At 42.2% G+C, this 144,179-nt stretch overlaps 1 long non-coding RNA gene across 1 annotated transcript; it reads right to left on the bottom strand.

Moving 5' to 3' along the window:
* Nucleotides 1-61,050: 61,050 nt before the first annotated feature.
* On the bottom strand, nucleotides 61,051-107,296 carry LOC140733130 (uncharacterized). The gene is made up of 3 exons (XR_012100230.1): nucleotides 107,216-107,296; nucleotides 81,056-81,397; nucleotides 61,051-61,981 (listed from the first exon to the last, which is right to left on the bottom strand). It is a non-coding gene; the product is annotated as an uncharacterized lncRNA (long non-coding RNA).
* Nucleotides 107,297-144,179: the final 36,883 nt, after the last annotated feature.

The raw sequence follows: 144,179 nt of genomic DNA, 5'->3' as shown, positions 1-144,179 counted from the left end.
CTGGAACTCTTTTTGCCATTTGAAGGAGAAATCTAATCCAATTAACTGATCAATAAACTCTTCTCGGGCTTCCAGCCAGGTCCAGGTATTGACTATAACTGACATTTTGATGACAAGCTCTGCTATCTTGACCAGGGATCCTTTTTCAATCAACTGACTGAGTCAATGAGAGTATTAGTGTGTACAAAGAAAGGCGAAACATCATTTAGAAGTTGGTGTAGAAGCTCATTAAACGCTGTTCTGAGAAAACGTTTGTTTTTAAAGTGAAAATCTAAAAACTGGAAATTCTGGAAATTTGAAATATATAGAAACACAAAATGCTAGAAACATTCAACAGGTCAGGCTACATCTGCAGAGAAAGAAACCCTTAAAGATTCTGATCAAATGCCAATTGTCAGAACTGCGTAAAAAGAATGAGACATGAAGGGGCATTGAATTGGTCCCAAAGAGCGGATTATTGATGACAGGAGGATAAAAACAGAATTCTATGAGCTAGTCCCCATTAAGTGATTGGAGTTGGAGAGGGTCAATATCTTTAAATTCCGTGGCATGACCATTTCAGAGAATCTGTCCTGGGACCAGCATATAAGTGTTATTACAAAGAAGGCACGGCAGCACCACTCCCTTATTTGAAGTTTGCACAGATTTGCCATGTCACCTAAAACCTTAACAGTCTTCTATAGATGCACAGTAGAGAGTATCCTGACTGGTTGCAGCACAGTCTGGCATGGAGAAACTAATGCCCAGGAATGGAAAAGCCCTCAAAAAGTAATGGATACAGCCCAATTCATCACAAAAAAAACCTCCCTTCCATTGAGCAAATTCACAAGAAAGCAGCATTGATCATCAAGGACCCCCACCCTCCAGATTATGTTCTCTTCTCATTCCTGCCAATGGGAAGGAGGTACAGGATCCTTAGATCCCACACCACCAGGTTAAGGAACAGCCACTACACTTCAACCCTCAGTCTATTGAAGCAGCGTGGATAACTTCACTCACCTCATCACTGAACTAACTCCACAGTCTATGGGCTCACTTTCGAGGAGTCTACAACTCATGTTCTCTGTATTATTTATTTATCTATTTAGAATCATTAACTCTATTTTTTTTCTTAGCTCAAACTGGTAAAACTTAATATATGGCTAGAGCCAAGCAGACTCATTTATCAATAGCTAAAAACTTTCAGACTATTCAAATGGTGTTTCATATTGTGGCTTTCTGGGGATTTGCATAAATATTGCTGTGTAGGCTGAACTTCTCAGTGATTTTGGAATGATATCATTTGTAGATATTATTATTAGGACAATGTATACCCTGTTCATGTTCTGCAGTCTTTCCACTTGCTCTTTTAATGCAACATATTTCTGGTGTTTTTCATTATTGATTTCTGTATGTTATGTGTGTTTGGAATGGCTATATCTATTAAGTAAGTTGTTCTAGCTTGTTTATCCTGTTATATCTGGATAGATATTATGGATTGTCCTATCTGTAATACTGCATTTGTCATAATACAATTTGTAGGACTCTTAAAGTAGATCTATAGTGTACTTATTGTAAGGTATGGTGTATTTATGACTTTCTATCTTAAAACAAGATTTTGGTGAAACAACAACAACACACACAAAATACTGGTGGAACACAGCAGGCCAGGCAGCATCTATAGGGAGAAGCGCTGATGACGTTTCGGCCTGAGACACTTTCGGTTAGTCCTGACGAAGGGTCTCGGCCCGAAACGTCGACAGCACTTCTCCCTATAGATGCTGCCTGGCCTGCTGTGTTCCACCAGCATTTTGTGCGTGTTGTTGTTTGAATTTCCAGCATCTGCAGATTTCCTCGTTTTTGGTGAATGATGTTTGCCACTTGATTGTACCTGTGTAAGTAATCAGATTGAGTTAAACTGCTGCAGGATCCTGTAATGTGTCGGATTGTTCCTGGTTTCTCTAGAACATTTTCTACATTTGTTGCCTTGAATTTGTTGTTTTTTTCATTATGTATTTTTGTGGTGTCCTTCCTTCAACTGGGAATAAAGGAACTGTTTGGGGAGATGTGAGTTAGGCATCTGGATGACATGATCTATCCATTGGAGTTGGTGTTTATCTTGGTGGAGCTGCTGTTCATGTTGTCCTCCTCCAGAACACTGGTGTTAGTGTGTCTGTCCTTCCAGATGATCCTCAGAATCTTTGATAGGGATCTTTGGTGATATTGTTCCAGGGCTTTCAGTTGCCTACCGTAGGTGGTCCTGATTCAGCTCCATACTAAGTAGATAACTGCTCTACAAACCAAAGTTTTGTTTGGAGCAGTAGGTCACAAGCTTCAAAGACTCTTTTCTTTAGTCTTGCATAGCCTCCACTAGCACAACTCAGTTGGTGGTTGTGTTGATGTTTGTTTTGAGCAGAAATGGGAAAGTCTTTGACTTTCCCAAGATCGGAAATGTAGTCTATATTTTCAAGTGTGATATCGTCAACTTTTATGGAGGGCTGGATAAATGAATTGAATTGAATTGAATTGACTTTATTACTTAGATTCTTCATCTACACGAGAAATAAAAATCTTTGCGATACACCTCTGTCTAAATGTACAATGTGCAATTTATAGTAATTTATAATAAATATTATGTACAACAGGACAGTCAATATAGCATAGAAATACAATTGTGTCAGCATGAATTAATCAGTCTGATGGCCTGGTGGAAGAAGCTGTCCCAGAGCCTGTTGGTCCTGGTTTTTATGCTGTGGTACCTTTTCCCCGATGGTAGCAGCTGGAACAGTTTGTGGTTGGGGTGACTTGGGTCCCCAATGATCTTTCGGGCCCTTTTTACACACCTGTCTTTGTAAATGTCCTGAAAAGTGGGGTTCACATCTACAGATCCACTGGTCTGTCTGCACCACTCTCTGCAGAGTCCTACGATTGAGGGAATTACAATTCCCATACCAGGCAGTGATGCAGCCAGTCAGGATGCTCTCATTTGTGTTCCTATAGAAAACCAAACATCTTCAACCATCTGAAGTGAAAGAGGTACTGTTGTGTCTTTTTCACCACACAGCCGGTATGTACAGACCACATGAGATCCTCGGTGATGTTTATGCCGAAGAACTTAAAGCTCTTCACCCTCTCACCCCAGATCCATTGATATCAATAGGGGCTAGTCTGTCTCCATTTCTCCCGTAATACACAATCAGCTCCTTTGTTGCTACAACACTGAGGGAGAGGTTGTTCTTTTTGACACCACTGTGTCAGGGTGATGACTTTTTCTCTGTAGGGGCTGCCTCATTATTATTTGATATTAGGCCAATCAATGTAGTGTCATCAGCAAATTTAATTAGCAGATTGGAGTTGAGGGTGTTGACACAGTCATGGGCATACAGAAAGTAAAGGAAGGGGCTTAGTACACAGCCCTGAGGGACTGGTTGGGCAGTGACTGATATAGGATCTGTGTATTTTTTAATATTCAAAACAAGTTTCATGGCCCTATATGCCTTGGTATATATTGGAGGTGTTCTTTAGAGCATGCTGCAATGGTGCTGGCATCCGCATACTGAAGCTCCATGATATCGGTGATGCTGACCTTGTTTTTGGCCTTTAACCAGTTGACATTGAAAAACCTGGTGTCCATTCTATACACAATTGGGATTTCTGGAGTAGTTTTTAGCCAATGAGAAGCTTACTCCACAGTCAAGGCTAAGTCCAGGACAGGGAGAGCGAGCTAAATAATTCTTCGTGGACATCTAAAGCCCTGGAGATCTAAAGACTGGCAGACTCTGGTGACACAACAGGCTTCTTCATTGCCACCAAAGCAGTCTATGGTCCAAGTTACTGCAGATTAAAGACCCATGCCCTCAAAGGACAGGGCAAACTTGTCAATGGATCAGAAGGATTATCAATGATCAATGAAGAGAACACTTTCAAGAACTTTTGAACTATGACAGCGCTGCTGAACCAGAGACCTGTGAAGGACATCATGGGGAACCTCCTAGTATGAAAGAGGCCCAGGGTACTATCAGGAGCTTAAAAAGCAACAAAGCCTCTGCTCCTGACAGGATTCCAGCAGAAAACCTCAAGGGGGACCAGTGCTCCTGCATTACATATAAACTCTGCTCCTGAAGGTCTGGGAAAAGGAACAACTGCCTTCAAAGCTCACGTATGCCCTAATAGTAGACCAGGCAGGTTGAGGTAATTACAGAAGCATTTTCCTCCTGACAACAATAGACAATGTGATTGCACATATCTTTCTTATCTGACTTCTACTGCTGTTTGAAAAAGTCCTCTCTGCATCACAGTGTGCTACCTAGAGCTACCGCAGGCATAATTTTCAAAGCATGCCGATATCAGAAAAAATGCCATGAACAAACGCAACCTTTATACGTGGCTTTCATAGATTTCACAAGGTTTTTGATACAACAGACCACCAAGCTCTCGGATATATATTAACCTGACATGGCTGCCCTGACAAGTACTTACACAGAGGCTACTGCATGATGGTGTGTCAGTCACTGTCCTCAGCAATAGTGGTACTGAATCAGCACCCTTCACTGTCAAGACAGTAGTCAAACAGGGCTGTATCATTTTTCCCACCTTATTTGCCATCTTTATTGTTGCTATCCTTCACCCACAGTCTAGGGTATACTCAGGAAGTCAGGTTTTAACAGTGAGAAGTGTCAAGCCTGCATTTTCAAAGTCATCATCAACTTTTTTGTAGATTTGGTGGGGAATCAGTGAAAGATAAGCTCATCTGAGGCAACTACTCTGAATTTAAGGCATTTCTAAGATAAAACGTTTTATCTATTAACAGCAATATGGAAGCCTTGCACAATGTATCTTCAAAAACGAAATGTTTCCTCAGTACAGATTTTTGTACTGAAGTGTCAAGACTGGATCTTGAGTCCATAATCTCTGATTCAGAAACAATAATCATTTTTACTAAGCAGTGCAGTATATGTCACCACCTCAGCAGAACATTTAATGTCATGGCTTAAACTGGGTTAGTTTGTCTGAGAAGGATCTGTCAGACCAGCACAGGCATGGACCTCCCAGTCTGCATTCATTTCCAACTCATCCACTGCAGCCCAGTTCTCATCCACAATCCTTGTTCCCTCAACAAGTTGCTCCTAGACTTCAGTTACCTCGGTGCCCTGACGTGTGCAGGGTTGCTACACCCTACACCAGTCAAGCTCCTCCCTCAGAGCCCTGGATTCCAGTGTCTGAATGTTCCGACCTGATGCCAATCCATCGTACACTTTGAGCTCCAGCCATCTCTATATGTCACAGGCTGAGCCTATCTCTCATCCCTTCTTCGTCACAGCCATTGACGGTGATCCCTTGCCGTCTGGAATAATCAGAGCATGCACACGGCCTGTGCACATGAGCATCAGAGAACACTGCGAGTAACTCCAAGACTTCCTGATTGACTCAGCCTCACTTTGCCTAGACATCCAGATCACTGCTGAGTTGGGGACCCACCTGCTGGATCATCTGCCTTCAACCTGTAAATCCATGGAGACGATGGAAGCCTTTGACCTTACCAAACACCTAATGGAATACCACAATTTAGCCATTGCCTTCAGTAAAAAGGAAGCCAGCATACTTCTGTGTCACAGACCATATGACTGCACAACAGGCCTCCTGCCAGGCATCACCCCTCCCCCAGATCATTTTCTTCCTCTCCTCTCTGGACATCCAAACCATGAATGACTACAGCTTCATTCAACCATCCCAGTAACAGCCAGTGCAGGATTATTCTTTGTCAAATATAAAGATGGGGGTCTTTGTCTCTCTATTGACAATCCTGGACTTAACAAAATCACTATTAAGAACTGCTAACCTCTTCCCCTGATTGATAGGACATTAGAAGCACTCTGTAGGGTGCAGATCTTCACCAAACTGAATTTTCAGAGAGTGTAAAATCTGATTTGCATCCACCGGGGAGATGAATGGAAAAGGATGTTCATAAGACAACATGGCCACATTGAGTACATGGTAATGCCTTTCAAACTTACCAATAGTCCAGTCATTTTCCAAGCATTCAATAACAAGTTCCTCCAAGCCATGCTACACAGGGATGCATTTGTCTACCTCAATGACATCCTCATCTTCTCCAAGGATACCCAAGACCAACTACATTCAGTCCTCCAGGTTCTCCTCGAAAACAAAACTCCACTGCAAGTTAAAAAAATACATTTCCACCCCCCAGTAATTTCCTTCCTGGGTTCTGCCCTTTCACTCCAAGGCATAACCATGGACCCAGAGAAAGTGAGCGCCATCGTTGAATGGCCCAGACCTCACTTCCTCAAACAGCTCCAACCTCTACCTTGTTCATTAGAGACCACAGCTCCTCACCAAACTACCTACCTCACGGATAACCTGATCTGCTGTGGCAGACCATGCATTTGAGAAGCTCAGAATTTGCTTCACTACTACTCCCATTCTCCACCATCCAAACCCCTCTGGACCTTTTGTGGTATAGATGGATGTAACTGATGTAGGTGCCAAAGCCATCCTCCCCCAGCGAGGAACAGATGGGAAGATACAACTTGGACGTTCAACTCTGCACATTACGGAGTAGAAGAAAGGGAGCTACTCACCATCAAATGGCCTTTGGATGAAAGGAAACATTGGCTGATAGGGAATCCAAGCTCCTCTTGATCTGGACTGACCACCAGAACTTCATATCCATTCAGCAGACCAACTGAGTCAACCCATGTCAGGGTTACTGGGCTCTCTTCTTCGAACATTTCAACTTCACCATCTCCTTCCAACCTATGTCCAAGAACACAAAGGTAAACGCCCTGTCATGATAGCTTGGTCCAGCAGAAATAGTGATTGATCCCTAGCCCGTTATTCCCTCCTCCCAGATCCTTGTTCCAATCACCTGGAACCTTCAAAAGCAGATCCACCAAGGCCCAAAGCATGACACTGGTCTGGCCAACGCACCTGACAACTGCATGTACGTGATGGCAGCCATGCGATCTGAGGCACTTCAGTGGGCCCATTCTTCACCCCTGTCTGGCCATCCAGGCACAAGACAGACTCGGGATTTTCTGTGACACTGATTCTGGTGGCCCACCATGATCACAGATCATCAATTCGTCACTGCTTGTTCTCAATGTGCTCAGTGCAATTCATCCAAGCAGCACCCCTCTGGGCTCCAGCAGCCCCTACAGGTCGCTTGACATCTGTGGCCCCACATCACCATGGTTTTCATCATGGGTATGTCACATTCCAGTGGGGCCATGATGATCATGACAGTGATGGACCGTTCTCCAAGGCGGCCCACTTCATTATGCTCCCCAAACTTCCATCAGCCGATGAGACAACGGACCTGGTACTCAACATGTAGTTCGCTACCTCGCCTTCCCTCAGGACAGTGTGTCGGACTAGGATCCACAACTCATCTCCGCCTTCTGGTGACTCTTCTGCTCCCTCCTCTGTACCTCAGTGAATTTGCCCTCTGGGTTTCATCTGCAGACCAACAGTCAGAGAGAGCCAGTCAGCAAGTGGAGAAGTTCCTGAGATGCTTTGCCACCTCTAATCCTTCCACATAGAAGATCTATCTGCTCTGGGTCAAGCTGTCCTACAAACTATGCACCTCCTCTTCCATGGGTATGTCAACCTTTGAAGTGCTTCATGGCTACCAACTCCTGAGGAACCACACGAAGGAGCTAACAGTAGAAGTCCCATCCAGCAAGGTCCTGGTTCATCGCTGCTGGAATGCTTGGAAGAGGGGACGAAATGCCATCCTAGCTGCCAACTGCACCTACTTCTGCCAGACCTACTGCTGGCCGAGCCCAGCTAGACTACTCTGGCCTGGGGACCATGTCTGGTGGTTCACCTGAGTTCTGCTCCTGTGCACAGACTCCTGCAAGCTCCAGCCCTGGTTCACTGGCCATCACATCAATCCAGCTGCCACCATCCCTCAGGATCACAACCACCCTCCACGTGCCCTGCCTCAAGATTGTTGACCACGAACCATTCAACCCACTTTAGCCTGCACCTCTGGAACTTAGGATGGTAGAAGTTGCTCCAGTGTACAAGGTTCGCCGACTGATGGAATCAATATTGAGTGTGTGTCTTCCGCCTCCCTGATGGTAGTAACAAGCAGAGGGCATGACCTGGGTGGTGGAGGTCCTTTATGATGAATGCCGCCTTTTTGAGGCATCATCCCCTTGAAGATGCCCTCGATGTTGGGGAGACTAGTGCCCATGATGGAGCAGACTGAGGTTGCAACCCTCTACCCTTGGAATAAATCTAAAGAAGCTGACTCTTGGAAGAAAATGTAATATTTAACAACCCATATGTCTAGGAGGAAGATAGCCACTGAACACACTACTAAATATGCTGTTATTCAAGAAAGCCGCCTCGTAATTAATGAGAGTCATATAAATGATGCTGCTAAGGATTAATCTGACTCTGGGTTACAAGGTGGGTGAAAAGCTGTGTCTAGTACTAAATTACAATTCAGGCAGCCAAGGTTGGCCAGGTGGAACCCTCTCATTATCCTGTTTTTCTCTTTCTGTTTAAACAACCGTCCTAATGGGATGCTTGTGAGCTCTGCTATATCAACCAAAGCCTGGAAAATACAAATGGATTCAATTACTCAAACCATGTGGTTAGATGATGTAATTTATATCATCTTTTATTTAATGACACCTACTCGGGCCCCAGGATAATTAGCAGCAGAAATGGAAAGAAACCTTTCATGGCAAAGTCACTGGTCTCACTCCATGATTTATTTGTTAATTTACTCCCATTTAAGAGTGAAATGTAAATCCAAAGAAGGTACCTCCCAAAAGTGCGGCATAAACAAAGTTCCTGAAGAGAAACTGCAGGTAGTGATTTAGATCTCATTCTGTCACTTGACATGTTATCAGGTCAACGTTTTTTTACGGCTTATAAATCATGGGCTGGAAAATCCAGGAACAGCTACAGCCAGCCACCTTACCATGTCCACTGGTCCTGTACAATGCTGACCCCTGCTGGTGTTTACAGCATTGCTCATGGGTCTATCATTTGGATCTGAAAGGAGGGTGGCATCTAAAGATACTGAGGAAAGGTAGACACTGTTAAGCTTCCACATTCCCTACCATCCACAGCATTACTCCACCCTGAAAATCTGATGCAGCTTTGCCTTCTGTATAATTTTTTTTTCCACGGGAGCTAAACCCTCCCTCTTCCAGCAGGGGCACTCACTTCATTCGGCTTCATTCCAGTGAGGGTTTCAACTAAAGCAGAAAATGGCCAGGATAGAGTCATCGAGCTATACAGCCCAGAAATGGGCCTTTTATCATACCACGTGCATGCGGAACCTTTTGCCTACCTACACTACTCCAATTTACCCATAATAGGATCAAAGTTCAAAGTAAATTTATAATCAAGATGCGCTTATGTCACCATATACTACCCCGAGATTCATTTTCTTGCAGGCAATCACAGTAGAACAAATTACAATAGAATCAAATTAAAACGACACGCCACATCCGACAAAACACCAATCAGCAAAAGGAGATTAACTGTGTGTGGTGAACTACATATACCTGTCTGGACATGCCCCCCCCCCCCCACCCGCTGACGGCTCCTGTGGCTCCTCCCATTGACCGTGGCTCCTCCCACAGACCCCAGTATAAAGGCGATTGAGGCCTGAGCCCTGCCCTCAGTCTCCAGGATGTAGCATGGTGGTCAATTGCTGCTTGTTCTTTCTTCCAGTCAATAAAAGCCGATATCTCGCCTCACGTCTCAGAGAGTTATTGATGGTGCATCAACTTTATTGACAGACGTGGCAGTGGTGTCAGGGCAGGGGATGGCAAAGAGGAACTGCGAGTACCATCGATAATGTTGAGAAAGTAGACATTGCGGTCGGTGGAGGGAAGGGGGCCCTTAAAGTCAACACTCAGTCGCTCAAAGGGACAGGTGGCCTTGATAAGTTGCGCCTTTTCAGGACGGTAGAAGTGCGGTTTGCATTCACCGCTGACTTGGCAGTCCCTGGTCATCATCCTGACGTCCTCAAGGGAGTACGGCAGGTTCCGGGCTTTCATGAAATGATAAAATCGGGTAACTCCCGGGTGGCAAATATGTGCATGGAGGGCGTATAGCTGGTCAAGCTGTGCGCTGGCACACGCTTCCCGGGATAGGGCATCAGGGGGCTCATTGAGCCTTCCAGGCCGGTACAGGATATCATAGTTGTAGGTGGAGAGTTCTATTCTCCACCACAAAATTTTATCATTTTTGATTTTGCCCCGCTGTTGGTTGCTGATCATGAACTCAACTGAGCGTTGGTCGGTCAGCAAGGTGAACCTTTTGCTGGCGAGATAGTGCCTCCAGTGCCTAATAGCTTCCACTATGGCCTGGGCTTCTTTCTCCACCGTGGAGTGCCGAATTTCAGGGCCTTGAAGGGTACGAGAAAAGAATGCTACTGGCCTGCCTGCCTGATTGAGGCTAGCAACCAGCGTGAAATCGGAGGCATCACTCTCTACTTGGAAGGGAATGGTCTCGTCCACCGCATGCATCGTTGCTTTGGCAATGTCCCCTTTAATGCAGCTGAAGGCCGCGCGGGCCTCGGCAGAGAGGGGAAATGTGGTAGACTTGACCAGGGGGTGGGCCTTGTCTGCGTAATGGGGGACCCATTGGGTGTAATAGGAAAAGAAGCCCAGGCACCGTCTGAGGGCTCGGAGGGTGGTGGGAAGAGGGAGTTCTAACAGGGGGCGCATACGGTCGGGATCAGGGCCAATGACCCCGTTCTCCACGACATACCCAAGGATAGCGAGTCGGGTGGTTTCAAACACACACTTGTCCCTGTTATAAGTAAGGTTCAGGGCTTTGGCCACTTGGAAAAATCGTTGGAGGTTGGCGTTGTGATCCCACCAGTCGTGACCACAGACGGTGATATTAACCAGATAGGGAAATGTGGCCTTCAGTTGGCACTGGTCCACCATCCGGTCCATTTCCCTCTGGAAGACAGAGACACCATTTGTGACACCGAAGGGGATGCGCAGGAAGTGATAGAGCCTGCCGCCCGCCTCGAAGGCGGTGTAAGGGCGGTCCTCTGGGTGGATGGGGAGCTGGTGATAAGCGGATTTCAGATCTATGGTCGAGTACACCTTGTACTGAGCTATCTGGTTGACCATATCTGCGATGCGGGGTAGGGGGTACGTGTCAAGCTGCGTGAACCTATTGATGGTCTGGCTATAGTCCACGACCATCCTATTTTTCTGCCCGGTCAGAACAACAACCACCTGGGCCCTCCAAGGACTTGTGCTGTCAGCCCACTAGGCGTCAGTGATCACTCATGCGTGTGCGAGGCGCCTGGTATAGGAGTGTCGTGAGGAGTCTGTGTAGGGCTCGGTGTGCGCGGTGTCACCTCGGGTACAGGGTTCATAGTTACCGTGGAGTGTTCGGGGTAGTGGTCTGCTGCTCTTGCGGGCTCCAGGTCGCTGACGGAGACCGTGTCCTCCCGCCCATCAGGTAAGACCACGTAAGCATACTGGGGGTTCGCATGTAGAAGGTGAACCCTCTCGACCAGCGGGGAGTATTTATTGCTCCTCACATGTTTCCGGAGCAGCACTGGCCCTGGGGATGTCAGCCAAGCTGGTAGGGTGGTCCCAGTGGCAGACTTCCTGGGAAAGAGAATAGGCGCTCGTGAGGGGTGGCATTGGTGGACGTACATAACAGGGAGCAGATAGAGTGAAGTGCCTCGGGGAGGACCTCCTGCCATCGAGAGACCGGCAACCCTTTTGACTTAAGGGCTAAAAGTGTGGCCTTCCACACTGTGGCATTCTCCTCTCCACCTGTCCATTCCCCCGGGGATTATAGCTCGTGGTCCGACTAGTAGCAATACCCCTAGCCAGCAGGTACTGGCGCAGCTCGTCACTCATAAAGGAGGACCCTCTATCACTGTGGATATAGCAGGGATATCCAAACAGAGTGAAGAGCTGGTGCAGGGCTTTTATGACGGATCACTGTGCAAATACAAAAGAAACATAAATAAATAATGTTGAGTTCATGAGTTGTAGAGTCCTTGAAAGTGAGCCTGTGGGCTCTGAAATCAGTTCAGGGTTGTGATGAGTGAAAATGTCCATGCCGGTTGAGGAGCCTAATGGTTGAAGGGTAATAACTGTTCTTGAACTTGGTGATGAAGGGCCTTTGACTCCTGTACCTTCTTTCTGATTATAAAAGGTTTCTATTCTTCTATACTTTGCCTGGTCAAGTGCCTATCAGAATGACTCCTGAACATAGTGATTGTATTTGACTCTCCCACTTTCTCAGGCAGTAAGTTCTAAATATCAATTACATATTGAAGAAAAAATAACTTTTCCCTCAAAATGTCTTCTCACTTTAAACTATGTTCTCCTGTTTTTGATACTTCCAACTTCCATTTCAGTGGGCTTCAGTCAGTGTGAGATAAAGAGCTTTGTTGCTTTCGAGACTTTTTGGCAGGCTTCAATCAACACAAAACGTTGTTTATGAGGTGAGGTTTAAAAAGAACTCAGGTGCTTTCAGGACTTTTCGGCAGCTGCAATTAGCTCGAGAGGATGCTTATTGACGATGCAGGGCAAGGTTTAAAAAGATTTTGGGTACTTTTGGGACTTTTTGACAGGCTGCAAACATAACAATCTACTGGGCACTCAGCATGGGCAAATAAAAAGAAAAAAGGTGTAAGCAGAGTAGCCATTGTGCAAGTGGTCATTTTGTGAATGGACACTATTAGAGTGATCAGGGTTTTGTTTAATGGTCTTAGGGTAGAACAGGCTTGGACAAGCATAGGCAGAGGTTCTAAGTAAGTTTCCAGTAAGCTTGCTTTTTCTGTTAGTGCAGAGTTAGCGTTATGTTTCTTGTGTGAGATGTTGGAACTTTGGGAGACCTCCAGTCTCCTTGATAAGAACATTAGCACGAAGAACGCCAAGTTGCAGATCATTAGAGACCATGTTAAGGAATTAAAGCTAGAGCTGGCTGACCTATGGCTCATAAGGGAGAATGAGGTGATAGACAGGAGCTACAGGGAAGTAGTCACCCCTAAGTTGCAGGAGGCAGGTACCTGGATGACCTTCAGGAGAGGGTAAGGCAGTCAGAGCAGAGTACCCCTGTGGCTGTCCTCCTCAATAGTAGGTATATCACTTTGGATAGTGTTGGGGGGATACAGAGTAAGGGCAAGCTGCACTGAGTCTATTTCTGAGGCTCAGAAGGGAAGGGGTGAAGAAGAGGAGAGCATTAAAGATAAGGGACTCCATAGTTAGAGAAACAGACAGCAGATTCTGTGGATATGAAAGAGACAACTGGATGGCATGTTGCCTCCCAGGTGCCAGGGTTAGGGATGACTCAGATCGACACCACAGCATTCTGAAGAGGGAGGGTGAATAACAGGAAGTCATGGTACGGATTGACACATGTACCAATGACATATGCAGGAAAAGGAAGGAGGGCCTAAAGAGGAATTTAGCGAGCTAGTAGAAAGCTGAGTAGTAATCTCTGGATTGCTGCATACAACACGTGCCACTGAAGGTAAGAATAGGATGATTTTGCAGATGAATTTCTGTAGGGAGCAGGGTTTCAGATTTCTGGATCATTGGAGTCTCTTCTGGGGAAGGTTTGACCTGTACAGAAACAATGGGTTACACTCGAACCTGAGGGGGGACCAATATCCTTGCAGGCAGACTTGCTAAGGTTGTCGGGGCAGGTTTACACTAACTCAGCAGGGGAATGGGAACCAGACTGAAAGGGCTGAGGATGGGCAGTTTGTATACAAGTAGATGCAGTGTGTAGTGAGATAGTGAGGAAGGACAGGCGATGATAAGGCAAAATTGCAGTCAGTGGAATAAGGTAATGTTTAATATGAAATCAGAAAGGGTGATAAATGACTGACGGTGTTATATTTGAATGCACGCAGCATACAGAATAAGGTAAATGATCTTGTAGCCCCATATTGAGATTGGCAGGTATGATGTTGTGGGCATCACCGAGTCGTAGCTGAACCAAGATCAGTTGTGAGTTTGACATTCAAGGATACACAATCTTTCAAAAAGACAGGCAGAGGGGATGGGGTGTCTCTGTTGGTAGAAAAGGAAATCAAATACTTAGAAAGAGGTGACATAGAATTGAAAGATGTAAAATCCTGTGGCTAAAGTTAAGAAACCAGAAACGTAAAAAGACCTTGATACTAGTTATATATAGACCACTGAACAGTAGCCAGGACATGGGCTGCAAATTACAATGGGAGATAGAAAAGGCATTTAAAAGGGCAATATTGCAACAGTTATGGGGGATTTCAATATGCAGGTAGATTGGGAAAATCAGGCTGTTGCTGAGTCCCAAGGGAGGGAATTTGTAGAATGCCAACTCTTTAGATCAGCTTGTGGTTGAGCCCACTAGGGGAATTGCAGCTCTGGATTTGGCATTATGTAATGACCAGAATTGATTAGGGAGCTTAAAGTAAAGGAACAGTGATCATAATATGATAGAATTCAGTCTGCAGTTTGAGAAGAAGCTGAAATTGGATATTTCCGTGTTACAGTAGTGTAAAGGGAGTTACCAAGGCATCAGAGAAAAGCAGATTAAAGTTGTTTGGAAGAGGACATTAGCAGAAATGATGGGAGAACAGCATTAGCTGGAGTTTCCGAGAGTAGTTTGGAAGGGGCAGGAAAGGTAGATCTCACAGATAAAGAGGTATTCTTCAGGGAGGATGAGGCAACCGTGGCTGACAAGGGAAGTCAAAGACAGCATTAAAGCAAAAATATAATATAGCAAAAATTCATGGGAAGTTACAGGATTAGGAAGCTTTTAAAAACCAACAGAAAACAACAAAAAAGCCATAAAGAAAGAAAAGATGAAATTATAAGGTAAGCTAGACAATAATATAAAAGAGGACGCAATAAGATTTTTCTGATATTGAAAGAGCAAAAGAGGGATGAGGGTGGATATTGGACTGCTGGAGAGGTAGTAATGAACGACAAGGAAATGGTGGCCAAACTTATTAAATATTTAGTGTCAGTCTTTATTGGGAAAGATACTAGCAGAATGCCAGAAATGCAGGAGGCAGAAGTGTAATTGCTATTACGAAGGTGAAGGTTCTTGGGAAAGTAAAAAAATCTGAAGGTAGATAGGACACCTGGACCAGTTGAATTACACCCCAGGGTTCTGAAAGAGGTGGCTGAAGAGATTGTGGAGGCATAGGTAATGATCTTTCAAGAACCACTAGAGTTTGGAATGCTCCAGACGACTAGAAAATTGCAAATGTCACTCCCCTCTTTAAGTCAGGACAGAGGCAGAAGAAAGGAAATTATAAGCAACACACACAAAATCTCTGGAGGAACTCAACTGGCCAGGCAGCATCTATGGAAAAGAGAACCCTTCATCAGGGCTGGCAAAAAAGATGAGAGACAAAGTAAGAAGGTGGGAGGAGGGGAGGAAGAAATATAAGGTGCTAGGTAATAGGAGAGGGGTAAGGGGTAAAGTAAAGACCTAGGAAGTTGATTGGGGAAAAAGATAAAGGGCCGGAGGACAAATATGATAGGAAAGGATAGGAGACATTGGAAGAAAGGGAAGGGGTAGGGGCACCAAGAGTTACTGAGCAGGTAAGGAGTTAAGGTGAGAGAGAGAAACAGGAATGGGGATTAGTGAACAAGGGTTGGGGATGGGGGAATCAATTACCAGAAGTTTGAGAAATCGACATTCATGCCATCAGGCTGGAGACTACCCAAACAGAGGATAAGGAGTTGTTCCTCTAACCAAACTCTGGCCTCATCACAAATTAGTGGAGGAGGCCATTGATTGACGTATCAGACTGGGAATGGAAAGTGGAATTAAAATGGGTGACCACTGGGAAATCCTGCTACTTTTTCTCACAGACGGAGCAGAGATGCTCAGTGAAGCGATCTCTCAATCTACGTCAGGTCTCACCAATATACAAGAGGCCACTCTGGGTGCACCAGATACAGTAGATGACCCCAGCAGACTCACAGGTGAGGTATCACCTCACCTGGAAGGACTTTTTGGGGCCCTGAATGGTAGTGAGTATGGCGGTGAAGGGGCAGGTGTGGCACTTATTCTGCTTGCAACGTTAAGTACAAGGAGGGAGATTTGTGGGGAGGGATGAGTGGACAAGGGAGTCACATAGGGACTGATCCCTGTGGAAAGTGGAAAGTGGGGAGAGGGAAGATATGCTTGATGGAGGGATCCCATTGGAGAATTATATGTGCTGTATGTGGAGGCTGGTGGGGTACTAAGTGAGGGCAAGAGGAACCCTATCCCTGCTGTTGCAGCAGAAGGATGAGGTGAGGGCAGCATTGATGGTGAGGGAAGGAAATCCCCTTTCTTTGAAGAAGGAGGACGTTTCATTAGTTCTGGGATGTCAACCCTCACCCTCAGTGCAGATGCGGTGAAGACAGGGGAACTAAAAGAAGGAGATGGCAATTTCACAAATGACACTGTGGGAAGAGATATAGTCCAGGTAGCTGTGAGAATCAGTGGGTTTATGGTTTTCTAAAGGGAAAATCTTGCATGACAAATCTGTTGAAATTCTTTTAGGGAATAACAGGCAGGATAGTCAGAGGAGAGTCAGGCAATGTTGTTTATTTGTATTTTCAGAAGGCCTTTGACAAGGAGCCACACATGAGGCTCTTTAACAACGTAAGATCCATTGGTATTACAGGATAGGTACTAGCATGGATAGAAGATTGGCTGAGTGGCAGGGGGCAAAGGGTCGGATTAAAAGGAGCCTTTCTGGTTGGCTGCCAGTGACCAGTGTTGTGTCAGAGCAGTCAGCGTTGGGGCCGCTTCTTTTCATGCTATATGTCAATGATTTGGATGACGGAATTGATGGCATTGGGACCAAGTTTGTGAAGGATGATGTGAAGGTACGTGAATGGGCAGGTAATATTAAGGAAACAGGGTGTCTGCAGAAGGACTTTGACAGATTGGGAGAATGGGCAAAGAAGTGGCAAAACCATCCTAGTTTAGGGAAATGCATTGCCATGCATTTTGGTAGGAGGAATAAAGGTGCAGACTATTTTCTAAATTGTGAGAAATTTCTATAAGGGATGTAGGATTCCCCGTGCAGGATTCCCTAAAGGCTAACTTACAGTTTGAACTGGTGGTAAGGAAGGCAAATGCAATGTTAGCATTCATTTCGAGAGAACTAAAATACTAAAGCAAGGATGTACTGCTAAGGCTTTATATGGCATTGGTCAGAACCACACTTGGAATATTGTGAACAGTTTTAGGCCCTTTATCTAAGAAAAGGTATATTGAAATTGGAGAGGATCCAGAGAAAGTTCACAAGAATGATCCCAGGAATGGAAGGTTTAAAGTATGAGGAACGATTGAGAGCTCTGGGCTGTACTCACTGGAGTTTAAAAGAATGAGAGGAGGTCCCATTGAAACCTATCAAATTTTGAAAGGCCTAGAGAGTGGAAGTGGAGAAGATGTTTCCTATAGTGGGGGAGTCTAGGGCCAGTGGAAGTGGAGAAGATGTTTCCTATAGTGGGGGAGTCTAGGGCCAGAGGACACAGATAGAGTGGAAGTGGAGAAGATGTTTCCTATAGTGGGGGAGTCTAGGGCCAGAGGACACAGATAGAGTGGAAGTGGAGAGGATGTTTCCTATAGTGGGGGAGTCTAGGGCCAGTGGAAGTGGAGAGGATGTTTCCTATAGTGGGGGAGTCTAGGGCCAGAGGGTACAGATAGAGTGGAAGTGGAGAAGATGTTTCCTATAGTGGGGGAGTCTAGGGCCAGAGGGTACAGATAGAGTGGAAGTGGAGAAGATGTTTCCTATAGTGGGGGAGTCTAGGGCCAGAGGACACAGATAGAGTGGAAGTGGAGAAGATGTTTCCTATAGTGGGGGAGTCTAGGGCCAGAGGACACAGATAGAGTGGAAGTGGAGAAGATGTTTCCTATAGTGGGGGAGTCTAGGGCCAGAGGGTACAGATAGAGTGGAAGTGGAGAAGATGTTTCCTATAGTGGGGGAGTCTAGGGCCAGAGGGTACAGATAGAGTGGAAGTGGAGAAGATGTTTCCTATAGTGGGGGAGTCTAGGGCCAGAGGACACAGATAGAGTGGAAGTGGAGAAGATGTTTCCTATAGTGGGGGAGTCTAGGGCCAGAGGGTACAGATAGAGTGGAAGTGGAGAAGATGTTTCCTATAGTGGGGGAGTCTAGGGCCAGAGGACACAGATAGAGTGGAAGTGGAGAAGATGTTTCCTATAGTGGGGGAGTCTAGGGCCAGAGGGTACAGTCTCAGAATAGAGGGAACTACATCTAGATCAGGTGAAGAAAAATGTCTTTTGCCGGTGAGTGTTGAATCTGTGAAACTCATTGCCACATACGGCTGAGCGGGCCAAGTCATTGGGTATATTTAAGGCGGAGATTAGTAGGTTCTTGATTAATCAGGATGTCAAAGTAGTGGAGAGAAGACAGGAGAATAATAAATCAGCCATGATAGAATGGCGGAACACACTCGGTGAGCAGAGTGGCCTAATTCTGCTCCTATGTCTTATGGTCTAATGAAAAAGGTTCTGATCTACCTATGCCTATCATAATTTTATATACACCTATTAAGTTTCCCTGCCACCCCAGCCTATCGATTCATTTCTAATAACTACAGATGTCTGATCCAAGCAGCATCTTGATGGATCTCCTCTGCACTCTCCAACACGGTGCAGCGACCAAATCTGCATACAGTACCCCAAGGGCAGTCTAACTACCTTCCATAAAGTTGCAACGCACCTTTTATTTTCTGACCACTCTGACTCTAATCATTTGGATTAAAGTTTAAGTAGTTCATTTGAATGTGGTTTTAAGTTCACTGCTCTCTGTTGTAGTTGGCTGAACCAGCTTAGAGAAATATCCTTGTCCATTATTCAAACAATCTGGAGTCATGTCAGTGCTTATATTGGTAAATGAACCATTTGATGGTAATTTCTTCCTGAAGTACTTTGCTGTGTAAGCCCAAATCTACATTGATCTCATTGGTTTCAAATATTTACATTCTTACATTCTGCCTTTTGTTGCTGTGGAAAGCTTTTCTTCTGTGAAAAATATCCTAGTTTTGGATTACCCTTGACTTACTATGTTGGCTTTAGACTTTCATGTTGTGGTTTTGTTTCTTTCTTTACCATACAATTCTCACCATAAAGCATGACGTGGATAGGTCATTTAAAGTACAATCAGTGGTAACTTCGTTCAGTACAATGTACTCTGGCTCATTAATGCAATACCTAATCAGCCACTCATCTGGCCACAACACAATGCAGGCAGTCATGGTCAAGACATTCTGCTGTTGTACAGACCAAGCATCAGAATAGGGGAAGAAATGTGATCTAAGTGACCTTGACCGTGGCATGATTGTTGATGCCGGACAGGTTGGGTTGAGTATCTCAGAAACTGCCGATCTCCTGGGATTTTCACGCACAACAGTCTCTGGAGTTTAGTGCAAAAAAAACATTCAGGAAGTGGTAGATCAGTGGACGAAAATGAGGAGAATGAGGTTGGAGGAGAATGGCCAGACTGGTTCAAGCTGACAGGATGGCGACTGTGACTCAAATAACCATGCATTACATCTGTTGCAAGGATGTGGCTGCGAGGGGAACCCAAGTGCTGGACACAGGCACGGATCAAGAGGTGTTAGCACAGTCGTGAGCGTGGAATAGGTATCCAGGAGAGGCTTGACACGGAGACAAGGTTCACGTAGAGAATCCAGGAAAACGATGCTGAACTTAGGACTGACAGTCCTAAAGAACCATGAAACGAGGTTACTCATACAAGAGTCGACCAACAAACTGGCAGCTCCTTGTTGTGATTCCAGGTTTTTATGCTGCATTTACTGATGGGAAGCAGATGTGTGCAATTAGTGGAACTGGGAATGAATGGAAATTAGACAAGGGGATTGAGGCCCAATTACTGAGGTAATAGAAAGGCGGGGACTTTCCAGATAGGACCGTGATAACATCATCCTTGCTTTTATATTCTAGTCCTTTCAAAATGAATGCTAACATTGCATTTGCCTTTCTTACTAACAGCTCACCTGAAAGTTAACCTATAGAGAATCCTACATAGGACACCCAATTCCATTTGCATTTACGGTTTCTGTATTCACTTCATTTGTAAGGGTGTCAAAGGTTACAGAGAGAAGCAGGAGAATGGGATTGAGAGGGATAATAAATCAGCCATGATAGAATGGCAGAACAGACTCAATTGGCTGCATGACCTAATACCTCACCTATGTTATTATTCCCCCTTTAAATCCTTTGTGTCAGAGATAGCTAGAATCTGGTGAGAGCCAATACAAATGTTGGGAGATTAAAAAGAATGGACTTGATAAATATAAATTGTCAATGGTTCATCTGGACAGGTTCTGTGAAGTGTCTTTCCATGATCCTACAACTATACCTCTCCACAAATTCTGATATTTTAGAATTGAAATCATTCTGGAACATTTGCACAACATTGGCACAATGAACCCTGTGAGACATCCTTAGTTTTTCACTGAACTGGAGGACTTGGTTTTATATTGTATGTCTCTGAAACATTCCATTCAATAGAAAAGCTCTTATATAGTTTTAAATGCAAGAGATTCTGTAGGTGCTGGAAATCCAGAGCAAGACACACAAAATGCTGGCGAAACACAACAAGCCAAGCAGCACCTATGGAAGGGATGTTTCGATGTTTCAGGCTGTGACACTTCATCAGGACTCATCTCCCTTTACCCGGATCCTGATGAAGAGTCTTGGTATGAAACATTAATGTTATATTCTTCTCCATAGATGCTGCCTGACCTGCTGAGTTCCTCCAGCATTTTATGTGTGTTGCTCCTATGGAATTTTGTTTTCTTTTCCAAATGCATTCTCAGCATTACATTATTTTTCCACTGTAACTGGCTTGGAAAAATGTTTGCATGCATTTTATGTCTAGGTTCCAATGCTCTCGCATCTGATCATTTGGAACACCAATACAGCCAATGGAGACTGAGCTGTCATTTTGGCTCTTTTGGTTCTACTCCAATACAACTGATGATGCTATACCAGAATGAACCTCAATGGTGGTGGAAGTGGCACAGTAGCATAGCAGTTAGCACAATCGCTTTACAGCACCAGTCACCGATCAACGATCAGGGTTCAATTCCTGCCAATGCCTGTAAGGAATGTAAGCACTCTCCCCATGACCATGTGGGTTTCCTCTGTGTTATCCACTTTCCTCCCACATTCCAAAGCTGTACGGTTAGGATTAACAAGTTGCAGTAATGCTATGTTGGTGTCAGAAGTGTGACGACATTGCGGCCTGCAATTCTCACTGATTTGATTTGATGCAAATACTGAAATTAATTGTATGTTTTAATATTTCCATGTATGTGACAAATAAAGTTCATCTTTAAGATCTTTATATTTAATGACTGCACTTTCCAACTCATTATATTAACAATTGTTAGTTACATTATGCACATCCACCCACTGGTTGCATGACTTCACTCAAGAATTTTACTACCGTAGATTCCGGATTTTAAGCCGCTACTTTTTTCCCACATTTTGAACAGCTTTGAACTTTGCGGCCAATAATCCGAAGCGGCTAATGCATGATTTTTTTCATGCCGCCTCGTAAACATTTTGCCTCATAACAGTAGACCAATAAAATTGATGAGTAGTTCACAGAGGTCCAATGAAATTGTACGATAAATCAAGCGCACTTTCACAATTAAATTATTGTAAATCAGTCATTTGTACTCACCCTCATCAACATGGAAAACACTCGAAGCATTGTGCTGCCTACTTAGTTTAAACTATATTTGTTTTCTGTACTACATCGCGGGATGCTATGACGTCACACCCGGTTTCGCGGTGTCTTGTGGGAAAATGCCGGTTTGCGATGAAACGGGACGGAGGGAGGGAGCACATTACGCGAGCGGCTTTGGATCTGAGCGAAAACGCTGCTTTTAAGTTAAAGGTGATCAATAACTTTTCCTGGTAGGCTGCAATATATATATTTTTTTACCAGTCGTTAGGAGATATTGGAATGTTGTTCAGTAAAGAAGTATACGCAACGTATATTTAAAAGTAGCCGCGTACGGGCACGGTTCGAAAAAAAGCATTTGCAATATGTATTTGTTTTTGTTACCATATGGATTTAATTAAAAGTTAAAAAAATCCTCACGTGTAATATCTTTCTGTGTAAATATCTCATATTACAACGTGGGACACCTGCGGCCGAAAATCCGGTGCGGCCTAAAATCCGGTGCGGCCTAAAATCCGATGCGGCCTTTACAATTAAAAAATTGATTTTATTTCTAAAATTAGAGCCAGCGGCTTTTAATCAGGTGCGCTCTGTAGTCCGGAATCTACGGTAGTTCTCACACAAAGTATATCCGGGAACTCTCATACCGTGCTTGAACAGAGTTTGACCAATAATCTCTCCCTTATCCACACTTGCCAGGGCTCTCTAAGGGTCGGTTGCCTCTGTACTAAAGAATGCAGCCAATACCTGAAAATTTCAGTGTTGTCAGCTCGCAAGCTTCACTCTTTTTTCCTGTACACATCTTTAACTCTAGACAGAGAACATTATACGATGACGCGGAACCTGAATATTGAAACAGCTACAAATAATGTTGTTTCTTCACTGTTCAGTGTTCACATATATATATTGTATTTAACTGAATCAGAATTTATTTGCCTGAGACTTTTCAAATGCATCCTGAGATGTAACAGACTTGGAAAAATGTTCCTGTCCATTTTATGCCTGAGTTCAAATATTCTTGACTATTCATAGCACCAAGGCAGCCCACATAAATAGCAACATATCAGTCCATGGTTTCCTCTTGTGCCAAGATGAGGCCATCCTCAGTGTGGAGGAGCAACACCTTATATTGCATCTGGATTGCTTCCAACCTAAAGGCATGCATCTTGACTTCTCCTTCCAGTATAAAAAAAATACCCCCCTTCCTCTATTCCCCACTCTGATCTTTTATCACTTCTCACTGCCTATTACTTCCCCTGGAAGAGGGAAATGGTAGTGTTAGGGGACACAATAGTCAAAGCAACAGACAAGGTTCTGTGGACATGAACGGGACACCCAGATGGCATGTTGCCTCCCCGGTGCCAGGGTCAAGGATGTCTTGGATTGCATCCACAGCATTTTGAGGGGGAGGGAGAGCAGCCAGATATCTTGGTACATATTCGTAACAATGGCATAGGAAGGAAAATCAAAGAGGTCTTGAAAAGAGATTTTAGAGAGCGAGGTAGAAAGCTGAGAAGCAGGACCTCCAGCGTAGTAATTTCTGGATTGCTACCTGCGCCATGCACCAGTGAAGATAGAAACAGAATGATCTGGCAGATAAATGCAGGGCTGAGAAGCTGGTGCAGCGGGCAGGGCTTCAGGTTCTTGGATAATTGGGATTTCTTCTGGGGGAGGATTAACCTGTACAAAAGTGATATGTTGCACCTGAACCCAAGGAGGACTAATATTCTCACAGACAGGTTTGTTACAGCTTTTGGGGAGGGTTTAAACTAACTTGGCAAGGGGGTGGGAACCAGAGTGAAGGGACTCAGGATAGGACGGATGGTAAAAAAGCAAAGATGGCATAGAGACAGACTGTCAGGAAGCACAGGCAGGTGACAAGACAAAATTACAGCCAGTAGGGTGAGTATCAGTGCATTAGGGATGCAGAATCGAAAAGGGTAGCAAATACAGTAATCAAAGTTTTATATCTCAATGCACAGAGTATAAGAAATAGGGTGGATGATCTTGTTACGCTTTTACAAATGGTCGAGTACAATCTTGTGGCCATCACTGAATCATGGCCGAAGAATGGTTGTTGCTGGGAACTGAATATCCAAGGTTACACATTGTATCGGAGGGATAGGAAGGTAGGCAGAGTGGTTGGTGTGGCTCTGTTGGAAAAAGTGGCATCAAATCAGTGGAAAGATGTGACAATAGATTAGAAGATGTTGAATCCTTGTGGGTTGAGTTATGAAACTGCAAGGGTAAAAGGACCCTGTGGCAGTTATATACAGGCTTCCAGACATTAGCTGGGATGTAGACTATAGATTACAGTGGGAAATAGAAAAAACATGTCAAAAGGGCAATGTTATTATCGTCATGGGAGATTATAACATACAGGTAGATTGGGAAGATCAGGTTGGTAATGGATCGCAAGAGAGTGAATTTGTTGAATGCCTATGAAATGGATTTTTAAAACAGTTTGTCATTGAGCCTACTAGGGGAACCGATATACTGGATTGGGTGTTAGGTAATGAACCAGAGTTGATTAGGGAGCTTAAGGTAAAGGAACACTTCAGAGCCACTGATCACAATATGATTGAGTTCAACTTGATATTTGATAGGGAGAAAGTAAAGTTTGACGTAGCAGTATTTCAGTGGAGTAAGGGAAATTACAGCGTATGAGTGAAGAGTTAGCCAAAGTAAAATGGAAGGAAATGCTGGCAGGCTTAACAGCAGAGCAGCACTGGTTTGAGTTTCTGAGGAAAAAATGAGGAAGGTGCAGGATAGGTGTATTTCAAAAACAAAGAAAAACTCAAATGACAAAATAGTATAACAGTGGCTGACAAGGAAAGTCAAAGCTAATGTAAGAGCAAAACAGAGGGCAGACAGCAAATCAAAAATTAGCAGGAAGATAGAGGATTGGGAAGCTTTTAAAAACCTACAGAGAGTAATTAAAAGAATCATTAAGAGGGAAAAGATGAAATATGAAAGCAAGCTAGCAAACAATATCAAGATGGATAGAAAAAGCTTTCTCAAGTTTATAAAAAAGAGATAAGAGTGGATATAGAACAGCTAGAAAATTAGGTCACAGAAATAATAATGAGGGATAAGAAGATGGCAGATGAACTAAAAGAGTTTTTTTGCTTCAGTCTTCACTGTGGAAGACACTAGCAGTGTCCAGATGTTGAAGAGTGTGAGGGAAGAGAAGGGAGTGCAGTTACAATTACAAGAGAGAAGGTGCTCAAAAAGCTGAAAGACCTGAGGGTACATAAGTTACCCGGACCGGATGGACAGCACCCTAGGATTTTGAAAGAGGTAGCAGTAGAGATTGTGGAGGCATTAGTAACAATCTTTCAATAATTATTGGACTCTGGCATGGTTCTGGAGGACTGGAAAATTACAAATGTCACTCCTCTCTTTAAGAAAGGAGTGAGGCAGTAGAAAGGAAATTATAGACCAGTTAGCCTGACCTCAGTGGTGAGGAAGATGGTGGAGTCACTTTTCAAGGATGAGGTTATGGATCACTTGGTGACACAGGCGAACACAATGCAAAGTGAGTATGGTTTCCTTAAGGGAAAATCTTGCCTGATAAACCTGTTGGAATTCTTTGACGGGATTACAAGTAAGGTAGATAAAGGGGATGCAATGGATCTTGCATACTGGGTCTTTCAGAAGGCCTTTGACAAAGTACCACAGATAAGGCTGCTTACCAAGTTCAGAGCCCATGCTATTACAGGAAAGATACGGGCATGGTTAAAGCATTGGTTGATTGGTAGGAGGCAGTGAATGGGAATAAAAGGATCTTTGTTGAATTGCCAGTGATTACTGGTGTTTCACAAGGGTCAGTGTTGGGACCGCTTCTTTTTATATTGTATATCAATGATTTAGATGATGGAATACATGGTGTTGTTGCCAAATTTGCAGATGATACAAAAATTGGTAGCGGGGTAGATAGTGTTGCGGAAACAGGAAGGCTGCAGAAGGACTTAGATTAGGAGAATGGGCAAGAAAGTGGCAAATTAAATACAATATTGGAAAATGCATGGTCATGCACTTTGCTAGAAGAAATAAATGTGAAGACAATTTTCTGAATGTGGAGAAAATCCAAAAATCTGAGTCGCAAAGGGACTTGGGAGTCCTTGTGCAGAACATCCTAAAGGTTAACTTGCAGGTTAAATTGGTGGTGAGGAAGGCAAATGCAATGTTAATATTCATTTCAAGGGGTCTAGAATACAAGCGCAGGGATGTGATGCTGAGGCTTTATAAGGCACTGGTGAGGCCTCACCTTGAGTATTGTGAACAGTTTTGGGCTCCTATCTAAGAAAGGATGTGCTGACATTGGAGGAGGGTCAGAGGAGGTTCACAAGGATAATTCTGGGAATAAAAATGTTATATGAGGAATGTTTGATGGCTCTGGGTCTGTACTCATTGGAACTTAGAAGGAGGAGGGGGGATGTCATTGAAAACTTTCAAATGTTGAAAGGCCTAGGCAGAGTACATGTGGAAAGGCTGTTTCCCATGGTGAGAGAGTCTAGACCAAGAAGACACTGCCTCAGGACAGAGGGGCATTCATTTTATAACAGAGATGCAGAGAAATTTCTTTAGCCAGATGTTGGAGAATTTGTCGAATTTGTTACCAAAGGCATCTGTGGATGCTAGGCTGGGGGTGTATTTAAGACAGAAGTTAATAGGACCACGGCATTAAAGGTTACAGGGAGAAGGTGGGGGAGTGGGGCTGAGGAGGGGGATAAAAGGATCAGCCATGATTGATTGGTGGAGCAGACTCGATGGGCCAAATGGCCTAATTCTTCTCCTATGTCTTATGGTCTTATGATAGAATAGGCAAATTTCAACATGTTTTTTTAGGGGAAATCTTCCATGGTATTCTTTGATGAAGTAACACACAGGATATATAAAGGAGAGTTTTGGATGTTTTTTACTTAGATTTTCAGAAGGACTTTGACAAGATGCTGCAAATGAGGCTGCTAAGCAAATGGTATTACAGGAAAGATATTAGCATGGGTAAAAGATTGGCTGACTGGGAAGAGGCAATCAAAATAAAACAGGCCTATTCATGTTGGCTGCCGGTGACTAGTAATGTTCTGCAGTGGTCGGTATTGGGACTGCTTCATTTCACATTATCTGTTAGTGACTTGGATGATGTAAATTGTTGCTTTGTGGTCCAGTTTGCAGAAAATACAATGTAGTGTAGGGAAGTTCATGGGCATGAACTTTTGTAAAGGATTTAAAGGCACCCACTTTTTTCCAAGTGGAGAGAAATCAGAGGTGCAAAGGCACTTGGGAGTCCTCGTGCACGATTTCCTAAAGGTTATCTTGCAGGTTGGGCTGGTGGTAAGGATGGTGAATGCAGTTTTCACACCCATTTCAAAAGGATCAGAATATAAAAACAAGGATGGAATGCTGAGGCTGGATAAGAAGTTGGTCAGACCACAGTTGGAATATTGTGAACGGTTTTCGACCCCTTACCTAAAAAAGGCAATGGAAAGGGTGTAGAAGAGGTTCACAGGAATGAACCCAGGAATGGCAGGGTTAATGCATGAGGAGTGTTTGATGGCTCTGGGCATGTACTCACCGGAGTTTAGAAGAGTGAGGGAGATCACAGAATCAGAATCTGAATCAGGGTTAATATCACTGGTATATGCCGTGATATTTGTTGTTTTGTTGAAGCAGTATACAACAATACATACTAATCATGATAAACTATAAATTACAATAGGAAATATATACATAAAGTAAGTTGACTAAGTATTACAGAAAGAGAACAAAAAAAGAAAAGAATGTGAGGTAGTGTGTATAGGCTCATTATCTATTCAGAAAGGTTCAAAATATTCAAAAATTTCCAATATAAAGTATAAGTATTTTATATATCTCAGTCTGAACATCAGAAACCACAATCTCCACCTTCCTCATTTTAAGCAGCTTTGACTCTGCATCATTACCACTGAGCTGCTTATATTTGGTTTACCCAATTCTCTCAGTAAATAATAAACCTCCCAATCTACGTGAGTTTGTCTCATGTAGCTCTATAGCTAATATAGCTGTATATCTCTAATAGCTCTATCCATGGAAACACATTCTCTGATTTAAACGACTTATGCCAGCAGCAGTAATCATGAAATATATGGCTAGGTACCAAGAAATGACACAAAAGGCTAAATTACTGGTAGTAGTTCTGACCTGGCCTCCCTGAAGCACAGAATCAAACAAGTCTCTGGAGCTCTCTGCACAATAGATAGAAAAAGTTTAAAGCTTAGGCTCTGCATGTTGCCAATATATACTATAGGTGGATATAGAAGGCTCATATGAAACAGCCTTTGGCTAGTCATCTGCAGTTGTTATCACCAAACACCTTCTGCAATAGTTCTTCTACTCAGGCTCTGTTTTGAAGATGGAGTACAATGGGTCAATACAGTCAGCAGAAGCAACTGAGGTTGAAGTTCCAGCATCAAACACAGTACGTGACTGATGCACCATCAATAACTCTCAGAGACGTGAGTCGAGAGATAGGCTTTTATTAGCTGGAAGAGAGCAGTCAGCAGCAAGAGACCAGCACACAACATCCTGGAGACTGAGGGAGGAGCAGTGCCTCCAATCGCCTTTATACAGGGGTCTGTGAGAGGAGCCACAGGAGCAGTCAGCAGGGGGGCATGTCCAGACAGCTATATGTAGTTCACCACAGAACATATGAATGGCTACCAGGAATGAAAGGGTATGAATGAAAGGGTCTCTCGCTACCAGGGAGGAGATACTTCCAGCTGATAAAGTAACTTAAACACTGTTTATTTTATTTTTAAAATTTAGACAAATAGTCCTTAACTCGAATTTAACAATCTTGGAGGATTTCTGATTTATAAAAGATTTCCAAATTACAAAAGATTTTTAAACTACAAAGGATTCCCAAACAGAAGTACAATACTTACAAACTAAAAGATCATACCAATGAGTTGTAGATGAACAAGTTGCCCATTGAAGAAAGTGAAGGTTGAGGAGTGAATTCTAGTTCTTCTTTCTTTCACGACACCTCTGTCATTCTCTTTGTCATTCCTTACAATCCCTAGGGCGTTCTAACGTTTATAACGTTTTGCGATTAGTTGACATTATTTGCATGTGATATTTTGCTGTGACAAAATAATTCACACAGATAGTCCCAAAGTTTCTGAGGAACGAGATTCCAGACAATTAATGCTGTAAGTGCTGACTCTCTGAGTACACGAACGATTGATGGCCATGTTTGATATGCTAAGTGCCATAAACCATCGCGCTGTGTTTGGCTAATGTGCTCTCTTTGTCACATCACTCTGCAAAGCACATCTGTTGTCAGCCAGCCCCGTGCCTGTGCTCTGTAACACAGTTTGTGAAGCTGTCCTTTTAATTTCTGACCCTATTATTGCATGTACTTCAAATTAAAAACTAAAGATTGATTCTTGTTCACAACAAGTTGCTGAGCAAGGAACATTGGTTAGAAGTTTAACTTCTAACAAACAACTCTGACCTTTGATAAGGTTGTACTACTGTGCTGGAAAGCTGAGGTTAGTAATAAGCCTATTGGTTCCTGGAAAGTGAACATGTATCACACTTAAATGCTTCTTTCATATTTGTCTTTATCACCACCCCTGGCAGCACATTCCAGGTACCTGCCACTCTCTGTGGAAATAAGCTTATCCCCACAACTCTCCCTGTCTATGAAAACATTAGGGACTGACAAACAACCAATGTGCAAAAGAAGACAAATTGAGCAGACAAAAATAAATAATAATTGATAGACAGATAGTTAGATAAATAAATAAATCAACAAATAAACAAACAAGCAGATAGATAGATAATAGATAAATAACTAATTCTGAGAACATGAGTTATAGACTCCTGGAAAGTGAGTCTGTACATTGTGGAATCATTTCAATATTGAGCTGAAGAAGTTATCCATGCCATTTCAAGGAGCCTGATGGTTGTTAGATAATAACAGTTCCTGAACTTAGTGGTGTGGGACCTAAGGCTCCTGTATCTCCAGCCCAACGGCAGCTGTGAGGAGAGGGCATGGCCTGGATGGTGGGGTCACAAACCTCTATAAATCCCTTCAACCTCCTGACCCGAGGAAAATAAGCCGAGGTTATCCAGTCTCTCCTTGTATTGTAACATTTTATCCTAGGCAAGATTCCAGTAAATCTTCTCTCAATAAATGAGCAATAGGCTATCCTTGTTGAAGTCCTCAAAGTATAAAGCTTTCTTTTGCATTTGTATCCAAGGGCTGCATTCACTACGATCAGTGTGAACTTGTGTCATTATTTCCTGCAAGCCAAGGAGTACTGTTGTCCCTTGAATAGAATACCTGTCTCTAGCAAAGAATAAAGCTTTTTTACATTCACTTTAAGCAATAAAATTTCCACTTCCTCATTGATCAAATTGGGGTCAGGGGCAGTTCATCTCTGCAAGTGGTCCACAGCCTGTGTTCTGTGATTTTACATTGTGTTCCTATTGTTTCCACTTCCCCTATCTTCTGTGCCCACACCCCGCACCCCAAAACCCTTTGTGATGTGGAGCCTTTTAAACCTAATTTTCTCCCCTGCATGCAGCAACTTCTCTTCCTTTTCCTTCACAGTAATAGTTATTTAATGATTGCATGCTTTGGGCTAGAGGTCCTACTCATTCATTATCATTTCTATACAGTGCCCAAGGTGTGCAAAGAATACATATAAATGTTTAAAATTAGCTGTAATGCCAAGCACAATTCCTGTTCCAGCCATGTTAGTGCACAGAAGTGCTTAGCAATCCAGGGGTTATTTTCATGAGAAATTGAATCATTCTAATCCTCCGTAACTTCCGCCACCTCCTACGTGATCCCACCACCAACCACATCTTACCCTCCCCCCCCCCCCACTCTCGGCTTTCCGCAGGGATCGCTCCCTACGCGACTCCCTTGTCCATTCATCCCCCCCATCCCTCCCCACTGACCTCCCTCCGGGCACTCATCCCTGCAAATGGAAGAAGTGCTGCCCCCACACTTCTTCCCTCACCACCATCCCAGGCCGCAGACAGTCCTTTCAGGTGAGGCACCACTTCACCTGCGAGTCAACTGGGGTGATATACTGTATCCGGTGCTCCTGATGTGGCCATTTATACATTGGGGAAACCCGCCGCAGACTGGGAGACCGTTTCGCCGAACACCAGCGCTCAGTCCTCCAGCAGTGGCGGGATCTCCCTGTGGCCACACACTTCAATTCCACAGACCACTCCCACTCCGACATGTCTGTCCATGGCCTCCTCTACTATCAAGATGAGGCCACATGCAGGTTGATGGAGCAATACCTTATCTCCCGCCTAGGTAGCCTCCTACCTGCCGGCATGAACATTCAACTCACAGACCTCCGTTGATACCCCTGTCCCCCACCCTTACCCCCATCCCTATCTATTATTTTAGTCTGGTTCTCTTTCTCTCTCTTTTTCCCCCCTCACTATAATCTCCCCCCCTCCAGCCCTACCTTTCTTTCTCTTTTATTTCCCATAATTCTCCACCTTCCCCCTAGCCCATTTCCCTCCAGCCTATCACTTCCCAGCTCTCTATCCCTCCCCCCACTTCTTATCCCCCCTCGACCATCCCATGTTACTTCACTCCTGATGAAGGGTTTCAGCCTGGAATGTTGTTATTACCTCCTCCCATAGATGCTGTCTGGCCTGCTGAGTTCTGCCAGCATTTTGTGTTTTTCATTCTAAAACGATGTTGTAATCCTGAAGATGACAACGTTCTATACACAATGACATTAGATGGAAGAATAGTGCCTACTTTTGACTTGGTTCCTTAAGGTTGTCATAGGCATAGGCAGGTCAGGGTGGGGGTTTGTAGTGGAGTTAAGCTCACACTACCTGTTAAATGCTCCCAATGGCATGCATCTCAAATAGCTTCTGACCTCCAAGTCCAGCTCTTGGCCTTGATGTGTGGCTCAGCTACACATTCCTACTGACAGGAGAAGAGGCAAAGGCGGGGTTACTGGCACCTTAAGACCAGTTGCTTTGGACAGACAGGGCTTGCCGGCCGTGGTTAGTGATTCATCTTGGAGGAGGAAAACTCTGATCTCCAATTTCCATGGCTTTGTGGTTATACCCACTCATAGGGAATGCTTTGGGATAAAACTCTGGAGCTGGAGTCCCTAAGGCAGTCCTATGTGGAGTTGAACATTGACTGGCAATTCCTGCAGTGTTGCGGGGGCCAAATTGTATCAGTTCTTGCTTTTTCTTCGGATTCATCAGCAGCATGGAGAGGGGCGGCTTGCTTGCTGCATGGGCAACAGGTTGCTCTTCATATTGTACCACCTTGGCTAGTGGATCACAGCTAGGACACAACTTCCATGGTCCATCCCAACTAACAGGGGTGCCCTACTTTTGATTTTGAGGGCTATAAATTAAAGTTACTAATATCAGCAGGCAAATACAATTTATGTTCTACTCTCTGTTCCTCCGAAATAGGTATAAATCCTGTAATCTAAAATGGAAGCAAAACTATTTGCTAATACAAGGGGGCATAATTTTAAGGTAATTGATGGAATATATCCCTCAAATTTGTTTCCCAAGCTAATGGGGTGGTTAAGAAGGCGTACGGCATGTTGTCTTCCATTAGTTGAGGGATTGAGTTCAAGAGTCATGAGGTAATGATGCAGACCCTGGTTACACCACACTTGGAGTATTGTGCTCAGTTCTGGTCACCTCATTACAGAAAGGTTAGAGAGGGTGCAAAGGAGATTTGTCAGAATGCTGCTTTGATTAGAGTCATGTCTTATGAAGATAGGCTAAGTATACTACGGCATTTCCCTTTGGAGAAAAGGAAGATGAGAGGTCAACTGATAGAGGTTTAGAAAACAATGAGAGGAAAATATTGAGTGGATAGCCAGAGATGTTTTTCCTAGGGTGGTATTGGCTAAAATGTGGGATATAATTTTAAGGTGATTGGGGTTAAGTATAGGGGAATGTCAGGGGTAATTTTTTTACACAGAGAAAGGTGGGTGAGTGAAACAGGCAGCAGGGGTTGTGGTAGAGAGGTACATTAGGGACATTTAAGAAACTCTTAGATAAGCACATGGATGGTAGAAAAGTGAAGGGCTATGTAGGAGGGAAGGGTTATGTTTCTCTTTGAGTAGGTGAAAATGTTGGAACAACTGAAGGGCCTGTACTGTGTGGTACTGTTCTATGTTCTAACCATGAATGTCATATAAAGTGCTATATGCTTACAGATTAAAATTATCAAGATTTTTTAAAATGTTTCGATTTCATTATTTGTACTTATATAATTGCCCCACATTACATATTATATATATGCATTTTCCTATGCCCTGCTGCAACCTAAAGGGTTTCTTGAACCAAGAATCATTTTGTCACTTTAACATCTGTCAGGATTGCCTTATGTTCAGATTTTCCTGCACCCAGCATCACTTTGTGTACACACAATCAGTCCATGTTTATAAGCTGATCTAACATATATACATGGCCACACTCAACAGTTACTTGTACAATATGTTTTGTGAGATTGCTTTTATATCTATATTTATTGTGTCTTTATGCTTATCGTGTTTTTTTTTGCTGCATCAGATCTAGAGCATGATCATTTAGTTCTCCTTTGCACTTGTGTACAGAAAAATGACAAGAAATAATCCTGAATCTTGAATCTTGAATTAATTTCTGGGCAATTTCTAAGAAATGAAACCAAGTCTGTTGAGGCTTGGTAAAACAATTATACTTGTTTATATAATGCCTGCTGTATTCATGACATTGCAAAATTTATTTTCCTTTAATCGTTGACCTTGCGCAGTTTCTGTGTGTGTGTGTGTGCTCTGCTGTATTCCAACAATGATTCATTTAAGCCCTCGAGGGAGAACAACATAATTCACCAATTGAATTGAACTACAGATGACAAGGATTTCTATCAGGTGTGGTAATGCTCAACATTATATAATTCTTCCCTGGTTCTGAACAGAAAAATTATAGTCAGTTCAACAGCCATAAATAAATAATTAGACGGTTCTCCCGCAGGAGTAAGGATCAGTAGAAGGAAGTCCCAAGGGTGACAAAAAAAAGCAGCTGTTCATCAACAGGGCTAATTCATGGCCTTCATTTTTTGATTCTGGCCTCTTCCACCTTTCTTTCCATTCCTGATAAAAGGTCTTAGCCCAAAACTTTGAATGTTTATTCTTTTTCTTAGATGCTGCCTGACCTGCTGAACCTGTTCAGCATTTTGTATGCGTGCTACTCTTGATTTACAGTATCTACAGATATTCTCCCCTTCGAGTAGTCCGGAGCTCCAGAATTTAGTATAGTTAATTATTCAACCTGAATAAACCACCCAAAATAACCTTTTTCTACAGAATCACTTTTAAGTTCCCCCATCTCCACATGAAAAGTGATTTTTTTTCATCATTCTTGGGATGTGACGTCGCTAATGATAAAGATATCTATTGTCTGCCTTGAGCCATTGTTGTTGAGATTCCAGGGAGCAAGGGTGGTCCCATTGTAGCACTCTCCCACTGGGTAGGGAGTTCCAAGATTTGGACCAAACAATGAAAAGGAAACCACAATATTTTCTGAGCTGCTGTAGAAATGATTGTTTTCATCGTTCTTTGGCATTCATATCACCAGCATCACCTAATCCCATCTCACTAATGCAGCGATAAAGAAAGCACAGCAATATATTTGCTTTCATAGGCATCTGAAAAGATTCAGCATGTCCAAGGGGATTCTGTCCATATTTTATAGAAGCACTTTAGAAAGCTGCTTCTCAGACTGGTGTGGCAAAAACTCTGTTTTGGATTAATTGAGCACACAGAGAGCAGTAAACACTGCCCACTCCATCTCTGGCTCGTCTCTCCTTTCTATCCAGTCCATCTACGTGGTGTGCTGCATCAGGAGGTCTAGTAGTATCATCATGGATGCCGGTCCCCTGGCCATTCCCTTTTCTCTCATCAGCCTTTTGGGAGAAAATACAGGAGCTTGGAAGCCAGGACAACCACACTTTACAGCTTCTTCCCCACACCTATCAGACCACTGAACTGCTCACCTCTTACACACCCCTTTCCTGGAGGTGCTGCCATGTTTCCATACTCTTCCAGCAATCCTGGTTATTCCATTATGGTCGCATTAACAGTTCCTTTTGCACTACTTCAGATTTGCACTACAATCTTGTACCATGTTGATTTTTTTGTGCCTGACATTGTATATATTATTGTTTATTATTTCCACGTATATGTAGAACATAGAACAGTACAGCTCAGGACCTGGTCCTTCAGCTTACAATATTTGTGCTGACCCAACTAAGAACTAAATCATAAGTACACAAACACTAATCCCTCCTACCTTCAATATCCCTCCATCTTCCTCACATTCATGTGCCTATCTAAATTTCTCTCAAAAGCCTCTAATGTATGTGCCTTCACCACCATACCAGGCAAGCACGTTCCAGGCACCCATGACTGTCTGAGTAAAAAGCATTCCTCTCAGCTCCTCCTTGAACCTACCTCCTCATCACAATTCCTTATCTTTCGGTATATCTATAGATAAGGACCTTATAGATAAGGTCTTTGCAGGAGTGTTTGAAATTGGAGTAGGGCAAATTACAAGGGCATTAGGCAGAAACTAGGAAGAGTTAATTAGGAACATATTTTTTTTCTGGCAAGGTCACATCAGACATGTGGATGGTGTTTAAATATCAATTGCACAGACTACAGGGAAGGTATATTCCTGTTAGAAAGAAGGAGAGGGATGGAAAGATAAGAGAACCTTGGATGTCTAGAAAGGTGCTGCCTTTGTGGTTCAACTCTGAGTGAATTGAAACTGCTATTAAATAAGCCTTGGTAACAGGTTCAGGAGCAGTTATTACCCTCAACCATCAGAATTTTGAACCAAAGGAGATAACTTCACTCAACTTCACTTGCCCTATCATTGAGATTTTCCAACAACCTATAAATCACTTTCAGGGACTCTATCCCTGAAGAGTTAAAGTTTTAGATAATTAACCTTTTATCATAACTGGGAAAATCAAGGATCAACTTCATTCATCGTACACACTCACATCTATTACAAATTTGCTGTGAAGTGTTGGGCAGGGTGAGACATGCAACCAAAATAACATTCAGCAATTATAAATAATAAATAAATAAACAAACAAACAAACATAAAGCTAGAGGTTAAGGTAGGGATACAGAATTAAATGTGCATAAATACATAAATAGCAGCATCTATTTACAATGTAAACAGTATTATAAAAATAGTTTTAAGTGTCTACAGTGCAGTGCAGTGACGGAGGTATTAGTTTGAAGGGGATGGGGTGGAGTAGCTACCCTAGAATGGCTGATCAGATTAACTGCCTGGAGAAAGAAACTTTTAAGATACATGAAACTCTTTTGTTTTAGTAGCTGTATAGTGCTTTCCGGATGTGGTGAACTACATATACTTGTCTGGATACGCCCCCCCCCCCCCCCGCTGACTGCTCCTGTGGCTCCTCCCACAGACCCCAGTATAAAGGCGATTGAGGCCTGAGCCCTGCCCTCAGTCTCCAGGATGTAGCATGGTGGTCAATTGCTGCTTGTTCTTTCTTCCAGTCAATTAAAGCCAGTATCTCGCCTCACATCTCGGAGAGTTATTGATGGTGCATCACCGGAACAATGCTTTCAGAAAAGGCTTTGAAACTCTTAGAAATGCTTCAAATTATTCACTGTCCTTTACAGATACTCCTACTTTTGTTATTCTCGGTTTTTCTTTCTGACTTCCAGCATCTACAGTTTATGTTTATTGTTTTACGCTCTGTTTCCACTTCATGAACATTGCCTAATCTATTGGTCTATCCAAACACTTTCCTTTATGTCAAATGTTTAATAATTGTCCTCTCAATCTCATAATTTCAGCATGTTTTTTTTTGTTTCTTTGTTCTTCTACCTCTTGTTTCTTAAGCTTACACTTTAGAAACATAGAAAACCTACAGCACAATACAGGCCCTTTGGTCCACAACATTGAAATTACTAGGGTTACCCATAGCCCTCTACTTTTCCAAGCTCCATGTACCTATCCAAAAATCTCGTAAAAGACCCTATCATATCTGCCTCCACCATCGTTGCCGACAGCCCATTCCACGCACTCTCTACTCTCTGCGTTTAAAAGAAACTTACCCCTGACATCTCCTCTGTACCTACTCCCAAACATCTTAAACCTGTGCCCTCTTGTGGCAGCCATTTCAGCCCTGGGAAAAAGCCTCTGACCATCCACATAATCAATACCTGTCATCATCATCATCATCATCTTATACACTTTCTCAGTACACTTCCTTATACACATTGTCTTTCTCAAGACAGATTTGCTGTCATCCATATGCCTTTGTCACCCTTCCTTATTTGACTCAATATGTGTCAAGTATCTTCTCCAAATCCCCACCTTATGACAGATGTTCCCTTTACTCTTTCTACTCCTCCCCACTCTATGTCATTTATCAAATACCTGTTTTCTACATTTTCCGCATTCTAGCAAAGAGCCATTGACCCAAAATGTTAGCTCTCTTTCCTTCAGCATTCATGCCAGCTGTCCTGCCGAGTTCTGGCATTGATGCCACTATCAAAGTGTAGTAGCCTTGTAAGTGATTGTGATGGACTGGGAAGTAAAACCTGTGATGTTTTATAACTCATAAACATTAAACTAATTACCAGTAAAAACCATTACCGCTATCTATAACCTTTTGATTGATTCTAGACAAGACTTTTTAGATAAAATAAAAAAAGCTTGGGAGGATGACCTAAATTGTCAGATTTCTGATGAAAGATGGAATAAAATTCTTAAACCGGTTAATAAATCGTCTTTCTGTGCTCGTCATTCTCTTCTACAATTTAAAGTGGTTTATAGAGCTTACATTTCTAAACAGAAGCTGTCCAGTTTTTACCCGAATGTTTCTCCACTTTGCAATAAATGCAACTCTGCTGATGTCTCTTTAATTCATATGTTTTGGTTTTGTCCTAAAATTGAAAAGTTTTGTCGGGAAGTATTCCATACTCCTCACAATTTCTTAGGGTCCAATTTGACCCAAATCCCCTTACCGTCTTGTTTAGTATTATTGCAAATGAAGATATAACTTTAAATACTCCTAACCTACAGGTTCTAATTTTTACTTCTCTTTTAGCAAGGAGAGCAATCTTGCTTAAATGGAAGGAGTCTACCCCTCCTACACATCTTCAATGGCTACTTGATAGTATGTCTTATTTAAATTTAGAGAAGATCCGCTGCTCAGTCTTAAATTCGAAACAATCTTTTTATGATATCTGGGGACCTTTCCTAAATTACTTTTCCAATTTATAAAATTTAACAGTGCACAAACTTTTATGTATATTTCTATCTTCTCTTCTTAAATGAATATGTTTCTTTTCTAATTATCCATTATCATCTATCAGCTTTTTTCCTTGGTAGTTGGTAGGGGGTTGACTTTTTTATATAAAATATTTCTTTTTTGATGTATAACCTATCTTTAAATTTTTGATTACAAAGTGGTATACCTTTATGTGATATGATATAACATTCTGATCAATTTTATTACAATATCTGAATGTACATACTTTATGTTGAGATGTATCTATGTATTGCACTCTGTAAATCTTCTTTCTTCTTCTGAATAAAAATACTGTAAAAGAGAAACTAATTAAAAGAAAAACACAGGGAGCCTAGGGATGAAAATACACTCAGTGGCCATTTTATTAGGAGGTAACTAATAAAGTGATTATGATCAATCCCTACAGCTCCAGGCTTGATCCTAATCCTTTCCTGTCTGTGTTGAGTTTTCACCTTCTCCCTGTGCTTTTGTTTTCCGTCAGGTGCTCCAGCCTCCTCCCACTGGTTGGTAGATTAATTAACTACTGGAAACCTCCCTTGATTAGGGTGTATGGTTGGAGAAATTCTACGATTAGGAGAATGAAATTGATGGGGAATGCTCTGAGACACAACAGGCAGAAAGGCCTTCACTATGCCATTAGATTATATGAGAAATATAAAATATCATCTGCGACATTCCCCACCTTGACAGCAGAAGGGTTTAGATGAGATGTTTGATGGCCCTTCCACAAATACATCCTAGTATGTTATCTCAGCCGATCCTGGAAGAGCAGAAACTGAGTGTCAAGGCCATTTTGTCTTTGATGCAGTTTGATTATAGTAAATATACCAGGTCTGATGACTTTACTGCAAATAGGAGGGTGTTTTGTTTCAAATGTTTAACTCAACAAACAGGTCATAAGACATAGCAGCAGAATTGGGCCATTTGGCCCATTGAGTTTGCACCTCCATTTGATCATGACTGATTTATTCTCCCCCTCAATCCCATTCTACTGCTTCTCCCCATAAACTTTGACAGCTTTACTACTCAACTACTAATCAACCTTCACATTAAATATACACAATAACTTGGCCACCACAGTCTTCTATTGCAATGAACTCCACCATTTCTCCTCATCTCTGTTGTAAAGGGACATTGCCTCTGGTCTTTGACTTTCTCATGTTTGGAAATATCCTCACCATGTGCAGTCTACCTAGGCCTTTCCACATTCAATAGATTTCAACAAGATACACACTCATCCTTCTAAAGTCAGTGAGTACAGGCCCAGAGCCATCAAACACCTCTCATACATTAACCCTTTTATTGCCAGGATCATTCTCGTGACTCTCCAATGCCAGCATGTTTTCTTAGTTACGGGACAGCAAGGTGGCGTAGCAGTTAGTACGACTCTACTACAGCTCAGGGCATCACAGTCCAGAGTTCAATACCAGCGTCCACTGTAAACAAGTTCCTTCATGCCTGCGCGTGGGTTTCCTCCAGGTACTCTGGTTACCTCCCACAACCCAAAGACGTTACATTTAGTATGTTAATTGGTCTTTGTAAGTGTCCTGTGATTAGGCTAGGGCTAAATAGGTACTCACAATACTCTAAATGCACTCTAACCAAAAACGTATAAAGCCACAGCATTACATCCTTGTTTTTATATTTGCCTGCTCTCAAAATGAATGCTAACACTGCATTTGCCATTGTTAATCCTACATGTAAGTGGACTGTAAGTTTGAGAACATGAGAAATACAGGGCTTGATTACACTGAGCAGAAATGAAGATGCCACATCAGCCTTTCGTAGTGAAGAGTCATCACCGAGCAAAATAAAATGAGGGAAATAATATTTAGGTGCAGAGAGATCAAAATGATTAATCTCATTTAGCTGTTGGCCAAGCATTCCTCATCCTGGCACACGGTATCTATGTGTCCCCTGTCAATACCAAAAACATATCCAGATGCTGAAAGCATTGGGCAGACATCTAATTAGCATGATGCCACATGCACATTGAAACGTACAGCAAAATGCATCATTTTGTCAAATCAAATTAGTGATGATTGTACTGAGCAAACATCAGCTTGATTCTACTAATCCTAAGTGTACGTCTTTGGAATGTAGGAGGAAACTGGACCACCCTGAGGAAACCCACATGGTCACAGGGAAACGTACAAACTCCTTACGGATAGTGACAGGAATCAAACCCAGATCTTACAGCTGCTGCTATAATAGCGTTCCACTAACTGCTACACTGCCATGCCACCCCATTCCCTTGGGTCCTTTCCCGTAATTCCCAATTTAATGCACAAATCCACATTCACTTTGTACAATTGCCATATAGTTTACAATCAAAATCACATTTTTCCTTTATTGCTTGGGTTGGAAGTCTGCTCTGATTTTAGGGAACATTACTCCTGAGGGCACTTAAATAAGACTATCAACCTCCAGCTGTTTTTTAAAGGATAAATGTGATGAAGAACACAACTTATTCACATCAAGAGATTTTAGTGCGCATCATAAAATTGCCTCTGAATTATAGCTTATTGTGACTTTTCACATTTGCTCAATTTCAGCCGAGCTTCTTGATCTCATTGTCACCAATTCAACTGTCATAAATTCATCCTGCTGTGATATCTTTAGAAGGAGTGACACAATGCAGTCCTTCTGAAGACAACCCCCATATCCATGCTCTGGGGAAAACCTGAATGCTTCAGAGCTAAACTAACAGTTGAAATCTCTGAGTGCATGGGATGCCATAAGCCAATAAGACATAGGATCAGAGTTAAACTGTTCAGCCCATCGAGTTTTCTACACCATTCCATCATGACTGATTAATTATCCATCTCGACTCCATTTTCTAACCTTCTCCCCATAACCTTTGATGCCTTTACTAATGAAGAACCTATCACTCTCCATTTTTAAAATATCCAATGACTTGACTACCACAGCTATCTGAGGCAATGAATTCCATAGAATCACACCCTCTGCTTAAGGAAGTTCCTCCTCACCTCTGTCTAAACAGATATCCATCTACTCTGAGGCTGTGCCCTTCGGCTTTAGATTCCCCGCTATAGGAGATATCCTCTCCACATCAACTCTATCTAGGCCTTTCAAAATTCAATACTTTTGAATGATATCCCTCTCATCCTTCTATACTCAAATTAGCATCTTTCTTCCATGTGGTATTGTAACAGAACTTTTAAAGCTGCTGCTTTAAAAAAGAAAGTAATGGAAAAGATATGCATTTAAATATTCATATTTACTCATACTGCAGATAGAGCAAACATTCATTTTTAAACTGACATAATAGTAGTTGAGAAAGAAAACACTGATGGCAAAAATCTTCGTACTCAGTTAGAAAAGAAAAAAATGTAAACACTATTTGATGCTCAGGGGTGATCAAACGATAGCTCTGAATTACCTAGCCTTCCTCTATTATTCAGACAAAGGTGTTGTAAGACCCGAGGCAATGTGCCAGCACTTTGTGACAAAACTCACACACACCAGATCCATGACCCTTGGCCCTGTTCCCACTCAGAACAAGGGACAAGGCTGGGACTAAGCCCTTGGATGTTCAAGTTCTAGGGCTTAAATGAGATGAGATGATGAAGGGAAATGTAAGAGTTGAAGAAGGAAGCATTTGATATAGAATATGGAGATAATTAGGCATAGGAGAAAGGAGGACCTTCTTTTCCATACTTTTCAAAGTCAAAGCAAATTTATTATCAAGGAATGAATGTGTCACCAAATACTACCTTCCAGTTAATTTTCTTGCAGGCATTCACAGGAAAATAAAGAAATGCAATAGAATTTATGAAAAAATATTCAGAAACAAAGACAAAACAAAACAATCAATATGCAAAAGAAGTCAAATCATGCAATAACAATAAAAAATGTAAATAAATTAAGCTGAGAACATGGGTTGTAGAATCCTTGAAATTAAGTCTATAGGCTGCAAAGTCAATTCAGTGCTAAAGTATGTGAAGTTATCCATGGGGGTTCAGGAGTCTGATGGTTAATGGTAATAACTGATCCTAAAGCTGATGGTGTGGGATCTAAGACCCCTGCACCTCCTACCCGATAGTAGTAGAAAGCATAGTATGGATGACGCTATTACAGATCAGGGCGCCAAAGTTCAGAGTTCAATCCTGGCAACCTCCCCATGGAGCATGTGTGTATTTCCGGGTGCTCTGGTTTCCTCCCACAGTCCAAAGATGTACTGGTTAGTAGGCAAGTAGTCCTGTGATTAGGCTATGTAGCACAACTCAAAAGGCTGGTAGGGCCTATCCTGTGCTGTATCTCAAAATAAACAAATAAATATAAAAATGATGGATGTCCTTGCTGATGGAATTGATGATGATGATAGACTTCCGGATGTAAAGTTGCGATCAGCCCAGCAGAATTTAGACCAGAAAAACTCACTCCCATTCTTCCACGGAAAGTAGTGCATTGATTTACTCTCAGTTCCTAAAACCATTATATGAATTATGTCACTGTTAGCTTTTGCTTATTTGTCCTTAAACACTGCTCTTAATTTAAGCTTAAAATGCGATTTGAAGCTGTGATGCTTTATTGCTTAATGCGTTTAGGAGAGATGTTATGAAAGCGGAGAATGGTCCCGAAGGTGGAAATGATATATAATATCAATAACATTCTTCAGCATAGCATTATTGAAAACTTACCTAGCTACCAACACAATTGAAAGTACCCTCAGATGCACATAGAAAATGACCCAAGAGAATGATTTAAAATCTAGAGTGAGCGGGGCAGAAAATATTCAAAGGAATGACTAAATCTTTCCATAAAGCCATGAGAGAGTGTTAATATAATGAATATTTGACATTGTATCACGGTTCTGTCAAGTTCTTTGCTCTGTGTGAGGGAAGGTGACACAGTGTCTTTAATTATTAATCCTTTGAGGACTGTGTAAGGTTACTAAAAGGCCATTTTTCATGCCTGCTACATTAAGTTGTTGATATTGCTATTACTGTTACTTCCACTGAGCTCAACGCCTTCTTATCTCATTATAATTTAGTAACAGTGCAATATTAATGACTTCCACATAACTCCAAAGCACTTATAAATCATGTACTTTTCACTATCCCAGACAAGTTATTCACAGATTATCTACTTAAGCCATTTCCAATTTTAACAGAAGCTGACAAAAAGAGAAAAAACAGAGAGAGGTAAGATTTTAATGGAAAGCACGGTGGTTGTGACATATCGAAAGAATATCTCAAGGCATAGGACAAGGACTACCAGTGGAAAGGGTGAGCAGTTTCAAGTTCCAAGATGTCAACATCTCTGAAGTTCTATCCTGGGCCCGACATATCGATGCAATTATGAAGAGAGCACGCCAGCAGCTAGATTTCATTAGGCGTACGAGGAGATTTAATACGTCACCAAAAACTCAAGCAAATGTCCCCAGATGTATCGCAGAGAGCTTTCTAACTGGTTGCATTACCATCTGGTATAGGTGAGCCACTGAACAAGCTGCAGAGGGTTGTAAATTTAGTCAGCTCCATCATGAGCATAAGCCTCCCCACCATTGAGAGCATCTTCAAAAGTTGAAACTTGAAAAATTTGGCATCCATCATTAAAGACCCCCAACCCTAGGACATGCCCTCTTCTCGTTACTACTATCAGGCAAGCAGTACAGGGACCTGAAGATGCACACTCCACATTTTAAGAACAGCTTCTTCCCTTCCACCATCAGATTTCTGAATGGACAATGAACCCATGAATGTCACCTCACTAGTTTTGTTCTTCTTTTGCACTACTTACTGTATTTTTATATCTATTTGTAATTTATAGCAATGTATTGCATTGTACTGCTACCACTAAACAACAAATTACATATATGTCACCTGATCTGATTCTGATTCTCATTCTGAAGCCCATATGCTGATTTAAGCTGGTCTGCAAAATGGGTGCAGAGCACAAAGTGGACCACACAATACAAAACCTCATTTCCTGGAAACACCAGTTGGATATCTCAAGGCAGCTGTCAATCAAAAAATGATCTCCACAGGCAGTGGGCCAGGTTTATATTTTGCAATTTTCTCCAAAGATTCTTCAAAGATGGTGCTGGCTAGACATGGCAATGCTTGGCACGCAGCTAACAAAATGACTAACAATTCTACTAAATATACTCTTCGAGGCAATGACCATTTCAGGCCTGTAATTTCCTATTGGAAGGTGTGCTTTTGAACCATTCAAATGACCTGGTGTTTTTGTGGAATCCTAAAGTGTAATGGACTCCTGAGAATTCAGTTTTGGCTGTGGTGGCCATTGCTAGAGTGGACTTGGGTCCATATTGAAGTGGTGGGGCTTAGGTCATGAGAGAGTGTTAATATAATGAATATTTGACACTGCATCATAGTTCTCTCAACTTCTTTGTTCTGTATAAGGGAAGGTGTTAGAGTGTCTTTATGTCACGAACATTCATCGGAAGAGAGGGACAACACACAAGCACAGATGCTCTTTCGATGAGTGTCTCTCCAGTCAAAGCGCCCCTTAGTTAGCATCTTCCAGAGAGCAAATGAAAATATCCTTTTTACTTCTTTTACTGCTGTTTTTCACCTTAAATGTGTCTCTGGGACTGTTAGAGTCTGTGAGTTACAGTTTTGAGATTGTATGAGTGATCCAGCACTTTGCTCTCTCTGAGAAGATTCCAGGAGCAAGCACGTACTTGGACAGCCTCAATGTAAAGAGACAAGGCATGAAACCAATGTTTGACTCCATTTTGCCATTTAAAGTGCCCGTTAATCACCGATTAAAGCATTGAGGGAGATTGAGATAGCAAGGTGAATGCAGAAGGCCAGCGAGAGTTTCAGTTACAGCGCTTCCCACAGTGAGACACACAGTTATTGGCCACTCACAGATTCCTCCTCTGTTAGCAATCAAAAATCAGGCCAGTTAGTCACAGATTATCTGCTTAAGCCATTTCCAATGTTAACTTCATCTATCACTTGCCAACTTGTACTGCTTCTCTTCCCCCCATCTACTTTTTCCAGTCCTGATGAAGGGTCTCAGCCCGAACTATTGACTCTTTATTTCTCTCCATAGATGCTGCCCAACCTGCTAAGCTCTTTCAGCAATTGTGTGTTCATACCAAAGCAAGCAGAACTTATGAACCAATATGGCAGAAGAGGCATTAAACAAGGTTTAGACCCAATACTATTTAATGCTGGTAAATGGACACAACTTCATCAAGTTTATCAGCATGATTACTTAAAATGTTAATTCTTATTTTAATGAGATATAGTGCAGAATAGGCCCTTCTGGACCTTCAAGCCAAGCCACCCGGCAAACCCCCAATTTTAATCTTAGCCTAATCAGAACACAGCAACTAAAATGACTCTATGTATCCAAGATGGCTGAGGTGTTGGCTTGATTGTAAACTTTAGCTGGATAATTTACAATGACCAATTGACCTACTAACTTTAGAGTGTAGAAGAAAACCCACGCTGTCACAGGGAGAATGTACACCTTCCTGACAGGCAGCAGCGGAAACTGAACCCAGGTCACCTGTACTGTCAACCATTGTGCTAACCATTACATTACCATGCTGCCCTGTACAGTGTTTGAGTCAATTATCAATACAATACAGTATTGATAATTGACTCAAGGCTCCTGAAATAATTTGAAATTAAAGAACATGCTACCTCTTTTAAAGATTGTTATAAATCTAGAGAGTAGTAGGAGTAATTCATTTCAGTGCTGTGATCAATACCTAGAAAATCAGATTTCACACCAAGTTGCAGTCAAACTCAATTAAAAAAATCAATAATCTTTACTTTCCACACCCTTTTTTTGACATTACCCACAGCTGCCATTTTTCACAAAGACAAGTATATGGCTGGATGATGTAGCTTTAATCACATGAGACTTTTGACTAAAGACTTTTGCAACATTAATAAGTATACCAAATGACAGACTGCACTGTTTAGTATATAATACTTATGTTTAGTGACCTAAGCATGAAATCTACAGGGTGTTGTAAAGTGTAAAGAAATCTAATTGAAATCAGAACTGGACTTTTACTGCCACTGATAGGAATTACAACAAAATACCTTTGGCTGGCAAATCCCATCAACACCGTATTCAATTGTATCAGCTGTCTTGGATTTATGCAATCACAATGTCTAAAATTAAGCCCTATCTGAAAATAATATTGATTTTTCCATTCCCTTGTGCAAATCTAATTCCAAGAAGACCACAAACGTCATATTGTTTGGAGGCTTGCGCATTTCAATCACCCGGATATCTGTGCGGACTGGAGTCAGGGCCTTGTACTTTGGCTCTTGGTAGGATCACCTATAACAAACAGGTCAAAGGGTAAGACTAAGAGTAGTCCACCGGTACTCCAGGTACGGGGGTTCAGCTCAGGGCTAACATTTCTGGCTGGTTCAAACAAAAATTGTTACGGAAAGAGCAATGAAGAATCCTTCTATGACTGTGTGCGATGGTATGAGACAGAAATGAGAACCCTGAACCACACTTGGGATGCAAAAGAGAGGACAGAGAAAGGCAGACAGGAACAGAGGCCCTTCCCTGCTGCCCTAAATGCCAGCGGCATAACGGGAAGTCAGTTGTGCAAATCTTGTTCTTTTTTTTAAGATGAAGGAGTAAATCTGACTAAAATTTGTTATGAAATAGTATTGGTTATATTTCTCATACCTTGTCAGCTTGGCCAACATCTCATCTGTTGTGTTGGAATACATTAGCTTCCCTATTAATGATAAATTCCAGAAAAAAAATCACCTGGTTTCTAGGTCCCAAAGGTGCCATTAAACAAAACTTGGCTGCAGATTTCTACTTACTTATATTTGTAGTTAAGTAACACTAATGATCTGTTAAGTACTGGGGTGCCAAGTAGCTCTGTCGTATTTCTCTTGGGTACAGTTAGACTTGGTAGGAATGTCTTTATAAATAGCTAGTGCCTTGCCAACATAATTAGGCTAGGATGGTTGTCACTCAAAGCCAATCCCACAAGAATCCACTCATTAAAATGGGAGAAGAGCATCTTTATAGCAACAACCAGCCTGTTGGAGATCTCATTGGGTTGAGCAGCGTCTATGCAGGAAAAGAATTGTCGACATTTCAATTCAAAAACCTGCATCATGACAGGCAGCATCTGCAGTCACTTGTGTCTTCCAGTACCTACTGCTCCTGTATCTAGATGCTGCTTCATCCACCGGGATCCACTGCTCTATTCTTTCTACACCCATCACTGTGTGGCTAGGCTTAGCGCAAACGCCATCCATAAATTCACCAATAACACAACTGTTGTCAGCAGAATCTTAAATGATGCCGAGCAGGCAATGAGCAGTGAGACAGATCAGCTGGTTGAGTGGGGTCGTAACAACAACCTTGCAATGAATATCAGTAAAACCAAGGACTTGATTGCAGACATCAAGAAGGGAAGCTCAATGGAACACACACCAATACTCATCAAGGTGTCAGCAGTGGAAAGGATGAGTAGCTTCAGGTTCCTGGGTGTCAACATCTCTGAAGATCTATCCTGGGTCCAACATATTGATGCAATTATGAAGAAGGCACGCCAGAAGCTACAGTATATTTCATTAAGAGTTTGAGAAGATTTGGTATGTCTCCAAAGACCTCATCAAACTTGTACTGTAGAGAGCATTCTAACTGGTTACATTACCGTCTGGTATGGAAGAGCCACTGCAAAAGACCAGAAAAGGCTGCAGAGAGTTGTAAATTTAACCAGCTCCTTCATGGGCTCCAACCTCCTCACTATCAAGGATATCTTCAAAAGGCTTTTGCCTCGAGAAGGCAGCATCCAGTAGTGGGGACCACAGCCACCCTGGAAATACCCTCTTCTCATTACTACAATCAAAGAAGAGGTGCATGAGCCTGAAGACACACAAACAACATTTTAGGGATAGCTGCTTCGCCTCTGCCGTCAGAACTTTGAACAGACTATAAACCCATGAACTCCACCTCACTAATGTTGCTCTCTTTTAGGACTACTTTTTCATACACATATTTTTTTCCTAAATCTGATTCTCTGATTCTAGTTCTGAGTTCCTCCAGCAGATTCTAGTGCCTCCATTTATTTTAGGGCTTTTTTTTAATGTGGGCAACACTGGCAAAGCCAGCATTTGTTAACTAACTGCCGTTAAACTGAGAAGGTTGCTGTCAGCTACTTTTTCAACTAATTCAATTCTTCTGTTGAGATTACTTCCAATGTTGTTATGGAAGAAGTGGTTGGAACGTGGAGGGGAACCTGTAAGAGGTTCTTGGTGCTTCTTGGTGACAGAGGTCACAAGCTTGGGGAGTGCTCTCAAAATAGCTTGGATGAATAACTGCAGTTCGTTGTGCATGTGTTATACACAACAGCCAGTGTGTACTGGTGATGAAAGGAATGAATTTTTAGAGTGATTGATTGGGTCCAATTACGTGTGTTGTTTTGTCTAGGATGGTTATAGAGCCACAGATTCATGCAATACAGAAACAGATGCTTCTTCTGACTGTCAAACAACCATCCTCACTAATCCATTATACCTTGGTGTGCTCACATAAACACTTCTTAAATTCTGTGAGAGTATCTGCATTCACCACTCGCTCATACAGTGTGTTCAAGATTCCAACAATCCTATGGGTGAAAAATATCTTTCTGAGATTCTCTTTAAATTTCTTATCCCTTACTCACATCCTAACTTTATGTATCCTAACTTTAGATACATCTGTTATAGGATTAGTTCCCTATCACCTACCCCATCTCGTCATTAGGCCGCATCTGGAAATTCCACTTGGTGGACGATTTCCCTCCATGCCGCTCTGACATGTTGGGAAATCATACACTCGGCAGGTTACAGCAGTGGTTTGCCTTTGCCTTCTGCCGGGTGAGCTTAAAGAGATCACCACCTCTTGCAGTGGATGACGTCTAAGTGCCTTGTCGTGCTCTTAGCGCTCCACCAACACCTGCTGGCCTGCCTTCTTGACCATTGGACCATTAATCGGTCTCTTCCACTCACTCTGCCAGAGCCGGACTTCACACACTGGGATATGCAAATCCCCTACCTCACCGAGGGTCGAAAACCCATCGGCTACCCTCAGCTGGTTTGGCCCGTCTGCCGAGACGATTTACCGGGGTGTGGCCACTGCGCGTGTTATATCCCTTGATTCTGCATTCTGTTACCAATGTTACCTTGTCCTACCTCAATACACTGTAGTAATGATCTGATCTGTGTGAACGGTATGCAAGACAAGCCTTTCACTGTATCTTGGTACATGTGACAATGATAGACCAATTCCAAACCCATCTCCAAGACATTCAATTCCCGCTGCTCTCTGCAAGGAGTTTATACATTCCCTCCATGACCACGTGGGTTTCCTCTGGTGCTCCGCTTTCTTCCCACGTTCCAAAGATGTACAGGTCAGTAAGGGTTAGTTGGTTCTGGACATGCTATGTTCGCACCAGAAGCATCGTGACACTTGATCGCTGCCCCCAGCACAGACTTGGTCATTGTCGCAAAATGACTCATTTCACAGTATATTTTCAAGGTACGGTACATTGACAAATAAAGCTAATCTCAGTTTATCATTCACATCCACTGTAAAAACTAAAATTCCATGACCCAGCTTTCAAGATTATTATCCCAGGACACACTGCATTATTATGTTATTATTAAGGAAGTCTGGCACTGTATGGCCCAATGTCTATTATATGTGCAGTATTTTTCAAAACATAAAACATTATTTTTTAAAAATACTTTTAAATGAAAAAGCAAAGCTTACATTTCAATATATGTTTTAGTCAGTCAATGCACATATTACAAAAAAAAATAACCTTTACTTTCTCTGTTCATGTATTAATCCTGTAAATATTGCATTAAACATTAAGTCAGATCAGTATTTCCGTGATTATCAACTTTGGCAACTTATTCATTTTACATTTCAATCAATATTTTAAAAAGGCTTAAAATAGCAAATCTCTTTTTTCCCTAAATCATCAAAGTGTTCATATTTTACCCATCAGAATCTGAATCAGAATCAAGTTGAATACCATTGACATATATGTTGTGAAATTTTTGCTCTGATATTTTAGATGGAAAAGATTAAAGAGATCCTTTAACTTTAAAGATTGTTTGTCATATGTACATCAAACATATAAGGGACATGAATCATTTGTATCAAATCAAATAAGCATGCATTGTTCCGGTACACTTCTGGTACCAACATTAACATGCCTACAACTCATTGACTCTAACCCGTACATCTTTGGACTGTGGGTGGAAACCAGAGCACCCGGAGGAAACCCACGCTGTCACGGGGAGAATGTACAAACTCCATACAGACAGTGTGGAAATCGGAACCCCAATCTTAAAGCTGATGCAATACTAGTGAGTGTACTGCTTTAAAAAAGTGTATATTTATACAAATATGTGCAAAGTTACATCACATAGTTGACGAAGTGCATGAAATCTTTGTAATTTCTGATTACAGGATGCTGAGGGATGACTACATCGATGTGCTCAGCCTTAGTCAAAGTGATGGTGCTTTCCTCATGAGTAAAGGCAGGAATTAAGCATCTGCCTTTGTCTTTAAGACTATTTAGCTCACAAAGTATGACGACAGGAGGATGACATAAAGATGTGTCCGTATAAAGCTTACTATTATTGCCTAGAAGTTGATGCTGTTTAAATAGCAAGTTTACAATTTTTGATAGCAGACTGGAAAAATATGTGATACCACAAGATAATCTGCAGATGCTGGAAATAAATAAAAACACAAAATGCTGGCAGAACTCAGCAGGCCAGACAGCATCTATGGGAGGAGGTAGCAACGACGTTTCGGGCCGAAACCCTTCATCAGGAGTGAAGTAACATGGGATGTTCGAGGAGGGATAAGAAGTGGGGGGAGGGATAAAGTTAGAGAGCTGGGAAGTGATAGGCTGGAGGGAAATGGGCTGGGGGAAGGTGGAGAATTATGGGAAATAAAAGAGAAAGAAAGGTAGGGCTGGGGGGAGATTATAGTGAGGGGGGAAAAGAGAGAGAAAGAGAACCAGACTAAAATTATAGATAGGGATGGGGTAAGGGGGGGCAGGGGTATCAACGGAGGTCTATGAATTGAATGTTCATGCCGGCAGGTAGGAGGCTACCTAGGCGGGAGATAAGGTATTGCTCCATCAACCTGCGTGTGGCCTCATCTTGACGGTAGAGGAGGCGATGGACAGACATATCGGAGTGGGAGTGGTATACTGTATCCGGTGCTCCCGATGTGGGCATTTATACATTGGGGAGACCCGCCGCAGACTGGGAGACCGTTTTGCCGAACACCGGCACTCAGTCCTCCAGCAGTGGCAGGATCTCCCTGTGGCCACACACTTCAATTCCACAGACCACTCCCAATCCGACATGTCTGTCCATGGCTTCCTCTACCGTCAAGATGAGGCCACACGCAGGTTGATGGAGCAATACCTTATCTCCCACCTAGGTAGCCTCCTACCTGCCAGCATGAACATTCAACTCACAGACCTCCATTAATACCCCTGCCCCCCCCTTTACCCCATCCCTATCTATAATTTTAGTCTGGTTCTCTTTCTCTCTCTTTTTCCCCCCTCACTATAATCTCCCCCCCCCCTCCAGCCCTACCTTTCTTTCTCTTTTATTTCCCATAATTCTCCACCTTCCCCCAGCCCATTTCCCTCCAGACTATCACTTCCTAGCTCTCTACTTTATCCCTCCCCCCACTTCTTATCCCCCCTCGACCATCCAATGTTACTTCACTCCTGATGAAGGGTTTCGGCCTGGAACGTTGTTATTACCTCCTCCCATAGATGCTGTCTGGCCTGCTGAGTTCTGCCAGCATTTTTGTGTTTTTATGGAAAAATATGTGATTGTTTTGTAATTGTTGCATTACAGATACACTTCCAATAATGCAAATGATATTTTTTTTAAAATCTTGAATGAAGAAGAGACATTTATTTATTAATATCATTCTGTGAAAGGATCTGTGAAAAGAAGCTTCTTGTGGCTAAATAACATCTTATGTCTGATAATGATGAGATAGCCTATAAAAAGGAGGTGGAAGAGCTCCAGGCCTGGAGTCAATCAGGTGACCACTTCCTCAATGTCAACAAGACAAAGGAGATGGTTATCGACCTCAGGGGAACTCGCACCACTCACACCCCTCTTCACGTCAGTGGCACTGCAGTGGAAACTGCGAGCAATTTCAAACTGTTGAGAATGCACATCTCTGATAGTCCCAGAACACATCTTCCACAGTCAGGAAAGCTCACCAACGCCTCTGTCTTCTAAGAAGGCTGAAGAGAGCTGGACTATATTCATCAGTACCGTGCTCAAGACCTTCAAAAGAATGAGGGCTGAGAGCATCCTAACGTGCGGCATCACTGTGTCTTATTGACACAACACCGTGGTGGTCGGGGTTGGGGGTACTCTACGACCGTTAGTCAAAACTGGCCAACACGTCACTGGCTCCAGCACACCCATCATCAATGACATATATACAGAAAGGTGCTGTACAGTGGCCAGCAATATCAGGAAGATTCCCACCCACCCTGCTCACCAGGACTACCAAACTCAAAAACAATTACTTGCCCCCCCCTTCCCCAAAGTCATCAGGCTGAGCAACACCTCCATCCACTAACCCACCTCGCCGCCACTAAGTCAGAATTAGGTTTAATATCTCTGGCACATGTCATGAAATTTGTTGTTTTTGCATCAGCAGTACATTTTATATATATAAAATAGTTAAATTAATTAATTAAATAAGTGGTGCAAAAATGTAGTAAGGTAGTGTACATGGGTCCAAAATCCATTCTGAAATCAGATGGCAGATGGGAACATGGAAAGAAGCTGTTCCTGAATCAATTTTGTACGTAAGGTGACCTGCCAAGAGCCATCTTATGTGCCAGTACTCCTGCACCTAGCCTCACTCTATGTATATACAATCAGTCTATGTGTGTAAGATAACCTTATGAATTTATCTTTATGTTCTTTGCACTGTTTTTTAAGCTTATTGTGTTTTTCATGCTGCATTGCATCCAGAATAATAATCATACTGTTCTCCTTTACACTTGTGTACTGATGAATGGTAATAAACAATCTTGGAATCTTGGGATGGGACTCTGTAATGGCGCTTTATTCTTTTGTCATGCTGTTGCCTACTTTCAAAAGACAATGCCTTGTCTAAACAGTATTACCTGTCATCTTGACATATTGGACCCCGAGATTTGAGTTTTACTCTGTCAGAACTGTTGTTTTTAACTGCTCTTGCAACTCTTGTTTTCAGAATCATGTATTATTAATGGTTGTGGAAAACTGAGATGAAGATCTCTTTGTCTCAGCTACAACTAATGGCCAATGATAAACTGGGATTTTTCCTTTAATTTTTTTTTTGCTGCCTCCTTGTTTGCTAAAGCAGATTTTATTTAGATTCTGATGCAAGAAGCAAAATTAATATAACCACCATCTTACTTAATAAAGGCCATCATTTTACAATTTATTCAATTATGAATTATTCAAAACAGAAATATACGCCTTTGTTGCAACTAAGGTAGATATTTCATCTTCGTGGACAGTTGGAATATGTGATCACCTATACATGTGAATACACATCCACTTGTGGATGAAATATGCATGAATTACAAATAAGCATGAAATATAATTATAAATTATTTGTATGGGGTATAAAAGGGACATGGCTTTTATATGTCACACCAGCTTTTTTTTAATGTTATGATGCATTTCAATGTATAACAATGCATTTAAAAATGCTACAGGAACTCAACAGGTCAGGCAGCATCTATGGAAAAAGCAGAGGATGTTTTGGGCTGAGACCCTCCATCAAGACTCAGTCCAAAACATTGACTATTTATTCTTTATCATAGATGCTGCCAGACTTGTTGAGTTCCTCTAGCATTTTGTACGTGCTATTCTGTATTTCCAGCATCTGCAGAATCTCTTCAGTTTAACGACCTGTTTCACTGTGTTTTGATGTACGTGGGATAAATAAAGCTGAGCTTAAGCTAATCACAAGGAGTCTGACGTCACTCCAAAGCCAGCAATTAATTTTCAGCCCTGATTTTCTTCAACAAGGTGATTGTGAAAGCATTTTAAGGTGGCACAGTTGCACAGTTTCAACAGTGTTTTCTCGTTGTTCTAGACACCAAAGTTCAAGCATGGCATTAGGTACTATCTGTGTGGAATTTACATATTCTCCCTGTAACATGATGAATTTATTTCAGGTGCTTCACTTTCAATGATTTAAAGATAAAGATTACCTTTATTTGTCATATGTACATTGAGACATACAGTGAATTGCGCTGGGCCACCACAATTATCACCCCACTTCCAGCGGCAACATAGCATGTCCACAAGTCACTGACCTTAACCTGAGCGTCTCTGGAATGTGGGAGGAAACTGGAGCACCCGGAAGAAGCACACGCAATCACAGGGAGAACGTACAAACTCCTCACTGACAGCCACAGAAATTGAACTCCAGTCTGACAGCTGGCCCTGTAATGCGATTGTGCTCACTGCTACGCTGCCAAGCAGGTTAACTAGCCACTGCTAACTTGAGGGTGGGTAAAGGGTATCAATAGTGGATGGGAATTTGGGCAGAATAAAAAATGGGATGAATGTGGAGTGAGAGTAAATGGGGGGTTGGTGGCTGCTGCAGAATCAGTAGAACAAAAGGCCTGTTTCTGTGCTGTATTTCTTTAGGAATCCAGAGCTATGACCGTTTAACTTCATTTTTATTTATTTGGAGACACAGCACAGTAAATGGCCCTTCCACCTCATCAAGCCCATGCCGCCCAATACACCCACGTGACCAATTAACATTAAATCAATCCAAATGAAGATGCGGGCAGTGTGAAATACGGGTGTAACTTTGTCTTTACATTAAGTGAGGTTGTGCATGTATCATGTGGAAGCATGATGACATATGCAATTCATACATTTTTACATATAATCCATGATTAATTATTTAAACAAACTATGTATATATACAAGATTACTAAAATATTATTGAGATATTAAACACTTAGTAATGCATACTTCTTTGGAATGTGGGAGGAAACCAGAGCACCTGGAGGAAACCATCATGGTCATGGGAAGAACGTACGAACTCTTTACAAATAGTGGCAGGAATTGAACCTGGGTTGCTGGCACAATAACATTATGCCCTGAATCACTGCAGCCCTCGTGGTCTAAGTTCTACCTCAGGGTTCTTTAAAAGGAATTTTCAATATCTGACTCACCTATGCTGAATAAATAATGAATGTCTTTCTGAGTCAGAATGTTATGGGATTAAGTAGGAAATTACTGACAGGGCATATCCATCTGCATGACAGTAGTAGAAATCATCGGCTGCATCACCATCTGCAGAGAGTTGCAAAATTAGTCAGCTCCATCATGGGCACTAGCCTCCATAGTATCCAGGATGTTTTCAAGGAGCAGTGCCTCAAAATGGCGGCCTCCATCATTAAGGACCCCCATCACCCAGCTCATGCCCTGTTCTCATTGCTACCATCAGGAAGGAGGTGCAGAAGCCCAAAAGCACACACTCAATGACTCTGGAACAGTCTCTTCCCCTCTGCCATCCAATTTCTGAATAAATATTGAACCCAGGAACACTACCTCACCACTTCTTTATTTCTATTTTTAGCACTACTTATTTAACTATTCAATATATATACACTTACTGTAATTCACAGTTTTCTATCTCTCCATTATCATGTATTGGATTGTACTGCTGCCGCTAAGTTAAAAAATTTCATGGCATATGCCGGTGATATTAAACCTGATTCTGGCTTGGGAGTTCAGTCAGTTGTACCTTGGTGAGCTCCCACAGTATGGATCCAACTGCAGTGTTCCAGGAGTAAATTTTTTTGATGATCATCATTTTAGTGTTCTATTTACTAGTGATCATGGTTAAACAGTTTCTCAGCAGTGTCTGCCAGAAGCAATTTGGCTAAATTTGACTTTGGATTATGCTGTAAAATTGATGGAAATGAGTATCTGGAAAGAAGAATAATGTGTAGCTGAACCGTAACTGTTTGTTTTATAAAACAACACAAAATCAATCTAATTTTCATTGATCTTAATTTTTTTTGAAGTCCAGAAGATAAGGTCAGAATCATAACCATTATATGTGCTTCTTCAACTTGTTGGCCAGAACTTCTTTTCGCCCTGCTGAAGGGTTGCAGCCCAAAATGTCGAGACCCTTCAGCAGGGTTCTTTTCCATAGAGGCTCCCTGGCCTGCAGAGTTCCTCTAGCATTTTGTGTGTGTTGCTTTGATTTCCAGCATCTGCAGATTTTATCTTGTTTGTGACTTCTTCTAGCCCTCCTGATTTCCTCCTTAAATGTTCTCTTGCATTCCTTATGCTCCTCAGGTACCTCAGTTGTTCCTTGCTGCCTATACCTGCCAGGTACCTCATTCTCCTTCATAACCACAGCCTCAATATCTTTCAAAAAAACAAGGTTCCCTAAACCTCTTAGCCTTTCCTTTTATTCTATCAGGAACATACACACTCACTTTTGAAGGCCTCCCACTTACTAAACATCCCTCTGCCAGAAAACAACCTGTCACAATCCACACCTGCCAGATCCTTTCTGATGCCATCAAAATTGCCTTTGCTCCAGTTTAGAATCTTAACACAAGGACTAGTCTTATTCTTCTCCACAGTTACCTTGGAACTATTGGAATTATGATCAGTAGATCTAAAGTGCATTTCTATACACACACACACTTCTGTCACCTGCCCTGTCTCATTCTTAATAGGGTATCCAGCATCACACTCTCTCTTGAGACCTCTATATATTGATTAGGGAAACATTCATGAACATATTTGACAAACTTTATCCCATCCATTCTTTTTTTCACATTATGGAAGCCCCACTCAATATCTGGAAAGTTGAAATCACCAACTAACACAACCTTATTTGTCTGGCAACTGTCGGTTAGTACTCTACATACTCACTCTCCTAAACCTCACTGACTATTGGGAGGCCTAACAGTAGGGCACTGAGGAGTTTTCTTAACAACAGAATCGGGAAATACAGATTCATAATTCCTTGAAAGTGTCATAGCCCCTCTCCTTCCCAAGTCAGTAGGAGAAAACATTCCACAAGGATATTAGTGCCCTTCCAGTTCAGGTGTAGAGGTGCCAGCTTCCCTGGAAGAGAGTTCAAAGATCCAAAAATCTGAAGCCCTCCCTCCTTCATCATCTCCTCAGCCATTTGTTAAACTGTGTTACCTTCCCATTTCTAGCCTCACTAGCACATGGCATGGGTACCAATCCCGAGATCAACATCCTGGAGGCCCTAACCAAACTACCAGAACTCACTTTGCAGAACCTCATCACTCTTCCTGCCTAAGTCATCGATACCAACATGAATCATGATATGTGGCTCTCACCCTCCCCTTTAAGAATGCTTTGGACTTGATCCGAGCTGTCCCTGACCCTGACACCTGGGAGGTAGCATACTAGATGCAAATATCACTCTCGTCCACAGAGCCTCCTGTCTGTTCCCCTAACCAATAAATTCCCTATCACCATAGCTCGCTTCTTCTTCTCCCCGCTTCCCTTTTGAGTCACAGAGCCAGATTAATTGTCAGACACCTGACTACTGCAGCTTTCCTCTGCTAGCTCACCCCCCCCCCCCCCCCCGCTCCCCCAACAGCATCCAAAGTTGCATTCCTGTTGTTGAGGGGAACAGCCACAAGTATACCCTGAACTGGCTGCCTAGCCCCCGGACAGTCACCATAGTGCAACTGTCTCCCTGTATCACTTATCCATCAACCCGTCAGCTTCCGGAATGATGCAAAGGTCATCCGGCTCCAGCTCCAGCTCCCTAGCATGGCCTGTAAGAAGCTGCATCCCGATCACTTCCTGTGGGAGCAGGAGCACTCCACTGTCCCGACTGTGGGGGGAGAAAGGAAGGAAAGAATTGCCTCTGTAATGGGTCTCACTTCTACCGCTGTGTACTCTTGCCTTCATCAGAATCAGAATCAGAATCAGAATCAGACTTTAATCGCCAAGTACCTATGCACATACAAGGAATTTACTTCCGGCAGATGTTGTCTCTCTGCTCATAACAATAATAATGATAAATATAAATGAAAATATAGATTATACATACAGGTAGTGCAATCCAAGTAATAGTTAGCCGACAGTTAACCGGCAGTTAACTGTTCAGCAAAGTGACCGCAGTAGGGAAAAAACTTCTCCAGGGCCTATTAGTCTTAGTCTGGAGGGATCTGAAGCGCCCACCAGACGGAAGCAGATCAAACAGTCCGTGCGCAGGATGGGAGGAGTCCTTTATGATGTTCCCCGCCCTCTTCTTCAACCTGGAAGAGTACAGGTCCACAATAGAGGGCAGGGAGGCTCCAATGATGCGCTCGGCAGTCCTCACTGTGCGCTGTAGTCTGGTTCTATCCTGCTTGGTGGCGGCTCCAAACCACACAATGATGGAGGTGCACAGGACAGACTCAATGACTGCAGTGTAGAACTGCAGCAGCAATTCCTGAGGCAGACCATATTTCCTCAAGAGCCGCAGGAAATACATCCGCTGCTGGGCCTTCTTCAGGATGGAGCTGATGTTCTGCTCCATAACAACCATATATAACTTTACGTATATGTGGCACAGTGGTGTGGCAATTATTTTAATCGCTTTACAGGGCCAGCGATCACTGATCAGGGTTTGATTCCCAACACTGCCTGTAAGGACTTTGAACACCTTCCCAGTGGTTGCATGAGTTACCCCAGGAGCTCTGGCTTCCTCCCACATTCCAGGGATGTACAGGTTACGTAAGTTGTGAGCACGCTATGTTGGCGCCGGAAGCATTGGGACACCTACAGGCTGCCCCCACCCCAGCACAATCCTCCGACTGTGTGGGCTGTTGATGCAAATCCATATTTAATATTTCAATGTACATCTGAATCAGAATCAGTTTAATATCACCGGCATATGTAGTGAAGCTTGTATTGTGTGCAGTTTTGGTCCCCTAATCTGAGGAAAGACATTCTTGCCATAGAGAGAGTACAAAGAAGGTTCACCAGATTGATTTCTGGGATGGCAGGACTTTCATATGAAGAAAGACTGGATCAACTAGGCTTATACTCACAGAATTTAGAAGATTGAGGGGGGATCTTATTGAAACGTATAAAATTCTAAAGGGATTGGACAGGCTAGATGCTGGAAGATTGTTTCCGATGTTGGGGGAGTCCAGAACGAGGGGTCACAGTTTAAGGATAAAGGGGAAGCCTTTTAGGACCGAGATGAGGAAAAACTTCTTCACTCAGAGAGTGGTGAATCTGTGGAATTCTCTGCCACAGAAAACAGTTGAGGCCGGTTCATTGGCTATATTTAAGAGGAAGTTAGATATGGCCCTTGTGGCTAAAGGGATCAGGGGGTATGAAGAGAAAGCAGGTACAGGGTTCTCTGAGTTGGATAATCAGCCATGATCATACTGAATGGTGATGCAGGCTCGAAGGGCCGAATGGCCTACTCCTGCACCTATTTTCTATCTATTCTTAACTTTACAGCAGCAAGGCAATGAAATGCATGATAAATAAATATCAAGAAAAAAGAAACTGAATTACAGTAAGTATAGATGTCTAGTTAAGTTAAAATAAATAGTGTAAAAAACATCAGAAATTAAAAACAGTGAGGTAGTGTTCATGGATTCAAAGTCCATTTAAAAATCATATGGCAGAAAGGAAGAAGCTGAGCATGTGCTGTCAGGATTCTGTAATTTCTTCTCAATGGTAACAATGAGAATGCCCTGGGTGGTGGTGGTACTTAATGATGGCGCTGCTTTTCTAAGGCACCGCTCCTTCAAGATGTCTTGGATACTATGGAGGCTGATACCCATGATGGAGCTGACTAATTTTACATATTTCTGCAACTTACTTTGATCTTGTGCAGTAGCCACCACCCCCCATACCAGACAAATAAAGTTAATTTTTAATCTTCAACTCAAGTTAAGTTCCATGCTGCCCACATATAACGTATGATCTGACATGTTTTACACCCGGAAGCCAAAACCAACAGAAGATATGTATAAAGTAGGATTTTAGTGATTTCTCCTTGCAGGCAGATTAATGATCGTGCTTGCTTTGCTCAATAAAGAACAATGGCTGGCTCAATACTTCTGTCAACCTCTGAATGCCTGATGTTATAAATGTTCCTTGTAGCAGTCTAAAGGGTCAAACATTGTACAGAGCTGCAGGCTCTCCTTGTGTTAAAGACACTCAGCTGGTCAACAAGCAGAAAATATCACAATTGCATCATGGTGAACTTTAACTTAGAAAGAAAATTCCTTTAGTCAGTTACAGGAGCTCTAGGTAATTTCTTAACAAAAGGGAAAGGATAAGAGACTGTGAGGAAGACTGTCTCAGGTGTACACAGAACCATCCAGTCCTGCTTCACACATATCTTATCCACAACTACCTCCAAAAATTCAGCAACAAGACATGAAGGGCCCTCACTTGTCCATCAATTCCCTTTGGAACTCTTCTTCCTTCCTTTTCTCTCATGACGAACTCTCCTTTCCTATCAAATTCATTCCTCTTCAGCTCTTTACCTCCTCCACCCAACTTCTTACTTCATCCTCCCCCTCTCCTCCACCCACCCGACTTCCCCCTCACCAGTCATGTGCCAGCTAGTACTCCTTCCCCTTGCCCCAGCTTTTTACTTTAGCTTCATCCCCCACCCCTCCCCTGTCCTTTCCCATCCTGATGAAAGGACTCGGCCTTAAACATCGACTGTTTATTCCCCTCCACTAGTGAATCCCTCCAGCATTTAGTGTGCATTGCACAGCAACAAGGGGCCACTGAAAAATGTTCATCTACGTGACTTGAGCCTTGTAATCTGTGTTGGAATAATTAACTTGTAATGAAATAAAAATAAATGACTGGTCTTCAAATTTTGTATTAGCACAGCTGCAGCAATGATCAAATCAAACTCGATTCAAAACAGAGTTCTGGTAAAACACAACAAGTGGGGCTACAATTGTGTAAAGAGAAACTGCCAACATCTTGGGTCTGTGACAAACTGGATTGATGCATTAACAACTTGAGTGAAACCACATCACATTGATCACACATTATTCCCCTGCTTGATACATCAAACCATACAGAACCATTTCAAGCAAGGAATAGAGTAGATGGAAATTGTTTATTTTACATGTTATCCAAGCTCAAGCACAATATTAGGAGTCTATAGAACCCACATCTCGCATTGAGTTGCAAGCCCATCTGCCCATTCATCTAGTGCTTGTAGAGAAATATCATTAGAAGAACAGTGATCACAAGCAACTAACTGGATGTTGGCCATAGTCAGACAAGCCTGCCAGATCCAAGACTGAGTGTTTGTGCTTCATCTCAATCTAAAGAAAAGCTGTAAACCAAAGGGATCGTCAGAGGCTGACTCAGATGACTCTTTGATCAAGTGGACTGAAAGTAAAATAATGTAACCTAGTGTCCATTCGATGATGTTGTGAATCACACTGACTGCGTTCATGTCCTTCTTCCAATCTGTGAGATAGTAAAATCTGCCCAAAGTAATTACCTAATTATAATCCACTTCACAGTACATTGTATCAGGACACCAATTTGCATTTTACTTCTATTTAATATGGCAACTGTCCGTCATGTTCGTCGATGACAGCAAACCTGCGCAGGAGAGTCTTTAAAGTAGAAAAACCTTTTGCACTAGGGCATTTCCACTCTCTTGACCTCAGAATCAGAGTGCAGTGATACGAGCAAGTGTCACACACTGGGGTCTTACTTGGTTGCAGTGGGTGACCAGGAAATCTTCTGTGCCTTGTCATGTCCTTTGCTCTCCAGAGAGCGTTGCAGAACTGCCTTCAGAATCAGAATCAGGTTTATTATCACCGGCATGTGACGTGAAATTTGTTAGCTTAGCAGCAGCAGTTCAATGCAGTACATAACCTAGCAGGGAGAAAAAAAATAAATAAAATAAGAATAATAGTATTAATAAATAGACAAGTAAATCAATTATGTATATTGAATAGATTTTTTAAAATGTGCAAAAACAGAAATACTGTATATTAAAAAAGAAGTGAGGTAGTGTCGAAAGATTCAATGTTCATTTAGGAATCGGATGGCAGAGGGGAAAAAGCTGTTCCTGAATCACTGAGTGTGTGCCTTCAGGCTTCTGTACCTCCTACCTGATGGTAACAGTGAGAAAAGGGCATGCCCTGGGTGCTGGATGTCCTTAATAATGGATGCTGCCTTTCTGAAACACCACTCCCTAAAGATGTCCTGGGTACTTTGTAGGCTAGTGCCCAGGATGGAGCTGACTAGATTTACAACCTTCTGCAGCTTCTTTTCATCCTGTGTAGTAGCCCTTCCATACCAGACAGTGATGCAACCTGTCAGAATGCTCTCCACGGTACAACCACAGAAGTTTCTGAGTGCACATATTGACGTGCCAAACCTCCCCAAGTTCCCAATAAAGCATAGCCGCTCTCCTGCCTTCTTTATAACTACATCAATTTGATGGGACCAGGTTAGATCCTCAGACATCTTGACTCCCAGAAACTTGAAGCTGCTCACTCTCTCCACTTCTGATTCCTCTATGAGGATTGGTGTGTGTTCCTTCGTCTTTCTCTTCCTGAAGTCCACAATCAGCTCTGTCATCTTACTGACGTTGAGTGCCAAGTCGTTGCTGCGGCACCACTCCTCCATATGTCACTCCCGTACGCCTTCTCGTCACCACCTGAGACTACAGCAACAATGGCTGCACTGTCAGCAATTTATCGATGGCATTTGAGCTATGCCCAGCCACACAGTACTCAGTGTAAATCACATCTGCCCAGTCTACCAGAGCTGACTTCCCATGCTGGGACAAGCATGTCCCTGACTCGCTGGGGTCGGAGGCCGCCAGCTACCCTCAGCTGGTTTAGCCTGCCTGTTGAAGCAGTGTAGCAGGATGTGGCTGCTGTCACATGCAAACAGCTGCTTGGAGCCATAGATGAGAGCTGAGTGTCTGGTGGGGACCAAAGGTGAGTGAGCTGCACAGAATGGATACGACAAACCCCTTCACCAGAGGTGCTGCCCCTCCCTCCATACCCCATACACCCAAAATTAATTGATATAGATAACAGAATATAGAACAGTACATCACAGTAAAGACCATTCAGTCCACAGTTGTACTGCCCTTTTAACCTAAATTAATCTTAGAATAAAAGGTCGGCATAACATAGTGGGCTGAGTGGCCTGTACCGTGCTATTGTCCTATGTTATGTTCCACCCCAAGATCAGTCTAATGCTCCTGTCCCACATAGACCTCCATTTTTCTTTCATCCATGTACCTACCTAATTGTCTCTTAAATCATCCCTGAAGTATCCTCTTTTGCTCCAGACAGAAAAACCTTAGCTCGCTCAACCTGTGTTCAAAAGACTTGCCCTCTAATCCAGGCATCATCCTGCTAAATCTCCTTTGCACCCTCTCTAAAACTTCCACATCTTTCCTATAATGATGCAACCAAAACTGAACACAATACTCCAAGTGTGGTCTAACCAGAGTTTTACAGAACTGCAACATTACCTTGTGGCACTTCAACTCAGTCTCCCTGACTATATGAAGGCCAACACAGCATAAGCCTTCTTAACCACCTTATCAGCCTGTGCTGAAACTTTGAGGGATTTATGGACATGGACCCCAAGATCCCTCTGTTCCTCCACACTGATAAGAATCCTGCTATTAACCCTGTACTCTAAGTTTAAGTTCGACTTTCCAAAATGCATCACTTCACACTTTTCCAGATTAAACTCCATTTGTCACTTCTCAGCCCAGCTCTGTGCCTTATCAATATCCTACTGCATTCTATGACAACCTTCTACTATCCACAACAGCATCAATCTTTGTGTCATCTGCAAGCTTAGAAACAGAGCTTTCCATTTTCTCATCTAAATCATTTATAAAAACCACCCTACCATCCTTTCCCTTCCTCAGTGGGACAAACCCATCCAGAATACCATACAAGTGCTCCCTAAACAACATCCACATTTCCTTTGTGTGTTTCCCTGAGCACATCCATTTCCAATTTATACTTTCAACTTCCTGTCTAATAGCATCATAATTCTCCCACCACTGTTTAAATACTTGTTTCTAGTTTTGCATAATGCACTGTCTTCTGCACGTTAGTTGTTTTCTGTCCTGTGGCGTGCAATTATTCAACAATATTTCTTGGATTTACTGAGTATGCCTGCAAGAAAACCAATCTCAGGATTGTGTATGGTGATATATATATATATATATACACATACATTCTTTGATCATAAATTCATAAATTTACTTTGAACTTTGACATCAAACTGGCAAGCAGCAATCCAACTTTCAGATCAAAACTTAATTTTGTCAGTTAGATAAGACTCCTCTTAATGGCATATTTATGAATGAACTGAGATCTACAACTTCAGCAGTTTCTTGCCTTCCTTCTTGATGGAGATGATGTTGTGTTAGTTGTGACTTAGTTAATAGCATCCTAGTTTTGAACTGAAGAAGCAGGGGTTCAAATCACACTCTAGACACCTGCATATCTAAACCAAGAACTAAGAGATGGGTGCCCTAAGGTGCTATCAGCTTGGTGAGCTGTTAAGCTGAAATATTGTCAACATTCTGTGGGACCTGAGTAATAAGAGAAGGTTAAATAGATTAGGACTTTATTCCTTGCAATGTAGGAGAATAAGCAAACATTTGATAGAGGTGTACAAATTATGAGAGATATAGATAGCAAGCTTTTTTTTTACTGATGTTGGGTGAGACTAAAGCTGGAGGTCATGAGTTAAGGGTGAAAGGTGAAATGTTTAAAGGGAACATGAGGGGGAACTTCTTCACTTTAAGGGTAGTGACAGTGTAGAATGAGCTGCCAGCAGAAGTGGCAGATGCAGGGTTGATTTCAATATTTAAAAGAAATTTAGATAGGTACATGGATGGGATGGGTATGCAGGGCTATAGTACAGGTGCAGTTCAATAGGACCAGGCAGAATAATAGCTTGGCAAGGACTAGATGGGCCAAAGGAAATTTTACTGTCCTGTAGTGTTCTAACATTCCATGACTCTATGTAGTAAATAGCCACACTCTTTTGAAGAAGATGGGAAGAGCTTTTGGGCTTTATCACTAATCCACTAGATGATATCTATTCCTCACTCAACATTATTAAACATACAGTAGCTTTTGTTGTAAAATGTGCACAACTGTTTGTTCTACTCTGGCTTTGAAATCTGGTCTTTTTGACTTTGATATTTCTGATTTAAAATCTTTCCACCAATGAAAAGTGTTCTTTCAGTTGCCCAGGCAGCAGACTTTGCAATTCATTTCCTCATTCTCTATGCTTCTCCATTTTCTTCCTTTCAGATGTTTCTTAAAAACTGTCCCTTGTAGAGGCTGTTTCCTGTGGAAGAGTCTAAGATCAAAGGACACAGCCTCAGAATAGAGGGGCATATTTTTAGAATGAAGCTGAGGAGGAATTCCTTTAGTCAGAGAGTGGTGAATCTGTGGAACTCTTTGCCACAGGCAGCTGTGGAGACCAAGTTTTTATGTATATTTAAGGAAGAGATTGATAGATTCTTGACTGGTCAGGGCAAGAAGGGGTATAGGGAGAAGGTAAAGATATCGGGGCTAGGAGGAAAATTGGATCAGCCATGACAAAATCGAGGAGTAGACTGGATGAGCCAAGTTCCTAATTCTGCCTAATTGAACATGAAAAAAATTGTTTTTAAAGCTTTACAACACACACAAAATGCTGGAGGAACTCAGCAGGCCAGGCAGCATCTATGGAAAAAAGTACGGTCGACGTTTCAAGCCGAAACCATTCTCTTTCAATATTTTTATTAATAATATATAAATTGCATGAATACAAATACAAAATTCATAAGGATATAAGTAACACAAATTACATTTAATTTAAATCATAGTAATATGATCACAGTATCCCATATTCCAAATCAATCATGTAGAAAAAAAGATTGAATTATAAAATGGAATGAAATAGCATACTTGTATTTTATTTTTAAATATCTATGCCCACTACCAAAATGAGTTGGTTGGTAAAAAAAAAATAGGAGAGAAAGGAAAAAAATACCTTACCATATAATATTATATTAATAAAGGCTCAGACCCATACTTTAATATGAGTTCAAAGATTATGAAAATAACTCAGAAAGGGTCCCCATAACATTAGAAAATCGTGTTTAGAATCAGAAATCGAACAATAAATGTTCTGTAGATCAAGGCACAACATAATTTCAGATAGCCATTGAACATGAGTAGATGGGGCAGCCTCCCTCCATTTGAGCAAGGTCACTCTCCTGGCCAAAAGAGACATAAAGGCCAAAACCCACAAATTAGATGGCTTCAGTTTTGTAATACTATCCTCAACAATACCAAACATGGCAGTCAAGGGATTGGGCTTGAAACTAACATTGAAAAGTACAGAAAAAGTTTGAAATACATCTTTATAAATTTTTTCAAGGCTCGGACATGTCCAAAACATATGAATTAGTGTGGCCACTCCATTAGTGCACCTATCACAGTAGTGGATTTGCGTAGAAATGAGAGAGCTTGTCTTTAGACATATGAACTCTATGTACCATTTTGAACTGTAATAAAGAATGACGAGCACATAATGATGAAGAATTAATCAATTTTAAAATACTATTCCAGCTCTCTTTAGATATGAAAATCTGTAAATCCTTTTCCCAGTCTCCTTTAATTCTATCTAAAAAGGCCTTTTTCAGTCACAACAGCAGACCGTAAATGTAAGATATTGAACTGTTGTCAAAGGGTTTCAGATTAAAAATTGTATCTATTATATTTTATCTGGAATTGTAGGAAATGTATGTAGTTGGGATCTTAGAAAATCTCTAATCTGTAATTATCAAAAAAAGTGAGTATTGGAAAGGTTAAATTTCGTTGAAAGTTGCACAAAAGAGGAGAGATTCCCTCCATCAAACAAATCCTGAAATCATTTAATACCCAATCTATCCCATTCTTTAAAAGATAGGTCAATTAAAGAAGTTTTTACAAAAAATTAGAAAAGATGGGACTCTAGAGGGAGAATCTCAATAAACCAAAATGTTTTCTAAGCTGTAACCAAATCATTGTCAGGTAGTTTATTTAAAGATAAAGGAAGTAAGGATCCAAGTAAAGAAATAATGGAAAATTTCATAACAGAGTTGGCTTCCAAAGAAACCCATAGAGGGCAATTCTCGTGGTTAATGTAATATATCCAGAACATAATCTTTTGTATATTAACTGCCCAATAATATCATCTAAAATTGGGTAAGGCAAAGCCTCCATTCTGTTTGGTTTTCTGAAGGTGAGCTTTATTTATTCGAGGTTTTTTATTCTTCCATATATAGAAAGAAAGAATTGAATCCAAAGAGTCAAAAAAAGATTTAGGAATAAAAACAGGCACAGCTTGAAAAAGGTATATAAATTTAGATAAAATATTCATTTTAATAGAATTAATTCAGTCGATCAGTGATAAAGAGTGAGGCGACCAATTAGAAAGTGTGTTTTTAAGGCATGGGATCCAGGGAAGTTTGGCCAGGTGGATTCAGAATTGGCTTGCCTGCAGAAAGCAAAGGGTCGTGGTGGAGGGTGTACTTTCGGATTGGAGGGTTGTGACTAGTGCTGGCCCACAAGGATCTGTTCTGGGACATCTACTTTTTGTGGTTTTTATTACCGTAGATGTCGGATTATAAGCCGCTACTTTTTTCCCACATTTTGAACAGCTTTGAACACTGCGGCCTTTACTACGGTGCGGCTAATGCATGATTTTTTTTCATGCCGCCAAAAACATTTTGCCTCGTAACAGTAGACCAATAAAATTGATGAGTAGTTCACAGAGGTCCAATGAAATTGTACGATAAATCAAGCGCACTTTCACAATTAAATTATTGTAAATCAGTCATTTGTACTCACCCTCATCAACATGGAAAACACTCGAAGAAAAGCATTGTGCTGCCTTTATGGCAGTTACTTAGTTTATAATATTTTCGCTTAGTAATTCATTTGTTAGTTAAAGTTAGAAGTGTTTTAACTATATTTGTTTTCTGTACTACATCGCGGGATGCTATGACGTCACACCCGGTTTCGCCGCGTCTTGTGGGAAAATGCCAGTTTGCGATAAACGGGAAGGCGGGGGGCGAGCGGCGGAGCGGCGGAGCCAAAACGCTGCTTTTAAGTTAAAGGCGATCAATAACTTTTCCTGGTAGGCTGCAGTATATATATTTTTTACCAGTCGTTAGGAGATATTGGAATGTTGTTCAGTAAAAAAGTATACGCAACGTATATTTAAAAGTAGCCGCGTTACAGGCACGGTTCGAAAAAAAGCATTTGCAATATGTATTTGTTTATGTTACCATATGGATTTAATTAAAAGTTAAAAAATCCTCACGTGTAATATCTTTCTGTATAAATATCTCATATTACAATGTGGGACACCTGCGGCCGAAAATCCGGTGCGGCTGAAAATCCGGTGCGGCCTAAAATCCGGTGCGGCTTGTACAAGTACAAAATTGATTTTATTTCTAAAATTAGAGCCAGCGGCTTTTAATCAGGTGCGCTCTGTAGTGCGAAATCTACGGTAATAACCTGGATATGGGGGTAGAAGGGTGGGTTGGCAAGTTTGCAGATGACACAAAGGTGTTGTGGATAGTGTTGAGGATTGTCGAAGACTGCAGAGAGACATTGATGGGATGCAGAAGTGGCAGATGGAGTTCAACCCAGAGAAGTGTGAGGTGGTACACTTTGGAAGGACAAACTCCAAGGCAGAGTACAAAGTAAATGGCAGGATACTTGGGAGTGTGGAGGAGCAGAGGGATCTGGGGGTACATGTCCACAGATCCCTGAAAGTTGTCTCTCAAGTAGATAGTGTTGTCAAGAAAGCTTATGGGGTGTGAGCTTTCATAAATCGAAGGATAGAGTTTAAGAGTCACAGAGTAATGATGCAGCTCTATAAAACTCTGGTTAGGCCACACTTTGAGTATTGTGTCCAGTTCTGGTCGCCTCAGTATAGGAAGGATGTGGAAGCATTGGAAAGGGTACAGAGGAGATTTACCAGGATGCTGCCTGGTTTAGAGAGTATGGATTATGATCAGAGATTAAGGGAGCTAGGGCTTTACTCTCTGGAGAGAAGGAGGATGAGAGGAGACATGATAGAGGTATATAAGATATTAAGAGGAATAGATAGAGTGGACAGCCAGCGCCTCTTCCCCAGGGCACCACTGCTCAATACAAGAGGACATGGCTTTAAGGTAAGGGGAGGGAAGTTCAAGGGGGATATTAGAGGAAGGTTTTTCACTCAGAGAGTGGTTGGTGCGTGGAATGCACTACCTGAGTAGGTGGTGGAGGCAGATACTCAGTGAAATTTAAGAGACTACTAGACAGGTATATGGAGGAATTTAAGGTGAAATTTAAGAGACTACTAGACAGGTATATGGAGGAATTTAAGGTGGAGGGTTATATGACAGGCAGGGTTTAAGGGTCATAAATACATAAATTCATAAATTTTAAAAAGTCCTCATTGGATAACAGAGTTAAATTAAATTAAATTTAAATTTGATTAAATTAAATTAAATTAAATCGCCAAAATCTTCTCATAGGGAAGACTTAGAGACAGAAGTACAGGAGAGTGGTCAGAAATAGCAATCTCTTTGTATTCGATCAATCGAATCAATGGAATCATTCGACTGTCAATAAAAAAATAATCAATCCTAGTATAAGAATGATGGACACGAGAGAAAAAAGAATATTCCCTGTCCTTCGGATCAAGAAAATGCCAAGCATCAACTATGCCACATTTAGTTAGAAAGGATTGGATAAACAAAGCTGATTTAGTAAGTGCTGCTTGTTTGACAGATGAGCAATCTAATACTGGATCCAACCAACAGTTAAAATCTCCTCCCATTACAAGAGAGTACGCAAAACTGGCAAAAATGAAAATAGGTGCTCAAAAAATCCTGGGTCGTCGATGTTGGGGGCATATATATTAACAAAAACAATCAATTTATTGCCTAAACTCCCTGATACAATAACAAATCGACCATTAGGATCCGAAACAACTTTATACTGAACAAAGGAAACTGTATTATCCACAAAAATCGAAAATCCACGTGATTTTGCATTAAACGAAGAATGGAATTGCATACCCTTCCATCGAGTAAAAAACGTAAACTATCACAGCTACATATGTGCATTTCTTGTAAGAAAATAATGGGTGCTTTTAATTTTTTAATATAAGCAAACACTTTGTGCTGGTTAATGGCGTGATTCAATCCTTTCACGTTCAAACTAAATAAGTTAATATTTTGAATCATTTTAAATGCAAATCATCATGTAATTAAAAGATCTGGTCATAAGTTATTAAAACTAGAAAGCAAATCATAAGGTAAGATAATCAAACAGACAATCATATAATCAACCCAACACAGCTCCCAGAAAGAAATAAGCCCTCCCCCTCACTCAGCCAAAGCAAGAAGGCTGACCAATAGACAATCAGCCAGCTAACAACAAAGTTCCCTTCCAAAAAATTCCTGTTGACAGAAACCCCGGTCTTTCAAGATCAATTATGTCTCTACCAAGACACAACATAAAAAGAAAAATAACTCAGTATTCAAAAATATAAATGGGCCAATTTAAACAAATTCAAAGAGAACTATATTAAAACTAAGCCTCAAAAAGGGATATAATAAAAAGTATCAAAAAATATAACAAAAGACAGTATATGAACAGCCAAAATGTAAGCTTATTGAAACCTTAATTCAAATTCATATTAACAGAAGAAAAATTTGATCAAATATGAAATATAAGTTTTAGACTTCAGCCTTCAGAAACTCTTTTGCGTCTTCAACCGACTTCATTCTTCTTTGCAATCCGTTCTTCAAAACGATGCTCAGATGGGTGGGGAACTGAAGGGATGGTTTAAATCCTTTATTGTGAAGTTCTGACATAACTTCTTTATATTTCATATGTTCAGCCATAACTTCAGGCGAGTAGTCTTCCACAAATCTGATCTGTAACCATGGAAATCAATCATTCCTAGTTGACAGGTATGATGAATTAAAAAGTCCTTAATACGAAATTCATGGAAACTTAGAATGACCAACCTGGGTCTCGCTGCCAACGACAAAGGCTTCCAAGTCGGCGAGCGATATGCTCAATCGAGCTTCAGCTCAGAAGTGAATAAAGCAGAGAATAACTGTTTCAGAAAGTTTTCGAAGAAATTCATAGGGTCAGTGCCTTCAATTGATTCTTCAAGACCCAGAATTCGCAAGTTATTTCTCCTGTTTTGATTTTCCAGACTGATAATCCTTTTCATCATTTTTTCATTAGACAAGGATAACTCTTTGTAGAGTTTAACTGTATCTTCATCATCCTCTTCAAGTGTCACCAGCTTTGCAGTATTTTCCTAAATTCGGTTCTCATGCTCAGTTAAAGTTTGTTAGATTGTATCTAATTTGCCATTAAGTCATTGAAACTCCTCAGAAAGTTCTGATTTTTGCCATTTAAGGAAGTCACTGATTGAATCCAAAGTGACTGGGGATTCATCTTCTGTTTCTCTTTCTTTTGCAAAGCTTTTGTTCTTTTCCCAGCCATAGTAGAGCAGTATTAAAGAATTATAATAAGGTTTCAAAAAAAAAACCTGGTAGGAGACAATAAAGTAAGTAGGGTAGAAGCAATCTAAAATGATGTTACTCCATCGGCTGCCAACAAGGCTGAGGCCAAAACCCTTCAACAGGACTGGAGAAAACGGAGGGGAGTAGATTTGGAAAGTGAGGGGAGGGGAGAGAGAAATGCCAGGTGACAGGTGAAACTTGTAAGGGAAGGGATGAAGCAAAGAGCTGGGAAGTTGATTGGTGAAAGAGACAGAAGGCAATGGAAGAAAGAAGAAAGGGGGCTGGGAGGAGCACCAGAGGGAGGCGATGAGCAGGTAAGGAGATAACTTGAGAGAGAGAAAAGGGTATGGGAAATGGTGAGTGAGGGTGGGGGGAGTGAAGGCATTACTGGAAGTTTGAGAAATTGATGTTCATACCATCAGGTTGGAGGCTACCAAAATGGAATATAAGGTGTTGTTCCTCTAATCTAAGTGTGGCCTTCTCCCGACAATGGAGGAGGCCATGGATGGACATATCGGAATGGGAATGGGAAGTGGAATTAAAATGGGTGGCCACTGAGAGATCCCGCTTGTTCTGGCGGACAAAATGTAGATGCTCAGTGAAGCAGTCTCCCACTCTACGTTGGGTCTCACTGATATACGAGAGGCCACACCAGGAGCACCGAACACAGTATATGACCCCAACAGACTCACAGGTAAAGCATCACTTCACCTGGAAGGACTGTTTGGGGCCCCGAATGATAGTGAGAAAGGAGGTGTAGGGTCAGGTGAAGCACTTGTTGCACTTGCAAGGATAAGTGCCAGGAGGGAGATCAGTGGGAAAGGACGTATGGACAATAGAATCTCGTAGGGAGCTATCCCTGCAGAAAGCAAAAAGTGGGGGGGAGGGCAAGATGTGTTTGGTTCTGGGATCCAGTTGGAGGTGGCAGAAGTTTCGGAGAATTATGTGCTGGACACTTGCCCGTTCATCGCCTCCTTCTGGTGCTCTTCCCACCCACTCCACTTTCTTCTTTCTTCCATGGCCTTCAATCTCTTTCATCAATTAACTTCCTAGCTCTTTGCTTCATCCCTTCCCCTCTAAGTTTCACTTATCGCCTGGCATTTCGCTCTCCCCCTCCCCCTCCCTTTTAAATCTACTCCTCAGCTTTTTTCGCCAGTCCTGCTGAAGGGTCTCAGCCCGAAACGTCAACTGTACTTTCTCCATAGGTGCTGCCTGGCCTACTGAGTTCCTCCAGCATTTTGTGTGTGTTGCTCAGATTTCCAGCGTCCGCAGGGTTTCTCTTGTTTGTGATTTGAGGCATTACACTTGTGTTAAAAATACGTTGCTTTTACCTAATCAATCACAAGGAACTCAAATTAGGAAATATCCAAAAGAAAACTTCATTCATAAGTTCCTTTCTAGGCAGGCATGCTAATGACCTAATAATCAGATCACCAAGTAAACCAAAGATGTCTGGTGATAAGGCAAAGTCCTGAGTTAAGATCCCATCAAGGCAGCAGGTGACCCTGGGTACCATGGCACCAGAGTAAATAGCATGATGCTATTGCCGCTCGGGGCAATCAGGAGTTCAGAGATCATTCTGTAAGGAGTCTGTACGTCCTCCCCATGGAATGTGTCAGTGTTCCCCGGGTGCTCCGGTGCCTTTCCATAATCCAAAGATGTACCTGGTAGATCATTGTAAATTACCCCATAATTATGTTAGGGTTAATTGGGTTTGTCGGGCGTTGCTGGGGTAGCATGCTTAAAGAGCCAAAAGAGCTGACTCCTCACTGTATTGCTAAATAAATACATAAAATACATATTCCTTCAATCAGTTTGGTACAAAACGTAGATCTAAACCACAAACATAATCCAATCATACCTTTGCAGATTGTTTGATCGATACAACAAATGTGATAGATTGTTGTACTTAATGCATTATCTTAAATTTCTTCCAAAGTTATTGCCCATTAACAGTTGAAGATTAGCTTTATTTGTCAGATGTACATACAGTGAAATGTGCCGTTTGTGTCAAATAAAATTAATTCAGTGACGATTGTGCTGGGCCACCCACACACATCGCCACACTTCTGGTGCCAACATGCTCACAACTTACTAACCTTAACCATACATCTTTGGAATGAGGAAGGAAACCAGAGCACCTGGAGGAAACCCACTCAGTCACTGGGAGAACTCCTTGTAGACACCGGTGGGAATCAAACCCTCATCTTATAGCTGCACTAACACTTCACCACTTTGTTAAGGACCTCCACTCTGTCCGGCAAAAGCGGAATTTCCCAGTGACCAAACATTTTAATTCAAATTCCCATTCCTGTTCTGACATGTCAGTCATGGCCTCCTCTTGTACCGAGATGAGGCCACCCTCAAGGTGGAGGAGCAGCATGTTATAGTCTGTCTGGGTAACCTACAAATTGATGGCATGAGTATCGATTTCTCCTCCCAGTAAAAAAAATCCCCCCCCTCTTTTTCTATTCCCCAGTCTGGCCTTTTATCTCTTCTCACCAGCCTATCACCTCCTCATGGGAACCCTCCTCCTTCCAAATCCTCTATGGTCCACTCTCCTCTAATATCAGATTATTTCTTCTCCAGTCCTTTATCTTTCCAATCCACCTGGCTTCATCTAACACCTTCTACCTATCCTCCTTCCCTTCCCTCCACCTTTTTACTCTGGTGTCTACCCCCTTCCTCTCCAGTCCTGAAGAAGGGTCTCGGGCTGAAACGTCAACATTTTTTTCATTTCTGTGGATGCTGCCTGACCTGCTGACTTCCTTCAGTACTTTGTGTGTGCTGCTTTGGATTTCCAGCATCTGCAGAATTTCTCATGTTCATTATTAGCCTGTGGTAGTTGGGAGCTCCGCACCCTCATGCACTGTATTATTAAATGGCCCTACACTTAGCGTGCAATGTCTGATTGTTTTTGACAACACTTTCTCCTTATCATCTAGGAAGAAGATGTGTAGGGCCCGATGCAGTAGTATCTTTAGTCTTCTCCAGTGCTGCTCTTCCATGGCTGTAGTGTCCTATATTTGCATGAGACCCACTGCTGAGCAATGTTAAATTCCCAATTAGTGGTTACCCCCTCAGTAAATTGCAACAGGGGAAGATAATACCTTATATATTGAAACCCACAGTTGGAATACACTATCCAGGTGTCCCAAGAATTTCTACTGGACTGGAATTTTATTAAATATAATCGTATTATTGCACAGTGAATGCAAAAATGCAAAGCTATTAAATAAAATATTGCACAAAATGCCCATGTATATTTGAGACCTTTTACAGTCACTGACAAAACCTACTCTCTTACTTAGATTCTGCAGTATATATTATACAGTAACCTCCTTTGATCCACATGACGTTGCTTGTATACAATCTCGTTTTCAATTTCCCTTTCTGACACCAGATGCTGGTTTGATGTCTTCAGAAGCTGATCTATTATGATACCCTAATCTTTCCCTGTCAGCATTTTGCATCAGTGTTTTTCCATTAATCTTATAATCCTTCCATTTGTTTCATTGTTGTAACAAACCATGTGTCATTGTGCAGTGATTGATGAGTGCATGGGTACTGCCAAGTGAATTGCTAATGGGCACGGAGGAGAAAAAGAAGAGAAGGTGAAGAAGAAAGAGAAGAAGAATAAGGGAGAAGAAGAAAGGGAAGAAGAGGAGAAGAAGAAGAAGCAAAAGAAGAAGAGAAGGTGACAAAGAAAGACAAGAAGAAAGAAGGAGAAGGAGAAAAGGAAGAGGAGGAGAAAATGAAAAAGCAGGAGAAGAAGAGAAGATGGAGATAAAGAAGGAAAAGAAGAAAAAGGTGGAGAAGGAGAAGAAGGAGGAAAAGAAAAGATGAAATAGATGGAGAACAAGAACAAGAAAATAATGCTATGCCTTGATCTTTGGATGCATGATCCAACTTTATCATTCCCCTTCCCTTTCCAGACCCTGGGATCAGTGTTGTCATGCTGCTTAGCTCAATGTGGCTAAAAAATTTAAATTCAATGAAGAAACCCACTTAAACAATGCCTATAAACATCAGAGATTCTGAAGATTGAGGTCTTGAAGAAAAAATACTAAATGCTGGAGGAATTCAATGGGTCAGGTAGCATTATGGAGAAGAAAAAACAGTTGATATTATGAATTGAAATGATACATCGGGACTACTGATGGGTCTTGGCCTGAAATGCCAACTGTTTATTCCTCTCCATAGATGCTGCCTGACCTGCTGAACTCTTCCAGCATTTTGTGTGTGTTAAACAGATTCAGAATTAGGCTTAATATCATTTATGCCATTAAATGTGATTTGTGGCAGCAGCAGTAAAGAGCAAATCAGAGAAAAAAAGACAATACAATAAGAAATGCTATATATGTGTATTAAGTAAATTAAATAACTAGTGAGCAAAAATGATAGAGAGTTAGTGTTTATTGGTTCATTGTCCATTCAGAAATCTGATGGCAGAAGGGAAGAAGTTGTTCCTAAAATATTGAGTGTGTGTCTTCAGATTCCTGCACCTCCTCCCTGATGACAGCAAAGAGAAGATAGCATGTCCTGGTTGATAGGGGTCCTTGGTGATGGATGCCGGTTTTTTGCGGTATCGCCTTTTGAAGATGCCCTTGACGCTGGCGAGGCTAATGCCCATGATGGAGCTGGTTGTGTTTGTAGCCTTCCGCAGCACTTTCCAGTCCTATGTATTGGCACTTCTCAACCACATGGTGATGCAACAGACTGAATGCTATCTATGGTACATCTGTAGAAATTTGCTAGCCTTCATCAGATCTTTTCAAACTCTAAATGAAATATAGCTTCTGTTGAGCTTCTTTGTAATTGCATCAATATGCTGGATCCTCAGCACTGCTGACACTCAGGAACTTGGAACTGCTCACCCTTTCCACTGCTGATCCCCTCGATGAACAACTTATGTACCCTTCCAGAAATCCACAATTAACTCCTTGGAGTTACTGAAGTTCAGCTGCCCATGTAAAGTTCTAACTTTGTGTGAGTCAATTAATAAGTAAACGCACAAGAAGCTTAAGTGAGCTTTTTGGACAGAGCTTCCCAGTTTGTAGTTGGATATTTCAGCAGCCGGCCCTAAATAATGTGAAACACTGGGCAACAATTTGAGAAAGAGAAAGCAGAAAGCTTGGAAAAACCCCAGCAGGTTAGGAAACCTCCGTGGATAGAGGACTGTGAGGAAGAGTCAGGTCTGGGAAGCTCTGTGCAAAAAGCTTATAGTGGACCCTTTGGGGGCTTTTGATGACACCCTGCCCCAAGCTTACTGTGACCTGACCGCACTGCAGACTAAACAGTTGCCGGAACTAAGTCCAGGGGAAGTGGCAGATGCGCAGCAGAACGACCCGGGTCTTGGCACTGCGTGGAGGGCGGTAGAGAACGGGGATGTGGCGTTGGCAGAGAAGGCGAAACACGCGTCCCTGCCTCTGTTATTGAAGGAATGGCCTCGACGAAAGTTGAAGAACCAAGTCTTTTACCAGGTCATGGCGCCTCCGGACCAACCCCGGCGTTGGCAACTGGTCGTCCCGGAGAAGTATCGGCAGACTGTACTCCAGGCCTTACATGATGATTCCGGACACTTGGGGGTGGAAAAGACCTATGGATTACTCAAGGACCGGTTCTACTGGCCCCGGATGAGGGGGGAGGTTAAAGAATACTGTAGGGGCTGCAGTCGTTGCATCAGGAGGAAGACCCTGTCGGTGTTGGCGGCTCCACTGTCACACTTGCAGATTGCGGGGCCCCTGAACCTGGTGCATATGGATTTCCTGTCGACTGAACTTGACACCAGCAACACCGCGAATGTCTTAGTCATCACCGATCATTACACTCGCTATGCTCAGGCGTTTCCCATTAAGGATCAGAAAGAGACGACAGTGACAAAGGTATTATGGGAGAAGTATTTTGTTCATTATGGCCTCCCCAGGAGGATCCATAGTGATCAGGGGTGGGTCTTTGCGAGCCGGCTTATCCATGAATTACTGACTATGCTTGGGGTTGAGAAATCCAGGATTACCCCTTACCCTGTATATGTCCGATATGAGGAGAGAGTTTAAAAGGGCGTACGAGTTGGCCGAGGCGGCGGCTACCAAACAGAATCAGAGGAATAAGAGGAGACATGATCATAAAGTGAAGTTTGCTCAATTATTGCCGGGCGACCGGGTCCTTTTACGGAATATAGGACTCCCTGGTAAGCACAAGTTGGCAGATCGATGGGCGGCCACCCCCATGTGATAGAGAGCCAGATGCCGAATCTACCAGTTTACCGGGTGAAACCCGAGGATGGGAAGGGGCCTGTCAAGGTACTCCATCGGAATCACCTGCTGCCCCTGAGTCAAGTGGTGCAGGTGGATAAAGAGCCAGAATGGGAGGTTATGCCTAGTACAAGGACTCTGCGAGGGCGCGGGGCGAGGGAAGAGTCCACTGCGGAAGAGGCGGGACTGGTCCTTACCCCGGGAAGGGATATCGATTTGGAAGACGACGATTCAGATGTGTGGCCCCTGTTTCCATTCGCTAGTGCTCCAGTACCAGAAGAGGAGGCTCCTGGCCCTTCCCCTACTGAGTTAGGTGAGAGGAGGGAGGGTGTTGATGGGCAGACTGAGAGGCAGTCGGCATTGGGGGGAGAGAGGGTGGAACCCGAACGTGAGCCAGAGGGTTCTCAGGTGAAGAGGGAGCCCAGTGAGGGAGGGAGTGAGGGTCTGACAGGTAGACCTGGGGTGTCCGAGGCAGAGGGTTCTCAGGCGAAGTGGGAGCCCAGTGAGGGAGAGTTCGGGGATCCGACAGGAGTGTCCCCTGTGGTGTCTGAGGCGAAAGGGTCGGCAGAAGGGGTACGGAGATCTCAGAGAAGTAGGCGGCCCCCGGAGCGGTTGACATATGCAGAATGTACTGCGTATGTTAATCAAAATGGCTTCTTTGTTTGTTAAAAGTAAAACCGCTTTTTGTTATGTTAACTGGAGAGAGAGTGTTGTCTGGCAGTGCATTCTCGAAGCTTCTCGCAGTCTGTTTAGGTTTAGGATTGCTGATAACGGGGATTGTATTCATTTGTTAACCAATGGGGTTGGATGTCATTTTGTTTTTGTGGGTCTGGGAGCTGGGGTTTTGCAGTTTTTTTCGAGAGCAGGGAAGAAGACGCTGAAGAAGGTGGACATGTGCCACACTGCTCGATCCACCATTTCGGGTGGTCCCAGGTGCGAGGTCGTGGAGGACAGCTGAAGCGAAGGGTGGTTGAACGGTTCGGTGGTTGAGCTCCAACGATGTGCACTAGATTGACTGAACTCTGATAAGTTTTGGCGCCTTTTACTTATTTTCTTTTCCTTCATAGATACTATATTGTTAGTAGTCATTTAGTTCTAGTAAAATCTTTAAAGTATATTATATAACTGTATCTGGTGTGAGTTTGATATTGTGTGTGCAACGATTCTGATTCTGATTCCAATGATGCTAAACTAAAGTGATTTGGGTTGTGCCAATTGGTTCAAAAACCGAGTGGTTGAAGGGAAGCAGCTGTTCTTGAACCTGGTGGTGTACTTCAGTTTTCTGCACCTCCTGCCCAGTTAATAGCTGTGAAAAAAGTGGCATGGCCCAGACATTGGGGATCTTTGATGATTGGTGTTGACATTGCCTAATTTTGCCAGCCCCATCTGTTGATACTATTGATGGTGCAAAGGGATGTGACTGTTTAAATATCACCTTTCCCCTTTAAGAGATGCATCTGTAAACTACTCCATTCCAATACCTCACTGAGGGCCTGTGACACTATAGCTTATAGCCATCAGAATATTCCAAGTGTGCTCCCTCCTTATGGATTTATTGAATGAGATTGCCACTCTGTGGTGCCCGTTGGTAAATTACAGCCTTTTGTTAAACTGTGGTTACAAATACAATAGGAATCAGATAAAAATGGCTCAAAAGCATTTCTTATTCATTAGTGAGGTCATTTTCATTTTATTGTCTCTAAAACCTGCTAACAAGTCTTACGGCCATGAGGTGGGGATTAAATAGGTCTTTGTTTTTTTGTTATTTAGAGAAACGGCATGTTAACAGACCCTTCTGGCCCAATGAGCCCATGACACCCAGTTATATTCATGTGACCAACTAATCTACTAACGTGTACATTTTAGGAAAGTGGGAGGAAACCAGAACATTTGGAGGAAACCAATGCAGTCATGGGAGAATGTATAACCTCACAGACAGAGACAGGAAATGAACTAAGGTTACTGGCACTATAAAGCAATGTGCTAACCATTACAATGCCATGCTGCATTATGTTTCGTTAAGAGTGGAACTAAAGTCAGTACCTTGCTGTGCTGGTATGCAGAAGCATTGACATTAATAACAATTTGATGTCACTGGTCTGAACAGTCCACAAGAAGTTATGTTAATCTGTATACATCACGAATCTCCTACCTTATAAAAATATATCGGTATTCTTTTCCGGTAATATCAGAACTCTTTCCTAAATTAATAATTTACAATAGTTTTTCCTACCAGCAAAGCTGGCAGCAGAAGAATCAGAATCAGAACCAGGTTTATTTTCAACAGCATGTGGCAAAGCAGCAGACATTTGTAACTTAGCAGTAGCAATACAGGGTAATACAGAAAATAGACTGTAAGCTATAATCAGATGCGTACATAATAAGTAGTGCAAAAAGAGAAGAAAATAGTGAGGTGGTGTTCATGGGTTCATTGTCTGCTCAGAAATCTGATGATGAAGGGGGAGAAGCTGTTTCTAAAATACAGAGTCTTCACACTCCTGCACCTTCTCCCTGATGACAGTAATGAAAAGCAGGTATGCCCTGGGTGTTAATGAGGGAAGCCACCTTTCTGAGGCGTTGCCTTTTGAAGATATCCTTGAGAGTGGGGGAGCTAGTTCCCTCGAAAGAGCTGATTGAGTTTACAGACTTCTGCGGCAAAGTTCTCACTGCTGTGGGAAGTAGTAGTGGCCACCAGTAAGGCGAGGTGTGGGTAAGAGAATGAGATTTTCAATAGGTACATTTAATGCCAGAGAAATATAAACAATATACATCCTGAAATTCTATTTCTTCACAAACATTCACGAAAACAGAGGAGTGCCCCAAAAAAGGAATGACAGTTAAACGTAAGAACCCCAAAGCCCCCCCATTTCCCCCCTCCCACAGCCAGGCAGCAGCAAGGTAATGACCCCCCTCCCACCCTCACCAACACGAAAACATTAGCACCCTCCACCATGCACTCACACGTGCAGCAAATCATCAATAAAGACAAAGACTTGCAGTACAGCAATGACTACTCGTTCACCCAGTATTTGACATACCACAGGTTCTCTCTTTCCCTAATAAGGGAAAAAGAGGTGTCCCCGTTTCACAGCAAGAGGGGAGACATAACTAACAACTCACTGATTTACGATGTTAAAAGTCTGTGGTGTTGCATTTTCTGAGCTCTGCGCCCAGAGAGTCGGCCCCGGAAAGGCTCAGAGCTCCGCACACACAGCCCACGGTAGTTAACCCGCTGCTTCCGATGATCCGCGTTCTCCTATGATGCCTCAGTCAGGGGCACCGGCCTAGAATCAGCAAGTCTCCACAGCCACGAAAATCCAGCTCCCCAAAGGCGCGTTAGTATTCCAGGCCGCATCCCTGGGACATCAAAAAGCGGCCGGTCGTGAGGCCCTGAGAGCGGGTCCCATTCCAGCAAGAAACCAAAGTCAGAGTGTAACTCCAGGTCAGGGTCTTCAAAAGAACCTTGAAAAGGAGAAAAGGAGATATCAAAGATAGAGCTGGTTCCGAAGATGTAAGCAAAGGAATCGCCATTTAGCACCATCTTAACTTTGATCTGCCCCTTCTTCACTTCCCAGACTATCAGTTGTATTTAGAAGGAAGGCAAGCTCTAGCAGGGGCAAATACTTGGAGTGGCTTTCTCGAGGTCAAAGTGCTCATCTCTGGAATGTAGGGGGAAACTCCTTATAGACAGTGGCAGAATTGGATCAAGTACACAGTAAAAGCATTACACTAACCAGTACACTACTGTGCCACCCCAAACAAGTCACAGATTTTAACATCTCTCTACAAGATAAAAAGTAGCTTTATTTGTCACATGTACATCAAAACTTTGAAATGTACAGTAAAATGCATCATGAGTCAAATCAAATCGGTGAGGATTATGCCGGTGGCAGCCCACAAGTGTTGCCATGCCTCCGGCAGACAACGTAGCAAACCTACGATTCACTAGCCCTTAAGAATGTGGGAGGAAACCGGACCAGCTGGTGGACACCCACAGGAAGAATGTACAAACTCCTTACTGACACTGGTGGGAATCGAAACTCGGTCAGTAATTGCTGGCGCTGTGGTTGATACATTGAGTACTGGCCACTTACCTCTGTCTCACTGTCTTAATCAAAGAGAGTAGTCACAAAGATTGTAAGAACGAGTGCAGTGGTATGTTGCTCCTGCAGGATACGGGAGAGCAGAGACTCTTCCATTGTCTCTAGTGACTAAATCTACAGGAAGTGAGTCCAGTTGCAGCTGGCAAACTACCTCGAAAGGTTCGAGAATGCATGTAACAAGAGCATCTTGGACCTCCAGGTGGTCCACAGCAGAGGTGATTGGTAGCAGAGTTCGTAGCCTAAGGTAGATGTAGATGTAGATGTAGATGTAGAGTTATACAGCTCTCGTTGCTTGCACCTGCAGTTCAACTCTTTGAGTAAAAATGCAAAAAATTTGAAGTCAATAACTCATCTCCTTCTACCTTGGGCCACAAATTTATCAATCACCCATGCTGTGGACCACTTCTGGAGGTCCAAGACACCAACTTCCACAAAGAAGGGATCTGTATGCTTCACGACCGCTGGACGAAGTGTGTAAATGTGGGGAAAATAAATGAGCCTAGGTATTCTAAAATTAACTCCTTCTACCTTAGGCTACAAACTTATCAATCACCCCTCGTAGCTCAAAGTAACCTGGCCACTTTGGAGATATGGGAAGAGGAAACGTAGGTGACCACTAACGAGGACAGTTTGGGCAAGCAGGTAGTACAGAAGTTCCCTGTAGTCACTCCTTTCTAACAAGTATGCTGTAATAAATCATAAACACAAGAGATTCTGCAAATGCTGGAAATCCTAGCAGCACACACAAAATGCTGGAAGAACTCAGCAGGTCAGGCAACATCTATGGAGAGAAATAAAGAGTTAATATTTCGGTCCAAGACCCTTCATCATGATACCTGTCTGCATGACCTGCTGAGTTCCTCCAGCATTTTGTGTGTTTGTTACTGTAGGGGTTACTGTTTGGCAGACAGCCTCACAGAGCAGAACAGCAGCAATAGGTATCAATAGGTACATTTAATGTCACAGGAATGTATACAATATACATCCTGAAGTTCTGTTTCTTTGCAAGCATCCACAAAAACAGAGGCAATAGCCTACAGCAGCCTCATTCACAGCACCACCATTTGTGATTAGGCAAAGGAAGGGTTGGGAGAGTGATAGCTGTAGGGGTTCCTTTTGCAAGGAGAGCAGATGGGTTTTTCTGTGGCCACAAACGAGATTTCCGCATAGAGTGTCAGCCCCCTGGTGCCAGGGTCAAGAAGTCTCAGAGGACAGGACATTCTGAAAGGGGAGGGTGAAAAGCCAGAGGTCATGACACATGCATGCATAGGTAGATGAAAGGAGAAGGTCCTGCAGCATGAGTTTACGGAGCTAGGTAGATATTTAAAGAGCCACAAAGGTTGCAATCTTTGATTGTTTCTAGTGAGTATAGGAATAGAAGAAGAGAGCACATCCATGCATGGCTGAAGAAAGGTGCGGATGACTGGGCTTTATATTCCTGGATTATTGGGGCCACTTCTGTGGAAGCTGGGACCTGTACAAATGGCCCAGGTTGCACCTTAACCAGGGTGGAGCTAACACCCTTGCTGAAAGTTTAGCTTGTGTTTTTAGGGAAGCTTTAGATCATGAGATATAGGAGCAGAAGTAGAGCATCTGGCCTATCGAGTCTGCTGATCCAATTCTTCCAGTAATCCCCAGTTCCCTGTCTTTTCCCCATACCCTTTGATGCCCTGAATGATTTAAATTGAGATTGCAGGGGAAGGGGTTTTGAATGGTTGTTCAGTTGGAGAAGTGGGATCACCTAGAGGAGAAATAGTAAGTCCATAGATAGAACAAGCGAATCAGTGCATATTTGCTAAATTTAATGCAAGGAATATGACGAGTGAAGTACATACTCTTTTGCACATTGATTGTTAGTCTTTGTTTATGTATAGCTTTGCATAAACTCAATGGTAGTTCTTTATTTTCCTGCAAGTGCCTGCAAGAAAACAGATCTCAAGGTGGTATGTGGTGAGTTATCTGCAATTTGACAATAAATTTAGGTAAAAATTTGAACTTTGAATATGAACTCTTTTAATTAACAAGAGTAAAAACATTATTGTTACCATCACTGAGACAGAGAGTGTAGAATTTTCGGGCAAGAAAGGGAGGAGGGTAAAAGGCACGGCACTGATAGTGAAATATTGCTTCACTTCAGTAATGAGGGTGGATATCCTAGAAGGAAACTCAAGCAAGGCCATATAGGTAAACAAAAAAGATGGTGTCACATAGTTGTGGGTGCATTGCAAACTGCCGAACGACAACAGGACATAGAGGAACCATTCAAACCACACTGTCTGCCACCAACAATCATTCCACAGTCAAAGTCATTTGTATCACATTACTTCTCCATTCTGATGTTTGGTCTGAACAACAGTTGAACCTCTTGACCATGTCTGCATGATTTTATGCATTGAGTTTCTGCCACATGATTGGCTCATTAGATACTTGCATTAACGTGCAGCTGTATATGTGTACCTAATGAAGTGGCCACTGAGTGTAGGTATATTATTTAGACATGGGTAGGACTTCTGAGCTTTAAGACGGTTCAAGCTTGGGATCTTGGTAAATAATGAACAGTGTGGTACTGGTCTAGAAGGAAAATATAGAGTAGGTTACATGGTCATCACAACATTGTGGCCGAAGGGCCTGTAATGTGCTGTAGTCATCTATGTTCTGTGTTGTCTATAGGTTGCCGGAATAAGCAGAGAAATGGAAGATTAAACTTAGAAAACTGAGAATGAATACACTTTGCAGAAGGAATTAAAGATTATAACTATAAATGCACAGGTGTGTAAATACAAAAAATAAGAAAACAAAATAATAATAATAATAATAATAATAATAAATACATAAGAAGTAATACTAAGAACATGAATTGTTCAGTCCTTGTGGAATCAGCTCATTGTTGATGTGAGTAAAGTTTTCCCACTCTCATTCAAGAGCATAATGATTAATGGATAATAACTGTTCCTGAACCTGGTGTCACCTGGACATAGAAAGCAATGGAACAAGTGCTGCAAGGTGGGATTAATACAGAAGGGTTCTCATTGGTTGGTTTGGACAAGTTGAGTCAAATGGCCTTTTACCATGCTGCACAGTTCTATGACACCATGACTCTAATAGGTTTACTGCACTGGGCATTTCCAGCTCTGCTTATCACCTGTGTCTCTGTTAATGCAAATGATCAGTTAAAAGAATATTTACTCAGACACCAACTAATTCTTCATACATGCTTTACTGAAGAAGAATGTGTTCATTGAAGAAGAAGAATTGGCTAAAGGGAGTTTCCCCCCATACGATTAAAGAAACTTCAACCCAATAAGAAATAGTTACATAAATACAGAGGTTCAATGGAGCATTAAGGGATTTATTGGTTTTAACTTTAAGTCTTTGGCTGACTGCTGTCCATGGTGATGTAAACGTTGGAGAACACAGGCAGAAACATTGTTTTAAATGAATAAAATGAGGTGAGAAAAAAAACATAAGATATGGGATCAGAACTGGGCCATTTGGCCCATTGAGTTATATCATTTTCTATAACTTTATAAAGCAATCTTGAAACACATTTTATTTCTGTTTGGTACTGAAATCCTTGCACTATTATTCCACTTCTAGAAGAGAATCATCAATGCAATAAATTATTGTAAAGTATCAAAATGTAAAGTAACATTTGTTAATAAGCAGAAAAGAAGACATTGTTCGTTCTTTATATTGAATTCAAAACTTCTGAAAACCTATTAATACGTAAATGATTGATGAGAAAGTTGATGAGGAACCGAAGTATATATTTGGAAGGTCAAAACAATAAAATATTCCAGCATTATGAAAACATCAGCATAAGCATATACTAATTGGCTGTTGTTTTCATTCATTCTAACCATAATACTAATTGGTCGTCATTCTTAGTTCTTCTCAGGCTCTTTAAGAAAGGATGTGTAAGCATAGAGTCCAGCAGATGTTCACAAGAATGATTCTGGAAATGAAAGGGTTAATGAATGAGAACCATTTGATGGCTTTGATGGGCTTAGAGAATGAAGTGGGGGGATCTTATATACATATCCATTCAATATATATATAGAACATTGAAAGGCCTGAAGAGAGTGGATGTGAAGAGGATGTTTCCTATAGTGGGGGTGTCTAGGACCAGAAGGCACAGCCTCAGAACAGAAAGGTGTGTCTTTAGAACAGAGGAATTTCTTTAGCCAGAAGATGGTGAATCTGTGGAATTCATTGCCATAGATAGCTATGGAGGCCAAGTCATTGGGTATATTTAAAGCAGAGGTTGATAAACTGATTAGTATGGATGTCAAAGATTCTGGGGAGAAAACAAGGGAATGAGTTGAAAGGGATAATAAAACAGCTATAATAGCATGGCGGAACAGACTCGATGGGCTGAACGGCCTAGTTCTACTCCTATGTCTTGTAGTCAAAAACACTTAGAGAATCATACTCACAAAATGATCTTATAGACAACATATTGGGCTGCTCCATTATGGTCCTTGCCTACACCATGTCCCACCAGCGAGGCAGACCATCAACCATCTCTAGTGGTGGTTCTGAAATAGTGAATTCTGACATGTGAGTCCTCAACATTGGCCATGGGCACCATGTGGTTTTATGGAATTAGGTTAAACAAGGGGAGACAAACTTCTCTAGAGTAAGAGCTACTGTGCTCCTTCAGCTGAGTAATCAATGTTGATCAGTGCTGGGATAAAACCCTGACAGATGCAATATCTAAAAATACTTCAGCGGAGGGACAACAATATCCATCAATAAGGGTGGATTGGAAGTCCACTACTGACTGATCTGGCCAAATTCTGAATGTCGTAGTCACCAGATTAGTTCTGTGCCAGGTAATGATACAGAATTCTACAACTTCAACCTTATTGATCTACTTTTGGCCAGTACAACAATAATCATGGTGGAGACAAAGCCTAGATTAACATCATGTTATGAGGCATAATCATTGTGTGAGGTGAGAGGCAAACAGAACAGATCTGGAAGCTCGGAACAGAGTGTCCATGCATCCATCAAGTATAATGGACCAATAGCACTAACAGAAGTACACTCAGTGGCCACTCTATTAGCAGTTAGTGCAATGCTATTAAGGCTCGAGAGGTCATAGTTCAGAGTTCAATCCCAGCATCCTCTGTAAAGAGTCTGTACATCATCCCAATGGCACATGTGGATTTTCTCCGGGTGTCCGGCTTCCTCCCACAGTCCAAAGACATATCAGTTAGTAGGTTAAATGATCATTGTAATTGAACAGTGAATACATTTAGGGTTAAATTGGGGATTGTTTGGGGTTGCTGGGCAATATGGCTCAAAGGGCCAGAAGGGCTCATTCCACACCACATCTCTAAATAAATAAATAAATAAATAAGGTATACCTGTACACCTGCTCATTAACGTCAATCATGTGGCAACAACGCAATGCCTAAAAGCATGCAGATATGGTCAGGAGGCTCAGTTGCCGTTCAGACCAAACATCAGAATGGGGCCGAAGTGTGATCTTAGTAACTTTGCCATGAAATGTTTGTTGCTGCCAGATGGAGTGGTTTGAGTATCTCAGAAACTGATGTTCTCCTGGTATTTTCATGCAAAACAGTCTCTAGAGTTTTACAGAGAATGGTGTTAGAAACAAAAAAAAAACCTCCACCAAGCAGCAGTTCTGTGGGCAAAAATGCTTTGTTAATGATAGAGGTCAGAGGAGGATGGGCAGACTGGTTTAAGCTAACAGGAACACAACGGTAACTCAAATAACCTCATGTTAGAACAGTGGTCAGTGGTGTGCAGAAGAGTATCTCTGAATGCACAGCACATCATACCTTGAACTGGATGGACTACGGCAGCAGAAGACTAGAAACATACACTCAGCTGCCTCTTTAGTAGGTATAGGAGGTACCTAATAAAGTGATCAAGGAGTGAATACCCCATCAAACCTGCAATCTATCATGTCCATTGTATCTTTTATTCCATCATTACTGTCATTACTATCCTCACTTTTACAAAGAGAGTGGTGGATGCCTGGGGTCATGGTAAGGGCAAAGACAACAGTGAAAGTGGTAAACAATATTTCAGTGAGAGCTCTGGAAAGTGATACCCAAAAATGTTGAGATGCCTGCACGGTGAAGTTACAACACAAGACTACGGGCATGTTATAACAGCAAAATCAGTGGTCAGAATACAGAGAGAAAAAGATTTTAGAATTAGTTGGGCTGCATCTGGAGTATTGCCATCAGTTCTGGTCACCCCATTATAGGACAGATGTCGAAGCTTTGGAGAGGGAGCAGAAGATGTTTACCAGAATGCTTCTTGGTTTAGAGGGCATGTGCTATGAGGAGAGGTTGGCCAAACTTGGGTTGTTTCATTGGGAGCAGTGGAGGCTGAAGGAAAACTGTATAGAAGTTTGTAAGATTATGAGACATAGACAAAATACTGGAGGAACTCAGCAGGTCATGTAGCATCTATGGAAATTAATAAACAGTTGGCTTTCAGGTCGAGTTCATCGATTGCTTATTCCTCTCCATAGATGCTGTCTGACCTGCTGAGGTCCTCCAGTATTTTAGGTGTGTTGCTTTAGATTTCCAGCATCTGCAGACTTTCTTGTGTTTTTATTTTCCCCCCAGGCTTGAAATGTTGAATACCAGTGAGTATAAATTTTAAATGAGAGGGGGTACATTCGAAAGAGATATGCAGGGTTATTTTACAGAAGGAGTGGAGGATGCCAGTGGAGAAGAATATGATAGAGGCATTTAAAAAGCTCTTAGACAAAGGCACATGAATGTGCATTGAATGGAGATATATCAACATTGTGTAGGCAGAAGTTATTTGCTTAGTTAGGTATTTATTTCTAGTTTAATTGATTTAGCATAACATTGTGGGCTGAAGGGCCTGGACTTTTTCAGCAGATCAGATCAGATCAAAGTTCTGTAGCCCTACAAATGGCAAGTGAAACTTAAAGCAGGAGAATGAAAGGTAATTAATTTGAGGAATTGCCAGAGAGCATGAGAACATAGAACAATGAGAGGATATTGAGTACTTTTATTCCCTTTAATGAGGACCATTACACTCATTTATTTTGAAACAGAGGAATTCTTGATCTTTTACAGATAGCATATTATTATGGACAATTTTTTAGTCTCTCTATTGCATTTAATGTTGGCTCAATGTATCATCTGCACTATGCTTTGAATTTCTTTCAAACATCTAATGCTATAGTTAGATTTACTGTCAAGTGCAACCAAGCTTATAGCATTTAATATTTGTCAAAGGTGCCATTATAATGGAATAGTCTCTGTAAATGCATTTAATTAATTTAATTTTTGAGTTATTATCATTTTTCTCTGATGCTCTGGATCATCCACTAAATCCTGTCAGTGGATGCATTAATTATTTCATGTGCTTTACCAAATAAAATTCTATTGGCTTCTTAATCAGAAATCATAAGTAATATTGCACAGCGTTGTTTTTCATTGTTCAATTAAATGTGGAGATATTTACTTTGTTCATTTTGCACCTTGAAGAGATACGGATGGGCCGGCTTCCTTCCTTCAGCTTTTAGGTTTAAGCGCCATCTAGTAGAGACTGAGTGAATTACACACTAGAAGGATGAACAGATGTGCAGCCTGTTGAAAAGCATGAAAGAAAAAGGTTGTCACCAGAAAATTAATGGCATGACAATTTAGGCCATGACTAGACTCCAGTTCATTTCTAACTGAGGGACAGGTAATTTAACTTCAGGAGTGTAGAAAGGAAAAATGAAATGGTGTTGTGTAACTTAAAATTGTTCTAATTGTATTGAGAGTGATCAATGCTCAGGTAGAACCATTCAAGTATCCAGATTTCTGGGTAAATGCATCCTTTGTAAATTTTTTGCATAATATTACTTTCAGTGGGGATGGGGTTGGATCTGTCTATCGCCCCGGTCACAGCACTGCACTGAAAATACTTTAAACCACTTTTTATAATTGCTGTTTCTATATTGTCTTAGAGCCAGAAACACTACAGCACAAAAGCAGGCCAAATGACCCATCTAGTCCATCTTTTCCACTTAGTCCCATTGACCTGCACCCAGACCATAGCCCTCCGATCCATGTACCTACCCAAATTTCTCTTAAATTTTGAAGTCAAACCCACATTCACCACTTTCACTGAGTTCATTGCACACTCTCACCACCCCCTCAGGGAAGAAGTTTCACCTTATGTTCCCCTTAAATATTTCACCTTTTGCTCTTAACCCATAACCTCTAGTCTCACCCAATCTCAGTGCTTGCAATTACCTCATAATTGTATATACTTCTATAAAATATCTCCTTATTCTCCTATGCTCCAGGGAATAAAGTCCAAACTTGTCAACCTTTCCTATAACTAAGGTCCTCAAGTCCTGGCAACGTTCTTGTAAATTTTCTTTGAACTCTTTCAATCTCATTAATATCTTTCCTGTAGGTAGGTGACCAGAACTGCACACAATACTCCAAATTAGGCCTCGCCTAATGTCATACAACTTCAGCATAACATCTCAACTCAATAATTTGATTTATGAAGGACATTGTGCAAAAAGCTCTCTTTATGACCCTGTATGCCTGTGATGCTATTGTCAAAGAATTATAAACCTGTATCCCTAGATCCCTCTGTTCTACCACACTCCACAACACCCTGCCATTCACTGTGTTAGTTCTATCCTGATTTGTCCACTGTGAGCTGCTCACACTTGTCCACATTAAATGCCATCTGCTATTTTTCAGCCCATTTTTCAAGCTGGTCCAGATTCTGCTGCAAGCTTTGATAGCCTTACTCGCTATCCACTACACCCCCAATCTTGGTGACATCTCCAAATTTGCTGATCCAATTTACCAAATAATCATCCAGATCATTGATATAGATATCAAACAAAACTGCACCCATCACCAGTCCCTGTGGCACACCATTCATCACACACCTCTAGATAGAGGTGAAGCTAATGTCAAATCCAGTTTACTACCTCATCCTGAATGCCAAGTAACTGAACCTTCTTGACTAAAAAATGTGGGACCTTGTCAAAGGCCTTACTGAAGTCCATGTAGACATCACCCACTGCCTTACCTTCATCAGCTTTCCTGATAACTTCCTCAAAGAACTCTATCAGGTTGGTTAGATAGACATGACCTACCATGCACAAAGCCATGTTGACTTTCCCTAATCAATCCCTGTCTATCAAACAGAAGAGTCCATTGTCACAATGATCAAAGAATTTAGGTCATGCACAGGTGAGGGTAGGGGCTCCAAAACTGGGCCATGACAATGTCACACAAGTGACTAGAATCTGAGCAGAGAAGACATCTGGTAGTATAGGAGTTCTGGTGCTTGAGTTAATTGGTTGTGGGATGAAGCTGAAGGAAAATATAGAGGTAGAGAAGAGATTTTAACTAAAATTTGAAATACATAATTTTGAACTCAGCCCTTCCTGGGTCAGGAACTCAGGGACTATACCAGTGATATTTGAGCTTCGCGTGTGATGGGATTCAGGATGAATAAGGTTTTTACTATACTAACTTGGAGATAGATAGATCTGAATAACCATATATAACAATCACAGCACGGAAAACAGGCCATTCCGGCCCTCCTAGTCCGTGCCGAACTCTTAATCTCACCTAGTCCCACCTACCCGCACTCAGCCCATAACCCTCCACTCCTTTCCTGTCCATATACCTATCCAATTTTACCTTAAATGACACAACTGAACTGGCCTCTACTACTTCTACAGGAAGCTCATTCCACACAGCTATCACTCTCTGAGTAAAGAAATACCCCCTCGTGTTTCCCTTAAACTTTTGCCCCCTAACTCTCAAATCATGTCCTCTCGTTTGAATCTCCCCTACTCTCAATGGAAACAGCCTATTCACGTCAACTCTATCTATCCCTCTCAACATTTTAAATACCTCGATCAAATTCCCCCTCAACCTTCTACGCTCCAATGAATAGAGACCTAACTTGTTCAACCTTTCTCTGTAACTTAAGTGCTGAAACCCAGGTAACATCCTAGTAAATCGTCTCTGCACTCTCTCTAATTTATTGATATCTTTCCTATAATTCGGTGACCAGAACTGTACACAATATTCCAAATTTGGCCTTACCAATGCCTTGTACAATTTTAACATTACATCCCAACTTCTGTACTCAATGCTCTGATTTATAAAGGCCAGAGTTCCAAAAGCCTTCTTCACCACCCTATCTACATGAGACTCCACCTTCAGGGAACTATGCACTGTTATTCCTAGATCTCTCTGTTCCACTGCATTCCTCAATGCCCTACCATTTACCCTGTATGTTCTATTTGGATTATTCCTGCCAAAATGTAGAACCTCACACTTCTCAGCATTAAACTCCATCTGCCAACGTTCAGCCCATTCTTCTAACCGGCATAAATCTCCCTGCAAGCTTTGAAAACCCATCTCATTATCCACAACACCTCCTACCTTAGTATCATCGGCATACTTACTAATCCAATTTACCACCCCATCATCCAGATCATTTATGTATATTACAAACAACATTGGGCCCAAAACAGATCCCTGAGGCACCCCGCTAGTCACCGGCCTCCATCCCGATAAACAATTATCCACCACTACTCTCTGGCATCTCCCATCTAGCCACTGTTGAATCCATTTTATTACTCCAGCATTAATACCTAACGACTGAACCTTCTTAACTAACCTTCCATGTGGAACTTTGTCAAAGGCCTTGCTGAAGTCCATATAGACTACATCCACTGCCTTACCCTCGTCAACATTCCTCGTAACTACTTCAAAAAATTCAATAAGGTTTGTCAAACATGACCTTCCACGCACAAATCCATGCTGGCTACTCCTAATCAGATCCTGTCTATCCAGATAATTATAAATACTATCTCTAAGAATACTTTCCATTAATTTACCCACCACTGATGTCAAACTGACAGGTCTATAATTGCCAGGCTTACTTCTAGAACCCTTTTTAAACAATGGAACCACATGAGCAATACGCCAATCCTCCGGCACAATCCCTGTTTCTAATGACATCTGAAAGATCTCCGTCAGAGCTCCTGCTATCTCTACACAAACTTCCCTCAAGGTCCTGGGGAATATCCGGTCAGGACCCGGAGATTTATCCACTTTTAAATTTCTTAAAAGTGCCAGTACTTCCACCTCTTTAATTGTCATAGGTTCCATAACTTCCTTACTTGTTTCCCACACCTTACACCATTCAATATCCTTCTCCTTAGTGAATACCGAAGAGAAGAAATCGTTCAAAATCTCTCCCATCTCCCTCGGCTCCACAAATAGCTGACCACCCTGATTCTCTAAGGGACCAATTTTATCCCTCACTATCCTCTTGCTTTTAATATAACTGTAGAAGCCTTTCGGATTTACTTTCACCTTATTTGCCAAACCAAACTCGTAACTTCTTTTAGCTTTTCTAATCTCTTTCTTAAGTTTCCTTTTACATTCTTTATATTCCTCGAGCAATTCCTTTACTCCATGCTGCCTATTTCTATTGTAGACATCCCTCTTTTTTCGAACCAAGTTTCTAATATCCCTTGAAAACCATGGCGCTTTCAAACCTTTAACCTTTCCTTTCAACCGAACAGGAACATAAAGATTCTGTACCCTCATAATTTCACCCTTAAATGACCTCCATTTCTCTATTACATCCTTCTCATAAAACAACTTGACCCAATCCACTCTCTCTAAATCCCTGCACATCTCCTCAAAGTTAGCCTTTCTCCAATCAAAAATCTCAACTCTAGGTCCAGTCCTGTCCTTCTCCATAATTATATTGAAGCTAATACTATTGTGATCACTGGACCCGAAGTGCTCCCCAACACATACATCTGTCAGCTGACCTATCGCATTCCCTAACAGGAGATCCAACACTGCCCCATCTCTAGTTGGTACTTCTATGTATTGTTGCAAAAAACTATCCTGCACACATTTCACAAACTCTAAACCATCCAGCCCTTTTACAGAATGAGCTTCTCAATCTATGTGAGGAAAATTAAAATCTCCCACAATCACCACCTTGTGTTTACTACAAATATCTGCTATCTCCTTACACATTTGCTCTTCCAACTCACGCTCCCCATTAGGTGGCCTATAATACACTCCTATCAGTGTTACTACACCTTTCCCATTCCTCAATTCCACCCAAATAGACTCCCTAGAGGAGCTCTGTAATCTATCCTTCCAAAGCACCGCCATAAGATTTTCTCGGACAAGCAATGCAACACCTCCTCCTCTGGCCCCTCCTACTCTATCACACCTGAAGCAACTAAATCCAGGAATATTTAGTTGCCAATCACACCCTTCCTGCAACCATGTTTCACTAATAGCTACAACATCATAATTCCAGGTATCAATCCACACTTTAAGCTCATCCACCTTTCTTACAATGCTCCTAGCATTAAAATAGATACATTTAAGATACTCTCCACCTCCTCCTCTCTTTTCATCCCTAGCAATGCATTCAAATTTATTATCCTTTTCTTTCTTCTCCCCTACAACTTCGGGCTGAGCGCATCCCTTCTCCATCACCTGCCTTTCCTCCCTCACATACTGTCTACTTACTTGCTCTACTGGTGAACTAACCTCCTCTCTCATAGTTTCCTCAAATTGATTTCCACCCCCCCCCCATCTTACTAGTTTAAAGTCTGCCCTGTAGCCCTAGCAAACCTCCCTGCTAGGATATTGGTGCCCCCAGGATTCAAGTGTAACCCGTCCTTCTTGAACAGGTCACGCCTGCCCCAGAAGAGGTCCCAATGATCCAGAAACTTGAATCCCTGCCCCCGCTCCAATCCCTCAACCACGCATTCATCCTCCACCTAATTCCATTCCTACTCTCACTGTCGCGTGGCACAGGCAGTAATCCCGAGATTACTACCTTTGCGGTCCTTCTTCTTAACTGCCTTCCTAACTCCCTATACTCTCGTTTCAGGACCTCTTCCCCTTTCCTACCTATGTCATTGGTACCTACATGTACCACAACCTCTGGCTCCTCACCCTCCCACTTCAGGATATCTTGGACGCGATCAGAAACGTCCCGGACCCTGGCACCAGGGAGGCAAACTACCATCTGGGACTCCCGATCACCTCCACAGAACCGCCTGTCTGAACCCCTGACTATCGAGTCCCCTATTACTATGGTCCTCTTTCTTCTATCCCTACCCTTCTGAGCTACAGGGCCATCCTCTGTGCCGGAGGCCCGGCCACTGTCACTTCCTCCAGGTAGGCTGTCCCCCCCAACAGTACTCAAACATGAGTACTTATTGTCAAGGGGTACAGCCACTGGGGTACTCTCTAGTACCTGCCCCTTCCCCTTCCTGACTGTGACCCACCTATCTGCCTCCCGTGGCCCCGGAATGACCACCTGCCTGTAACTCCTCTCTATCACCTCCTCACTCTCCCTGACCAGGCGAAGGTCATCGAGCTGCAGCTCCAGTTCCCTAACTCGGTCCCTCAGGAGCTGCAGTTCGACACACCTGGCGCAGATGTGGACGTCCGGGAGGCTCGGAGACTCCAGGACCTCCCACATCCGACACCGAGAACAACAAGCTGCCCTCACACTCATACTTCCCGAATAACTGAAAATAACAAGAACTAAAAGATAAGCCTACTGTGCCCTCTTCCGCCTAAGCCCTCTGAGCCCAAGCCCTACACTCTGCTCCCGGCTCACTCCGCTGCCCGCTGCTTAAGGCTGCATTCTTTTTATATCTTCCCTCCTTCCCAGACCTCCTTCACGTGCCTGCGCAGTCCCGCCTCTCAGAACTCCGATCTGAGAAGCAATTTGAAAATGGCCGCCACCGCACTTCTTCTCAATGCCTTGCTGTCCTCTTCCAAAAGAGAACTACCTCACTCCTTCTCTCCTTTTTATATCTTCCCTCCTTCCCAGGCCTCCTTCACGCGCCTGCACAGTCCCGCCTCTCAGAACTCCGATCTGAGAAGCAATTTGAAAATGGCCGCCGCCACACTTCTTCTCAATGCCTCGCTGTCCTCTTCCAAAAGAGGACATTCACGCGTGCACACACGGGGAACACACACACACTCTCTCTCTCACGCGGACACTCATGGGGAACACACACACACTCTCTCTCTCTCACGCGCGCACACACGGGGAACACACACACACACTCTCTCTCTCGCTTTCTCTCTCATGCGCGCGCACACACTCTCCACTGAGGAACAGCCCTGGGGAACACACCTTCGGCCTCACCTTTCTGACAAGAAGGGGGCGGGTTGAATAACATTCAAGTAAACACTTAAATGGTGTCATTTTAGTAAAATAGCAACATAAATTCTGTCCTTTCCTTTTTATACGTTCAATAGATTATAAAGATTAAAGAGTAGTTTTATTTGTCATGTGAACATCAAAATGTACAGTGAAATGCGTCATTTGTATCTAATCAAATCAGTGAAGGCTCTGTTGGCAGCCTACAAAGTGACACCAGGCTTCCATCTTCAACGTAGCATGCCCACAACTCACTAACCATAACTGTACGTCTTTGCAACGTGGGAGGAGACTGGCGCAACTGATGGAAACCCACACAATCACAGGGAGAACAAACAAACTCCTTACAGATAGTGGCAGGAATGGAGGAATTTGCTGTCTTATGAAGTGGGGTTTTGTAGTTGAAAAACTTGGGCAAAGGAATTAACCCAAAGGTTAATTCATTTTGGACTTTCAGGGTTTTGAGTTGAGTTTGAGGCACAACACCTTTAGAAGTGTGTGAAGTCATCACGGTCCCATCACCGATCCAATGAATGATGGTGTTTATATTTAAAAAGAAAGACTATTTTCCTCCAATAGCAGCAACATTGCCATCCAGTAACTATCAGAATCTCCATGTTTGATCAATCAGCCAAACTTGATTTGTCAAGAACAATTTCATAAAGCATTTTAAAACACACTTTGGAGTTAATTTCTGAAGAGAAAGCCAACTTTAAAATAATTAATTATTTTTGATGATATGGCATAGGAGGAGAATTAGGCCATTGAGCCTGCTACACCATTCCATCATGACGGATTTAGTATCCCTCTCAAATCCATTCTCTTGCCTTCCGCTTGAATCCTTTGACGTTCTAACTAATCAAGAATGTGTCAACATCCGCTTTAAATATGCCCAATAATTTGTTCTCCACAGCCGTCTGTAGCAATGAATTCCACAGATTTGCCATCCTCTGGCTGAAGAAATTCCTCCTCATCTCTGTTCTAAAGGAATGTCTTCTACTCTGATGCTCTGCCCTCTAGTCCTAGATATGACATGACCAGGCCTGATGACGGGTCTAGGCCCAAAACATTTACTATTTATTCCTCTCCATGGAAGCTGCCTAAACTGCTGAGTCACTCCAGCATTCTGTGTGTGTTGCTCTGGATTTCCAGCATCTGCAGATTTCCTCAGGTTTATGATATGAAATGCTTATCCCATTTTTGCACTGAAGTTCCAGTTACCATCTGACAGATCTACACTCTGCTTTTATTATGAATATGACATGAGTGAGATCTTTTGTTATGAATTCCTACTTCTATTTTTGACAAGATTTTGGAAAAACAACTATCTCTGCTCTATTAAAGAACCAGTGACACTGCTGGGATCCAAATAGTAACCTTAGTCTTATGGCACCAGATAATGCTGTTTGATTTCCTATCGAGATTGTGAAATAGCTTACAATAATTGTAACAAAGGTGACAACGTTCAAATTATGTTGGAATTTGATGTAAAATGAAGGCGCAACATGCTGTAGATGGAAATAAAATAAAAAGTAAAAAAACACACAAGGGATTATCCTACTGGTTTAACCTGCCATTTTCATTTTTATATACATATGTTTTCAAAGGCCCAGGGAGTATGAAATGTCTACCACGTACACCAAAGACAATGTTACTTCCCTCCACATACATTATAATTTTATGACTTGCACTGGATTTGTCTGTTTCTGAATGTGATGAGCTACATTATTAAAAAGTGCGGTTCACAATGAACAGAAGTGATTGCACTATAAAAAGACACAACTCCCAGACTTCTAACAGCACCTGAAGGGTTGTAGCGTGAATAGTTAATAATTTATAGGGCGCATATCTCTGTGCTGTTCTGTAAAGCATGTACATGCATCATTACAATTGGCAGATCTATTGCATTTATTTAAAAGATAGCTGAAACCTAATTATATAATGAATAATTTCAGTTGTATCTAACTACCTTTGGGCGACATTTTACTCAGTTTGAAAGACCTAGGCAAATGCATGTTTTACACTTTAATCCAAGTCCTTAGATATTCCTGCTTTTCAAGTGTTTATCTTTTCCCTTTCAAATAAAGTTCTATTTTTTAACTTAATTGCCTCCTGTGGCAAAACACATTCTGATCCAATGGTACTTGATTCAACAACCTTTTTTTTTAATTTTGAAGGGTTTACTCAGCCCGCGGGTTTAACGGATTAATAGAGTGCTACACTTGGCTCTGAAAGATGTCAGGCCTACACAGCCATTTTTCCCCATCTTCCTCAACCTCCCCTGCCCATTATCCTCTCTAACCAATCTACTAACTACCCTCTGCTCTGTTCCCTGTCCTCAAAGCCCGAAACTAAAAAAAAATTAAGTCCTATCTGATACAGATATGCATGGGTACCCTCACTATAAGGAGCTTATACTGTGGACATCCACCCCTCAGGAGCTAGAACGGGACTCCTTATCTAGCCTTTGTAGTAAGGTTTTGCTGCCACTTAACCTCAAAGTGGTGAGATCTCCCTCCCTACCAATGAGGAGATATTTCCAGCTAACAAAGTGGTTGAAACACAGTTTATTTTATTTTTAAAGATGCACATTAAAATTTAGACAAATAATTCTGAACACAAATTTTAACACTCACAGATTAATGATTTATTAAAAGTTTCTGAATTACAAAGCACAGGTACAATTTTTATGAACTAAAAGAACACACCAATGATCACAGTTGAACGAGTCGTCCATCATAGAAACCAAATTCTAGCGCTTCTTTCTGTCACCCCGTGTTCTGTCATTCTCCGTGTCATTCCTAACAATCCCCAATGATTCCTAATATTTATACTGTCTTCTACTAGATGACATCATCTGCACGTGGTGTTTTCCAGATACCTTTGAGTGATTATAAAGTGGATTCTTGAGGCTATCAGGTGAAGGCGGAAGATGTAGAGTAGTGGTCACCAACCTTTTTAAGCCCAAGATCCCCTACCTCGGCCTTAGTAAAAGGCAAGATCGACCCCAAATCGATTAGTTATACGCATGCGCACCGGGGTAGAAAAGACTGGAAGTAAAACCCCGCAACCCGGAAGTAGAAATAATGTGTGAACACCAGGGGTCACCACCCTTTTTTTTGCACCACAGACTGGTTTAATATTGACAATATTCTAGCAGACCGGCCGACAGGGGGTGGGAGTTGGTGTTAAACATGACCGAAATACAGCAATACTCGAAGCAGGTTCCTTATGTCCAGTCTATTCCACAATTTAGTTTTCATGGCTCTCAGCACTTAGCTGCTGTCCTGCTTGCTCATGTTTTTTCCGCTGAAAAAAACTCAACGCGTTTGTCTTTAAGTGCAGGGTGCTTGGACTCAAGGTACCGAAGCAGTTTTGAGGGCTTCATTGCCTCATTAGACAACTTCCCGCCCGCCCGCCACCAGACGCCTTGGCCAGGTGCGGCTGTTCCTGTACCGGGGCCACGGCAGTCGCAGTCCGGAGAGAGCGACCGACCAACCGACCGAGGAGTGCGACAGGGCACATGGCCACCCTCCTTGTAGGTCGATAGAATCTATCAACCGACAAAAGTTTGGCTCGAGGGATGACTTTCAGTAGATTGAAGCGAGGTAGCTGCTCTGATACTTACGAAACCCTGAGCCCGAATTAGGTCGTCTGCGAATATTTTAGCACCGGGTTCCCCACGAACATTCAGTGTGGTAAACAGGTTCAGAGGCGGTGCCCATCTGTCCGCGCTCTAGGCCAGTACCAACGGCACTTCCTGCCGGCCGCATGAGGCCGACCAGTGATCCCTGCCGCGAGGGTGTCACTGCGTTTAGGCGACTGATGACCTCCCAAGTCCAAATGGGAAACACCCGAAAAGGTAGTGGAGAATGACAGAACTAAGATGCTGTACTAAATACTACCAAGTGCAAACTGATAAGCACGTACTGGCCAAACAACCAACATAGTAATAGTGGACAAGGAACAGAAGAAAGCCAATGTAATAGGTGTGGCAATCCCAAATGACAGTAACATCAGGAAAAAAGAATATGAGAAGTTGCAGAAATACCAGGGCTTGAAAGAGCAGATAGAAGGGATGTATAAGGTTAAATCCAGAATAATCCTAGTGGTGATAGGAGTACTTGGAGCTCTGACACTTGGACTGGGAGAGTGGCTCCAACAAATCTCAGCAACAACGTCTGAAATCTCAGTCCAGGGGAGCGTGCTACTAGGAATAGTAACGATACTGCGCCAAACCCTCAATCTCCCAGGCTTCTGGTACAACCCAAGGTGTGTGAGGAAAAAAATTAAATAAGTAGTGCAAAAAAGAAGAGTGAGGTAGCACTCATGGATTCAATGTCCATTCAGAATTCTGATGGCAGAGGGGAAGAAGCAGTTCCTGAATCATTGAGAGTGTGCCTCAGGCTTCTTTACCTCCTTCCTGGTTGTAGCAATGAGAGTAGGGCATGTCTTCTGTGATGGAGGTCCTTAATGATGGATGTCACCTTCTTGAAGCATTGCTCCTTGACGATGTCCTAAATCCTGGTGAGACTAGCGCCCGTGATAGAGCTGACTGAATTCACAACTTTCTGCATCTTTTTTCTATCCTGTGCAGTGGTCCCCTTTTCCTCTCATACCAGACGGAGATGAAGCCAGTTAGAATGCTCTGTAAAAATTTGCAAGAACACATGCTTCTTCAAACTGCCTGCTTTGCAAAAGTGAAAAAAAAACTGACTTGGCAAAACATCCCACAGTTTTCAACTAGACTGTTTCCTTGGGTTGAATTTAAATTAACAGTTAAAAACAAATTAAAAGAACTAATCACTTCACCAATTGGGTTTTCCATCTGCTAGAATTGGTTTCCAAGAATCTATGAGACCTCGTAAGCTAAGCAATTAGAGGTTTCAAGCACAATTTCAATATAAGCATGTCATAATTTCAGTATAGCAAGTGTGCCTTTATACTTAAATAAGTAATTCATGAGTGAAAACAAAATTTGATTTTTCAATCTGCAATATATGTTTGTAAAGTGGAATCATTATTGCTTAAATAATAAACCATGAAAAATAAACTATCTGCAACATACACAAAGTGCTTTGAATGAGGTGCAGTTATTATTGAGTTGTTAGATTATGTATAGTTTTTATTTTAGTTGTTTATGGATGAAGCTAAGTAAATCAATCCAGTGAAGTGTTGTAATGAGTTTCAGTACTTTTGAGTAATCTAATGCCGCTTTTAATGGGAACTGTCAGTTTATCATGTTTTCAGAGTGAAAATAAAACCTTTATTATTATTTCACCTCAGTACTCTGTTTACAAAATGCATCTCCCTGTGTTTGATTTTGCTTTTCATGCATTACATCACTACAGTTTTTTTTCTAGATGACCTATCAAGAAAAACAGTAAAGGAGTCACATGCAAAGTGAATTAAATGAAGCATTATGATATAAGCAATACAGTAGGAAGGGTGGGTATCTTGGCAATGTCACGGTCCCGACTGTTAATTCGGCATGACATCTTAATCTTCTCCCGCAATCTTCAGGAACACACCCACCATGTCCGCCAGGTTCTTCAGAGGCTATTTGTTAAGGCTGAGAAGTGTGAGTTCCATGACCATTCTGTCTGTACATCATTGAGAGCGGGCAAGTGAGGGCGGATCCCGAAAAGATCCGGGCGGTGGCAGAGTGGCCAAAACCCACGACGCTCAAGCAACTTCAGCGATTTCTGGGGTTCGCTAACTTCTACCGTCGCTTCGTTAGGGATTACAGCTGGGTGGCAGCGCCCCTTACTCGACTCACCTCTCCTGCGACCCCTTTTCACTGGACCCCCGAAGTGAACTCAGCCTTCTCGGAGCTGAAGAGGCATTTCACCTCCACTCCCATCCTGGCCCAACCTGACCCGTCTCATCAATTCACTGTGGAAGTCAACGCCTCCGACTCTGGGGCGGGAGCGGTCCTCTCCCAACACTCCATCCCAGACCAGAAGCTCCATCCCTATGCTTTCTTCTCTCATCGTCTATCCCCTGCTGAATGGAACTACGACTTTGGGAACCGGGGGTTACTGGCCATCAAACTCGCTTTGGAGGAGTGGAGGCACTGGCTGGAGGGAGCTGAGCATCCATTCATTGTCTGGACGGGCCACAAGAACCTCGCATACATCCAAACCACCAAACGCCTGAATTCCCACCAAGCCCAATGGGCATTATTTTTTGGCCGTTTCAGATTCACACTCACCTATCGTCCTGGCTCCAAGAACGGGAAGCTTGATGCTTTTTCCCATCAATATGTCTCCGAAGAGGGCCTTCCCAACCCCGAGACCGTCCTTCCACCATCCTGTGTAGTGGCTGCTCTCACCTGGAAGATTGAATCCACAGTCAGAGAGGCCCAACGGACTCAAACTGACCCAGGTGATGGACCCCCCAATCGCCTCTTTGTACCTGACTCTGTCCAGTCTCAGGTTCTTCAGCGGGGGCGCACTTCTCATTTCACCTGCCAGCCCGGAATCGATCGAACTCTGTCCCTTCTGAAGCGACATTTCTGGTGGCCCTCTATGGATGCTGACACTCGCTCCTTCGTCTCTGCCTGTTCCGTTCGTGCCCGCGGAAAAGCCTCCCATCGACCACCTGCCGGGTTGCTTCGTCCCCTACCTGTCCCTGGCCACCCTTGGTCCCACATTGGATTTTGTTACTGGACTACGCCCTTCACATGGGAACACTACTGTACTTACCGTGGTGGACTGCTTCTCCAAAGCCGTGCACTTCGTAGCCCTTCCCAAACTCCCCACAGCCCGTGAAACAGCTGGCCTCCTTGTCCATCATGTCTTCTGCCTTCATGGAATTCCCTCTGACATCATTTCTGACCCTCAAGTCAGGAGATCCTTTTGTCAAGCCCGCGGACCCTCAGTAACCCTGTCTTCCGGCTTCCATCCACAGACTAACGGTCAAACAGAACGAGCAAACCAGGATTTGGAAGCAGCACTGTGTTGTATATCTTCCAACAACCCGTCATCCTGGAGCACCCATCTCACTTGGGTAGAGTACGCCCACAACTCCCTGGTCAGCACCGCCACCAGAATGTCTCCCTTCGAATGCTCCCCCAGTTACCAACCCCCTCTGTTTCCTGCGCATGAAGACAACATTGCTGCGTCTTCTGTTCAGGCCCATGTCCACCGATGCGCAAGGTCTGGAAGGATGCACGCGCAGCCCTGTTCCACTCAGCTAACCACAACCGGAGGATTACCGATCTCCATCAAATTCCTGCACCGAATTATCAGCCTGGTCAGAAGGTTTGGCTCTCTTCTAAAGACATCCCCCTCAAGAATGAACACAAGAAACTTGCCCCTCATTACCTCCGACCATTCGAAATTGAGAGAATCATCAACCCCTCAATGCTCAGACTCAAACTGCCCAGATCCATGCACATTCATCCCACGTTCCACATCTCCCAACTGAAACCTTTGTCAGCCCTTTGTGCCCTCCTGCTGAACCTCCTCCATCTGCCCGAATCATTGTCGACTACCCAGCTTACACCATCCGGCAAATACTGGACATGTGCCGCCGGGGCAGCTAAGTCCTGTTACTTCAGCACTGAGGTTTACCTGTGTAACTCCGTCTCTCCGTGCTAAGAAAAGTTTTGCCTGCTGCTTCCCTTTCTACGCTCCGTGTCAAGATCAATTTCTGCCTGTCTCCTGCCTTTCTGCACTCCCTCCTGTTTGCCGTTCAACGCTCACGCCCACGTCCACATCCTAATGCAACCTCCGTGCCTGTGTCCTGCGCTTGGGTTTGCCTCGTTCATTGCAGCAGGTAACATAACACATGTATTGATAATGTAAGTTCTCCACGTTTAAAAGAGTAACAACAAGGATAACATTTTCTTCCTTGCTTTTCTAAAGTCTGACAGCAAGAAAATGATCCGTGTCATAAGCACAGGAGATTCTGCAGATGGTGGAACTCCAGATTAACACACACACACAAAATGCTGTAGGAACTCAGCAGGTCAGGCAGCATCTCTGGGAATGAATAAACAGTCAACGCTTTGGGATGAGACCCTTCATCAGGGCTGGAAAGATAGGGGGAAGATACCACAATAAGATGGTTGGAGTGGGGGGTGGTTAGAGGAAGGAGTACAAGCTAGAAGGTGATAGATGAAGCCAGCTTAGTGGGGAAGGATGGGGAAGGGAGTATGGTGAGGTTAAACTGAGAACCCAGGATGTGATAGGTGGAAAAGATGAAGAGGCCGAAGAATAAACATGGGATATTCTGCAGATGTTGGAAATCCAGAGCAGCACACATCAAAATGCTGGTGGAACTCAGCAGGTCAAGTGGCATCTATGGGAAATGAATAAACAGTCAACATTTCGGGCCGAGGACTGAGAAGGAATGGGGGAGATGTCAGAATAAAAATGTGGGGAGAGGGAAAGGAGGATAGCTAGAAGGTGATAGGTGAAGCCAGGTGGGTTAGAGAGATAAAGGGCTAGAGAAAAAGAAATCTTTTAAGCTAACAGAGTTTACCATATGAGAAGGGGAAGGAGGAAGGGGCCCAGGGGGAGCTGGTAAGCAGGTAAGAAGAGGTAAGAGACAGAGTGGGGGTTAGAAGAAGGGAGGGGGAGGGAAATATATTCATGTCATCAACAGCAACACACACAAAATGTTGAAGGAGCTCAGCAGGCCAGGCAGCATCAATGGAAAAGAGTATACAGTCACTATTCCAGGCAAAAAGAAAGAGAAGTCAAAGTAAGAAGGTAGAGGGAAGGGGATCACCAAGTACAAGGTGGTAGATGATATGTGAAACCGGGAGAGGGGCAGGGGTGAAGTGAAGAGCTGGGAAGTTGATTGGTGAAAGAGATAAAGAGCTGGAGAAGGGGGAATCGATAAGAGATGCAAGTGGACCATGGGAAAAAGGGAAGGGGGACAAGGAGAGGGTAATAGGCAGGTGACGAGAGAAGAGGAAAGAGGTGAGCCAGAGTGGGGAATCATAAAGAGAGAAGGGGGAAGAGGAAAATTACCTGAAGTTATAATCAAAATGACAGCGCAGTTTGGAATCATATCAACTTACAAAAGCTAACTTCAACTGGTTTTAGATAATCATTTTAGAACCGTTTGCTTGTATTCTTGACATATGCTGGTAAATGTTGACTTATTTTTCCAATATGTTTAATCATACTTTTTATTCTTTGAGTTTCTCCTACTTGATAGAATCTGAAAAGTGCCCAAAAGCAAACATTAATATGGACAACCACCAGGATTTCATGCCCATCCTATATAGCTCTTGAGATGGTAATGATGAGTTGCCTTCTTGAATTCTGTAGCTCTTCGTGTGAAAGAACTCCCAAAGTTCTATTTGTAGGGAGTTTAGGGAGATGTAGACAAAGCAAAAGAGTGTGGTGGAACAAAGGGACCTGGGACAGCAGATTCTCTGAAAATGGTGTCACAGGTGAATAGAGTGGTAAAGAGAACTTTTAGCATATTGGCCTTCATAAATCAAAGCATTGTGTGCAGGAATTGGGATGTTCAAGTTATATAAAACATGGGTGAAGCTTAATTAGGAGCATTGTGTGCAGTTCTGATCACCTACCTACTGGAAAGTTATCAATAAGATTGAAAGTGTGCAAGGAAAACTTACAAGGATATTGCTGGGACTTGAAGACTGAAGTTATAGGGAAAAGTTGAATAAGTTAGGGTTTTATTCCCTGGAGCAAAGAAGAATGAGAGGAGATTTAATAAAGGTATACAAAATTATCAGGGGAAGAGACAGGGTAAGTGCAAGCAGGTTGGAAGAGACTAGAACTAGAGGTCATGGATGGAGTGTGAAAAGATGAAATGTTTAAACAGAGCCTGAGGGGGGAGTTCTTCACTCCAAATGTGGCGTGAGTATGAAACAAGCAGCCAGCAGAAGTGGTGGATGTGGGTTTGTTGTCAGCATTTAAGAGAGGCTTGGATTGGTACATAAATGGAAGGGGTATGGAGGGCTATAGTCCAGTTGCATGTCAATGAGGCTATGCAGAATAATAGTTTAGCATAGGCTAGATGGGCCAAAAGGCCTGCTTCTCTGCTGTAGTGCTCTATAACTCTATAACAGTGAGAGCCACTAATGTATGTCCAAGTCATGATAGTAGCTAATTTTCAGGGAAAGCTGAGATCTTCCCATTACCACTGCATTTGTTCTTAGCGATCAAGGTCTCAAATTTTGAGGGTATGCTGTTCAATAACGCAGCCAAGCCAAGTGCAGTGTATAATGTAGATGCTTTATAGTGAAGCTACTGAACTGCATTTATACAGATTAAAATTAAAAACCTTAAATACTAATTAGGTCTGTATTACGTATATTACATACTTAATATGTGGGACAGAATGGTAGTGTAGTGGTTAAAGGTTAAAAAAAGGGTTCAAAGGTTTACTTATTATCAAAGTAGGTATGCAGTATACAATTCTGAGATTCTTCTTTTCCAGATAGCCACAAAACAAAGAAAACAATGGAAGTACAAAGGAAAAACATCAAAAACCAACCCGCCCCTCCCACACACACACACTCTCACACACTCACACACACACACTCTCTCTCTCACACACACACACGCACACACACACACACACACACACACACACACACACACACACACACACACACACACACACACACACACACACACACACACACACACAGACAAATCGGGCAAATTGCAGTAACATGAAGCATCAAATTCCAACCCATATCACACCAAATTTAAATCGCACAATGCAGCAAGATCAACAACACCCGCCCCCACACCCAACACCAACAGAAAAACAAGTCGGGCTAACTGTGGGAACACAAAATCCCAACATCCCCTGTGTGAAGAAATCTTACAGATCACACAAAATTAAATCACTCAGTAGGCAACAAGAGCATCAACCCCCCCCCCCCCAACCCCAATACACCCAGAAAAACATTACAGCAGCAAGATAAACTATAGACAGCCAAACAATATAAACTTACTCTATGATCAGCTTCACACTTCTCTTTTACATAGTCCATAACCCTCCATTTTTTCTTGCACATTTGACCTTTAAATGTCCCTATTAACCACAGGAGGAAAAATCCTGAGGTCTGTCAGCCAGTCCTCATTAGTGGATCGGAGGTGGGAAGGGTCAGTAACTTTAAATCCCTTAGCATTATCATAGCAGAAGATAATTCCAGGGGTCATCATGTAAGTGACATCATAAAGAAGGTGTGGGCCAGGAACAACAACTAACTACAAATTAGCAAACAGGAATGAGGCAAGAGCAGTGTAAGTGAACAAAGAAAGTCTTTGTTATTGCTATGGGGTTGCAGGAACGGAGGTGGCCACGTTGCAAGATTCTTCTTGCAGCAGTTATTTTGTGAACTGTTTAGTGAACTGGTTCTTGCTCAGGGATAACTTAATCAGAGCAACTGAATATGGATGCAATGAGATTTCTACTGATGATCTGCTATACCTGATACTGTTTTCAGATAAGAAAACAGGTTTGGGGGGGGGGGGGGGGGAAGGACCATAAAGTAACACAACTTGTAGCCTTGGGCCAGAGCCAATGAAAAGCTGAAACAGGTCAGTCAGCTAAGCTTCAGCCAATGAAATTGAAAGATTTCACTGATCAACAGATTGACCCAGTGAGGAATGGGATAAGATTGAAAGATTTCGTGGGCACAGACAGTGACCACTCTGTGGAGACCAACCATCGCAGAAGTGGATGACCCCACGTCAGAAACATGGAATTAAATCAGGATCAAGAAGAACGCCTGACTAGGATAGACTCCTTTTCCTCTCTTTGACTGTTCATAGAGGGACAGGGAAGTCTAATGGGTGGGCACACAGGTACTTGGTTTTGTAAATTCAAGTGTTTGTTAGTTAAGCCAGTAAAGGTACTTGTCAGTAAATAGAAATTCTATCTGTGTTTAACTGATCAATGTTATTGAGAGAATATTATTTGTAACAAGGGAATGACAGTCCCACTACTTACTTCAAACACTGCATAGATACTGTATGTCATCTAAAAATTTGTCAGCCTTCCATAGATGCACAGTGAAGAGTGTCCTAACTGGTTGCATCCCAGCACGATATGGGAACACCAAAGCCCATGAATGAAAAGTCTAGAGAAAGTGAGTCCATCACAAGAAAACCCCTCTCCACCACTGAGCACATCTACAAGGAATGCTGCCACAAGAAATCCATCATCTATCATCAAGTTCCCCCAACATCCAGGCATGCTCTCTTCTCACTACTACCATCAGGCAGGAGGTACAGAAGCCTTGGGCCCCACACCAACAGGTTAAATAATAGTTATTATCCTTCTACCACCAGGCTTCTGAACCAGCTTGGATAATTCCACTTACTTCAACACTGGATTGATTCCAAAACCTACAGACTCACTTTCAAAAACTCGACAACTCATTTTTTATTTAAATTATTTATCGCCTTTTTCATATTGGTTGCTTGTCAATCTTTGTTTATGTATATTTTTCCATAAATTCCATTGTATTTTTATTTTCTTTTAAATGCCTGCAAGAAAATAAATCTCGAGTTCGTATATGGTGAAATATACACACTTTGATACCTCAGGTACACTGAATGGCTCAGTTACAAGCTTATTAAATTATAAGTCAGTATCTTGCTGTACCCAGCTTGTGTGAGATTTGCATTTTCAATCCAAATCCTTGCATTGTTTCCCTTTCTAATTATAATCACTCAGTTGCCACTTTATGAGATACTCTTGCACACCTGCTTGTTATTGCAAGCATCTAATCAGCCAAACATGTGGCAGCATCTCAACACATAAAAGCATGCAACGATAGTCAAGATGTTCTATTGTGGAACCTTGAAGAGGATGGGCTACAGCAGTGGAAGAGCATGAGCATACATTCAGTATATCAGTTAATTAGGTGCATGCTTATGTAGCTGTGCCTCCTGTTTTTACCACAGTCCAAAAATAAAAATCTGGGATATGAAAAAAAACCTAAATGGATGTAAACTTAGTCTATGTGACCATACTTCAAAGCCTAAAGCCCAGGCAGTTGTTTCATAGTTTGGAGAAAATCATATCACAAAATCTGTAAAGACAGAAGATGGAGAGGTCTTGTATTCCATACTACTAACCATGTGTGATACATATTCACTCTTCGGTTTCTCACTAACCTTGCTTTCTAAACACAGTATTGGCCACTTGCAAGATCAAATACACTTATAAGCAAACTTCCAACTATGCTTTGTTTTGTTTCTGGTCGTAAATGCAAGTTGGTCTTCAGTTCTTAATATGTAAGTGGAAAGCGGTAATCAACTTGAAGTTAAAAAAGTACTCTCTGTAGTACAGCTTTACAAACAAACTCTATATTTTGAATGCCCTCCGTCTATGAAGAGAAGGTGCAAGTCACCACATCTGCTTTTTTACTGCTTAGAATTCAGTATAAGGCAATGGGTTGTTTAATTTGAGTTGTTTCAAACAGACAAGCTGACTCTTAAGATGCTTAGCTCAAGGAAGCTTGCAGAACAGATGGATAATATAACTCAGTATATCAATAACTGATATATTTATAGTTGAAAGGTTTCATTTGCTCAAGAAGGTTATCTTCACAATATCTACAGCATTAATTGAGACCTATGTGTCCAAAAGAGCTTTTAAATCATTTGTGTTAAATATCTGAGGAAATCTCATATGCTTGTGGTCACTCAAGCGGAAGAAAAGGGTATAATGTAGAGAACAGTTCTGGCTTATTAGCAATGGGGTAAAGAACATCAAAAGACATGAAAGAAACATGGGGTGAATCCATTCCTCCAGCTTTGGTTTCTGTGATGAATGACTTGTCTGTCTGAAAATTATGGGTATGTCTTTTTAATTTATTGGAACTTTACATGTGCTTGGAAATCCTTTATTCTTTGTGCTTTGATCTTTATGTTTAGGAAATGCTTTGCATTTTGGAAATGGGTTGTAATTTAGAATTGTTTTAAGATAGAAGTCCTCTGTAAGTTTTAAGTGTGTTTTAAGAATGCTGTTTGGATTTAAACATATATCACTGAAAGTAAATGAACTGTGTTTTAAACTATTTTGTTAGCTGGAAGTATCTTCTTGGTAGGGAAAGGGCACCCACTGCTCGAATAGTGAGTATTGGCAGCTGAACTCACCATGGAAAATAAACAGGGAAGTAAACTCATCTTTGAAGACTGGGTAGTTACATTATCATCTCCCTTTGGTGAGTACTCACCATTATTTATATCAGATAGGGCTTAAAGTCTTCTTTTGAGTTTAGAACTATGCGGTCAGCAAACCCAAGACCATTACATACTTTTCCTATTGGATTTGGATCCTATCAACAATAATGAAAAATTCAGAATATTGGCTCTGTTAACGGGATACAGGAAAGGTGGTGCTCGCCATAATATATCATTCAACCGGAGTGGAAACATTAACGTCCTCAATTCTGAAGAGCTGTCTAAGAAGAATAAGAAGACATGAAACATTTTATAATACTTTTTTATCCTTTCCCATGAGTCAAAAATATAACGATGAAGGGTTTTGTAGCATTTAGTTCTTTTCAGGTAAGCAATTCAATTTAATCTAATGGTGTGCAAAGAATTGCTGCACTGAGGCACTGTACAAATAAAAAGATGCCTGTGTTAAAGTGAGAATCAATATTGTAAGTCATTGACAATTTCCTGAAGGAATGAATGTGTGCAACTGTGCCACCTGAAATCTTTATGGTGGTTGATATTCCATCATTTTAACCTGTTCTGACAAAGAGCTTATGCATGAAAGGTTAGCTCATTGCTTTTTCTGCTTCGTGATTTATTTTTAGTTCCAATTGCTATCAGTTGCCTTTCTTCATAGAATGAATTTAATTCAGAGCCTCAAATACCTCAAATCACCTCATTTCACCCTGTTCTACTTCCACTTCATTTTTCCCCTCAAAAATGGATCAAGCCTCTTACTGAACATACCTGCGTCGTCTGCTTCACCTACCCAAGAAATCTGCACATCCTCACTCATCTCTGCAGTTCTTTTTTATTTGACCTATTACTAATTTCTTTATGGTGCTCCTTCCAAACCCATACACAATTAAAGAAAACTTTTGAACATGCAAATGGTGGAGATCTATACAGAATCTAAAGATTCCCTTCAATTCACCTAATGACCATCCTCTTGTTCTTCTAGGGCTCTTAGCTCCCAGTGAAGCAAAGGCCATTGTTGGCCTCCCATCTCCATCACCCAAAGTCAATGGTATGGTTGGAGTTCACGAATGTTTCCATAATCCATTGTACCCACTATACAAGAGATTGACCTACACAGCTTCACCAGAGCCCTGTTGGCTGGCCTTACCTATTTCTACTTCTCATGATGGAAATGTAAGGTTGGACCCTGAGAGGCCTAAGGATCATAGATCATCAAATGATCTCTGACCGTTGTCCTCTTTGTCTTCTTTATTCTGAAGCAAAGATTTCAGGTCTGTACGATATTTTGCGGTCATTGCACACATTCAGTTCTATTTTGCTGTTTATACTTTTGCCAGTACTTCAGTGTCATTTTAGAACATAGCACATAGAATATTGTAGCACAGTACAGGCACTTAGGCCCGCGATGTTGTGCTAGCCTTTTAAACTACTGGAAAATCAATCCAACCATTCCTTCCTAGATAGATAGATAGATAGATACTTTATTCATCCCCATGGGGAAATTCAACTTTTTTCCAATGTCCCATACACTTCTTGTAGCAAAACTAATTATATACAATACTTAACTCAGTAAAAAAAAATATGATATACATCTAAATCACTATTGCGCTCCATTTTTCTATTATCCATGTATCTATCTAAGAGTCTCTTAAATGTCCCTAAAGAATCTGCCTCTATCATCAAGTCTGGCGGGGCATTCCATGCACTTACCATTCTCTGCGAAAATAAAAACTTACATCCTGACACCCCTCCTATACTTTCTTCCAATCAGCTTAAAATTATACATCCTCCTATTAGCCACTGCAGCCCTGGGAAAAAAGCCACTCAAACTATACCTCTTATCATCTTGAGCACTTCTGTCAAGTATCCTCTCATCTTCCATCGCTCCAAGGAAAAAAGTCCTTGCTTGCTCAGCCAGTTCTCATAAGGCATGCTCTCTAATGCAGGCAGTATTCTGGTAAATCTCCTCTGTATTCTTTCCAAAGCTTATTTCTGGGAAATTTCCTCTGAATCCTCTCTAAAACATAATTCTGGTCTTCGTGCTACTTTAATAACATGAAGACCAGGATTACAAATATTACTCTAGCTGTGATCTATCCGGGCAGCCATAACGCCATATTTGTCACCATATACAAACTGGAGATTCATTTTCTTGTGGGCAAACACAGCAAGTATGAAAAACACAATAGAAACAATGAAAGACCACACCCGACAGGACGGACAACAACCAATGCGCAAAAAAAAGCAAACAGTATAAACACAAAAAGAAAGATTTTAAAAAAGAAATAATAATTTAAAAATAAGCAGTAAATACCGAGAACATGAAATGAAGAGTCCTTGATAGTGAGTCCGTGAGTTATGGGAATAGTTCAGTGATTGAGTGAAGGAAGTTGAGTCACGTTATCCCCTCTAGTTCAAGAGCTTGGTGGTTGACGGGTAATAACAGTTCCTGAAGCTGGTGGTGTGGGCCCTAAGGCTCTTGTACCTTCTTCCTGATGGCAGCAATGAGAAGTGAGAATGGCCTGGATGGTGGAGGTCCTTGATGATAGATGTTGCTTTCCTGTGACAGTGTTCAGTGTAGATATGCTCAATGCTGAGGAGGGCCTAACATGTGATGGACCAGGCTGTATCCACTACATTTTATAGGTTTTCTGTACAAAGGCATTAATGTTTCCAAACCAGGCCATGATACAATCAGCCAATATACTCTCCAGCATACATCGACAGAAGTTTGTCAAACTTTTAGATGACATGCCGAATTTTCACAAACTAGTAAGAAAAGAGAGGTGTTGCCGAGATTTCTTCATAATGGCACTTACATGCTGAACCCAGGAGAGGTCCTCTGAAATGATTACATCACTGAATTTAAAGTTGCTGACCCTCTCCATCTTTGATCCCTGAATGAGGACTGGCTCATGCACTTCATGTAGTCAATAATCATCTCCTTGGTCTTGGTGACATTGAGTGAGAGGTTGTTGTTGTGGCACAACTCAGTAGATTTTCAACCTCCCTTCTATATGCTGATTCATCACTACCTTCGATTTGGCCAACGAGAGTAGTGTTGTCAACAAACTTAAGTATGGCATTGGAGCTGTGCTTAGCCACACAGTGAAAAGCATTAAGCAAGTAGAGCAGGGGACTACACAGAGCCTTGTGGTGCACCTGTGCTGAGGGAGATTGTGGAGGAGATGTTGTTGCCAATTGGAGCTGACTGAGATCTGTAAGCGAGGAAATCATGAATCTAGTTACACAAGGAGGTATTGAGGACTAGGACTTGAAGCTTAGTCCTAGGCCTCAATAGAGGGATGATAGTATTGAATGCGAGCTGTAGTCAATGGAGATCCTACAAGGAATATGACTATTCTTGTTTCTCCTTTTAAACTGAATTCCCTTTTACTTAGCAAACACGAGGAAATCTGCAGATGCTGGAAACTCAAACAACACACACAAAATGCTGGTGGAACACAGCAGGCCAGGCAGCATCTATAAGGAGAAGCACTGTTGACGATTCAGGCCGAAACATCCTGACGATGGGTCTCGGCCTGAAACGTCGACAGTGCTTCTCCTTATAGATGCTGCCTGGCCTGCTGTGTTCCACCAGCATTTTGTGTGTGTTGTTTCTCTTTTACTTAACTTATTTTCTACTCATCCACTTGCTCTGCAAGATTGTTTACACACATTTGTATTCTGGTAGACCATTCCACTATATTATTCCTCTCCTTAGTTTAACATCATCCACATTGCCTTCTACAAACGTGTAATTCTTAGTCTAAAAAATGTACCTATCTGGAAATCTGTCTACCTAAATGTTAAGGTTTCAGCGACTCTTTACTGGCCCTTCCATAACCTGCCATTTGACTCTATTTCTGTTTCGGTTCTGGGCACCAAATGAGACATACTATGCCACAAAATAATACTTAGATAGAGGGCTGTTTTTCTTCAGTCTCCTGTGAGATGTCTGCATAGGCCAGAGGTCATCATCCTGAGAACTGAGCAGGTTGCTCGGCTATCTCAGAGGAGCATTTAAGAGTCAATAAAATTATGAAAGGGTTGGATAAGATAGAGGCAGAAAAGTTGTTTCCACAGGTGGGTGAGACTAGAACTAGGGGACATAGCCTCAGGATTTGGGGGAGTAGATTTAGGACTGAGATGAGGAGAATCTGTGGAATTCTCTGCCCAAATGAAACAGTAAAGGCTCCCTCATTAAATATATTTAAGATAAGGTTGGATAGATTTTTGCATAGTAGGGGAATTAAAGATTATGGAGAAAAGACAAGTCGATGGAGGTAAGTCCATAGCCAGATCAGCCATGATCTTACTGAATGTTGGAGCATGCCCAGTGGGCCAGATGGCCTACTCCTGCTTCTGTTTCTTACGTTCTAACCACGTTGGTCTGAAGTCGCAAAAGGATTGGGCCAAACAGGTGAAGATGCAATTTTCATCCCTTGAACAACCTTAGACAGTCAAATGGGTTTTTATAACATTCCTTTATTTCCATGGTTTCCATTTTAGAGAATTCCAGCTTTAGTTAATCCACTGAACTTAAATTCTATAGTTGCCATGCTGGGATCTGAACTCCTGGTGATGCAGATAGTAGAACTACTACCTCATGGGTAGAATGATCTTGGCCCAAACCTGACCCTCTAGTGCTGTCTGTGTGGAGTTTGCACCCTCACTCCGTATCTGCATAAGTTCCTTCCAGTTCTTTCAAGATAATAAATCGGCCATGGTTATCAGGACTGGTGGAGCAGAATCATTGGGGTGAAGTGTCCTATTCTGCTCCTGTGTCTAATGATCTATGGCCTTACTCTGGCTCCCTCCTACATCCCAAAGGACATATTAGTGGTAGGATAATTGACACCGTAAAGTCCCTTTAGTGTGTAAGTGAGTGAATCTGAGGGTGGTGGGTGGGGTGGGGGGAGCAGTGGATGAGAGTGTGAGGAGAGTAAAACAGGATAAATGTAGGATTAGTGTAAATTGTTCAGCATGGCCCTGATCTCTGTTCTCTGCTGTGTGACCATAATAATCCCATCTGCAGATAGTATTTAGCTTAGACACTAACATAACATACATTGCTCTTGGTGACCATCACTGCAAGTATTTATCCTGTTTAATCATTACTAAATAATTTAAACCCCATATTTAAGAAATGTTGCTGACATTGGAGAGGGTTTACAGGAGGTTTGTAACAATGATAGGGGAGCATATGATGGCTCTGGGCCTGTACCCGCTGGAGTTTAGGAGAATGTGGAGAGATCTCTTTGAAAATTATTGAATATTGAAAGGCCTAAAGCAAGAGGGTGTGGAGCAGATGTTTCCTATAGTGAGTCAGTCTATGACCAGAGGACACAGCCTCAGAATAGAAGGATGTTCCTCTACTACAGAGATGAAGAGGAATTTCTTTAACTAGAGGGTGGTCAGTCTGGGGAATTTATTGCCAAGGATGGCTGTGGAGGACAAGTCATTGGGAATATTTAAAGCAGAGTTTCGTAGGTCCTTGCTTCTTAGTAAGAGTGTCAGGGTTATGGGGAGAAGGCAGGTGAATGGATCTGAGAGGGTTAATAAACATCATGATGGGATGCAGAGCAGAAACGATGGGCCGAATGATGAATTCTGTTCCTGTCTGATGGGCCTGTTGTCTATATGTAAGCTATTAGTGCCTGAACTATAATTTACAATGGGATTACTTTGGCAACAGTCACCATCATCACCTCCATTTCCTGATCAAAGCTCCTTTGGTATCCTTTCCTTTGTGGCATGTTCACTGAAGGTTGTAAGGTTAGCTTCATTTGTCACACGTGCATCGAGACATAGAATGAAATGAGTCGTTTGCATCAACAACCAACACCGCCCAAGGATGGCACTGGGAGCAGTCCGCAAGTGGTGCCACAATTCTGGTGCCAACATGGCATGTCAACAACTCACTAACCCTAACCGTTTATCTTTGGACTGTGGAGGAAGCCAGAGCACTCGGAGGAAACCCATGCAGTCATGGGAGAAGGTACAACGTGAGGGTACTGGGTTTGCTGACCACAAAGTGTTAAACTCAAAGGAACACCTTAAGCCCTACTGGATATAAATAGCCACAAGTACCCTCACTAAACGGAGGTTATTCTGTGACCACTATTTGAGCTGTTGGTCCCCCCTTTCTACCAAGGAGGAGATACTTCCTGCTAACAAAGTAGTTTCCTGGTGTCATGGATTATTGATTACCTGACTGGCAGACCACAGTATGTGCACTTGCAACACTGTGTGTCAGACAGAGTGGTCAGCAGTACTGGGGCTCCACAGGGGACTGTCCTGTCTCCCTTTCTCTACTGCACAGAGTCTTGCCATCTTCAGAAGTTTTCTGATGACTCTGCCATAGTTGGATGCATCAGCAAGGGAGATGAGGCTGAGTACAGGGCTACGGTGGGAAACTTTGTCACATGGTGCGAGCAGAATCATCTGCAGCTTAATGTGAAAAAGACTAAGGAGCTGGTGGTGGACCTGAGGAGGGCTAAGGCACCGGTGACCCCTGTTTCCATCCAAGGGGTCAGTGTGGACATAGTGGAGGATTACAAATACCTGGGGATACGAATTGACAATAAACTGGACTGGTCAAAGAACACTGAGGCTGTCTACAAGAAGGGTCAGAGCTGTCTCTATTTCCTGAGGAGACTGAGGTCCTTTAACATCTGCTGGACAATGCTGAAGATGTTCTACAAGTCTGTGGTGGCCAGTGCTATCATGTTTGCTGTTGTGTGCTGGGGCAGCAGGCTGAGGGTAGCAGACACCAACAGAACCAACAAACTCATTCGTAAGGCCAGTGATGTTGTGGGGGTGGAACTGGACTCTCTGACGGTGGTGTCTGAAAGGAGGATGCTGTCCAAGTTGCATGCCATCTTGGACAATGTCTCCCATTCACTCCATAATGTACTGGTTAAGCACAGGAGTACATTCAGCCAGAGACTCATTCCACCGAGATGCAACACTGAGCGTCATAGGAAGTCATTCCTACCTGTGGCCATCAAACTTTACAACTCCTCCCTCGGAGTGTCAGACACCCTGTGCCAATAGGCTGGACCTGGACTTATTTCCACTTGACATAATTTACCTATTATTATTTAATTATTTATGGTTTTATATTGCTATATTTCTACACTATTCTTAGTTGGTGCGACCGTAACGAAACCCAATTTCCCTCGGGATCAATAAAGTATGTCTGTCTGTAAAACACAGCTCATTTATTTTCAGTTATACATATTTAAGTCCGAACAACATTCTTAAAACACATTTGAAGCACACAGAGGATTTCTATCTTATAACAGGCTTCCAAACTACAAGCCTTGTCTAAAACAAAAAGGAGTTCCAAACCACACGTACAATTCCTATTACCCATGAGCTGCAGGTGAACCAGTCGCAGAAATCAAAGGCAGATGAATGGATTCAAATTCACCTCATGTTTCTGTCATGATTCTTGATGTTCTTTAGCCATTCCCAAAAAGCCTGAGCTGCTCTATTACTTTGCTACCTGGGTGACTTCACACGCATGTGGTATTCTTTCAGGTACCTTTCAACCTAAGTGGTCTGAAAGCTTCTTAGAGAAACAGCTCCCAGGTACCCACAATTAATGCTGTGAAGCAATCTCCTTGGCACACAAGTCTCCCAACTTATTAATATATTTGTTATTTGATATGTTAAGTGATGGCATCCACCTGGTCTCAAGCTTTCTTAAACTAAATAAATTAGCCAGAGGTGTCTAGATTGAAATAAGCCAAATTACATAACCTTATTGTCTTACATTGCACCTCTTGATTGATTAGACCAGGTCCTCATAATCAACATCCTCTTCTAAATACTGTGTTTGTTTGCAAAGCTGTCTTTTTAACTTTAAGCTGATTGCTGCTGTTACGAAGGATGAACAGCTCTGATGGGCAGAAGGGTGCAAGGTTGCCCATGTCCCCCTCCTCTGGGAGAATTTCAAACCATTACTGTTGCCAGGCTGTTAATGAGAGAGAATGAGAGAGAGACACAGATAAGAGGAAAACAAGTTCGAACATCTGCTGCTGATAACACTGAGGGAGAGACAACACTGGGGGAGAGAGACCATATTATGACTCCTGTAAGACTCACGGCTCCGGAGAGGGCTGTTTACTTGGTACTATTCTGTTCATTAAAATTCCTCAGTGGACAGCCGGAGTGGGCTGGTTTGATGGGCTAAGCCATTCAAAACTGATTGACATCTGAGACCCCATGAGTAGGGATAAAAGTGAGGTCTGGGGAGACACCCCTCAGACACACCAGGAGACACACCAAGAGACACACTAGTGAGCACTGTTTAAGTGTTGGAACCCACTAGAAGAGTGGGGGCATCAGAGACCAAACGAATGATCGGTCAATTTTAACTCACAGTGTTTATAGCGAGGCCGGTGGGGGCTTATGTGTGTGTCCACCCTTGCCTGGGTGATGAGTCCACCATAGAAGAACGGTCTAGCTAAAGGACAGAGGGGTCATACCTGAATGGCCACAACAACACATCGGCGGATCAAGATCGTAAAGGAAGGTTTGCAAGACAATAGCTGTTACTGTTTGCTCACTTTCTCTCTCTCCAACAATTACAACAAAAGAACCAACAACTACCTCAGCCTACATGAACAGACTGAACTTTATACTTCCCCATGATAATTCATTATCCCTTAGACAACAATAGAGCTTGTTTATTATTGATTATTATTATACCCACACTTTTAGGTTTAGTATTGCTAACGTGTATTATCTGTATATTTGCATTGTTGATATTGATTTGTATATTTTACTAATAAACACTGTTTTGAAAATAGTACCATACTCCAGCGGACACTTCTATCTTTGTTGGTAAGACACCCAGTTACGGGGTACATAACACTGCTTTCCATTTACTTTTAGAGCTGAAAAATGGCTCCAGTTTGTGACCAAGAAGCTAGACAAAAGATAATAGTTGGAGGCTTAACATTCAAAACAGCTGTCTGATCTTTAGAAATGTCAGCTGCTCTATTTTGAAAGCTGAGCCTGGCAAAAACAAGGCCTCCTCACTGTCACGGTCCAGTCCGTGGACTCCTCATTCCAGTTATTTCCTTTTCCCTGTGTTCCATTGGACGCCTTGATTAAGGCACCCGATCTTCATTTCAAACCGGCAGCATAAAAGGGCTCTGGGTTACAGCTACTGATTGCTGGACCATCATCAGAAGTTTGTCACCGGTAACCAGTCACCTCAGCATGCTTGTCTCAGGGCTGCCAAGAATCGTGGATTCTAGTTGCTTCAGTGCCATGGTCACGTAGTGAATTCAGTCGTTTTCGTGTCCAGCTGGGTCACTGGCCATTTCGCCGCTACTCCAAGTAAGATATGAATTCTGTCATTTTCACAGCCGGCTGAGACTGGGTCGAGTTGGGCACCTGCCGTGCTCAGTTCCTAGGTTGAGTCAAGAGCCTGATGTCCGCAGTTCCTAAGTTGAGTCGAGAGCCTGCTAGCCTAGTCCTTCCAGCTGAGTGGGTCCGGCTGCTGGCCGCTACTCTGAGTTGGGTATTCTGCCTCCTCATTGCCTAAGTCCTTCCAGCTAAGTAGATCCGGCTGTTTGCCATTACTCCGAGTTGGGTATCCTGTCTCCTCGATGTCCAAGTCCTTCTAGTCCAGGCTCATGGTCCGTGTCCAAGTCCAGGCTCCAAGCCGTGTTCCAATTCCAGGTTCCGTGTTCCAGTTCCAGGCTCTAAGCCGTGTTCCAGTTCCAGGTTCTGTGTTCCAGTTTCAGGCTCTGAGTCAAGTTCCAAGTCCAGGCTGAGTCCCAGTTAAGTTCCAAGTCCAGGCTGAGTCCCAGTTAAGTTCCAAATCCAAGTCAAGATCCAAGTTCCAAGTCCGAGTCCGGGTCAAGCCCGAGTCCAGGTCAAGTCCAGCTTTTACTAGTTTGTTATCCGATGTTTACGTCCATGTTGACATTTAGTCCTCACTCCCTGGCCTTCCTAGTAACTATCAATAAACACTGTTCTATATATACTACCCGTGTGCCTGTGTCCTGCACTTGGGTCCACTCCCAATGCCCCCTTGTAACACTCACCCAGGACAGTGAAGATCCATCACAACAAACACCTTGCAAGACACAAAACAGTGAATGCTGACTGGCAATCACTGGAACTATAAAACATTGTGCTAATTACTGCCATAGTATTCTTCCTTATCCGCCATTTCACACCACAGTTAGCTATGGTTTCACATCTTGCATACCTGAATCGTATTTGAAACTTTCCTGAGCAGATGATTCTTCTTTCCAAGTTAGTAGTCCTTCACTATCCTTCATTTCGATGCTCCTGGTATCAGTATTATTAGAATCTCTAAAATTCTGGCAATACACTATCCTGTTGTTCAGAAACCTCAGTAGTACTACACTCTGAGCTGTAAGCTAGGGTTCCATATTGCAAGCATCTAGACCATGGGGTCTCTGTCCAGCCAAGGTATGGAACATCTGGGGTGTGGGTACAGACTGAGCCAGGATCAGGTCCCTCCTGACTGAGTGCCCCCGGCCATGTGTCCTGGGTTCAAATGTCCATTCAAGCAGGAGGCATGAGGGTCAGTAACTGCCTAGGAATGTGAAACAGCAAGTCCCAAGCTTGGAGTTCAGCATCCCATCACTGGCAAGTCCCGCTTTCGAAGCCTGAAGTTCAATCAAGTCCAAAAGTCAAAGCTTGACAATTGAAGCCCTGGGTTCATGAGCCTGAAGCCCACCAGGGAAATCAGGAAGCACATTGTCTGTGAGGCCATGAATCCATTGGATGCTGAAGTGTGTGTGTGTGTGTGTGTGTGTGTGTGTGTGTGTGTGTGTGTGTGTGTGTGTGTGTGTGTGTGTGTGTGTGTGTGTGTGTGTGTGTGTGTGTGTGTGTGTGTGTGTGTGTGTGTGTGTGTGTGTACATGAGAAAGAGAATGAGAGAGAGAGAGAGAGAGAGAGAAGTGGGCTTCTTTCGCTGCTGTTGCTTTGTTCCTTGTTGTGTTCTGTGTTGTTCTGCGGAGCGCTGTGGGCATGTTATGTAGGCACTGGAATGTGTGGTGACATTTACCCCCACCACATTCTTAGGTAGCAACACATTTCACTCTCTGTTTTAATGTACATGCAATAAATAAATCTGAATGAGTCTGAAGAGCCTATGTGTTTCAGTGCTTATTACAATTGGATCTTTGCCTCTAGCTGAAATGAACTGTTGTCTTTTAACCCAGCGGGTTCATTGGAAAATTTACTGTGTAGCATGTTAAAAAAGTGAAATAAAAGTCAGTTGAGGTGTCATTGGGAATAACAGCCAAGATGGAAATCATCTTTGTGTGGTATCACCAAAGTCCCAGCAGTGCAGTGTTATTAGAGACTTTTTTTTAAATCAATGATCTTCCATAAGAAGAACGAAGAACTCTTTCACACAACCCTCACCATTTCTCAAACAAATGTCTGTATCCTGCCAATTTGTTCCCATTCAAGTTGATTTCCAAATGTCTTAGATATTTCAAAATGTTGTGCAAAGGCAATAGAAATAACATGTTCTGTTTCTTGACATGAGAAACTAACTATTTCAATAAAATAATGATGAGTCTTTTCAAGGAATCAATCAGGTAAACTGCAATATACCCCGTAAAGAAAAAGGCAGAAAAGATTTATTTGTCACAAGCACTTAGAAACACACACTGAAATGTGTCATTTGTGTCAAATCAAATCAGTGAGGACTCTGTTGGGCAGCCCATACGTTTTGCCACATTCCTGGCAACAACATAGCGTGCTCACAACTCCCTCACCCTAACCATTCATCTTTGCAGTGTAGGAGGAAATTGAAGCACATGGAGGAACCCTACGTAGTCATGAGGAGAACATACAAATAGCCTGCAGCAGGAATTGAATTCTGATCTTGCAGCAGGTGCTGTAAAGCGATCAGGCTAACTACTGTGCCAATCTCTTATTCCCCAGCTTTCACCAGAGTCACAATTAGAACCAGGCTTATTACCACTGACGTACGTCATAAAAGGTGTTGCTTTCTGGCAGCAGCACAGGTACAGTGTAATACATTAAAAGCTATTCAAAGATCCAAAAATACAAAGGGCATTTATTATCAAAGAATATATCAATTATGCAACCTTGAGATTTGTTTGCTTACAGGCAGTAGTTGCAAAGCAAGAAGCCAGAAAGAACCCAATTTAAAAAATTTAAGACCAACCCCCCAGTGCCCACAGAGAAAGAGAAATAAAAACAAAACAAACCACGCAAACAATAGAAGCCAACAGCAACAACAGCATTCTGAACCAACATGAAGCAGCTCTCGTAGGCCCAAAGCCTTGGTATTCAGTTCATCATATTAACAGGGAAAATCGCCACAGAGTTCACAGACACGAAGCACAACTGGCAGGGGTAGTCTCAAAGCCTTACTGTTGTGGCGAGAGGAGCCCCAGACTATCTTGGTTGGCATTTAAGTTGTCTAAACCTCGTACTAGGACCCAATGAATCAGTGCCGGAGAGGTTGTTCTTAGCCTCTCCAAATTGGCTCAGTTCCCGAAGCAATCTAGCCTCACACAACTCTCAATACCTTGCCTTCCAGTCTATCTAGGCCGGTGATAAATTCTAATAAGAAATACACTGTATATTTTTAAAAGAGTAAGTTAAATAATGCAATAAGAGTATTAAAATAATGAGGTGTATCGGCCTGTTCCTGGACTGTTCAGGAATCTGTAGAGGGAAAGAAGCTGTTCCTAAAATATTGAGAATGTACCTTCAGGCTCCTATATCTTCCCCATCCCCCCACCCCGATGGTAGCAATGAAAAGAGAGCACGTCCTCTGTGGTGGGGGTCCTTAGTCATGAATGCTGCCTTGTTGAGTCACCACCTTTTGTAGACCTCCCCATGCTGGTGTGGATTGTACCCATGATGAAGCTGTCTGAGTTTACAACCCACTGAGGCTTTTTCTATTCCCGTGCAGTGGCCCCTCCGTACCAGACAATGATGCAGCCAGGTAAAATGCCCTCCATGATACATCTGCAGAAATTTTCTGGAAATTCTGCAAAGCGCACGGATACCATAACCATTGCACTAGTATTGTCCATTCTTTAGTAATCTCATTCAGTCATGGCATGTCATTTAAAACACAAAACCTCATGGGCCGTGATGTTAAGGACTTCAGCCTCAGTTCATCTAATTAAAATGATGGTTGAAAGGGATAGTGAAGAAGATTACCACAGAATCAAACGAGATTCAATTCTGTAATAAATATTTGTACGGACACCACGGTAACATAGCAATTAGCATAACAATATTATAAAGCCAGTGACCTGGGTTCAATTCCTGCCACTGTCTGTCAGGAGATTATATATTCTGGCCTTGACTGCATCGCTTTCCTCCCACATTCTGAAGCCATACAGGTTAGTAGGTTAATTGGTCACATGGGTGTAATTGGGTGGCAAATGCTCATTGGGCTAAAAGGGCCTGCTGAATCTTTAAATATAAAAAAATATATATAGTTTAACCTGACAAGCCAGGTTTCTGAAAACCCGAAGAACCTGACAAGCTGGAGAAAGGAGAGATCTGCTAGTGAAAAAGATGCTACTGAGCATTATTTCCTCCAAAGTTACTTACGCAACTCCCTAACAAGCTGCTTAGTCTACCAGAGTAAAGGTTGGTCACTGAATTACAGGAAGGATATTAATAAGGTTGAAAGAGTGCAGAGGTTTACAAGGATGTTGCCAGGACTTGAGAAACTGAGTTACAGTGAAAGGTTGAATAGGTTAAGACTTTATTCCCTGGAGTGTAGAAGAGTGAGGGGAGATTTGATAGAGGTATATAAAATTATGATGGGTATAGATAGAGTGAATGCAAGCAAGCTTTTTCCACTGAGGCTAGGGGAGAAAAAACCAGAGGACATAGGTTAAGGGTGAAGGGGGATAAGTTTAAAGGGAACATTAGTGGGAGCTTCTTCACACAGAGAGTGGTGGGAGTGTGGAATGGGCTGCCAGATGAAGTGGTAAATGCAGGCTCACTTTTAACACTTAAGAAAAACTTGGACAGGTACATGGATGAGAGGTGTATGGAGGGATATGGTCCAGGTGCAGGTCAGTGGGACTAGGCAGAAAAATGGTTCGGCACAGCCAGGAAGGCCCAAAAGGCCTGTTTCTGTGCTGTAATGTTCTATGGTTCTAAGCTTTATTTGTCATGTGTACATTGAAACATACAGTGGTGTTTGTGTCAGATCAAATCAGTAAGGATTGTGCTGGGCAGCCCATGTGTTTGGGTTGTGGGAGGAGTCCGAACAAGCCAGCAGATCCACCACGGTCACGGGAGAACTTACAAACTCCTTACAGATAGCAGCGGGAATAGAACCCCAATCGTTGATCATCAGCTGGCACGTAAAGCGACTGCACTGATTGCTGCGCTACTGTGTCGCCCCATTGTACCACGAATTCCATCTCTGATACACCACAATGATTCCATTATTCGGACCCCTGCAGGTATTGGAACCCAAGGACTGGATCACCACCCTTGATTTAGATTCCACCTTGGCATCAGAGAATGGATGGACCTTCACTATCGCTATTGACCTGCTGGCATCTGGATCCTGGAGAAACTTCACTATCATCTGACAGAGAAGCATAGTACCCATACTTGCCTCAGTGCTGCATTCTTGGTGAATAGCTACCCAGATCAGACCTCTTGTTTGCAGATGACGCTACAGGTGTAGCTCCCAGGGAGATCCACCACTTTCTGAGAGATCACCTCACCAGGAGTTCACCAATATAAAGTGAACTTGCTGAAATCACACCTGCCTGCGACATGTAACCCTATTTAAGATCCAAAATCCACACTGATTATTCACTGAACTCCTTGTACACAGTACGAAAAAGGAAATGATTTCCCTTGTAATCCTGGGGGATTCTTGGGTGGATCTTCTGCGTAAGCAAAGTCAAAGTCAAAGGAAGTTTATTATCAAAGTACACATTGTTATGATACCGGCCCCCTCCTTTGTGAGAATTGCAAGAGCCCTAGTGAAAGGGGGGGTCAATGACCCGAGAGAGAGAGCAAGAGAGAGAGAGAGACAGGCCGAATGGACACAGGAAATGGAAAGACAGCGACGTGCTGGATACCGCATTCCACTGGGACAAAAGCTGGAGACTGTGGCATTGTTCTCAGGAGACACCTGGGAACTGCAGACGTGCCAACTCGCAGGGACATTGTAAAGCCCTCGGGCAAAGTGGGCTGGTTGAGAGAGAGATTGCATCACCTGCAACCTGATTGACACCTGAGATCCCGTGAGGCAGTATAAAGAAGGGTCTGAAAGAGGACGACCCTCAGACGCACCAAGGAGACACCAAGAAGCACGATACCGCTTCCCGTGGGAACGGGAAGCCATTTTGAAGCAAGCCACGTGCGTTAAATTCCGAATGCGGAGTTTGTGGCTAGAACCAACGGAAAACCGCTTTTATTTAACACCAGGGAAGCCAAATCCTCTGAGGCTGAGGATTTGATTCAGAAAGACAACGGCAAGTGTCCTCTTTTCCTAACAATCTCTCTCTCTCTCCAACACGTGAAACAAAAAGGGAAAAGCCTGCAGACTTCAGAGTGACTCTTTATATTTCCAATTGGACTCAGTATTATACCCTAGACAACGAAAGAGCTTATTTCTGAGTGATTATTGATGTACCTGCGTTTTAGATTGAGTATTGACGCATGTTATCTGAATGTTTGTATTAACCTTAATTTTTGTGCCCCTTTATTAATAAAACTTTTGAAAATAGTACCATTGGACTTCAACTGACATATCTATCTTTGCTGGTAAGCGAAACCAGTTACTGGTTTCATAACAACATATATAGCCATTCATTTCCTTGCAGGCATTTACAGGAACATGGAAAAGAATACTGCACAACAGAATTTATGAAAGCTGTACTTGGGAAACCATCTTTCCCCAGGCAGCAGTGGCAAATACATGAGGACATCCATTTAGAAGCAGTGTCCACATCATTGTTTATTCGAGCAGAATCATCTGCAGCTTAATGTGAAAAAGTCTAACGAGCTGGTGGTGGACCTGAGGAGGACTAAGGCACCGGTGACCCCTGTTTCCATCCAAGGGGTCACTGTGGACATAGTGGAGGATTACAAATACCTGGGGATACGAATGGACAATAAACTGGACTGGTCAAAGAACACTGAGGCTGTCTACAAGAAGGGTCAGAGCTGTCTCTATTTCCTGAGGAGACTGAGGTCCTTTAACATCTGCCGGACAATGCTAAAAATGTTCTACGAGTCTGTGGTGGCCAGTGCTATCATGTTTGCTGTTGTGTGCTGGGGCAGCAGGCTGAGGGTAGCAGACACCAGCAGAATCAACAAATTCATTCGTAAGGCCAGTGATGTTGTGGGGGTGGAACTGGACTCTCTGACGGTGGTGTCTGAAAAGAGGATGCTGTCCAAGTTGCATGCCATCTTGGACAATGACTCCCATCCACTCCATAATGTACTGTTTAGGCACAGGAGTACATTCAGCCAGAGACTCATTCCACCGAGATGTAACACTGAGCGGCATAGGAAGTCATTCCTGCCTGTGGCCATCAAACTTTACAACTCCTCCCTCGGATTGTCAGACACCCTGAGCCAATAGGCTGGTCCTGGACTTATTTCCACTTGGCATGATTAACTTATTAATATTTAATTATTTATGGTTTTATATTGCTAAATTTCTTCACTATTCTTGGTTGGTGCGGCTGTAATGAAACCCAATTTCCCTCGGGATCAATAAAGTATGTCTGTCTGTCTGTCTGTCTGTATTCAGCCTTTACAGGAAAATAATTTGGACTTTAGAACTCGAAGTACAATTCCAGAATAAAGAGGTGTGATCATGAGTTTTTTGTGTAAGAGGGTCACAATGAAATGCGGAAGACGTTAATATAAATATAGATTTCTTGTATTGTGATAGCCCTGGGGATGTAGTATCTAAATCAGTGGTTCTCAACCCTTTTTTATGTCATGACCCCCTACCATTAACTGAGGGGCCCATGGGCCCCAGATTGGGACCCCTGATCTAAATGAGGAATACAGGGACACAAACATACAAGTCGTTAAATGTTGCATTGAAGATACCAATTCTATAAAACATGAATCCAAGCACCAAGAATCATCAAACGGAGAAGCATCAATGTTAACATCTAGTCAGTGGGACTAATCACACCTTTATCTCCAAAATTTACTTCAATCGTGGATTAATTTCTTAGCAATGGAATCTGAGACAGACAATACTAAGAGGAATCAACAACCCCAAGAGGACCATCAGGATTGTCCTAATGGAAGGCCATGGCCCGAAATGCCAGCTGTTTATTGCACTCCATAGATGCTGCCTTACCTGCCAAGTTCCTCCAGCATTTTGTATGTGTTACTTTGAATTTCCAGCATCCACAGAATCTCTAGTATTTACAAGGAGGACTATGAATAATTCTTGCAGTGGAAATTGTCGTCAGTCACACATGCAAAATACCAGATACAGCAGCAGACGTGGGATCTGCTTCTGAGATTCTGTTCCATTGACCTCAGGGTATTCCTATCCTCAATCTGTCAATCAGACTCCTCTTCCCTGATCCTTCTCTGTGTAATGACAGTGCCATGATTGCTCCTGTAATTGAATTATGCACGGTTAGCAACAGTAAAGAACAAAGTTCTGGTTCAGCTCATTTGCCCAGCCATTTTACATGATTTAATTTGAATGCACGCAGGGACACAAGCAAAAGGTCAGTAAAACAAAATGCAGGAAAACATAATTTAAAGGGAGTCAGACAGTTAAAGCGAATCATCGGAATTGAGAAACAATAATCTTTGCTATCCTTGGTAACCTTGAACTTATTTCAACATTATCTGGTCATGCAAAGAGGTCTAAGAGTTCTAGGGGAAAATGAACTGAAGGAAAAGTCTGAGGAAACAGAGTAGTGATTGAACCTCCCAGCACCTAACTCCTATCTGCTGGTTGCTAGTTGCTAGAAAAATGAAACAATCCACATAAGTCAGTGCAGAATAGTGCTTACGTGAAATTGGAAATATACTCATAGCCACTTCATTAATTACCTTCAGTACCTAATAAAGTGGCCACTGAGTGTATGTTCATTGTCTTCTGCTGCTGTAGCCCATCCAATTCAAGGTTCAACATGTTGTGCATTCAGAGAAGCTCTTCTGCACACCACTGTTGTAACATCTGGTTATTTGAGCTACTGTTGCCTTCTTGTCAGCTTGAACTGATCTAGCTATTCTCTTCTGTCCTCTCTCATTAACAAAGCATATTTGCTCACAGAACTGCCACTCACTGATTTTTTTTTTATCTTTCACACTATTCTATGTAAACTTAAGAGACTGTTAAACTTTTCTCGGGCTACTAACTGGGTACAGGTATCAATTTTAACGGACATTTCAATCCCACCTTCAACAGGGATTATGCCCAATCAGGTTTCCGCTGTCTCATCTTGTTCACAATTGAATTCCAGTTCTTACTTAGAGCGAGACCTTCATCTTTGTTAAAAATTATTTTTACTCTATTTTTATTTCAATGGCTTCCTTTACCAGGTAGTCCCAAAGCTATTGGCGAGGTGCAGTAGTTTTGTGCCATCAAAGTCAATGCTATAACCATTGCAAATGCAGTGTTCCGTTACTGCCGATTTCTCCAGGTAACCCAAATGTATAAATCTCCAGTGCTCTTTGATGTGGGTTTTCAATGTATACACTGGTCCACATTCACAGGGTATCCTGAGTCCCAAGTCAACAATCAATTCCTTGGTCTTACTGACACTGAGTGCAAGGTGGTTGTTATGACACCACTCAACCAGCTGATCCACTCACTCCTGTATGGCTTCTTGTCACCATCTGAAATTCTAACAATAGTTGTGTCATTGCCAATTTTATAGAATGGTGCCTAGCCACACAGTTGTGTCAAGAACACGTCCTTGAGGTGCACCAGTGTTGATTGTCAGATGTTATTTCTGACCTGCACTGACCATGAGCTCCCTGTGAGTAAGTCAAGGGTCCAGTTGCAGAGAGAGGTACAGAGGCCCAGGTTGTCAATCTTATTGATTAGTACTGAGGGTATGATGGTGTTGAACACCCTTTGACTAATCCTTGCTTTCCCACAAGATTTCTGTTTAAGCTAATTCTAACTGAATTGTGAGTTTCAAAAGTACTACTTATTTCAAAATTTGTCACACAATACAGAGACACAGATTAGAAACCATATTGATCACATTAATAGAGCTGTTTGGGGAAAAGGAATGCTTCAGTACAATCATCATCATTATCACAACTCTTAAAAAGTTTAAGGAAGAAAATCAAGACATTGAACAAAAAAAGCTTCAAACATGTTATTGAAATTTCTCAAAGATCCCTTCTTTAAAAGCTTAATTTTCTTCTGGCAAATATTATCCATCCATGTGGGTGTGAGTTACCCTTAGGAGTCTTGCCTGCTGCAGTGTTGGGAATTAGAGAGCAGAGTTAAGATATATTACACTCCCATTATTATATGATTATTATGAAGTTCCTTCTCATCCCTGTTTTATTTAGATGTAGAAATTGCACAACTTGTAGGGAAATTGCTGCTAGACATGCTACACAAGGGCTGTGGTGGAACTGAAAGACATCTCTGCCATATCTACACCGTGGAACAGTTTTTAAAAGTTCAACTACACTTAGTTCAACTTGACAGGTGTTTACTGTACGTGAGTTAACAGATATCTGTGAGACATACTGAATTATAACCTAAACAGCATAGTTCTAAAGTTGTGCTTTTGACATAAATAATTTACAATTGTCAAGAGAGCTGGGTAATTATAACTGTGATGCATAAATCTACATTGACTCTACAACTATGTTTTCAGTTAGTGCCATCCGTACTCAACTGAATATGAGTGTTTCTTAAATATTACAGCAATTCCTTTAAGTCGTACTTGTTAAATGTACAGATGAGTACTTAGAATCATGCAAGGAACACATGTCAAAATGTATTTTATTTCCGGTATTGGGACTTACAAGTCTCAACTCATCCTCATAAAATTTTTTATACAGTATACTTCTGTTGGGATTCAGAATTATAAAATCCATTATTCACAGAATCTTATGCAAGCAATCAAAGAGTTAATCAAACATTTACTGTTTTTGCATTGATTCTCTCATAATAAATTTTCATATGTCCCTAAACTCATATTACATTACACAAACAAATTAACATTGATTATGCTATGTCCGTGCCGACGTATAATCCAATTTGATGACTTAAAATCCCTCTCCAGATAAAACTAAGCTCCTTGGCGTGGGAATACATAATGCAGAAAGACAATCTGCTCACTCAAATATGAGATGAACAATAAATCATGGACAGTCTTGTCTGTACGTCTAATGCATCAATGAATGATATCAAGGTGCAGTTCCATGAGAAAACACGTACACAAAACATAGAACATTACATCACAGTATAGGGCCTTCGGCCCATAATGTTGTGCCAACCCTTTAACCTACTCTAAGATCAATCAGACCCTCTCCTCCCACATAGCACACCATTTTTCTGTCATCCATGTGCCTATCCAAGTGTCTTTTAAATGCCTCTAATATCTGCCTCTACGACCATCCCTGGCAGCACACACCGAACACCTACCAAAACTTTGTGTGAAAAACTTACTTCTGACATCACCCCCTGTACTTTCCTCCAATCATCATAAAGTTATGCCCTCATACTAGCCATTTCTGCTCTGGAAAGGAAGATTCTTGCAGTTCACTCTATCTGTGCCTCCTATTATCTTGAACACCTCTCACATTCTAAAAGCAGGTTATGGAGTTAATTGAATAATTGGAATCAGACAGGAATTAATAGGAATGAGAAGAACTAAGATCTACAGGGATATAATACAGAGAAAGTGGGACTATTGGCATTGTTCTTCTGCGAGTCAATATATATCTAACAGACTGAATGGCTTTGTTCTGTGGTATAGTCAGCAAATAACTTCCTATCTTCTCGATCTAACCCCATCGTAGCTTGATATACTTCAGTTAAGCTTCTCCCAGCCTCCATTGTTGCAAAGGGAACAAGCCTAGTTCATCCCAATTTACCTCAAAGCTACTATTTTCCTGCTTCTGCTCTCTCCCCAGCACAATCACATCCTTCTTGTGATATGATGAGCACAGCTGTCGACAATGTGTCCTGCACTCTACAGTCCCTGCACAACTTCTCACGTCTTCTATTAAAGAATAATCTCCAGTATGTCTCATATTAACCTATTCTTCCACCTTCCACGGTCTGTGCACATAACTCCAAGATTCCTCTATTCCTGCATACTATTCAATATCCTCTTCATTGTTATTGCTAAATGCTTTAATTCTTACTTCATTGAAGTAAATTCTATTAGACATTTTTCAGAGCTCTTAACCAAATCATCAACATCCTCCCTAAATCTGAGACTTTTATCTGTGCCATCAAACATGGGGCTATTTTTGAATCATACAAAAACTTCTTTATCACCACCCATTCAATTTGGACTTTAATAGATAAATGAATATTACAGGATGCTATGTTTCCTTATGTGTGTGTGTGGCATCTGTTAGTCTAGCGAGACCATGGATCTCCAGAGCGCAGGCCTGGGAAAGGTTGTATGGAAGACCGGCAGCGAGTCTCCCCTCTCCACGACACCGATGTTGTCCAAGGGAAGGGCAAGGGCCGATACAGCTTGGCACCAGTGTTGTTACAGTAGTTGCCAGAATGAGGTTGAAGGCAATGTCGGACTGCCTTAGGGGCTCCAGCTCCGGATTTGTCCTCAGGGTTTACTTCCTAAGCCTTTCCCATGAGTGGGTATGGCCACAAGGCAGCGGAGGTTTGAAATTAGAGTTTCTCCTCTCTTAGGTGGGCCGCCTTCCCAGGCTGATGAGCTCCATCTACCCGATGCTTCCCTATAGCCCTTGTTTATTCATATGCCTATCAATTCCCACTGGATTCCAATTATGCAGTCAGCTCATCAGCATGTGTTTGGAATGTGGGAGGAAACTGGGGACTCATGTGGAGAACGTACAAACTCCACACAGTCAGCAGCCATGGTCAAGACTGGACAACAGATAAAGCGTCTCGGCCCAAAATGTCAACTGTTTATTCTCCTCCATAGATGCCTCCTGAGTTATAATAAAACCTTAAGATGTAGGAACAGAATTAGGATATTCTGCCCATTGCATCTGCTCTACCTTTCCATAATGGCTGGTTTATTATTCTCCTCAACCCCATTCTCCTGCCTTCTCCCTGTAACCTTTGATGCTCTGATTAAACAAGAACCTAGCAACTTCCATGTTAAATAAAACCAGTGATTGGCTTGCACAGCCATACGTGGCAATGAATTCCACAGATTCTCCACCCTCCAGCTAAAGAATTTTCTCTACATCTCTGTTCTAAATGGATGTCTCCCAATTCTAAGGCTGTGCCCTTTGGTCCTAGGCTCCCCTAATCAATTCTATCCAGACCTTTGGATATTCGGTTGGTTTCAATGAGAGCTTCCTTCATTCTTCTAACCTCCAGTGAGTATAGGTCCAGAGCCCCCACACACTGCCCATATGTTAACCCTTTCACTCCTGGGATCAGTCTCATGAACCCCTTCTAGCTCCTCTCCAACGCCAGCACATCGCTTCTTAAATAAGGGGTCCAAAACTGCTCACAGTACTCCAAGTGATGGCCTCAGCAGTGCCTTATAAAACCTCTACACTACATCCTTGCTTCCATATTCTATTCCCCTTGAAAAGATTGCTAATATTGCATTTGCCTTCCTCTCTACCAACTCAACCTGCAAGTAACCTTTAGGGAATCCTACACGAGGACATCCAAGTCCCTTTGCACCTCAGATTTTTTAATTTTCTCCCCATTTAGAAAATAGTCCATGTCTTTATTCCTTCTGCCAAAGTGTATGGTCATGCACTTCCCTACACAATATTCCATTTGCCACTTCTTTGCCCATTCCCCCTGTCTGTCCAAGTCTTTCTGCAGACAGCCTGCTTCCTCGACTTTGCCTGCCTCTCCATCTATCTTTGCATTATCTGCAAACTTGGTCACAAAGGTATCGTCCTTCATCCAAATCACTAATATATAATGTGAAAAGAAGCGGTCCCATCACCGAGCTCAGTGGCACACCGCTAGTCACCGATAGCCAAGCAGAATCAGCCCCCTTTATTCCCAATCTTTTCCTTCAGTCAGTCAGCCAATCTTCTATCCATGCTTGTACCTGTAATACATGGGCTCTTGTTAAACTGCCCAAGGTGTGGCACCTTCTCAATGGCCTTCTGAAAATCCAAATAAACAACATCTTCTACCTCTCCTTTGCCTATCCTGCCTGTTATTTCCTCAAAGAATTCCAAAAGGTTTGTCAGGCAAAATTTCCCCTTTGAGAACCATGCTGACTCTTGCCTATTTTGTCATGTGCCTCCAAAAACCCTGAAAACTCATCCTTAATAATAGATTTGAGCATTTTGTGTTTGTTCCTCCTGAACAAGTCAACAGAATTAACTTGTTTTATTTTATCAAATGGTTTGAGCAGCTGGTGTTTTTCACTCTGGTCTTGATTGTGCTGGATCTCGGCCAGGGTAGCAGGGAATATGACTGACCAGCTCCAAGTTAGAGTGTTCCCTCCTCCAGAATGCCAGCCTGTGAAGTGCAAATCAATGATGCTGGGACTGATGAAGCGTCTTGGCCTGAAACACTGACTCTTTGTTCCTTTCCATACATGCTCACTGACCTGCTAAGCACCTCTAGAATTTTGTGTGTGTTTCTGTGAAGTGCAAGACCATACTAAGTGAGCATAAAATCTGAAAAGATCCACTAAGCAGAGTAGAAAAACCGGCAGCTGTGCAAAGAAAGACACCAACGCCAAAAGACCCAAGGACTAACCACAGCCACCACTTACTCTTACCCACACTACACCAGAATATGTGGGTCCTGAACAGGCCTCGACAACCTCCTGAGGACACACCAATAGACAACCCCTTAGGAGAACATCATACTCAACTCGAGTAATAGTACTACTGCTCACACTATTACAGCAATACTTTAAAGCAAGGCTGTTTTGTGCTACAAGTAAGTCATGTTAATGCTGTATCACAGCTGAACAATCAACATAAAATGTTAATTGCGATAGTTGCCTCTCCACAGATACTGCCTGACCCATTGTGTACTCCCATTAAGGACCCCCATCACCCATATGTCCTACCTTATTGATATCATCAGGAAGGAGGTACAGAAGCCTAAAGGCACGCACTTAGCGGTTCAGGAACAACCTCTTCCCCTCTGCCATACAAATCCTAAATGGACATTGAACCTATGAACACCACCTCACTATTTTAATATATATTTCTGTTTTTGAACTATTTTTCTCTTTCAATATTTTTATTAGTATTATATAAATTGCATGAATACAAATACAAAATTCATAAGGATACAAGTAATACAAATTACATTTCATTTAAATCATAGTAATATGATCACAGTATCCCATATTCCAAATCAATCATGTAGAAAAAAAGATTGAATTATGAGATGGAATGAAATAAAATAATTGTATTTTATTAAAAAAAATCTACCCCCACTACCAAAATGAGCTGGTTGGTGAAAAAAAGAGGAAAAACCCTTACCATATAATATTATATTAATAAAGGCTCAGACCCATACTTTAATAACAGTTCAAAGATTATGAAAATAACTCAGATAGGGTCCCCATAACATTAGAAAATCATGTTTAGAATCAGAAATTGAACAACGAATCTTCTCTAGATCAAGGCACAACATAATTTCAGATAGCCATTGAACATGAGTGGGTGGGGCAGCCTCCCTCCATTTGAGCAAGGTCACCCTCCTGGCCATAAGAGACATAAAGGCCAATACCCACAAATTAGATGGCTTCAGTTTTGTAATACTATCCTCAACAATACCAAACATGGCAGTCAAGGGTTTGGGCTTAAAACTAGCATTGAAAAGTACAGAAAAAGTTTGAAATACATCTTTACAAAATTTTTCAATGCTCGGACATGTCCAAAACATATGAATTAGTGTGGCCACTCCATTAGTGCATCTATCACAGTAGGGGGAAATATCTGCGTAGAAACGAGAGAGCTTGTCTTTAGTCATATGAACTCTATGTACCACTTTGAATTGTAATAAAGAATGACGAGCACATAATGATGAAGAATTCATCAATTTTAAAATACTCTTCCAGCTCTCTTCAGATATGAAAATCTGTAAATCCTTTTCCCAGTCTCCTTTAATTTTATCTAAAGGGGCCTTTTTCAGTCCCAACAGTAGACCGTAAATGTAAGACATTGAACCATTGTCAAAGGGTTTCAGATTAAAAATTGTATCTATTATATTTTACCTGGACTTGTAGGAAATGTATGTAGTTGGGATCTTAAAAAATCTTTAATCTGTAATATCGAAAAAAGTGAGTATTGGAAAGGTTAAGTTTCATTGAAAATTGCACAAAAGAGGAGAGATTCCCTCCATCAAACAAATCCTGAAATCGTTTAATACCCAATCTATCCCATTCTTTAAATGATAGGTCAATTAAAGATGGTTTAAAGAAACAATTAGAAAAGATGGGACCCGTGAGGGAGAATCTCTATAAACCAAAATGTTTTCTAAACTGTAACCAAATCCTCAAAGTATGTTTGACCACCACATTGTCAATTAGTTTATTTAAAGATAAAGGAAGCAAGAATCCAAGTAAATTTTTGAACTATTTTTAATCTATTCAATATAATATAGATATTTACTGTAATTGATTTATTTGTTTTCTTTTTCTTTCTACATTATCATGTACTATATTACATGAACTGCTGTTGCTAAATTAACAAATTTCACGACACATGTCGGTAATAATAAACCTGATTTTGATTCTGAAATAAAAGAAACATTTTTGTAGCTACCTAGTTCTCCTTGTAACTATTCACACAAAGCCATAGAGAATTACTTTAATTATACTGCTGAGCAGAGCATAAACTCACTTAGACGTGTGCGATCACAGAAAACTGAATTGAACTGAAGCATGTTACACATAACATTGCTGAGTGAAACACATGATAGCTTCTTGTGATGCTGGAGAGCTCCTTCACTTTAAACACATAACAGCAGGTGTACACAAACCAATGCACGTATATCATGTGTAATTTTTCAGATATTTTTCAAGTTTGTTACGTGCACATTGAAACATAGAGTGAAATGTGTTGTTTGTGTTAACTACCAACACACTCGAAGGTGTGCTGTGGCAGCCCACAAGTGTCATCACACAGTCCAGCATCAACATAGCATGCTCCCTATGCTCAGCAGGATAACACAGAATGCATTAAGCAACAAACAGCAAGCTATAATGTCCAATAAGTCTGAATCATCTTATGCATATTTTATTAATTCTAGGAAAAGGATGCAGACAAAGCAGCAATGATCATTTAAATTCCCATTCAAACTCCCATCTCCAGACCTAATCAAACATCCTGCAGCATATTTTAGAATGTTCTGAGGACACCAAATTAGAGAAATCCTGTAGAAAGGCATAAAAAAATTAGCTCCAATTACAGGAGTAATTTTCCTTTCTGATTGACTGTACCACCTATTCATTCAATGGGCATTTTATTAGGTACACCTGCTCATTAATGCAAATATCTCACCAGCCAATCATGTGGCAGCAACTCAATGCATAAAGGCATGCAGACATGGTCAAATAGTTCAGCTGTTGTTCTGACCAAACATCAGAATGGAAGAGACGTGGTCCAAGTGACTTTGACTGTGGAATGATTGTTGGTGACAGAGTGGTTTGAGTATCTCAGAAACCGCTGATCTCCGGGGATTTTCATGCACAACAGTCTCTAGAGTTTACAGAGAATGGTGTGAAAAACAAAAACTACCCAGTGAGTGGCAGTTCTGTGGGTGAAAGCACCTTCTTAATGAGACAGGTCAGAGGAGAATGGCCAGACTGGTTCAAGCTGACAGGAAGGTGACAGTAACTCTAATAACCATATGTTACAACAGCATTACTACAGTGGTGTGCAGAAGAACATTTCTGAATGCACAGCACATGAATCTTGCATTGGATGGTCTAAATCAGCAGAAGACCACGCACTTACACTCCATTGCCATTTTCTTAGGTATAGAAGGTTCTTGTTTTTTCTAAGAAGGAGAAAGGCTACTTTTCCTTTTAGATTCATAGATTTATAGATTTAAAAGTATAGAAACAGGCCTTTTGACCCAACCCATCCATGCTAACCAAAACACTTACCTAAGCTAGTTCCATCTCTCTGCAATTAGGCCATATCCCTCTCAACTTTTTCTATCCATGTACCTGTGTAAAGTATATACATTTTTAATGTAGCAATTGCATCTGCTACTGGCAGCTCATTCCATGTACCCACCACCTTCTGTATGAAAAACTAACTTCTCAGATCCTCTTTAAATCTTTCCCCTCTCATCTGAAACCTATGCCTTTTAGTTTGAGGTTCTATTACCCTGTAGAAAAGACTGTGACTATATACCCTATCTATGTCTCACATAATTTTATAAACCTCTCGAAGGTCACCTTCCAGCCTACCTTACTCCATGGAAAACAGGCCAAGCCAGCTTTTCTCTCTTCAGCCCTCCAATTCAGGTAGTGTCCCTTGCACACTCTTGGTTTAATAGAGTTCTTCCCATAGCGTGGTGGCCAGAACTGCACACAATATTTCAGAAGCATTCTAACATTCTGTGCAACTGCAGTATGATGCCCCAACTCTTGTACTCAGTGCCATGGGCGATGAAGACAAACATGACATATGTTTTCTGTATTATCTTATTTATCCATTAATACCCTTAGGTCCCACTGTACAACAACAGTGCTCCAAAACTCTGGCATTCACTGAACATGTCCTGGCCCAGTTTAATTTCCCAAATGCATCACTTCACACCTGTCTGAGTTGAATGCCATCCGTCCTTCCTTTGTCCAACCCTCTTCATTTCCAACTGTAACACCAATTCTGGTGTCATTCACATACTTACTATGTGTGCAACCAACAACCTTTTCAAGGTCGCTGAACATTCAGTGGACAAAGCACCAATCCTGGGGCACGCCACTGGTCATTGGGTTCCAATCGGAAAAACAGCCCTTCACTACCGCCCCCTGCCTCCTACCACCAAACTAATAATGTATGCAATTTACTAGCTCACCTTGTGTCTCATATGACCTAATCTTCCAGACCAGCCTATCACATGAGACCTTGTTGAAGAACTTGTTAAAGTCCATGTAGACAAATACTAGCACTCCCACCCTTCCTGCGAACCACATGATAAATGTTTGCATTATCTGCACCTTTCTTTGTCATGAACTCTACCTGTAATTCCAATAACGAGAGATGTAGATCACAGCATGCACTAAAAGGAACTTAACCAGTAGATGCCTTCCTTTCACTGAAACACCAATCATTGGTTACTCTCTGCTTACTACCACTGAGCTTATTTTGAATCCACTCACCTTTGATCTCACATTTCTCATGTTTTTGTTTACAAGTAACTATTTATCTGCCAAACTCACTTGGCAGCTCTTCCTCATCCAAAACAAAATGTCAGTATATCCTCCGGTGTTACCATGGCAACTTCACTTCATTCATCTTAGGTGTGCTTTCCAAGTGTTTAGATTTCTCCACTGTGGTACTTCTTTGTGAGAGTGTAAGATTCAAGATGCAAGGTTGTTTCTTGTTGTTCTTAAGTAAACAAATGTAAAGAAGAATGAAATGATCAGCAATGCGCATAGAAAATGCTGGTGGAACTCAGCAGGCCAGGCAGCATCTATAGAAAAGAGTAAGCAGTCGTCATTTTGGACTGGGACCCTTGTTCAGCACTGGGAAAGAAGGGGGAAGATGCCTGAATAAAAAGGTGGGGGAGGGGAAAGAGGAAGGTGAAAGATGAAGCCAGGTGGGTGGGAAAGGTCAAAAGCTAGAGGAGAAGGAATCTGATTGGAAAGGAGAGTGTACCATAGGGGAAAGGGATTGGAGGAGGTAGGACCCGAAGGAAGTAATAGGCAGTTGAGAAGAAATGGAAGGTCAGAGTGGGAGATAGAGAAAGTGGGGGAAGTTACGCCAGATCCAACTCAGCATCAAAAAACAAGAGCATAAAGAACATAATAGATAAAAATATAAAATCGCTCCTATGAAACACAATGTGCAAGTAATTGTTGTATACATAGACTGATTGTATGTACTTACAGTGAGGCTAGGTGGGGGGTAGTGGGCTGAGTTAATGGGTGGAGGTGTTGATCATCCTGATGGCTTGTGTTTCTTCTAGAGTGTTCTTCATTGGAAGGAGGAATGAAGATGAGTGAATGATGAGGAAGTGGGGTGGATGAGTAAAAGATAGGAGGAAGGAATCAGTGATTTTCTGGAGAGGAAGAGCACCTCACTGACTTGGAGCTTGTCATGTAACTGCTCAATGTCTCTGAAAGTATAGCAGCAGCCTTCTGGGACCACATACTCAGGGATGCAAGATGTGCTAATGCAGAATCAGAATCATGTTTAATATCATTGGCATATGTCATGCAATCTGTTGTTTTGTTCATGGGTTCATTGCCCATACAGAAATCTGATGACAGAGGGAAGAAGCTGTTCCTGAAATATTGAGTGTGTGTCTTCAGCTACTTGGAACCAAATGCCCCGTGGGGACAAAAGCTGAGAGAACTGCCTCTTAACTGACACGACAAACCCATTTAACAGATGCTACCCCCTCCTGGGCACCTCATACGCCCCACAACAATATTATGCACACACTTATTGCTACCCACCTTGCATCTAATCAACAAGCTCCAAAACCTGGGCCTCTGACCCTCCTTCCGCAACTGGGTCCTCGACCCTCACTGGGTGATCACAGTCTGGGTGGATCGCAAATAGCATCTCCTCCTCGCTAACAATCAACAACTGCACACCTCAGGGATGTGTGCTTAGCCCACTGCTCTACTCTTTCTACACCAATGACTGTGTGGCTAGGCAGAGCTCAAACACTATCTATAAAATTGTTGATGACACAACTATTGCTGGCAGAATTTCAGATGGTGATGAGGAGGCGTACGGGAGATCAGGCTGGTTGAGTGGTATCACAGCAACAGCCTTGCACTCAACACCAGCAAAACCAAGGAATTGATAGTGGATTTCAGAAAGGGGAAGTTAAAGAAACACACACTCGTTGTCATTGAGAGAAGTGGGAAGTCTGAGCAGTTTCAAGTTTCTGGGTATCAATATTTCTTAGGATCTACTGTATCCATTAAGAAATTGAGGAGAATTGTTGTCACCAAAGACACTCGTAAATTTCTACAGACGTACTGTGGAGCATTCTTACTGGCTGCATCATCATCATCTGGTACAGAGGGGCCATAGTATAAGATTGAGAAAAAGCTGCAGAAATGTATAAACTCAGCCAGCTCCATCATGGGCACTAGCCTCCCCAGCATCCAGGGCACCTTCAAAAAGCAATGCCTCAAACAGAGGCATCCATCATTAAGGAACCCCATCACTCAGGACATGCCCTCTTCTCATTGTTACCATCAAGGTGTGCGTCACATCCCGGTACACTATTTCAACACACTAGCTAAACCAGGTGAGCATAGCCAGTAGCCTACATATTGAGGTAGGGACGTGCCTTCCCAGCATGCAAAGTCCACTCCGGTGGACAGGTCAAATGAGAGAATCAATGGCCAGAAGGTTGGTTCTGCAACACTTCGTGAAGAGCAAAGGGAATGACAAGGCACAGAAGTTCATGGTTATCAGTTCTGATGACTATTCACACCACTGGACCCAGACTTACAAAGTCAAGAAAATGGAACTGCCCCAGTGCAACAGTTTTTCCACTTTAAAAGCTCTCGCACAGATTTCTTCATACAGTTCACATCATGAAACGCACCTATCTAAATGCCATTGTCAGATACGAGTGACAACCAAAGAGATCATCAGCATTGCTGTGAAAGGTATCTTCTTTACCTAAAGGAAATTCCTATAATCAGTGTGATGGTCCTTTCAGACAAAGACCTCAGTACTGGTGGTTCAAGTAAAACTAAAGCTATCATCCATTAAAGCCGGTGTACAGCTACCACCACTGGAATTGGATATCAAGAGTAACAAAAAAGAACGTGCTTTACTATGCTTGCCATAAGGTATCTCTTGAACTATTGCTGAGAGTTTGAAATGTATTGCACTATAGGAACATTCTGAAAGATCACACAGAGCTGGAGTTCAAAATTATGAGTGATTTATTAAACAATGAAGTGCACCATGAGATCAGCCAAAGGTGATCTACCTGAGCATGGATTTCATCGAACTTCTACGTTCTCAGTTGATAAGAATTTCTACAGATGTACCATGGAGAGCATTCTGACTGGCTGCATCACTGTCTGTAATGGGGGGGTTACCGCACACGATCAAAGTAAGCTGCAGAAAGTTGTAAAGTCAGTCAGCTCCATCACGGGCACTAGCCTCCCAAGCATCCAAGCCACCTTCAAGGAGCAATGCCTCAAAAAGACGACATCAATCATTAAGGACACCCATCACCCAGGACATACCCTCTTCTCATCATTGCTACCAATGGCGAGGAGGTACAGGAGCCTAAAGGAACATCTTCAAAAAAACATAGAATAAAACATTGAAATCTACAGCATATTATGATGGGTATAGATAGAGTGAATGCAAGCAGGCTTTTTCCACTGAGGCTAGGGGAGAAAAAAACCAGAGGACATGGGTTAAGGGTGAAAGGGGAAAAGTTTAAAGGGAACATTAGGGGGGGCTTCTTCACATAGAGAATGGTGGTGGTGTGGAATGAGCTTCCAGATGAAGTGGTAAATGTGGCCTCACTTTTAACATTTAAGAAAAACTTGGACAGGTACATGGATGAGAGGTGTATGGAGGGATATGGTCCAGGTGCAGGTCAGTGGGACTAGGCAGAAAAATGGTTCGGCACAGCCAAGAAGGGCGAAAAAGCCTGTTTCTGTGCTGTAATGTTCTATGGTTCTATTACAGGCCCTTCAGCCCACAATGTTGTGCCGACCATGTAACCTACTGTAGAAAATGCCCAGAATTTCCCTGGCGCATGGCCCTCTATTTTTCTAAGCTACATGTACCTATCTAAGAAACTCTTAAAAGACCCTATCGTATCCATTCAAGTACAGCATCCTCCCCTGCCATCAGATTTCTGAATGTACATGTAACGAATGAACTCTACCTCACTACTTTTTTGCACAACTTATTAATTTAACTTTTATATATAAATAAAAGATCTAGAAGTAAATTGGATTTTCTATTATCAGAATCAGAATCAGGTTTATTATCACTGGCATGTGTCAAGAAATGTGTTAATTCAGCAGCAGCAGTACAATGCAATACATAATATAGAAGAAAAAATAATAAATAAATGAATGAATAAATAAATATTTTACAGTATACATATATTGAATAGATTAATTAAGGCATTTTTGTTGACAGTACTGACCTTGAAAGCAGTTGTGCTTTTTAACTCTATCAGACTGCAACGAGAATATTTAACAGTATAGCATTAGTGAAGTTCCTAAAACTTAGATGCCGTCACTATTACATTCCATGTCTCTACTTCTGTCTGTGTTTCCCTGTTACCATATTGGTACAATTTACTCCCACAGCCCTCACTATGCTTTCCCTACAAAAGAACAAAACTAATTTCTCTTAATTTAATAAGTAAGAAGAAAAGCATACCAGTCCAAAGCATGTAGACGAAATATGACTTCACCTCCCGTTATTATCCAGGCTTTTCTCTCTGGAGAGAAGGAGAATGAGAGGTGACTCAATAAAGCTAGACATGGTGATAATAGGCATAGATCAAGTGGACAGCCAGAGACTCTTCACAAAACAATAATGGCTAATAGGAGGGGGCATAATTGTAAAATGACTGGAGGAAAGTATAGGGCGTATGTCAGAGGTAATTTTTTTTTACATAAGAGTAGAGAGTGGATGGAACACCCTGCCAGGGGTTGTAGTAGAGGCAGAGACAGTAGGGGCTCTGAAATAACTCTTAGACAAGCACATGGATGACAGAAAAATGGAGGACCATGTAGGAGGAAAGGGTTAAGTTGATTTTAGAATAGGTTAAGAAGTTGGTACAAGGTCATGGGCCAAAGGGCCTGTACTGTGCTGTATTGTTCTGTGTTCTATTACTTGCACAGTAGAATTATTCATGAACAAGTATAGCCGAGTTTGTAATAATAGTGACCCTGCCTGACTCACACCCTAGAATTCCTATCTGACTGTATCCCCCTGACATGTATAAGCAGAAATTCAGTTAATATCTCCTTTGGAATGGACTCCTGCCAACTGTCCTTATGTCCATGATTGCAGCATGGTTGGATAACTGTGGAGCTGCTTCTAACTACTTTGGCCACTGTTCAGAATATAATGATATTATTTCTTAAATTCAGCTCCTAGTCCTTCTCTATTTTATTATTGCCACATAGTCAGTGTCCTGTTTTGAAATCTCCCTCCTTGGTTGGACCTTATTGTAATGACACATTCGTTTTCGCAACAGACTGGGACGTGTAAGCATAGGCAGCAACACTTCTGCCACGGTTATTCCAAACACTGGTGCGTCCTCAGTGCCCACTCAATTCTCTACACACTCATGACTGCATGGCCAGATTCTGTTCAAACTCAATCCACAAGTTTGCAGATCACACCACCATTTTCAGACCTTATCTCAAATGAAGAGTCAAAATACAGGAATGAGGAAATGAGACTC

The sequence above is a fragment of the Hemitrygon akajei genome, chromosome 1 (assembly GCF_048418815.1).
Source record: "Hemitrygon akajei chromosome 1, sHemAka1.3, whole genome shotgun sequence".
Classification (NCBI taxonomy): domain Eukaryota; kingdom Metazoa; phylum Chordata; class Chondrichthyes; order Myliobatiformes; family Dasyatidae; genus Hemitrygon; species Hemitrygon akajei.
This window is presented reverse-complemented; position numbering and strand designations above follow the sequence as displayed.